The sequence below is a fragment of the Eleginops maclovinus genome, chromosome 12 (genome assembly GCF_036324505.1).
Source record: "Eleginops maclovinus isolate JMC-PN-2008 ecotype Puerto Natales chromosome 12, JC_Emac_rtc_rv5, whole genome shotgun sequence".
NCBI lineage: Eukaryota > Metazoa > Chordata > Actinopteri > Perciformes > Eleginopidae > Eleginops > Eleginops maclovinus.
Window position 1 is genome coordinate 7,935,569 of NC_086360.1, and position 144,179 is coordinate 8,079,747.

The 144,179-nt window shown below is 38.9% G+C and overlaps 2 protein-coding genes across 2 annotated transcripts; both read right to left on the bottom strand.

Moving 5' to 3' along the window:
* Positions 1-1,484: 1,484 nt before the first annotated feature.
* On the bottom strand, positions 1,485-79,711 carry smarca2 (SWI/SNF related, matrix associated, actin dependent regulator of chromatin, subfamily a, member 2). Its single transcript, XM_063896902.1, is given in 35 exon segments — positions 1,485-3,896; positions 7,021-7,154; positions 8,110-8,233; positions 9,652-9,753; positions 10,343-10,448; positions 17,057-17,280; positions 18,668-18,886; positions 20,469-20,546; positions 20,811-21,038; positions 21,224-21,387; positions 30,697-30,863; positions 33,140-33,186; positions 33,619-33,705; positions 35,201-35,305; positions 36,311-36,424; positions 37,039-37,281; positions 40,050-40,160; positions 40,245-40,311; positions 46,678-46,841; positions 52,676-52,820; positions 53,220-53,266; positions 53,268-53,318; positions 53,590-53,647; positions 55,168-55,298; positions 57,398-57,448; positions 58,477-58,647; positions 59,781-59,954; positions 60,307-60,480; positions 61,824-61,950; positions 71,382-71,631; positions 75,578-75,679; positions 76,174-76,599; positions 76,796-76,925; positions 77,720-77,977; positions 79,608-79,711. Coding segments are annotated over 34 exon segments (4,779 nt in total). The 5' UTR covers positions 77,948-77,977; positions 79,608-79,711; the 3' UTR covers positions 1,485-3,866.
* Positions 79,712-139,462: 59,751 nt separating this feature from the next.
* Positions 139,463-144,166, bottom strand: dmrt2a (doublesex and mab-3 related transcription factor 2a). Its single transcript, XM_063896368.1, has 4 exons — positions 143,982-144,166; positions 142,806-143,204; positions 141,213-141,315; positions 139,463-140,779 (listed from the first exon to the last, which is right to left on the bottom strand). The coding sequence occupies exons 2-4, from the start codon at positions 143,157-143,159 to the stop codon at positions 139,707-139,709; spliced, it is 1,530 nt and encodes a 509-aa protein (XP_063752438.1). The 5' UTR covers positions 143,160-143,204; positions 143,982-144,166; the 3' UTR covers positions 139,463-139,706.
* Between the last annotated feature and the right edge of the window lie 13 nt (positions 144,167-144,179).

The following is a 144,179-nucleotide window of genomic DNA, read 5'->3' on the forward strand; positions in this document are numbered from 1 at the left end:
TGTAGGCCCCTTTTGTAATAATCAATTATTAAAACAGCAGAAAAGCTTTTCTTTTTTTGCACTACAGTTAAAACATTTTGTTTGATACTCGTTCCAGTTCCAAACTATTTTACCAATTTCTACACACCTCAACTCCTGATTGACCAACTGTGTTTTGTTGCTCTTTCTTTCTTTTCTCTTCATAATGCACTCTTAATGTACACTGATGTGATGTGCCTTTTTCTGATTGTTCTATAAAGTTTAATAGAAAACTTGACCCCAGTATTTGGGTTAAAGGAGGTTCTACTTTTCAATCACAATACAATACATTGCTGAACGATAAAACAAATAATTACAACTTACAGTCATAGACGATCTGGAGTGTTGTCCGGTTGCTGCTGCAGAAGTTTAAATGGTCTCCGGAGATGAGGCCAAATGTTGGTCCACCCGGCATCTCTTTCGGTCACTGACGCTCTTTCAACTGGTTTCAAGCTAACAGATGTCCATGGATTACTCATCTAGTGAGTAGTCAAACTAACTAACTTAATTCCTTAATTTGCTTATTACTTCACTAGCATCATAGCTTGGCGATTAGCAACCTAATGTCTGCTTTAAGCATTTAACAGACACCTGCAGCACTAAGGTCCATCCGACACAACTGACACAAGGTTGGAAAGGTGTGTGATAGCCTGCTAGCATACCGCCACTGGAACAATCGTCCAACAAGGTGCTGATAGCCATATTTTTCTTACCGATGTCTTTGCGTGCTCTGCCATCTGGTGTATCTTATTGGTGACAGTGACCAATAGGATACAACCAAAATAAAGAAATGGGTGGGGCAGCACAAGATAAAAAAGCCTAAAATCATGTCATAATTGTAATACACAACATTTATTTTATCATTTTAAGTAACTTGTTTGAGTGTATGTATATTGTCTGTAAGGTCAAGTATACTTTCCTTTTCTCCACATACTGTTTCTAAACTCCTTTATGAGGCAGCATTAGTGTCACCATTTTTATAACCAAACACTTCGAAAAATCTAAATATATTCTATTCTGACATTTTACATCATTTTTGTTATCTTTTAATTTATTTTCAATATTTTTTTCCCCCGCCTGTCTTTATTTTTACGTTATCATTTCTATTTCTATTTTTTTTAATTCAAGCTTTATTTTCCGTTGCTGTTTATAATGGTTCTCTATAGATATATTTTGATTATATTAACAAAGTGTTATTACTAAATATTTGTTGCAAATATTACCATATTTTAATGTAAAGGGTATTTACTTTTGTTCGAAACGGGCATTGAAACTTAAAAACTCAACTGCTGATACCTGTATGCCTTCAACATTTTACTAAACAACATTGTTCGAAAAAAAAGAAATAAAGTGTTTCCAGATTAAATAGTACAATTAATTCCATAAGCAGTGTACACTGAAAACCCTGTTAAACAATCAATTAGATAACGTTCCCAGTAAGAGTGAAAAATAAAGAAGAACATGTATTCTGTGCTGAAAATCGGTGAGATTTTATTTGCCCTGGGCTATGAGATACAACCACAAAGACACTGTGCAAAGAAAGCAAAGATTAAGTCACACTTATGAAGAGTTGGCAAGCACATGTTACAAAAACAAAAATAAGATATATATCTGTGTGAATACAGCATATTGCCAAAAAAGATCATGCTACAAACTACATATAAACTGGACTAAAGGAGGCCTCGGAGCTAATACAGGAACACAAATGACCTTAATCCAAATAAATCAATACATTGTTCAAATATACTGTTAATTCAATGTCATCCACATAAAATGTTTCAATCCAATAATACTGTTTTGCTTGTAATATTTTCCGACGTTAACCACCTTTTATAGTGTGTAAGAATCCAGCTAAATCTCGGTTCTTTACAATCAGTTTGAAACAGGAGCAACATTTTTTCAGAGACTTTAAAAAGCTACATTTAGCTACAATAGATGCCGGTTTCATACAAGACAAGATGTTTGCCCATCATTCTGCAGTCTTTAACAAGCAGTATCTCATTCAAAATATCCCAATAGCTCCATTCTGACTGAAAAAAAACGTCTACAGCAAGTTCAAAGCTTCTGCTCTGAAACACGACAACTTGAAAGCATTAGAGGAAAGGATACATGAAACAACGTTTTTTTCGAGAGTATGTGCCGCCTACAAAATGTAATGTTACATTTTCTTAATAAAAGCAATTAAAAAAAGCATTCAGCATTTATGGCCACCTCAAGATAATATGTAAGTCATCGAGCAACAACTGACATATAGCTGTGCTGGCTGTAAGATATACGTTTATATAGCGTCAACAAACAGTTTACACTCTAGAAAATATCCTTGTTGAATGTTCGTTAAGCCCCGTCTCTTGTAGTTTCTGTTGCTACGTGTGTCAAGCTTTACATTTTGTGCCTTTTCGCGGGTCCAATCACTTTGTGTGCTTTTTTTTCAGGCAAAAAGCGGCTTCTCATTTTTAGCAAGCTAAATTCCATCAATCAGCATCTGATGCTAACAAATGTTTTTAGCTAGCTAATACAAATAGGGTTAGCCACCTTAGGTGGTTTACAAATACATTTATTTTTTAGCTACATATTAAATGTTTTTACCTAACTTGTTTCAAATATAGGGATATTTTAAAAGACAACGTACAAAATAATTTACATTAAAAAAATTGCATTGTGTAATTACAAATGTGACATCATGCTAAAAGACAAAAGTTATAAAACAAATTAAAAATGACCCAGGCTAAAAGTATATTAAGGACAAATCGAAGATTCAATGTGTAATTCTATTAGAATCCCATATTTTTCAAACAGTATGTTGAGCAGCTTCTACTCAGAGGAAAGTTCTACAAAGCAGATGATTCAATCCTAGATTGGGCTTTGATTAATGTATCTAATAACCCACAAATAATGCAAACTTGAAAGTTATTGAAGTTTTTTTTGATGGCACGAGAGTTAAGAATGTAAGCAGCTGAAGACAGAATAAATTTAGGTTAAGCGCTTCTTGGCCTTGAAAGTCAACTACAGTATCTATTCTTTTATTAATAAAGATTAAACTAATTGTATTAATCATGTATTTGTGTAGTATTACTAAGCAGGACAATCAAACATTTGCAGCTAACATCAGAGCAGATAACATGCTGTTTCTCCTGTTTTGCTCTTTTAATTCTGGTTTTGGAAAGACACCACACTTCACAAACTGTAGTGTCTCTAACCGAGCTTCAAACGCAGGGAAATATAAAGCTTGACATAAAAAGGCCTGCTGTGCCTAGTTGCGGTTGCTAAGCTATGATTGATCAATCGCTGGTTATGGGCAGGGGTTTAACGAACCATCAATTTCTCTGACATTTGGCACTGCACAAGGTGAAACAATTAATCAAAACTTGATTGATTGCCTTTGTTTTTATCACCGGAGGATATCCAAATTAACTGGGATGTCCTTGGCTTTCCATATATATATATTTGTTTTTATAACACATTTTTTCTAATTTTGATTTCAATATTACATGTTTTAAAAGTACAAGCAAGCAAGTACAAATCAAGCAAAAGTATATAGCATGACCAAATCTTTTTTGTCTTCCTTTTTTTTCATACAGAATTTAAATCAGCTTTTGAAGCAGAGTTAAAAAATATACTAAAAAATCGTCTTAAAAACAGGAATATAAGCAGATTGGTATTGCTGTAGCTTATCGAATAGTAATACATTTCAAAGCCGGTAGGAGAAGGTGCGACAAAACACACTACAAACTTACAAAGGGGACAAATGAAGTAAAAAAAAAAAAGGTACAGAATATGAACCTGAACTATGACGGCGGAAGATACAGTCCTCTGTGTTAATAAGTGCAATAGTTAATATCCTCTTGTCCTCAGTCATCGTCACTCTTGTCTGACTGGTCCTGCAGGACGAGAGAAGTAACAAAGGTATTAGAAGAAAAGAAAAAAAAAAAGAAGAGAGGGAGATTCAAAGGCTGACAAAGAGGAAGAGGAGGGGGCAGGAAGCAGTGTGATGAGGGTGTATTGTGCTTGAGAGGCGGCATAGGTCAACAGGATTATATCAACACCATGAAATAAGAGATAAAGATCTCCAGAGAAAAGAAGTCTGAAGGTGAAGCTCTTATTTAAAATCCTTCCCCCCCATCTCGTTCATTAGAGGCAGATGAAGAGGAGGATTAGGAAGTGTGTTTGAAAAGGAAGGAAAGTGCAGGTTTTAAATCTTGAGTTAAGCAGCTTGAAAGATCCATTTTGAACGAGCAGCACACAAGACAGTATTTAACTTATACACTGACAATAAAGGTTTCTTATCTTATGCGATAAATAATATCATAAGTATCTTTTCAAGCCCTTCTTTTTTTCATTTTCAAGGAGTGCAAACTATTTATTTTAAAGTATTTTTTGTATTAAAAATATGTCTTCCCGGTGCTGGTCACTCAACTGCATTCGCACATGTAATGGAATATTAAGTGTTCATTAACAGAGGCATCACTAAGAGAAGACAAAATGTGTTAAAACAAAAAGAAATAAAAAGCAGTTTCGGATTCCGAGCTATGTTGTTGGAAAGGGAGCTTTCATCAAGGTACTGTAGTACTTTATTTTCCACTTCAATATTCAAGCACTTGTGTGCACCCTGTGATAGACAGCTGAGGAGATCACTCATTACATTTGTATTCACAGATATACACTGAGCTGTCTCCATTAATGTCAAACACCCTGCAGTTAACTATCACTGCTGGCGTGACCAAAAACTGCCTCCAGCTGCCAACTTCTGCTGAATATTGATCAATCGGTATCAAAGGTAACGGCTTAGCACTACAAGAACAAACTGTAGCGCTGACACCCACTGGTCAGCTTGTTGATATGTGATTTACGAACAAATTGAATTTGACAATCGCAGCTCGTGCATTAATGATTAATATCACAATGAATGTCTTAATAAAGGTTTACTTAATTTAGCTGCCATTGAACACCTATTTGGAAGAATGTATCTGTTTTAAAGGCCTAGATAGGGGTTTGGGTTGTTGAGCAACACATATTTTTACAAGTTAGGCAGTGCGGTTCGGGTTTTATATCGGGTCAGGTGGGTGCGTGTAATAAGAAAACGCTTGATAGGCTTCCAGTGTAAACATATCAGAATTGGCATGCTAAATATCTTTGGTTTAAACGGGTCCTATTTTTATGTCAGAACTGTGGCTACTTCATTAATCTAGAGATAACATGCAGACTTTTGGTTGGTCGGAGAGTAGGCAGAATTTTCATTGACTAACAATTTATCCGGTGCCTTACAACACACTGACGAAGAACAAGGACTAAATGTAACCCGGAATAAAAAAAAACGCCAAGAGTGTTGCGTAATTTTTTTGATGGACATCTGTAGCTACAGTAAATGATACAAAACATCTCACTGCATTTATTAAATCTGCAGGCGGTGCCTACAAAGGGCCCATTGAAATAAACTTAATTTGGTAAGACAACATTTTACATTAGTGAAGTTTGCGTGTCAGTGGAACAATGATCTATTAGTAATAATTATTTGAAAATGAGTACTAAAATGGTGGATGCACCGGCTCTAATTTTCCATTAGTGGTTTGATTATACAATGATAGCAAATTAAACAATGTCAGGCGGTCAGGTGGAGGATAACCATAGAACAAAGAGCATAATTACAGTCACGACTGAGATTTTTTTCATGGAATATTTAATTGCTCTAAACCACATAAGGTTTAACAATATTTAACAATATGCTAGATTCCCTTAATGGATTTTATGCCTCTTTTTCTTCCCTACAAAGAACATAATTGTGTGTTGTTTTCTCGTTCATTTTATTTATTTTGGTCAGGGCTGTGTTACTCACTTGACTTCCCGCTCATCTCTGATTTTGGAGGTGAGGGGACGCTTGCATGTGGTATTAAGCCGCCTCGTTGGCTTCGTCCATGTTTTACCTTCAGTTTACAGATTTTTGTGCTTCACTGACATTAACTTGAACACATTTTGAACAACCATGTGAAAATCAGGCATCTGTTTTACCATGAAAGGCAATCAAGGGGAAAAACTGCTGCCCAGAAACTGGAGCCAGTGTAATTACCATAATGTCAGACTTCAGCTTTTGGTGATTGCACAACTGTTTATAGAGAGGTCTAATGACAGCTAGTTTTTCTGGGCTGTTGGTAACTGTTTAACGTAGGAAATTATCAAGTTCAAAGCTCTTAGCTTCTCAATTATGGGCCGCGTTTTCTCTGTATAACATCACATCCTCACATGCATATTTATTGAGATTTAAGGCCATAAGTTTGGGGCTCTTTTGAACTTTTGGTTTTCATTTTTCTCAGATATTATGTTCTAATAACTTAAAAACACAACTTTAATAATGTCCTTAATCCTTAATTGCAGCCCTAATTCCATTAATTTTGCCTATTGTGCTAATGTTCAGGTTTCATGATCCCTCTCTCTGGAGGGATCTTTGGGATTTTAGCCTTTGCACACCATTTAAATGAACAAAAAAACAATATAACACAGTAGAGGAAAGTTTTAGTTTGTGTGAGTTTTTGAGGCATGTATTTCAGTCAATTGGTTAGTTTGAAAAGAAAAAAAGAGGGCTAGAAATCTCCTTTTCTTTAAAAATGAGTTTATTTTGATATAAATACCTAGCTTTTAATTGATATACTTCAAACCTATACTTTGTAACAGGTGTCTGTATTTATTCTAACGCTATTTTAACAAAGGTTTTTTGTATAGATCATTTGGGAGGGAGCCCCTTTGGTGGTTCTAAGTTAATATTGAGAGAGTGCTCCTGCTTTCCATGTTTTTCCTGCCCAAACTGCAGTTACCAATTATAATAAAACTATTTAATTTTAGAAATGTACATCAGTGTTACTCCTATATTTTTTGCCCTTGTTGCAGTCAGAATTATATTTACATAATAGAGATCTGCTGAGTTTTGAAAACAGAGGTAAGGAATTAGCTTTTTCTTGTGTATAAGATTCAACCCAAGAATCCAGTCCAGTGCAGTAAAGTGGAACAACCTACATTGTCATCCAGGTCTTCGTCGCTGTCGTCATCGCTGACCACGGGCTTGGCCTTCCCTCGGCTCTGCCTCTTCTTGCCCTTGTCTTGGCTGCGTGCCTCCTTATTCAGCTTGATCTTGACCCGCACAGACTTAGCTGAAGGAAGGGAGTAGGCATGATTCAAAGTCTTGGTTTTATCATTGTTCGCTTATTCAGAAAACATGCTCATCTCAGTTTAGTCTCTGGGATCTTGTTTTGAACTGAAAAACTGCAATCAATTAAAGCTTGACAAAAAAAGGTTGACAGAACGAGCTATCTTTTAATTGATCTTGAATCTTTTTTCAAGCAAAAACAGCAGCTTTATTAATTCACGAAGAGTTTTTTCTATCTAAGTAAACGGAATATCGTTTTTGTTTTGGACTGTTGGTCGGAGAAGGTTTTGTAAAACTTGAGATTGAGCTAGGCAGAATTGTGGCGTCATCTTTTTGTAGACCAAACTATAATCTACTAATTAAAATATATATAATCATTCAGAAGATAATTGAAATAATACGTTTCAGCTCATACGTTACCCTGAAAAAAGTGGTATATTATATCATTATTGTTTGTATTTCTTTTGTTCGACCAAAAGGGTGTACCATGTAATAAATAATACATTAAAACACATATTTATTTGACATAATTAGGTTTTGTGAATCATTTCAGGAATAAAATAAACCCTTTCCTATCATCTACTGTACTCACTAGCTTTTCTCTGAGCTTTTTTACTGTCTTCATGTTAATCCTTGTGGTGCTTTTGAACTAATTCCTGTGAAAGATCAATAGAAAGCTCCCAAAAGAGCTATAGAGTTTACTGTGAACTTCTTCTCAAATCAAATAACCATTGTTCCCGGAACAATTGTTTTCTTTTTTCCTGTATTCAGCCTGAATACAACAATAGTCCATACTGAAGGATGGTGGAAAAGCGTATCTCAAACCACAGCAGTGTCTGTGTGTGTGTGTGTGTGTGTGTGTGTGTGTGTGTGTGTGTGTGTGTGTGTGTGTGTGTGTGTGTGTGTGTGTGTGTGAGTCTTTGTATTTGTATGCATGTCCTATAAACTGCGTTTCTTACCCTCAGTCTCTGACTCATCGTCATCCTCATCCTCATCGCTGTCATCATCACTCTCTTCATCCTTGGCAATCTTCTGTCTGGCACTCTTGAACACAGATTGAAGGACAATGGAGTCCTCGTATATCTGAGGGGAAGAAGAAGAAAAAAGAAGCAGCTGTTCAAACAGCATGAATGACAGGTTCTACTGGGAATATGGGAGAGAAGAACCTGCGGGACCAAAGGCTGACATGGTAATAAAAGAGAAGGGATTGAGAATTGATGAAGAGAGAAATGGAAGAAGAATAAAAATGTGGGTGTGGGGGGGGTTCTATAAATAGTCTCGAAAGTATGAATTATGAATTAGTTAGTATTGACTACTGAGCTGCATTTCAAAACATATGAATGAAATATAGACCATGTCTTGTACCTCCCCTGGTTGCTGTGTATACAGGCAGAAATAAAAATAAAATCAAGGAAAAGCCAAGTCTCACAAAGACGAGGTCAAAACCATCTGAAATGGAGCATGACAATTGAGATTTAACAAAGAAAATGAAAGATTAATTTAAGTACCGCACTTAAGTACTAAAAATCTCCAGAAAAAGCAACTGGAATTCAAAACGCCTGACTTTCTATTGGCTTTACAATACACCTGCAGGAGAGGGTTTTTATCTCCATGTGATACATATGCCTCCCAAATGTTCTACATCTATGTGAATGTTATACGTGGGAGGTATTACTCGGAATTTGTGGTATTAACCAGTTGTCCGCTCCCGCTGCTCGGGCCCTAATTAGAGGAATTCAATTAAAGGGGCCGTAATATGTTTTGGGGGGGTTTTACCTTTCCTGTAGTGTGTGTTAAACATAGCACAAACAGTAAGGAAGTGTGTGTTATTTCTTTGTTGTAACAATGCTACTTGGCAATAAATCTCAAACTGTTTAACAGCCTGTTTATTTCTCTTTTAAATGGTACCACATTTGTGAGGAACATGCTGAGGATGTGGGTTGCGCCCATGAAACATTTGCCCTACTTCTCTGCCAATGCCAAACAGCTATTTTTTGCTGATGACACTTGCTTGGTGGATTGGATAATCTAATGAAACAAGACATATTGGCAATTTAACAATTTACTAATGTAAGGGCAGTCATTTGCAGGCCTCTTGGCAGCCCTATGAGACCGGTGATTGGCTGCATGCAGTTTGTTCCATATTGTCTGGGCAGAGAGCCATCAGCCATATCATTCTGCAAACCCTGACTGCAAATCTGTAGAAGAATGCCTACACATTGTAAGTGACAGGGTAAGAGGCAGGACCTCTGTAAGCGGAAGGCCAATCACAACAGAGCCGGCCAGCTAACCAATCAGAGCAGACTGGGCTCTGCTTTCAGACAGAGGGTGAAAAGAGGAGCTGCAGCACAGGCAGTATGAGAAAAATAAAGAGCTTTTGGAACTTTAAAGCATGGAGACATGTCCCAGTAGTGGCACAAAATACTAATATGAACCTGAACATTTGCATAATAGGAAAGAAAATCAAGTTTCACACGAGGAGGGTGGGTCGGGGTTCTGACCTGGGATCCCTCTAGGTTGAAGGTTTGGGCATTGTGACAAAGCAGCATCACATCCCTCTCCAGGTCTCCCACTCCTTTGTATTTATGGTTCCTCACACGATCCTGTTAACGAAAAGACATCAGTGTGAGTCAAACTCATCCCTCTCACTTTCTGTGAGCCCTCACAACCTGTGGTATTCAATGCTTACATTTGAAAATTAAAATGATACTTGTAATGATGTTAATTATTTCTGCAAGATGTTGTGACTGTTAATCCGTTGATTATTTTCTTGAGCAATCAGTTGGTCCATAAAATGTAAGAAAAACTAATCAAAAACATGGTTTCATAGTTTAATTAAAAGCGGAAAGCTGACTAATTAAAACAAATTGTTCTTATGACTCCAAACTAATTCATCTTGATTACAAAGATAAGGAAAACCTACAAATATTCACATCTTTGCATAAAACATAAACAAGTGTTATAAAGTTGTCTACCCAGCTGGCAAAATATAATGTGCATCTTCGATGGTTCACAAAGATACAGTTTACAAATACAGAATTATAACAACTTTACATTATATTTGTGTTTGGGCTGATTACTGTGTATTCTGTATCATATGACTTTCACTCTGCTCCATGACCCCCCTTTTTTTCATTACAACCATTCTATCCAATGTTCATATTTCTTGCTAAGTCATGTTTATCGACAAACCTTGATCTTTTTGAAGTCCACAGGTTTTCTGATCAGCTCGTAATACTCCGGGAGCTCTTTCCTGGACGGTAACTGGACGAAGACCTCGCTCAGTTGTCTCCCTGCCCTGTTCACACCAACGAAAAACAGGGTCAGAAACATTCAAATTCTACTCACAGCTGATTTTAAAAAATCAACAATGCCACATTAAAAGTATTTACAAGCTGAAGTTTTCATAATAACAACATTAATAGTAGTAATACTTAAAGTGTGAGTCATGTTTTCTAAGAGAACCACAAACCTTTCCTTGGTGATTCAATAGGAATCACAAATAAAGAAGAATAATGCAGCACAATTAATAATCAAGTGTTTATGCCCGGGGCCAGTCTCTATGTAGACGAGGAAAACAACAAGCTACTGAGCACATGTAAAGAATTGCAATATGGAAAGAAGACTGAAGAGAAAGTAACAAACAGCAACAAAAAAAGTGTAGCCTGAGATTGAACAAAAAAAAACTTCAGAGAGATAAATACCAAATGTTAAGACTCAATACCCTGAATACTTAAAGGAAACTGCTCCTGACAATTGAGGGAAGCAAAGAAACAGCGAAAGGATAGTTATTATCTGCAAGTCCCCCCTAAATAATCTCACCAGAGTTTGGGAATAGCAGAAAAGAGGCAAGTCAGTGAGAGGAAATGCACTTTTGTGTATTTTACATAACATTTCTTAGGTCAGTAATATCAATTGCACTGCTTCCTCCCACAAAAGCTTTACTACGCCCACACTAAGATCTCTGCAACTCAGAACCATCTGCCGCAAATGATCAATTACTTTACTAGGGGTTAAATTCTGCCATAACAGAGTTCTTGCCGTTGTGTTGTGGGACTTTGTTTGCATAAACTCGGCTTAACTAGCAACCTTGAGGCGGGGAAAAACAGGACAGGAGTACAAATCCTTGACCAGATGGGAGATGTGAGTGTGATGTTTGTTTCTCAAAGTAAAAAAAACAGTTGTTGTGACCTTTAATGTGCAGTGAATAATGCATAACCACCAGAGGGCAGAGTGTGGAGCTATAGGGATTGACAAACAAACATAAAGTAAATAAATGATGATGATCCAGGTTCCTCTTCGTTTCCCTAGTTTTGAAAACAGCTATCCAAACACTGCACAGTTCCTACAATTTAAAAACAGATATATTTTTTATATAGTAAAAGATAATTGTGATGTAGATATATTAATCCCATGGGGGATACTTTATACTTCTACTTTTCCACTACATTTTGGAGCAAATATTGTACTTTTTACCCCACTATCTTTATTTTACAGATTCATTTACTAATAAGTTTATAAATTCCGATTTTGACCAACAATAATTACAAATATGATTATTTGGTATGGATTAAAACATCCATTATTATATTTAATTCACTAAAACCATGAGTGGGACAACAGAAAATGTATTGGTATTAAAGTTTTTTGTTATATTAACGAATATATTATTATTGAGTTTTTACTGCAATGCATACTTTTACTCTTAATACTTTGAGTACATTTTCCTGACCATACTTAAATACTTTTACTTCACTTTAGTACAATTCACTATAAAAACTAATAGCTATGCTTACTGAAAATACCTTATTGTACTTTACTTTTCTCTCAATAACCTTGAGATTTTACTTATTCAAGGTGAGTAATTTACTCAAGTCGACCATAAGAGGTATACAACTTGGTTCAACTGATCAAACTCTACTTGTAACTCCAAGTTCTTGGAGTGAGCCCAAGGTAACAGCATCGCACATGGCAGTTGAGCGCGACAGGCATAGCTGCTGACTGTGGAAGACGTTTTTCTGGAAGTGTGTCTTGGTAAATTATTCAGCTTCACTGAAAAAGATTAGGGCCACATGAAAACATTTTTTTTGCGGATGTCAGAATTCTGACTTTTTTCTCAGAATTCTGACTTTAATCTCAGAATTCTGACTTAAAGTCAGAAGTACGGGTTCTTGTATTGGCTCAACTTCAGTGAGAGACTCACATTGCAGTATAGGTAACAACGGAGGACATCAGTGAGTTTCTGCGCGCAAGAGGAGTTGAAGAGGAAACCATATTGAAACTGGAACAAAAGGTGAGTTATAAATATATACTGTATATGTGTGTGTTTTGGGCGATCGTAAAAACAACAAAAGGCGTTAGAATGTGAAATGCAGACAATGATGAGCTAACAGTTAGTGTATGTATTAGCATATACGCTAATACATACACTAACTGTTAGCTCATAATTTACTGTACAAAGCATCGGCATTGTTTGAAGGCATGTGCCATTTGGATTGCCAGTTGAATGTGGTGGAAACAATAAAGATAATAAAGATAGATAACTGGGGACTAATCATTCTTTGTTGTGTTTACTTGATTAAATTAAGGCAATCGGTTTCCTTAATTCTACTGAGTCAACACAACTATTCCAGTAAGACACAGGCACTTGGTATAATTAAGTTGACATCACTCTAAAAATATAGTAGTTTGGACTGAACCTTTTTAAGTTGGAAGAACAAAACACAATTAAGTTAATGGAACTTAACTAAAAGTCAACTTAACAAGAATATATTAAGTTAAGTACACTTACGACTAACAGTTCAATTGACTTCACTTTTTAAGTGCATTCTTTTTCCTAGATTTTCTTAAGTAAAGTCAACCTATCATTTATTACAGTGTTCTTTTTGCAATACTTTACTATTGAGTATTTCTACAGTGTAGTATTTTTATTCAACTAAAGAATCTGAAACTGTTTCCACCACTGGACCAACACAGTTGTTTTATATTGCCTTCCCAAGAAAATAGAAATGGTCAAAGTGTTGACTTCATTGCAACAGCACTATTATTTTCTTTTGTACATTTAAATATTCCTTAATAAGTATCTTGACCAGGTTTATAGAACTGCCACATAATATTAAGACAAAGTATTGTATGTCTGCAAACCTACTTTGATGGAAACTGATTCTGATTCAAACTCATTTTCATGCCTGGAAGCATCCGTCACAATTAGCAGTTTTTTCCACAGGAAAAAGCCCGAGATCAGCACTTTGCAATAAACAACGGAACATGCTGTTTTGTAACATAAGGAAAAAGCGGTTGAGTCAGAAAAGATGAATGAACAGCCAAGTATACACCTCAATTCCTGCAGGTGAGAGGAAACTCAAAAGGACATTTAGATTATTTACCAGATTTCAGATCTTCTGTCCTTAACATAATAAAACACCCCTGTGTTCATCTTTAAATAAATAAATAAAATAGGGAGCTTTAAGAATTGACAACTGAACTGCCTACACATTTTCAGTGTGACCTTAAGGCTGCTGATCCCAGAGGACGTATCATGGCTGAGTGAAGATTGTGTTGAACCACAAAGGTGGATGGGTTGTTAAAATTGGATTATACATCTCTGATGCCTCCCAGTCATTTTCTATGGCAACAATGATCTCTAGGAAAAAAAAAATTGTTGTCTCCCCTAAAACACAAATAACCAAGGCTTCAAATCTTTTAATGGCTTGTGGAAGGAAGACGGAAAAACATCAACATCTGTAAGGAACATACTGTGCTATTACTACACCTCAGTCAGAAAACAGAGCCAAAACAGCTCCAGAGAATAATAATAATAACAATAATAATAATAAATATATTCCTTTTTCAATTCTAGGCAGATCCCAATCAAATGTAGGTTGCATTCATGTTTAAAAACATGTACTCATTCTGGGTAAATTTCATTGAAACCTTGAATCCTAAAGTCCGGGAGAAGGACATCCAAAAATCTGTCCAGTAAACGGAGAGGAGTGCCAGAGCTGCTCTGGGACTAACAACCGTCAACAGGGAGAGGAAAGAATTTGACTTTTGGAAAGGCGGGTAGCATTTTCCTGGAAAAAGTTCTACTGTAGTAGTGAGCCAGAGCATTTTTGAGTGGTTGTTTCATGCATGGGTGAATATTACAGGGACATGCATACTTTTGATATTGCACATGGTTAAAAAGGAAAACATGCATACACAACAGGACTGGCCACACACTCAAACATTAACTGTTGGACTGAGAGAACACAAGGATGTTTATCAGTGTGTCTGTCCAACAAAGACAAGGCAGGACCAAGCCCCCAATAAGTGCTCCGGATGCTGAGGAAAATATGGCTCAATTCCAAACTGCCCCCTACACCCTACCCCTACACACTCCCCCTCCATTTGCGCGTTCGCACAGAGGGTCCGCCATATTAAGTGCTGTTCCAAACCAACGAGTGTGGAGTGGGAGTGGGTTATCAAGATGAGGAGTACGTTCAGCCACAGACCCATCCCCCTCGGCACAGCACTAAGCGCCTGGAAAACTCCTTTGTGCCTGTAGCCATCAGGCTGCACAACAAGGGGTTAACAATATAACTCACTAAACAATAACCCTTGCTGCACATAAAACCTGCATTGTTTGCACAAACACTGTTACCTGCATCAGTATCTGTATACATGAAAGTAAATATATGTAACAAACCGGACACAAAAATGTACATGGTCATTTAATTCCATTAACAGTTAATTAACTGTACATCATTTTTATTTCATTTTATTATCCTATGTGAAACCGTACTGTCCTGTTTTTCATTCTCACACTGTTGCTGCTTAAACTGCTTAATTTCCCCACAGGGATTATTTTATTTTTTCTTATAGTATTGATTTTATTGTGTATAGTTAGTTGCTTTTACTTCCCTTTTGTATTCCAAAGTGTCCAATTGTTGTCGGAGCAGCTGAAAACATTACAAGCTAGAGCCCTCTGCTAAGACTACCGTAATTTCCGGACTATAAGCCGCTACTTTTTTCCCACGCTTTGAACCTCGCGGCTTATACAATGACGCGGCTAATTTATGGATTTTTCCCGCTTTCACAAGCTTCATGCCGCCAAAATGGGATTTTGAAAAAAAATAGATAAAAAACTGAGCACCGTCACATAATGTGACGTAAATCGAGCGTGCTCAAACTTCCCATCATTCTGATTACGGTAGTCATTTTGTCACCCTCATCATGGCAAAGACACGGAGAAATGCATATGATGCAGCTTTCAAGTTGAAGGCGATCGATCTGGCAGTTGGAAAAGGAAATAGAGCTGCTGCACGGGAGCTTGGCCTTATTGAGTCGATGATAAGACGTTGGAAACAGCAGCGTGAGGAACTAACTCAGCGCAAAAAGACAACAAAAGCTTTCAGAGGGAAGAAAAGCAGATAGCCCGAACTAGAAAATGAGCTCGAAGACTGGATCAACACACAGAGAGCAGACGGCCGAGGTGTTTCAACTGTGCAGATCCGACTGCAAGCCAAAACAATTGCCACCGCAATGAAGTTTGAGGATTTTAGAGGTGGACCATCGTGGTGTCTAAGATTTATGAGACATAAAGGCCTGTCCATCAGGGTACAAACGAGTCTGTGTCAGCAGCTCCCTCCCGACTACGAGGAAAAAGTTTCAAACTTCCGCAAATTTACTGATGCAAAGATAGTGGAGCATTCCATCGGCCCGCACGACATCATAAATATGGATGAGGTTCCTCTGACGTTTGACCTGCCTCTCACTCGGACTGTCAACAGGAAAGGCGAATCATCAGTCACGCTCAAAACAACTGGGCAGGAAAAAATGCACTTCACCTGTGTTCTGAGCTGCACGGCATCGGGAGAAAAGCTTCCACCGATGTTGATTTCTAAAAGCATGACGATGCCAAAAGAAAAATTCTCGAGAGGAATTGTTGTGAAAGTCAACAAGAAAGGATGGATGACGGAAGGCCTAATGCATGCGGCAAGCGACCGGGAGGATTCTTTCACAAGAACAAGGCTTTGCTCGTGTTGGACAGCATGAGGGCCCACATAACAGATTCTGTGAAAGAAGCCATCAAGAGGACAACCTCAATTCCAGCTGTGATTCCTGGGGGCACAACAAAGTATTTGCAGCCACTCGACATCAGTATAAATCGTGCATTTAAGGTGGCGCTCCGTGTTCAGTGGGAGGCTTGGATGACAAGTGGGGAGAAATCCTTCACTAAAACGGGCCGCATGCGAAGAGCAACTTATGGTCAAGTCTGCCAGTGGGTCCTGACAGCGTGGAGCATTATCAAAAAATCCACTATCATCAACGGGTTTCGAAAGGCTGGACTGCTGCGTGTTGAAGAGGGCAGCATGAGCTCAGCGGGGAATTTGCCTCCGGATGAAAGTGACGAGAGCGACAATGAAGATGATCCAACATCGGATGAAGCAATTCTGAGGCTATTCAACTCCGACACCGAAGGAGATGACTTCAGTGGTTTCAGTGCACAGGAGGAAGATAGTGACCAATGACTTTCTTGGTAGGCTACTGTTTACTGCTATTTTTTAAATTTTTGTTCCAAGCCGTGTTTCGTTAAAGCCTATTTATTATTGTTCCAAGCCGTGTTTCGTTAAAGCCTGTGTAAAGTTCATTTGTTTCAATGTACCGGTAGGCACCTGCGGCTTATAGACATGTGCGGCTTATTTATGTACAAAATACATTTTTTTTTAATTCAGTGGGTGCGGCTTATATTCAGGTGCGCTTAATAGTCCGGAAATTACAGTAGATTCAAGTTTAGTGGATCGTACTCTTTACTTTAAGGAAGCCACAGTACTGCTGGGCTCTGAGAAACAAGAAGCCAACTGCAATGTGATCATGTGTTAAGAAGTCAGATTCCCCTAACGCCATGTAGTTATACTTGCTTACCCATCCCTGTAGTTGATGACCGTATCGATGATGGTGTTCATTTGCTTGGTGACTTTGGGGTGGTTGGGGGAGTGTTTCTCAGCTGGTGGACGTCCACGTTTCTTCTTGGCCTTGGAGCCGCCCTCATCTCTGCTCGACGAGTCCTTGTCCTGGCGTCTCTTGCGTTTGCGCTTTTTCAGGCGGATCTCCTCCTCCATCTCCTCCAGGTTTCCATCCTCAACGGCCTGACATCATACAAATAATAAAAATGAAGAGAGACTTAATCCTCACCCACGTCAACATAATGAAGAATGAAATGCGTGAAATCTACAATCATTACAAACCATGGCAGTGTTTTTAACTGTGACTGTCAAGCCGCTGTTGCTTTGGCAGGGCAGACACGTCTCTACATGTTTTTTTCCATTTAAGAAAAGCGTCTTTGAACTGCAGCTACACCTCAAAACACTGTCACTTCTGTCTCAAAGTTTCTCTGTTCTATTCTTGTTCACCCTGAAACTCCTAAGCCAGAGTCAATAAAATGGATCTTCCAGGCCTCAGAAGTCTCACTAGGGGAGTATCTGCTGAGAGTGACTGGGCGCTATTAGCACCACGCTGAGCAAGCGCTCGATCAACGGACAATGGCTAAAAATAAGCGTTTTTTGGGTGAATTGGTGATTTCTATAAACTCCTACCTATCTATCCAAACAAACTGCAGAAAAAAAAAAGATATTCAAGATACTATTAACATTGAAAAATTAAATCCAAGTCATTATTACAAGGCTTGGATGAAAACTCTATTCTGATTGGTCAATTTGGATATATCAGACACTCACTAACACACCTCTGTTAAGCATAACAGGATCGTGGCTCAGGACGATCAAGGGAATATTTGCAGTTATATCAAACCGCAGATAGAAGTCCAGTTGATTTAAAGTCAGCTGTGGACAACAAACACCACAAAATACTTTTTAAATATTGCTTTTATATTTGTGGAGAGCACAAAACTTTTGTTTCATGATGGCTAAACCATCACTAGGACATGTCAGATATAGTGAAAGAAGAAGACAGACGTAAACAAATATACATGGTAAGGGCTTTGTCAGTGTCATTTGACTTGGACAGTTACCGTCAACCTCGATCAGCGCTGCCGTCATTTTAAGTTTTGTTAGTCCCCGCAGTTCCAGCTGTTGGTACGCCCTGGAAATTACTATTTGAACCTCGATCATTTTAAAACAAGGTAATATTGTGAGTCAAGTGTATTTAGTAAGTGGCCTTGTGATAAGCGGGACAATGTTTATGATCCTCCCTTATGTAAGAAAAACCCACGGTGGATCAAAGAGAAGTTAGATATTAGCAGTCGCAATAATTTAAATTAAACGGCACCCTATATTTAAACAAGAGGCTTTAGGTAACTGCGGAGAAGATCACACAACTTTTTCAAACATTTTGCATCCACAGTGGCTGGCTCTTTCATTACTATAAGAATGAATAAGTAATGAATAATAATAATAATAATAATACTATAAATTGCAGGTGAATAAAAATGGGTTGTTAACCACTTTCATCTCAGTAACATTTATCACTACATTTGTTGAAAAAAATCATAGGTTAGTGAGGATACTCAGACTTTACCCTCAGCCACTGTTTTTCGGTGAGCGTGTCGCTGTAGTCCACGTCCCTGCGACAACGGGACCCCCTGCCGAACATTTTCTCTTCCTCCTCTTCGTATGTGAGCCGCTCCACCTCAGCTTCATCTCTGATGATCCAAGAAGGCAACTCGTCCTCCTCCATGAGGCGAGGCTTGCGCTTTGGGTTCCTGGCGTCCTCCCGGCGTCGGTCCATGTCCATGCGCTGCAGAGAAGGAAACACAGATGTCTTGGATCAATACTGGAATACTGACATCTGTAGAATACTGGGTTTTGTGTTTACAGTACTTTCTATGCTTTGTGTTAGAGAGCAACAGAGGGCTGTTACAAAACAGGGGATTACACACCTTATCTCACCCCACACACTCTTAAAAGGTTATGTATACTACTGCATTTCAACAATATATTATAGGTCTCAGATATATACAAAACATGTCTCTGAAGTTTATTGCTAAAAATACCAAACTATAGCAAGCCCTTTCCCAAAAGTGCTGATTCTGTGTCTGTAACATTAAATGCAAATGAGCTGCTGCTGGCCACACCCCTTTGCAGGTGTTTCTGGCTCTCCACACTGAACACTGAGGAGGAGAAGCATTTCACAGTGTCCACCGGCAGAAACTCAGCGGTGCCGGATTTCTACAGCCTAAATCAGCACAGCCTTAGACATCATGCTGAAACCGGTGGCCAAACAAACATAGTCACTTGGAGATGCTGCAGGAGGGGATTAAGGTAACAGGGTGGGCGGGGCTTACTGTGGTTGGTTTGTTGCTAATGCCATACAACCCACAAATGACGTAAAATATTGAATTTTACGTCACGTATGAACCCGAAACCTAACTCACCCACTTTTTAAGCGGCTTTCACATACTTGGATCAGGAGGGAAAGAGAGAGAAAACATTTTGCTGAAACCTTCGGAGTCTCTTAAAACACAGACAGCCATTTCAGCATTATCATTTTCTCTTGTTTTATTATTTATAGGTATGTCTTTGAGGGATTTTTTTTTTTGTGGTTTATTGTATTCTATAAACTACTGACAACATTTCTGTGTTGGAATTCAACAGACACGGGAATGCCTGCCATACATGTACAGATAAAGATTTAAGAAACATGTGCTAAGTGGTCTCGTCTTTTTTTCTGGAGCTGTATATGAATTCAATACATTAAAAAGTGCATTTTGCATAATAGGGGGATATTTAGGCTATGTTGTCACTTCTTAACATACAACAGCTTTAGATTTGGTTTGGACGAAGCCATTTTACAAGTTACATCTTGCTGCAGCCCTACCCTATGGTTGCTTCCTGGTTTGTCATGTATATTTAATATTTTGAACCCAGACATCATTGAGCTAGTCAATACGAGCTGGATGAAAAGAAAAGCCGACTCTGTGAGGGGCCTGTGAGGCTTGATGCTCTGTGAGTGAAGCTGGTTAAACACTTTTTTTTTCAGTAAAAAAATGTGTATACTGAGTGACATGGTGGCTGTGAGTCCTTTATCCAAGGCAATTTATCCGTTTATTATGCATGAAGAGTCGTCCGCGGGAAAATTGCGCCATGACTAAACAGAATATATATTTTAACCAATCAACAATGGCCTCGGCAAGATGGAAAACCTACAATTATTTTGTCAGTAAATGTAAGAGAACCAGCTGTCAACTTCTCTTCTCTGTCTCTGTGGGACAAATAAAGGGATTCTGATTCTGATTCTGATTGAGACGGGTCCCTTTCGGAGTATTACTCTGCCATTTAAATGTTGATGAGATCTCACAGGAATATGTGCCTTTTCTTACCATGAAGAGCTCAAATTCTTCTTCATTGCGAGCTATCATCTGGTTAAGAGTTTCATCATCGGGTATCTCATCTTCTTCCTAGAGTTTGAAAGAACAACACAGGCTCAGTTATTGACTGTTTCAGCATGGTCAGTTTAAAACCAGCTGGTGCTTTTTGTTTTTTACCAAATACATATTAAACTGCTGAGATTGCATTTCAAAAACATGAGAGTGAAGTGAAGGGTGGATACCTCCCTGACAGTTCGATCAAAAGCAGCATGAATAATTAAACTAGAGGGAAGAAATATAATTGCAGGGCCGCCCCAATTTATTTTTCTTTTAGTAAAAAAATTCACACCCGACCTCATTCTGCTCCTCAGTCAGTAAAATAGCCTGGAGGAAAGCTCGCCGTTCGTGACTGGAGGACTTCTGATCGAACATGCCCGCCTGGATGACCTTCTGATCCACGTTGAGTTTGTATTTGGCAGCCGCCAGGATTTTCTCTTCCACACTGTTGACGGTGCAGAGACGAAGCACGCGCACCTCATTCTGCTGGCCTATGCGGTGAGCCCGGTCCTGAGCCTGCAGGTCCTGGAAAGAGCAGATATAAAAGAAATTTCATTTCAGTCGCCTCAACATGAAATACAGTCAGAACGTACTTCTTTAAATCTGCTTTGGAAATACCATGAATTTCCAAACAACACACGTCTTTAGTCAAGAGTTCACACCATGAGCACAAAGCCTGTTTCTACACTTTGTTAAATTGACGGACGTACCTGGTGTGGATTCCAGTCGCTGTCAAAGATGACAACGGTGTCGGCAGCCTGCAGGTTGAGGCCGAGGCCGCCGGCTCTGGTACTGAGCAGGAAGATGAAGTACTGAGATCCTTGCTCGTTAAATTTCTTCAACAGTGTTGCACGGTCGTCTGACTTGGTGGTTCCTGAAATGCCAAACACAAGCTTTTAGAAGTCAACTGTGAAAAGAGAGCCTAAACTTTCTCATCTGATCTAAAGTGAACTTAACATCTAAATGGGTCCAGATACCCTGCCTCATGTCTGATCAATTCAAATGATTCAGATGTGTCTGTAGGGGCATGTGGAAACTTATTAAGCAGGGTTCCAAACGTTATTACCATCATACAACTGGTTTCGATGTCTGATTAAATTATGTTAACTAAGAATGTCCACAGTCCACAAGTCTATGTCAAAGTACTGAGTAGATAGTGTTAATTCTGATGACCAAAACCCTTCTAATAACTCATTATTTGGTTGTAGACCAAAATAAAACTGAATAAATTAATTGAAACATTTCATGTCAAATTAAAATGATTGTACTTTTTATCCTAATATCCGCAGAATAAGAAGTTATCCTGGGAAAAAAAGCAAATATATAAATTCACAACCTCAGCCCCCACTTAAAGGTAGCATACAGTAATATGCTAGCTTTCTTGAGGTTATACTATCACACCTATACATGCTTTAAAGTAATTAAAGTTAAAATAATTTTACAGTATTTATACAGCACAAAGACCGGCTTGAACATCTGAAATACATGGAAAGAAGAAGGAACCTTTAATCGTCCCACAGAGGGGAAATTGACATTCTGCATTTTACTCATCCTCGTGTTAGGAGCATTGGGCTGACATGTCTACCGTGACCCAGTAGCAGTGTAAGAAACGTGCCTGGCTCAGGGACACCTCTGTAGCAGTTAGTCTTTTGGGGATTTGAACCGGTGACAGTCCGGTTCCAAAGCCAAGTCCCTATGGACTTTGCCACCACCGCCCTATATCACTGTTCTCAATATGGGACGTTAAAAGAGGCTCTTTTGTGCTTGTGGTGGTTTTCCCTCTCCTGTAGTGTGTTATATTGTTTTCTGTCCAAAAGCTAAAGCCTACATTTTTTTTTCCTGACACATTAACCCCCCTCTGCTTTAAATTGCATCGATTAGACTCCTTTTTTGTGTTTGGCATCACTATGTTACCTTCCATTGGCTAGAGCTCCAACACCTTGTACGTGATAGGCCAAGGGACGGGACATCTCTAAGAGGTTGACCAATCAAAACAGAGCGGACCAGATTACCAATCAGAACAGAATGGGCTCTGGTTTCAGACAGAGGGTGAAAAGAGGTGCTGCAACAGGCAGTATGAAAACATTAAAGAGCTTTTTGAGCATTAAAGCATGTAAACCTGTCACAGAAGAGGCACAAAATACAAATACGAACCAGAACATTTCACAATATGTCTTTACTAAATAAAGAGCACCAATTGTGTTGCTGCCGGCAAAGACAAGATGCTGACGCAGTTTTCTATTTAATCACATCAGCTTAGTGAGCCTGAAGGCACTGGCAGTCCGTGTTTCATTCCCAGTCAATCTCTGCTGAGTGCCTTTTACTTTCTTTCAAAATCCTGAATGAATGCCCAAATCACACATAACACTCTAAACTGTGAGTTGCTGCAAGGACGTGTGAAGCTGCACGAGAAGTGTTCACCACAGATTCCTTTGGAACAGGACCAGCTCCCTTCAAACTGAAGTCCATACAAGTACGAGACATGTTGGCCATGTTGTGCTTCTTTTAACTGCGGGGGCAAAGACAAATCGCCCAGCAGTCAAGGGGAAACGAGGTGAGTGGTCACCTTGCACATTTTGTTATGTTTCAAAAAGAGCACAACAATTAATCTCCTCATGGAACTCAGTTCTCTGATTCCAGACTTAGTGGCTTAAAGGATTGCCTTTGGTTTGACATGCAAAGTGTGGGTTATAATGCTCAGCAAACACAACGTGATGAGAATCCTAATGAGGATATTGCATCTAATAAATGGTGTATTATTCTTTTAGTCCACCTCAATTTAAATTATAAATGAGGAATTGATCTTTTTAGCATACTAGTTACATAAAGGGAACAAAGGAGTACAGAGCCATCACAAAATGGGACTTAATCTCAGATTATGATCCTGTTTGTCTTGTGGCAGTGACATGTTGGAAAGAGCTTTTTAATTATTCAGTATTTGTTTGTTGTATGATAATGAAGCATTATGGTAAAGATCATTTATGTTGTCAACCCAGATGATAAACCATGAAATTCCCCTGAAATTGTTAGCAATAATAGACTACATACTATAATAGATTCCGGAGGAGCAAATCCGTCACTTATTTTGAATGTAATCTATTTGAAATATATCCTAAAGTTCATATAGATCAGTGGTTCTCAACCATAGACTGTATAAATAATGGACGTGGTATCCGTGACATCACTCATAGGTGTGTGAAGAGCCGTAATGAAGCTCAAAGTGGGCGACTCCCACCGTCGACATCTTCTCAGTCTACCACCCGCCCACTCCCAGCTAATCCAAATATGGAGATAAGGTTGGAGCTGAAGCGGGCGTGGCTATTGAAACACGCCCATCTAGCTCGAAACTGTCATACTAGCGAAGGCTTCCAAGCGAGGCTACATGCTACCGTATGCTACTCACGGCGCTATCCCGCTAAAAGTCAACAGCACACCCTGCGGTCTAGTTGCTCCCAGTTGCCGGTCGTCTTACTCAAGGTAAGTTAACATGAAACTATACAACAACCAGTGTTGTGCCAGTTCACAGCTTTTCTGAACTAGTTCAAGTTCAGTTCATACATGCTCAAAGTGAACAGTTCACGTTCAAAGTTCACAATTTTAATTCTGAACTAGTTCAAAGTTCAGTTCATTTCACTTTTTTCGTGAGATATTCAAATAAATACTTTTTTTCACACTACGAGCTAGAAATCACTATACGTTCTTTGAAACTGTTCATTGTAGACATTTGCTCATAACACTGCTATTGTGGGTTTCTTAACAGGTGCTGAAACTTGTAGCAATACAGACAAGATAGACCAGTTCTATACTTAGTGCAATGAAATCTACTAGTATAGCATTCAATTAAATAAAGAATATATAATATGAAATATGAATATATTATTTGATATATATGATATTATATATACCTATGTGTGTGTATGAAATGAGCAAAACTCTTGAATTGCATTCACACTGGATGGACGTTTTAATTCAATGTGCCGTTTCAAATTCGAGAAGGACGTTGTCGATGTCCTAACTTGTTTTTGCTGCGCAGGTGGACACATCTTACACAGGAAGGAAAGATTTTTGCCGTCGGGGTCTTGGTTTGCAAGAGTGTAAAATTGTTTTAAATGTTCGTGAGGAGAATCGGAGTCCGTCTCCGTGCCATCACTTCCACTAGCCATCTTGTTTTGTTTTGTTTTTTTAATCGCAGCGCTTTCTCTCACTCTCGTCATTGGTCTCTGTATCTCTCTCTCTCTCGAGCCTCCAGCCCTCCGCGCTCTCGGCGTTGCTATGCGCTCTGCTGCAATTCATCATGGGTAACGTCGTGCGGAAGCCAGTACGTTTCAACTATTCAACTCAACTATTCTCAGGCGGACACTACGTTGCCCGCAATGCATTGCGCATACAGTGCCAAAACTATTTCTGCGTTGATACATGATTTAAGCGGCACCTACAGGAGGGAGGAACTTTCTCTCTCGTTGCGTTTCAAAAGAGAAAACAGATGTCACTCAGTTTTCAATGGAAAACAAATGCCAACGTTCATTTACAGTGATGTCTGCCGTTCATGACACATAATGTGAACTAATTCACGTTCAAGTTCTTTATTGAAAAATGTGTTGCGTTCAGTTCAACGTTCACGAAAAAATGAGCGTGTTCAATGAACGCGTTCTTTTGAACTCGTTCACGCACAACACTGACAACAACACTTGGCATAAAGATCTATCTGTTATTGAGATTATACTGCACTAGTTTAAAAATGTTTGTTTCAATTATAGGCGTAATTTGCAAGACTATATTTTGACCAGAAATGTGGCCAGTGTTACCGTGAATCAGTGTAGAGCAGTCTTTCTCAAAGAGGGGACAAAAACGCACATCGAACACGTCAGTTCCAAGCTCCCATCAAGACAGGTTGACAGCCTTGTGTACATCGCATCTGATGGGACACTGAGGACGACTTTCAGAGAGAAAAGCTTGACGGACTTTTGGGTCCACGTCCAACGGTCCAGTCAACGATTTAATCCTGCAGAATAATATCGACTAGACACGATGTGTTGGTATTTGCACAGATGGTGCAACTGTTACTGCAATGACTGGGAAACACAAGGGACTGACAGCGCGCATACGCGCAGTTGCGCCTTGCGCCACAGCAACACACTGTTGCATTCACAGAGAACGGCTGGCTGTGAAAAAAATGCCACCATGCCTCAAATCAGTATTGTACGAGTCTGTGAAAATTGTTAATACAATAAAAACCAAAGCACTGAACACACGTCTTTTTAAAGCTCTGTGTGATGAAATGGGAAGTGAACACACAAAACTGCTTTTCCATACTGAAGTTCGCTGGCTGTCGCGTGGGAAAGTTCTCACCCGTCTATTTGAACTGCGCGATGAGGTGATGTTATTCTTGCATCATACTGATGAACTGTATGACAGACTGCATGATTTCCAGTGGCTCTCAAAATTGGCATACCTGGCCGATGTCTTTAGCGCTCTCAATGCTTTGAACTTAGCGCTGCAGGGAAAAGCCGTCACCGCCTTCAATGTGCAGGACAAAATTAAAGCCGCACGCCTCAAGATGGAATTGTGGTGCGTCTGGATCGCCAGGAGTTTGACTGTTTTCTGACGCTTGTGGATTTTCTCCTCGCTGCAGATGAAGAGCTGGACGGCGGCACAGTTGCAGCCTTCAAGGAACATCTGCAAGGCCTTCACTTTCAGCTGGGAAGATATTTCCCAGAACTAGATGCAGGCTACGAGTGGATCAGGAATCCATTTGGGGACAAAACGCACATCGAACACGTCAGTTCCAAGCTCCCATCAAGACAGGTTGACAGCCTTGTGTACATCGCATCTGATGGGACACTGAGGACGACTTTCAGAGAGAAAAGCTTGACGGACTTTTGGGTCCACGTCCAGCCTGAGCACCCAGAGCTGGCTGACGCTGCTCTGAAACTGTTGATGCCGTTTCCAACCACCTACAACTGTGAAGTTGTTTTTTCTACACTTGTTGGTCTGAAAACAAAGCAGCGTAACAGGATCAATGTGGACTGTGATATGAGACTAAAACTCTCCAGTTTGGATCCAGACATTGTTTCACTGATGTCTCAGCACAAGCAGCACCATTCCTCCCATTAGGTAGCAACAGAGACACGCAGTGTATGAGTGAGTAAACAATGCTATTTGTAAATGTAACAGTGTAAATAATTACCTTGTGTTTATTGTTAAATTCTTGTTAAACTTGGGCCTGCAACCATAGTTTTACTGTATTTTATTTTTGAAAATACACAGCAGAAGTTTGTGTCTAAATGCGGTGCATTTTGCGTATCTCTCTGTTCGCTCGGACATAAACTCAGTAATAAATGTAGTCTATGTTTCATATGATGTGTAAAATCTATCAGCATTTACCGTTTAAATCGCATGTGAACGAAATGCTTGTAGAATCCGTAGTTGTATTTGTATTGTTGATTTAATGTGTGAACGAGCGATATAGAGAAGGTCACATAAAGCTGTTATTATGAGGCTGTAATTTGTAATATACTGTTGGAGTAGTAAGCAGGCCTATTGTATTTATTCTAGTTTATATTTAGTTATATTTGGTGTATATTTAGTTATATTTAGTGTATATTTCTCCTTCCTTCTTTGTATTGAACTGTTGCACCTCAATTTCCCTCAGGATTAATAAAGCTTCTTGAATCTTGAATCTTGTTTTGGGATATTGGGGGAGTTAGGTGGTCCGTGAGTATTTTTTTATTGGTTAAGTGGTCCTTGGTCTGAAAAAGTTTGAGAACCACTGGTGTAGAGTTAACGTTTAATTTAAATTTAATTTAATCCATAGTTAATTCTATGGAACACTCGATTACAACGTTACTGTTAATACGTTTAATAAGCTAAGTTGCATGTGATGGTAAATGTATTATTGATACTGGCTTGCATAGTCATAGTTATTATTGCTGCTTTAAGGAATTATACCAAACAAGACACATGATCAGTGCAGAGGCTTAGCGGAGCTAGCAGAGCAGAGCCCACTGACGGCGCTAACCTGTCAGTCAAAGCGACCACGCCCTTAATTATGCATTACTTTAAGCCTTAATATAATTCAAACGGGAGAGTTATATAGAAATTCACCCTCCTTACAGTTGTCCTGAATAGAGAAATTAGCTATAGAGACCAAAAGCAATTTTTGTACCACGCTGTAAACATGTTTATTTCTGCTGCCAGGCCTCGCGGCCATTCCATGAACTGCAGTTTTTGGCACTTCCGTATGTGTCTCACTGCTCAGCACCGGAGGTTGCCCCTTGTTCTCAACGTGGGGGGCGGGACCCCCTAGTGGGGCGCGGAGGTACTGCAGGGTGGGAGCTTTGGAGGAAGTTGTAAACAAACATTTGTTGCTCTTATCATTTTAAAAATACATAAAATAGATGTATTATTTCTTATTGCTACATATCAGTTATCTTGCACATTTTGTCAAACCAATGATATGCACAAATGGATGTTTATCCATAAAAATAAAAAAATATATAGTTGGATCTTTGTGTCTTGATATTATTATCAGAGAAAATGTAATGTTTGTACAATTTATCCTACAAATGTAGGTCAGAACCGGGTTAGGGGGCTCGAAAATATTTTCTATTATCCAAGGGGGTCCTGCTGAAAAGGTTGGGAACCAGTGATATAGATCATCCAAACTGTGTTTAAGGTCTTAAACTTAATTCTAGTCCTTTTATCTGCCAATTCCAAGGCCCATACCTATGTTTACCTACACTATTGAATACATAGGTGTTAGGGAATATTTGGCTTAGGTAGTTAACCTTTGACACAGTTCATCATTTTCTCCTTCCTCTGTCTCTATTCCCATGGCATAGTTCTTTGGCCTTCGGGTGTTGCTGGCAAACCCCTTAAGGAGGGACAGCTTGGGCGCTTTGTTGATGCCAGTCTATGACCGAGCACAAGCTGCCATGAGATTGTTCAGGGTGCACATTCTTTTCCGTGCAGGACAGCTCTAGTTAGAATCAGGGTCCATATTTGTTTAGTATCGCTGATGAAGAATGTTGATTATACATTCTGAACTGGTTAAAACCTCGAAAGGCAGTAGAGTTCTTCACAATTGACCTTTTGCTAAGCCCCGCCCCCCGTGGTTATTGTTGCTAGGTCCGACAAACATACTTTCAACATGCCGTTTTGACAATCTTCCAGCTGAACTGCTGTCCGGCTTTTAAAAAGCAGCAAATGCTGTTTCTGACTGAACTAGACAGAGAGGTTTACAGCATGCCTTTGAGTGTTACATACCGGACATCAAGGTAACAAAACATGAGCATAATGCGATCAAAGTAGAGGCAAAGGCCTATAGATCACAATCAAAAAGTGAGTTGCCACATCAGCTGATGATCCCGATGGAGGCTGGCACAAATGATGTCAACGAGCAACACTGTTCCTGTAAAGCTGGGTAGGTCTATATTCACTCTTATCGCCGTTATTATAAAGCAAAAGCACAAAGCACGTATAATGTTGTATAGCCTTATATGCTAGCGTATCATAACCTCAATAGGCAATGTCAGCAGGCTAGCTGTAATTAACGAGGGGATCTTTCGTTAGCTCCGCAGGGTTCTGCGCCCACATCATCGGGCTTATCCATACTCTGGACCTCTGTAAGACACAAAACGCCAACATGTCTGTAGGCCTAGAACTACAGTCCTCCACAAGCTGACCACAACATTGGCATAAACCCAGAGGTGTCAAAGTAACACCACAGCCCGTGACAGCAATCATTGTGGCCAGGGCCAAGACAGACAGAAAAAGGCGACCCATCTTCTGCCAATACAACAACCAAATGTATAGATTGAACTCACAGAATACCGAATAGTTTAACTTAACTGTAGGGTTAAAGACAAAAGTCTTACATTAGAACACACAAAAGTGTGCCGGTCGATCCTTGAGGGGTTCAGCTGAGAGTGAGGACGTCCACAAAGTTTAATGTACAGGCGACACTTGTCAGGCTTTGATTTTGGTTTGGGGAATGGGAAAAAACGCACACCCCCCTCCAACCTCTCTGGGTAATGACTATCAGTCTTACAAGTGCCCCAGCCACAACATTTAACCATATCTTTCTTATAGTCCAGAAACGACAGTGTCAAAAGTACGAAAATCTGAGACACAGTCAATAGAGCGCTGTCATGAAAGTGTCGGGAGCTTTGTCGGAGTCCGTTGTTGGCTCCGCTGTGATTGGCCAGTCTGCATTCTAAGGTGTGGCTTAGCGAAAGACGAACTGGTCGGGCAACCTTTCTGTCAACTTGTGGCTGCAGCAAATGTCAATTTCCGGTCGTTAACTTCATAATAAACCTTCAGTGTTTGCCATCAAGTTCCTGCTGTCCCCGTGTCTTTTTGGGTTTCGTCTCTATTTGATTCAGAAGTCTCCAACTGACTCATTGCTCTTCCTGATGTTTCTTCCACTTAGGTGCTGCTAAGAGATTACCTATTCCAAATGAGGGTGTAAGGACAGAGTGTATTGACTATAAAGCCCCTTGAGGCAAATGTGTGATATTGGGCTGTTTAAATCAAATGGACTTGACTAGAAGAAGCTCCTTATGAAATTGGTGTGCTCCAGAGAAGGGGTCTCGCATTGTTGGAACTGCAGAAACAGAACACTCACAGTTGTAAGCTGACATACAGCTGTGTCTTTCTTTACTAATGTTCTTTGGCTGAGTGCAGACACAAGGCATGCAGAGAACACTTAAAGCAGACAACAGAAGGCTGAGGGGGACAAAAGTCAGTAGACAGCAGGAGAGGAACGATTGGATTTTGCTTTATTTAAGCCAAATGGTTTTCAAAAGTCGGAGAATGGAGGCCTTCCAACACTTATACATAAAAGAGGTCTGGCCTTAAGCATTTTTTAGCTTATTATACTCTAGGAAAGTGAGGACAAAACTGTTCAATTACACAAAACTACTCGAAATAAGAACTTCTACCAAATGACAGACCTTCATCCTTTCTATTTGGTCTTCTATTGATAACTTATGTAATATTTGTTCACTTCGACTGAATGAGCCTCCCCTGAAACAGTTTGCAAAACGCCCACCTTTATAACCTGATATGTATGTATTAATTGTTACGCACGTCAGGACATTTCTAATACCTTTAATTGGGATTTATAGACCTCTAGATTTAATGATCACAGAGTTGAGAAACATAAGTACAGGGGAGAGCTTACCGTCGAGACGCAAGTACTGGAAGTTGCGGTAGCTGAAGTAGTCCTCCATGATCGTCATGAGAGTGGTCATTTGGCAGAACAGCAGCACCCTGTGGTTGGTGGCGTGCAGTTTGGGCAGGATGCGATCGAGGAGCTCAAACTTCCCGGAAGCTCGATACAGATCAAGCCTGGGTGGAGGTAATGAGGCAAAACATGTCACATAAGTCATCCTTACGCCGGTATTGATTAATAAAGTATGGCATCTACTTTGAGAGCGCTCTAAGTTGGCCAATAATGCCCTTAAGTGTTTTGTGTGTGTGGCTACCTCTTTGATTTGTTTCTGTAACAATGGTGTTGTTCCATGCTAGCTTTGATATTGGATTTTATATTTCTTGTTTTAGTTTAAATGTATTCGTGCTTTGGGCCTTGTTTTGTTTTTTCCCCCGCCTTTGTAATTGTTTTGCTCTGATTCTCTCAACCTGTGTGTGAGTGTTTGATTGAAATCACCTGCTGCCTCCTCCAGCTGTGTGTTGTCTTTGAGATTAGACTTGTGTGTTTGTATGCCCATTTTCTCTAGTGTTTCCTGTCAGTTCGTTGTCAGCGTTTCCCTGATGTGGTTCCGTCTGTCGCAGTTCCTAGTTTCCTGTCCTGTTATTCTGGATTTTCCTCATGTACCCTCTAGTGTTCTCCAAGTCTTTCCGTTTGTTCCTCGTTTTGTTTTGCTACTTTTATTTTTGTTTTACCTTGCCTTCTCCTGCAATGTTTATTTTGTGTTTTTGTACAACCTTTCATTTAATTAAGCTCACTTTTTGTTTCATACTCTCATACCTGCCTCTTTCTTTCAGTGTGCATTTTGGTCCTGATTTTCTTATCCCTGTGACAGTGATTAAGTTAAACGCTCAAAACAGCAATTCTAACTTGCTGATAAAACATAGATAAGTTTAGTTGTTCAAAATGCATTTCAAAACTTCATTTTATGCCTTCTTCCTGGTCAAACCCTAGCACCTTCAAAACCCACAATGCAATTTTACCACCAACAGCTGTAATAGCTCACTTCTCTCTAGCTCCCACATGATGTTGTTGTCTTTACCTCAAGTCATTGTTCAGATTCCATGCACCTCCGTCTTGAGTGTTATAGAACTTGTGTTTCAGCTGAATAATAACAATAATTCATTGGATTTATTTAGCGCTTTATAATTACATATTGCCCTATTAGACGTTGCAGCTGAAGCTCTATACGTCACTCTCTCTGTCCATAGGTCTGTCCACACATACCTATTCAACCTTTTGGCTGACCCCTTTGCCCTAAGAGCATGAAATTTGAAATATAAAATACAGGTCAAGTGTGTGTTTCTAGTGTGTTTGTGTACATTCTAATTTGCAAGAAGGAGAAGTTAAAGTAAGAAAGTTAAAGTTTACTAAAAAGTGAACCGAGGCCTAACTGCACCATCTCAGACGTATTAAGATTAACCAAACAATGGATTGAGGTGAAGAAATATATTTGTATGCCTCAAATCCATGTAAATCACTTTTGTTTTGAATGAGTCTGTGCTGTGGTGCAGGGGTGTGTTCCCGTCATTGACAATGGAAAAGGAATGTGTAACAGGACAGGCTACGAATCGTTGCAATCTGCTGCCAATGAATACTGCACGGACGTAGCAATTCTCTGACATACTGGCTTTTTCACATTTCAATACTCTTCTTAACAGGTTTTAAACTACTGTACTGCTACACTGACCTTCAAACCGAGTCTGAGAGAAAGAATGTTGACAATGCCGCCGCAGACAATGTTGTGAATAAATGTCAATCCTGTTGATTGTGACTTGTCCATTTTAAAAAGATAAAGGTGGCTTTCTGCACTCCCCTGTTTAGCATTTATTAGCAGTTTATAAACATGTAATAACTGGTTCATAACAGACTATTGTCTAAGCAGATATAACAGTTTACTTTTGTATTTATCTACATTTATCCTTCCTTTTTATGGGCACCCAGAAATAAAGGTTGTTTTATAAAAAGATAATAGACAGTTAAGTTAAATACAGTTCAGTGGGAGAAAATATATTTGTTTTACTTGTACTGTAGATTAATAAACACTTAGTGTTTAAAAAAAATGCAGGATATGGTATGTTAAAGTAAAGTTTTAGCAAAATACTTAAAACCCATTTTCTTTTGAGATTATACACATAATACATCTTTGGAGGGTGTGCTCAGCTTGGTATCTGTGATGTTTTCCTCTTCTGTTTACTCCTGTAAACATTTTATCGTGTTTACCTGGACCTATTATAATTGTCTTTTTGTGCCTCGCACAGCGCCTCTTCAAGCTGCCTTCACTCTGGCTAGTGTGATTTACCTTCGCTTTAAACGCTTACCTGACTTCTTCCCAGGTTATTGTTCGAGGAATTTAACTGTGCTAGAAAATAGCACAATGTGGCATTTAAGGAAGGTGTTCATTTGTCCAACTTACCCACTGATGACACCATTTGGAAAGCCCAAGTGCTCAGCAAAAGACTCCTACAACAGAGAAGATTAACTAGGTTAAATAAGGGTATTTAAATGTAGCTGACCTGAGGATACACTTTACTTTTTTTTTCCAATTCTACAATTATCTGATTCAGACTGACTATTAATCAAATTAAATGTTTATTTAAAAAAATGTGTATATAATATATATCTCATGCAGAACTAAAAGTATAGCCCTGCAGATTGCAACTCTGCACTCACTACAATGATTTCAGAAGTAAACCTTGCCAGCAAAAAAGTTTCCCAGAAGCCATTTGGAGAAATTAATATAAAACATATTCTTTGAGAAACAAAACCCATATCTTTGAAGGTAATGAATATGCATTAGCTGACCATTCGAATATTTAAATGACAGAGACATGCACAAGTGGAAACCAGTGTCATATTTTCCTCTGTTAGTATTCATAGGCTTTGAACACTCGCCTCAATGTGCTGGAACATGTAGGGATGGTTGCAGATTTTCTTCAGCTGCATGATGGTGTTCATCAGGGTCTTTGATCCTCCTTTGCCCTGGGGAATAATTGTAACAGATCAAAGAAATGAAACACTAGACCAAAACAATGATACTTGTTTTGATGCGAGTTTAAACTGGAAGTAACAGTTGGTTTGTCTCTTAATAACAGCAGCCTGTAGCGGTAAAACAGTTAATCAAAATTGTTAAATTGAGGGTCAGACAGACGGCTTAAAAATAACATGAAACTAAAGCTCGGTAAAGCCGAGGGGAGCTAGTGATTCGGAGGATAACCTTGAACTTCAAGCTCATTTCACATTGTTGCATTGCTTTAATGTTTTTATTTCATATATAGACTGGTGCAGAGTGCAGCTTATTGTGGTAGGTAGAAGAATGCATCAAAAGGCCTCCCTCGATAAGAGGAGATGGGATTTTCCGCTGGATTTTGGATCAGAAGTATTCAGAAGTACTTTATTTATCCCAAACTGGGAAATGTTTTAGTATTTTTGAAGTATTGTTGCATAGAAGACCTCTGGTGTACACATTTATGATACTTACATGTTTAGTTCGGCAGGATATTCTCCAAATATTAACTCAATATCTGTAATTTGTTAAAGAGTAAATGTAATTACTAGAAGTAAAAAGCTAATGATAGGCTATAAACAACCTAGACCAGGGGGACATGATGTTTTGAAGTGACATCACCGCTAAGCTAATGGTCAGACGTTTAGTTGTCTCATTTAGTCACTTGTTAGCAACCAGTTTTTTTGGAGGACACATAGAGGTTTCAGACATTCAGGAGTGGTGTATCTACTGATGTCATTTATGTCGTGGAATTAAACATGGACATCTTTAAAGCTTGTGTTAAACTCAGACCTTATTCCATGCAATTAATCAAAAACACACAAAGGATGGACTTCAAGACAAGGGAACCAAAAGTGGTGAAATGCTAACTAATTTCTTGGTTTAAGGACTCATTCCTGCATTATAGCAGTTTAAAGTATCTTTAATATTATTGAAGAACCTCTTGAGCCTTCTTGCAGGTAATGAAGTAGCATAACTGTTTGCACCTTTGAATGAAATGGATTTAAAGCTGTGCTAAAAGCCAAGTTACAGCTTACGTTAAATAAAAGCTGAAGAAATCCTGCCACATGTTTTTTTACCATGGTTTACTTATTTGTTTTTGGTTATTTGTTTATATTTTTCAACAGCGTATGCTTCAATTTTTGTTTAATATACAGGTATACTCTTTTTCCTTTTGCCTTTTAACCGCCCTGCACCTTTGCTGCTGCAATGACGTACATGTTCCCGCTGCGGAAGGAATGAAGGAATCCTGAAATATAATCTCTAGCAAAAAGCTAAGGCACGGGGCAACTTTATCTACTCGAACACAAGCTCCTCTGGTGTTAAACACCATCCCCATCTCTGTTTGTCATCAATATCAATGTAAATATCTCTAAGCCATGCTGCTCAGTTTGAGACAGCATGTCACACACTGGTAGTACAACAAAGCGCAGACATGCGGTGAAGCCGGGGGCTTGTGTGTATATTTACCTTCTTGTCTTTCTCTGAGCCGTCAGTGAGGAGGATGCCTCTCTGCATGTGGCGGTACAAAACCTTCTGTATGGCAGACATGTCACATTTGACGACATACTCCACCTGTGTTGAATGACAATAATACAGAATGTCTCATGAAACCGCGGTGCCTTCTCAGCGGCAAAGGTAATTGAAAACAAGAAAAAAAAGGCCATGATTTCTAAAAATACATTTCTATTTCTGTTGGGTTTTTTAAATGTAATTTTGGCGACAGAAGCACAAGCTGAGAGACTTCAACCACACAATTTAGATTTGCAACACTACTGATGAGAGAAAGAAATAATAATTTTGGGTGCATTTTCCCTTTGAGATGCTTCAGGAAAACAGGGATGGTCACGGTTTTCTCATTCTTTAAATAGGGATGATGGTCTACTCTGCATCACAATGATTGTATAATCCATCCCTACGCAAAGGATGAAGTTAAGAGTTATTTTTAAGGACATAACAAGTCATTTGTGTCGCTTAAATTATTTTTGGGAGAATATTGGATTCTTACAAGTAAACAATGCACATTATTTTCAGGCTTCTGCACAGCTTACCTTGAATTTTAAATGAAACCAATTAATTCAAACAGTGTAGGGTAGGGTCCCTTATGTTCTTTGTGGCACAAATTGTGTAATTCACCATGACAGACCACCGACATGCAGCACATTTGTGAGAAGGTTTACTGGTTTAACCATAATCATCATGGATATGAATTGTCGGGAATTAAAGGAAAACAAAGGCAGCCAAATAACGTTGGACGGGTTAATGTGCATTAATGGAACATCAGACAAAGGCAGACCCACTATTTCAATATGAATGTAACAGCATGCACCTCTGTTCACTGCAGCAGTTTGAGCATGAACAACATTGACGGGCCTTTTATTAACAAAGCATTTGCCAACAGAAAAATATATTCCTTGTGAAGCCTCCAAGAAAACCGACAGCATGACCGCCAGTGGACAAATACAGAATCAGCATTTCATTGAAATTGTGATATCAATGGCACTATTTAAAGACATCAAGTGGTACGGGTTTAACCCTTTGGTAGGTCGTATGTTTATTTAGATTAAACTGTAATCCCACCTTCTCTGGCAGCTGGGACTCCACCTCCTTCTTCAGTCTGCGTAGCAGGAAGGGGCGGAGCACTTTATGCAAACGCCGGATAATCAGGATGGTCTCCTCCTCATTTAGGTCGACCTAGAGAAGACAGGATGCAAAGTGACAAAACATTACAGCATGTTGTAAACTGGGCAGCAGGATTCAGAACCACAGCAACAATAAGTTAAAAACCCCAAAATAACACATCAACATTTTTCTCACTTTGTTGGTTCATCTGTACATTCACAATATCTACTCACAAAACACGTCTTATTTGTTTGCCTTGTCGCACAATGCATTAAGCCCTGTATGATCTAGTCTCACCTGGTCAGTCTTGATTTTACTAAATAAAAAAAGGTTTCAAAAGATGTACACATCAATGTTTAGTAAAGGTATTATACAACTCATCTTTGAAACATTCAAGTCAAATGTGTTTTATCTGTTTTAAAGGCACTAAGGATAGGTACTTCCAGGAAGGCAGAAAACATTTCACAGCTACAGCTTATAGACTTCATTTGATTCAACTCATCTTCATTGACATTGCAAATAGTACTCTGAAAAGGTAAGAAAACAGGCTTTCCAACGGTATAAGATTTATTGCCAAGAAGCTTTGTTACCACAAAGAAATAAGCTACCAAACACAAATGTCCTTACTTAATCTTAAAGCAAATGGAACAGAGTTAAGAAAGCAGGCTGTATTTTGTCGTACGTACCCTCTCTCCTGTCATGGCGAACGGGGCGTTGAACCACTGCTCGAAGGTGCTGCAGCTCTTGAAGATGGTGGGCAGCAGGAAGTTGAGCAGGGCCCACAGCTCGGGCAGCTTGTTCTGCAGGGGAGTGCCGGTGAGGAGGAGGCGGCGTGGAGCCACGTAGTGAGTGTTCAACACCTGGGTCAGCTTACAGTGGTGGTTCTTCATGCGGTGACCCTCGTCCACTATCATATACTTCCAACGAATCTGTATGAGGGAGAGGAGTTCTTAGACCCTTGTTTTTAAATAAGTGAAACAGTGAAACATTAGCATTTGAAACTATCGATCGCGATGGAGCTGAGGAGTGGCTGGTGAGAAGTTTGATTTTCTGCAACAACTACCCTCAAGGCGCGCAACACTGCTGCATACAAATGATACGTTTCTCCTTCCCAATCTAATTTCATTTGTTCATTAAAAAAGTTTGAGCCAAAGTTTTAAGACAGCAGACCAACCGACTGATCAACAGACAGACAGATACTTTATCCATCCCAAGTTGGGAAATGACTTTGTCAAAGCAGCATATGGACTGTCAATCTACAAGAATTACAAAATAACTTAAAAACATGTTAATAAAATCCAAATAAAAACATATAAATACACATTCTCTAAGACTTATATACAGAGGAGTATTTAAACATTATAAAATATACAGAATAAATTAAAATACTCTCTAATATAACAATCTACTGAACATATAATCATTGTGTACTACATACATTAAAACATTTTGTAGTGTCGCTAGAAATTCAGAGTAAAAAGTAAAGTGAATTGAACAAATTAAAAAACCAAATGTTTCCAATACTTACCACCGAAGTGTATTACACTTAATGCAGCTTTATAAAATGTAGTTGTAACACAAAGCTTTCTGCCAAATCTAAAACAAAAACAAAACATTCTGCAGAAATAAAGTCTCAGTCTATTCAGTTGCCAATATTGATTTGCTGAGTACCAAATAACACCCACTCTTCCGTTCAGAGAATACTTCGAACCAATGACTGAACAACGTGCACACATGGGGCACACATTGGATGAGAAGTCTGACTAACAAAACACAGCTTATAGTCTGGGAAAGTAATTACCTACGCAGCAATGTGATTATGTAGAACATACACCTAATGTCTTTATTATCTCCGGGAGAGTGTGACATCTTTGTCTATGTCCACAGCTTATCTCGCATAATACTGAACCAATCAGCCTTAGGTTTGATGTGCTCAAAATCTAAATAAAACAACAACAACTTGATTGCCTATTTCACACTGTCATTGTCTGCAGACTACAAAACTACACACACAGCTGAATACGCAACCTGTTGTTTTTTATCAGCTAGTTAATAAAGTTGGTGGTGGTTTGTGTGGTGGAAACTTCTGATGCAATGGAGACGAAACTCAGAGAGACACGGGAGAGCAGGAACTTGATGGCAAAACACTGTTGATTTATTTGGAGTTGCGGCCGGAGAATTGACAAGACAATACTGTAGACACGAGTTGCCACAGCGGTTGCCAAACCAATTCTGAAGATCTCGACAATAGGAAGAGGTTTTAACCCGTTCCAAATGGGTAATCAACATTCTTCAAGCGCCAGACTAAACAAGCTCGGACAATACGTTTAACTAAAACTGTCATCTAGGTCACAAATAAGGTGTTTACCGCAGCATCTGGCGCCCAGCTGTCCCTAAATAATAAAGCCAATCTTATGTCAGCATGAGCTTGTACCCACTGTGGGAACAACAAGGCTTCGGAAGCCCAGGCTGCCCCTCCTTAATGAAGATAACAGCACCTGCAAGGCCGAAAAACTATGCCATGGCAATACAGACAGAGGAGGGAGAAAATTATGAACTAGGTCAAAGGTTAAACACCTAAGCAAAATATTCCCTAACAGTTTGCTCCTCCCTATTTTGAATAAAATTAGTTTTACAGGTTTATTTTTCTATTTCATAAGGAAGGTGTGTGAAGAGCTCCTGAAGTTTAGAGAGGCTAAAACAGCTGACCACCCTGCTGAATCTACAAAGCACAGCAATTAATTACAAAGTGCTTTTCATATACTGCCATTATACCTAAGATTTCGTTTTTAGGACGGTTAACATTCAATGTAGGACAGTTAAATGTTTGTTGGGGCTGTTTCGCCTCTGTGGTATGTTTTTTCTGCAAAGGCTAAATCCAAAAGCTCATCCAAGATAAAGTTTCCCTCCCACACTTTCCCCTCTCTTCCTGATACTCCTTCATTGGACACCTTTGTTTCAACACCTTTTTTCCTTCTGTAACATAGTGGCATCACTGTGTAATGCTCGCGGTTCTATTGGCTAGCGCTCTGGTTTCAGACAGAGGGTGAAAAGAGGTGCTGCAGCACAGGCAGTATGAGAGAAATAAAGAGCTTTTTGAACATTAAAGCATGGAAACGTGCCATAGTAGAGATACAAAATACAACTATAACTCGAAAATTAGCATAACAGCCCCTTAAGTTGGAAATTGAAATAATCGTGTTGAAGGTATTGAACGTTTTTAATTGTTCTAAAGATCATTTTTGGATTATTTGTCTTCTGTACAGAGAAAGGGGGAGAGAGGACATGCGCCACGAGTCGGATTCCAACCCGCTACATCAGGGGCCTGAAACTGAAAACAAGTGACCCTGTCTGCATACAGTTTAGCATGTATGCTAATCATAAATTAAATATAACACTGATTTATGAATGATCAAAAACCTCAGCTAACTGAAAAACGACAAAAGTCACATCTACGGCTAACAGCAAACATAGTATTGCATCTTCAGAAAAGAGAAATGTTGATGAACTTGCAGCCGATTATCATAATTTTAATTTTTAATTTTAAAGCTGCAGAGAAAAGGTTTTAAGAAATTTAAGTATATAAAAGAAAATGTATCTGTTATCTGTGTGGGACACTGTGGGTTTGCATGAGTATGAAGGGGAAAAAATGGCAGAGAAATTGTACAGAGATGGCAAAAGTTTTGATCTGCTTCACCTTCGCCAGTATGTTCTTGTCCTTGATGATGTATTCATAAGTTGTCAGCAAGACGTTGAACTTCCCACTGCGAAGTTGAGGCACAAGCCCACGGCGCAACACAGGGGTCCCCTACCACGGGATGAAAAAGCAAAGAAAGTTTAGACAAACGGAATCAATGGGGGAAAAAAGGGATATCAAAAAATGGATTCTTACCTTGTAAGCAACCTTAACCACAGAGGGAGCCCACTTGTCAAGTTCATACACCCAGTTAGACAAAGTCCTGGGGGATAAAAAAAAATCACCACACATGTTGGATTTTAAAGAGAGTGGTCTTCAGTAAAGAGCCGGGATATGTAACGTGATCGCACATTAAAAAGGGGAATCATTAAAATGTCTTCTAAGTTAAAACATCATTTGCTGGACAATGTTAAAAGAAAAGAAAATCCCCTGATGCGACAAAATATTTCAAAAGGGTCAAATATATGTAGGTGCCACTCACAATGTTAAGAGGACTTTGTTTTACCCTCCGCGCCCCCCAGGCAGATCAATCACTCTGCTCATGAACTTTAAATTCCCAACACACAACTACGAGTGGAAGGGCGAGCCAAAGGCTTTCCTCCACATCGGTTCCCTGTGCATATTAAAGAACAACATTTAACACAAAGGCACTGAGCTCAAGCCTCTACTGTGCTCAGCTGGACTACAAACAGCAGCCCCACATTAATGATTAAAAAAAGGGTGGTGTGCAAACAAAAAAATCCTCATTCTAATCCTAGACGTAAATTATCATGAAAAAATAAATACTAATGAGGTGAAATGTTTAAAGAGGCTGAACATAACCCAGAAGCATTAACCCAATTAAACATTCTTTTTGGGGGGGGGGCAGCTTGGTCCTCCTTGGAGACGCGGACTCCTGCTGATCCAAGCTGTTTGAGTTGGTTTGTATTTAAATGGATTAATTGTGGGAAAACAGAGAAGGGGTTCAACGTTTTCACATTGAAATGAATGCTTGAAGAGATTCCAATACTTGTATTTAAAGCAGAAGGTGGAATAGTGAAATAAAAGGATAGCTGTAAGAACAATATTGACTTAACATTACTTTAATGAAGTTTATAGGTTTGAACAATTTAATGGCTTCTCATTTTTCAGCTTGAGGGTTTTGCGAGCTAAAATAATCATTAAACTTCCAAATCATAAGAACATGAGATTATTTTTCTGAATAACAGTTTGAGGGCTGTAGATTGCATCATATTGGGAAGCTCTACTAGTGTCAAACACCTGCAGGATGATGCATTATGGGTTGTTTGTAGCCTTAGAAAATGGACCCTTTTGTGCCTTTCGGGGGTTCCCCTTTCCGGTAGTGGAAGTGTTTTCAAGGTCCAGTTCCTAAAATGTCCTTCCATCAAAGGTCAAAGGCAATGTAATCATTCCTTCACAACCATGCCATCACTAAAAGTTATTTTACGTTGACCAAAATGCATGACCGATCATTTGCATGATTCTGGGCTGTACATGAATGTGTGATGAGTCGGGTCGATCTTTTAACCGGGCTGTCCGATCTGTTATTTTGCGTGCTCACAACATATCAGGCCCATTGGTTAAGTACTGCCTGCTGGAAGATCCAACATATATAAGCCCGTCAGTTCATTCTTAAAAGTTATATTTTTGCTTTCAACTTTCCTTACTTTCCAGCAAGCTTAGCCAGTAAACAATCAATTTGATTGGCTCATTTCAGTAACACTATCGACAACGATTGCTGTATAAACTGAATTAGCTGCCCTTGCAGTTGGTAGCTACGATAGCAGGGAGAGAGAAAACAAAAAACGTTCTATGAAGATAACTGCATTTTCTCATTAATTTATTAGAAAGTGGTCACACGACCGGATAGAACCTCAACTTATTCTGCCATTTGGTGATGCATGCTGTAGTCTGTTATATTGGTATAGGTTTTAGTGCATGTAAATGGTCTGCAAAGGTTAAATCCTTAAATAAAGTTCCCTTCAGAGGGAGTTTCTCTCCCACACAGCCAGAAATGCCTCGCTTGGACTCCATTATTTACTTACGACCCGTTAAGTGGTTGATCAATCACTACAGAGCCAGCTAACCAATCAGATCAGACTGGGCTCTGGTTTCAGACAGAAAGTGAAAAGAGGTGCTGCAGCACAGGCAGTATGAGGAAACTACAGAGCTTTCTGAACATTAAAGCATGGAGACATGTCACAGTAGAGACACAAATTACAACTATCAACCTGAAACATTACCATAATAGGCCTTTTTAATGTGCTGAGCTAGGAAGTTTCTCTTCATGCTGTGTCTTTTTGAGTGAAGCAGCATTCAGAAGTGTTCAGGAAAAAGAGTTAAACTTGCAGGAGTTTTTGGATGTCTCATGTAAAATGTATTGCCCCCTACAATGAAACATTTATAAGGGGTAGAAGTGATTCAAAAAGTGTCTGTCGAGGTCATTATGAGGGAAATGGACCGAGACCACATCATCTCTCGAGGAGTCAAGAATTAATGTACCAACTTAAGAACACACATTATAGTAACGGCAAGAGAAAATAATTCTGATCACTTCAATAAGCGGGGACTGAAAACAAGCTACACAAATGTAATAATTCTGTAAGGTTTCTGTAAACTATACAACTCCAGTAATTTACAAGAGAAAAAGAAAGGACTCCTTTCTACTAGGGCTGACCTCCAATATTCGACTATTCGACGATTCGATTCGGAGAGGTCTGATTCGACTGTGAACCTCGTAGTCGAATCTTCGTAAAATGTTGTTATACAACAAAGACCATACCATTCTGACTATATGGGGTGCCCGCGGCAGCATTAATTGTTACATAGAATGTCTTTTTTTGTTATATAAAAGCCTATTTTAATGCAAAATCTGTCTATTTTATGTTAATAAAGAGTTCCAATGATTTGTTCGTTTAAATGGTAGTCTTAGCTTATGGTATTAATAAATCACACCCACTGCAGTTGCGCAATCCAAATGAGCGCAGGTGAGCAGCACACAGGACCGTTAGTGTTTACGGATTTATTGACAATGGCTACTAAAAAGACATCAAAAGTGTGGAACTATTTTGAAAAGGTTAAAGATGACCCGAAGAAAGTGAAGTGTAAGTTGTGTGAGCAGGTTCTAGCATATCACACGACGACAACCAACATGGCATATCATTTGAAGCGGGTAAGGCTTGTTAACTTTACAAACAAACAAACAGTTCTACCACTCTTTTATCAATACAGGCATTAAAATATTATTGTTACATTATTCTATCATTTACAGTTACACCCGCAGTGTCATGACGACAACTCAGCCGGCACGTCTGCATCAGCGGCGGCCCCGAGATTAACGCAAAAAAAACTTGATTTGAGATCACCACTTTCAGAGAAGAGAAAAAGGGAAATTACTGAACAGATTGCGGAGTTTGTGGCACTTGATATGAGGCCTGTGCGCATTGTTGAGGGTGGGGGATTTAAAGAACTCTTGCGCACACTTGAGCCAGGCTACAACGTCCCTACAAGAGCTACGGTGATGGATATCGTGCACACAAAATATCTATCAACACGGTCAGAGATATACAGGGCAATACAGGACTGTGAAGCTGTCAGTTTCACAACTGATATCTGGACCTCGCTTCAGATGGAGGCTTATCTCACAGTCACATCACATTTCATCACTGGAGACTGGCGACTGGAGAGTTTTGTTTTAGAAACAAAAAAAATGGAGGACAGTCAAACAGCCGATCACATTGCACGAGAATAATTTGCGAGTGGGACATTCCAAGTACCAAGATCATTTCTGTGGCGCATGACAAAGCAGCAAACATGGTTGCGTGCACCAACCAGTTGGTCCAGCAGCCCTCCTGGGGAAATATGAAATGGGTGCGCTGTGCGGGCCACACATTACAACTCTGCATAAACAGCGCTCTGAAGCAGGACCCCATTTGCCGCACTGTTGCTGCTGCAAGGCGCTTGGTTTCTCATTTAAAAAAAAGTGCAAAGGCCACTACAGCACTTCAAGATAAACAGAAACAACAGAATGTTCCTCAACATAAACTGATGCAGGATGTTGTCACCCGTTGGAACTCTGTTTATTTGATGCTCGATCGCTTGATCGAACAGAAGGGGCCAGTTTCAGCCATGCTCACAGATGACAGTGTGAGCAAACGGTCCGATCGTGACCTGGAGCTATCCACATCACAGTGGCGCACAGCAGAGGACATTGTCGCTGTTCTTAAACCAATGATCACTCTGACAGAGCTTTTGTCCCAAGAAAATAATGCATCCCTGTCTGCCACTGTCCCCATGCTTATGAATATTAAAAAATACATTTGGTGGTGCATGCGGACGACAGTCGAACCACAAAGATCACCAAGACTACGCTGTCCGAGGAGATGGACAGGCGATGGGAGCTTAAAGGGCCAGGGCTGGAAAGAAGTGTCTACATCAGTGTGGCGGTGCTTGACCCACGCTTCAAGAAGCTCTCCTTTCTCTCCGACGACCAAAGAGATGAGGCGTATTCAGTGGTGGCAGAACTAGCTGAGAGTCTAACTGACAGGTCTTGCCAGGAGGAAAGTGACACGTTGGATCCTGGGCCGACTGCAAAACAGCACATTGTGATGGCTATGCTGCTGGCCAGTGATGAAGATGAGGAGGAACAGGATGAGACAAGCAAGATGAAGGCCTATTTGAAGGACTTCACTAAATGCACTGGAGGCCCCCTGGAATGGTGGAAGAAAAATGAGGATAGATATCCAAAGTTGTCAAGAGCTGCTAGGAGATTTCACAGCATCCCCTCCAGCTCCACGCCCTCAGAGAGGATATTTTCCAAAGCGGGTTTCATTGCCAACAAATCAAGGAGCGCACTTTTCCCGACCAACGTGAACAAGCTGGTTTTCCTGGCACACAACCTCAGAAAAGTCAGACAATCACAGGTGCAGTAGAACACTTTTCTTATGTGAAGAAGTGATTTTTTTCTTTTGGGACAATTGTGAATTAAGCTGGAGGCTGCGTGGGGAGCGTCTCTTTCTCTCTCACTCTCTCTCTCTCTTTTTGCTGCATGTGCACTTTCTGAAGCCCATTCGATTCTGACTTTTATTATGTTTATTTTTTCGTTGTTGTATAATTGTTTTTATTTAATCAGGCAGGCTTATTGTATTTCTAAAAACATTTATGTCCTTTTGCACTAGTTCCAGGCTGTTGCGATAAGTTTAATTATTTATTTATTTTATCCCGATTCCCGCGTGTAAACTGTGAATTAAAAGCCAAGAAATAGGTTCTTAACTGAGCGATAAAGATTGGCACGTTGTTGTCTTTGAAGCCATTTTGTTCCGATTTTATGTGACTGTTGTGATATTTAATATGCCCAGTTTCGTTCATCTGGCTTTAAATAAATAAAGGTATTTGTTTCACACCTACCATGTTTTTTTAGCTCTTTTGTTTGAAACGGAAAAATATAAAGATCTAGCTGCTATCTGGACAAAAAAAAGGTTCGACTATCAGTCGACTAAAATTCTTAGTCGAAAACAGCCCTACTTTCTACTCTACTAGGAGTAAGTCTGGGAAACTTTGATAGTTGGACAATTTGAATAAGTAACACTTCTTATGTGATATATGTAATATTTCACAATTTATTTAGACTTTTATTAATAATGATAGTCTACTTACATTTTTGTGTTTATATCCAAGCCATCCCTTTGCTGTAGGACTAATGAAGCATAGCGCAAGTTTAATCAGGAAGACCGTCTTTATATTCTCTCAATCACATATTTCCATCTTACTACGCTTACCCCTCCAAACAGCGATCGTGGGCGTCTCTCCCCAGCTATCACTTTCATCTCTATTCCCAAAGGCTAATCATAGCGCTTGGTCAAACCTTTAAATCTGCTCTCGCCCCTCCTGACAGCTGTCATTGCAGGTGACTCGACGCAGTTTCTCTGAATCCAGGGTTCACGTCAAGCTTTAACCACTACTCTTCAGACCGACTTCATCATCCTCATGCCTCCACCACCACCAGAGTCTAGACCCCAGGGTTTTATCGGCTCTGTATTCCTCTCCTGAAGGATACTCTGTATTCTTGGCAATACATATACTGTATATTGTTACAATCCAAACAATTCCTTCCTGATTGAAATACAGTATTTCTTATAAATATCTTCAAATATCATCTTTCTAGTAAGTGTAAGGGTCATTTTTGAATACAATAATACTTGATTGCCACTTAAGCTTCAGCGCCTATCCTTTCTATGATGGGATTTATTCACAGCCCACTCATGTCTACTAAGAGAGTTGGTTAGTTTTTTTATTAACACAAATAAAAAAATGAAATAGCCCTGGTGAGTGAGTGAAACTCTCTGGTGTTTTAGAGGCCGTTTGTGTTTGCAAACCTTGTAGGCAGAGGAGTGTGCGCACCTGTTGGTTGAATCTAATTTGAGCAAACAGGTGCATCAAACGGGAGGGAATCCTGACTCACCTCTTCTCCATTACAGCCCAATCTTGTAATTTAGACTGATTAGGTTGGCTTTTTCAATCTCTAGTATTTTCTGAGAGAAATTGTAAAGAGTGTGTTTATCTTTCCTTCTGAAAACATGTTGTAGAGTTTCATAACACTGCACAATAAGAGCTGTGTGCGAGTACTGACGAGAGAGGAACGATGATGAGAAAGGGCCCGTTGATCCTCTTGTGCTCCATCAGGTAGGTGATTAGGCCGATGGTTTGGATTGTTTTGCCCAGGCCCATTTCATCAGCCAGGATGCCGTTCAGATTGTTGTTGTACAGAGACACCATCCACTCCAGTCCCTGGACCTAAAACAACACAGATAAATAAAGGTATGCTTAAAAATATGAATGCAGAGATATATCATTCAAGTTGCTTGATTTTTAAGTTTTATGAGAAAGAAATTGAAATCAGAATTAAGTCGTGTAACGGCCAAAATCATAGAAAAGTAAAACTGAAATTTAACTTGAGCTAAACCGCCGCTGGATGCTAATCTTAAGCAGGTAAATAGTGAATGTCCTGGCAAGAACGTTGTTTGTCAATTTATTCGCCTGTATTCCAATAATACACATTAGGCAGGCCTTTCCTGTGGCTTCTCCCGCAGGGTTTCCTATGTTTCCTGGTAAAAAAAAGATATACTCATCTGGTGAGCCAATCCCACCACCAGTCTCAAATATATAATAATCACCAGGTGCCCAAAACCGCTTTCAAAATAAAAGCATAAAGAATTATTTTAATTAACTTAAACTTAATTAATAATTACACTACATAACATTACATTTAGAATGTAAAAGGGAGAAATATATATTAACCATTAAATAACAAATCAATATATAGCTTTTTATGTGTACATATGCAAGGGATTTTGTTTGGTGTGTAATTGTGCATGAATAAACACAGTACAGAACATTAGAATTAGCTATAGAACTTGTTTTTTTACATACTACAACATTAATACAATTAAAATAAATGTTTTCAAGCTATTTATATATACAAAAAACTAAATTAAAGTGAAAAGAATGTAAAGAACCTTGTTGTAAAGGGCAGGAATGACAATCCGAATACTAAATTGACTCAGATGGGAAATACGGAAACGTCACGCTCCCTTTTAGATAGAGAGATAGAGTCGGAGGATGAAACCCTATTTATTTGTGCAGCGCCCGGGGGAGCAATGGGGAGGGGGGATTGGAGGTGTCCGGTGACTTGCTCAAGGGCACCACAGCAGGGCCTAGGATGTGAACTGGGACCTCTGGGACCTCTCCAAGTAGCAGTCCACTTTCATATTTCAAGTCTGTTCGGGGACTGAACCAGCGACCCTACGATTCCCAGTCCAAGCCCCTACTGACTGAGCCACTGCTGGTCCACTGCTTTTGTTAAATCTGTCGTGTCATTGTGAGCTGTGACAGTCGTAAGCAAATAGTGCAGCAACTAAAAAATAAATGTGTTACTGATAAACCTGCTGATTACTTACTGTTTTAATTAAGACACAGGAAACCCTACAACTAACAAGAAATGAGAGTTTATTATCAAAATAGTTGCTGATCTATTTTGCTCTTCTACTGATCATTAATTATTGAAGAAAAAGTTCAAGCTGTACTGAAAAAAGTAACTGAAACTGGAGTTTTAATTTACACTGTCTATGTAAATGTGAAAACCTTTATCTGCATTTAAAGCAGTTTAAATAATGGACGTCAGACTGAGTTTTGCAAATGCGCTTTGATCTCATCGCCTCTTTGGCATTTTATATCCTAGGTTATTCAAGCGTGGTTGCAAAATATCAACAGTTTTACCAATTATATGTCTCGCCTGGGGAAAACATCAGCAAAAAGACGGTACTGAAAAAAAAAGTGAAGGGCGCGAGGCACCGGCAGCAGGAAAGGGAAACGCCATCCAATTATCCAGCGCATTACCAGAAAGCCTGACAGCAGATCTAATTGCACAGAGAAAAAAGCTGGTAAAGGGTAACATGTATAAGAAATAAAATACTGTCCTATAAAAATGTGAAGCTACTAAATCCAGGTGTGTTACGCAGACCACTGTCAGCACCGGGGGCTTTAGTAGTTGTCCATTATTTTGACGGACAGGGTCGTAAAATGTCCCTTGTAATCTTTTAAGTGATCGTTTACTTAAATCTTTGTATGATGATAATAACAACAACAACAACAACTTAATAGCATGTCGTTTTCATTTTTTAATAAACAATATAAAAACAAGCTTGTAGATGATGCATTTATAGGGGGAAGTTCCTTAATGTTCATGTTAAAAAAAAACTATTATCATTATCAGGTTGATATTTGTACGTTGTGTCTCTACTGTGACATGTCTCAATGCTTTAATGTTCAAAAAGCTCTTTATTTTCCTCATACTGCCTGTGCTGCAGCACCTCTTTTCACCCTCTGTCTAAAACTGTCTGAACCAGAGCCCAGTCTGCTGTGATTGATCAACCGCTTAGAGATGTCCCGCCCCTATCACGTACAATTTGTTGGCACGCTAGTCAATAGAAGCACAAGGGTAACGTAGTGTTGTCGCTATGTTATGGAAGTAAACAAAAGAGTCCAATGGAGGCGTTTCAGTCAGGGTGGGGATTTTGTGTGAGGGAACTTTGAGGATTTTAGCCTTAGCAGACCATCTACATGAACAAAAACCGATATATAAAACACAACATGAGGAAACACCTTGAAAAAGCATGATAAGGCTCTTTAACACACAAGAAGCAGATGAATAATTATGCAGGAAACAATCTGCAGCAATTGTGCCCCAACAGGCCAATATGAACTTTTCTGTTTTTACGTAAGGGTTTCCTATTATGCTATATTTGAACAATATATTGTAGGGCAATATCTTTACAAAACTTATCTGTGAAGTGTTTTGCTCAAAATACCAAACAGATCATCCATTGTAGCATCCCTCATCCCCCTCTATTTCAGCCCTGTTCCTGAAGTGCTGATTCTGTGACTGTCGCTTTAAATTTGAGCTGACCTGAAGCTGGCCACGCCTCTTTAGAGCATCATGGTCTCTGTCTGAAGAGAGAAGTTTCTAATGGAGAAACTCAGCTAAACGCTGTCGTCACTAAACCCCATATTATATTCCAAACCACATCAAGCATTATTTCTGAAACACTTCTCAGTGTTTACCACTAGAACAGAGACATTATATGTATTATATACAACAACAACAACAACTCTGAGTCCCTCCTGCAGACATTCTGCTGAATACACAGACACAGAGGTGCTGCGGAGGGGATTCAGCTCGCCGACTGTATATTGCGGACGATAGGTTGGGACGTGTCACGTGGGTGGGACGTTGCCAGGAGTTCAATGTAAAGTCAGCCCACATTTCGGGTATGATGTCATCGGAGCAAATCTGGATCAGCTCGTTTGTACCCCCATTTTTAGAAATGCGGGTAAGGAGGAAAAGAGAGAGGGTTGTATTTTCTGACACTTTGTGAGTCTCCAGCAAAAAGTGCAGTTTGCATAATAGGGGACCTTTAAGATAAACAACTTCTCAGTTTCATTTTGGATAAAAGGTTGAACCTGCTGCTATACTGGGGACAGGAATTACCAAGCAGGGCCACTTCAGACAAAGTCTTGAAGTTGGGGAACATTTATCCCAGGTGAGCAATCAAAAGTAGCCCGACACTCTCTGAACATGGGTTTTTATTTCCCAATCCTGCAAGTATTTGCATCATAAAGAGGAGAGAAAAGGAGAAAGGAGGCTTTAACGTGCCGTGAATTACTTAAAGCTACGACGGACCACCCTCATTGTTTTACTGCGATGAAATGACGATCAGATTTGTATAAGTCACTAAAATATTCGGGTGAACGCAACCCTAGCCGACAATTTGTCAAATGATTACACAGCTGATGTCGCTCCAATTTCCCCAAAGAGCTGCCACAAGATCTCATTTAAAGCCTGCCACGCCATAAATCAGAGGAGGGCCAGGACTGCAGTCTGATTGGAACAAAAGAAATGTTAGCGGCATCCAATTGCCAGTTCCCTATCTTTCGTAATATCCCATCTTTCACTGCAATCCACCCTCACTGCGTTGGAGCCAGGAGGGGAGTATCTCTGGGAAAAAATCCAGCTGCATTGTTACGTGTTCCAAACAGCTGTTTTTAAATGGGAGTGATGTGATTTAGCAGATGCATTTCCATATCATATCATAAACATGCTAAATATATATCTGTGAAATGAGTGGTAATGAGTCTATCGGCAGAAAACTGATAGATAAAAGCTCTCTAGCTCTGGCAGGTATTCATAAAACAATAAAGGACCAAGAACACTAACTCTTTTTGCACAGAACAAGGATTACTTCTCCCATCATTTACAACAGAATAAGAATAGCAATAACTGTTCCTATTTTATGTGCCTGCAAGTGTTGTTTCAATGTTAATCATCAGTTCTATCTATTCTTTCTTTGTATCTACAGGGGCATTAAAAGTTATACCAGAGTTAGCTAGAGACTGATTTGCATCTATTTCCTGCAGCAGATTGACAAACAAACAGCCCAAAACACAAAAATACAAATCAATCAGTTTGGAATAATATTGAGAATCAGTGTGACAAACATAAAGAATATAAGGCAATCAATGGTGGTGACAATGCTTTCTTCGAGGATGGTTTTAAACAATGTGAAGCTTCCTGAGAGTATAGAGCGGTGCAGGAATGAGTCCGACACCAGGAAATGACTTTGCAAATTTAACATTCCCAGGCTCCCAGCCAGACAAGTTCAAGTCAAAGTTTGGTTAGATGCCCGAAAATGGGTCTGTGTTTTTGTTTTAAGAGATAAAATGTATCGGAAAAAACCCCACTAGTGAATGTCTAAAGCTTTTAACCGTCTTAAAAAATACTAGTTGCAACAAGTGATTAAATGAGACATTCGTAGCCTTTAGCTTAGCAGTTTTGATGCTTGTCTGTTTATTGCCTAACGTTAGCTTTTGACTTCTGCCGATTGCAATAACATTCATCTTCAATCAAACTGGTGTTAATATGAAATGTGTGCATGCCACAGATGTTATTTTCTGCAATAGTCCAGAAAAATCCCATTCTTTTTGTCAAGGCATCCGCTGCAATGCTAACTTCTGGTTCGGCCTTCAAAAACAAGTCATCACCGCACCATTTCATTCCTCCCTACTACTTTAACCATGAAAGCAGATTAAGTGTTTATTCAATAATTCTGATGGAATTTTACATGTTTTGAAACACTTTTATCACTTAATAACTTTATATAATAACTAGATATCTGAATTATATACGGTAAATTAGGGTTGGACGAATAACATCCTGGTCCACAAAATAACAAAACAGTTTAAGTGAAAAAAAAAGAAGCAAAGAAAACTCACAAGCTATTCAAAAAAAAATCTGATTGGTCTGGTGGTGGTGGAGATTCTTGACAGGGAGGACCAAGACAAACTGTTCAAGAATGGATGGAGGAGTGCAAAAGTCTCAAAAATGTCCTTCTACTGAACACCGTTTTATCTACAAGAGCAACATCTGTAGCTTCCCTACTGGTCAAAGAAACACTTCCAAAAACACTTGTACTTGCTTTGACATTGTGGCATAATTTATTTACTGTATATTTACACTATACCGATTCCTTCTCAAAAACTGAAATGTGTTTCTCTTGGCTTAGTTAGCATTTCTATTACAGTCACATCTGGTTTAGCCACATGTCAAATGCAGCTGCGATTGTTAAAAGCCTTCCTGACGAGTCGTGGTTAGCTCAAAGATAATAGGTAATATTTATGTAAGTATACTGCAGAAGTTTATTGTGTTTTGTGTATTTGTATATACTCCCATTCTATGTCTGTGTAGCTTTCAGGGGCTAACACTTAGATTTCATTCTGATCATTTCTGTTAAAAAAAATAATGAACCTTGAAGATTTTAGAATAGACTTAAAATTACTTTTTTGATATGAAGCGAAGTAATAAGTGAAATATAAAATGAGTGTCTTTGCCTCTTTTATTAAAAGATTATGCAGAAAGATAGTAACCATTCAATCTGAATCTAATTTAAAACACATTTCAGTAAAAATAATATTATATTGCCAAAAGCAGTAATAAAAGTCTATGAAAATAAAGTGTGTGTGTGTGTGTGTGTGTGTGTGTGTGTGTGTGTGTGTGTGTGTGTGTGTGTGTGTACCTGGTAATGTTTGAGGGTGCCGTTGATCAGCAGCGTGGACTGCTTCTCCACCCTCTCAATGACAGCATGGGCCACACCGTAGTAAGACGCGGAGCTGGTATGTCCGGTAGGATTGCTGTACTCATCGTCCACATCCTTAGCTGACCTGAATGTAAAAGATGTAATCTCAGTGTCAATTATTTGGATTTGTACCCTCATACAGAAAGCTGGGAATATCCGAAGAATGTTATTGGTTTAATTTGTTTTAACTTGTAATGTTTGCTTTGATGTTAATTTATATTTTCTCTGAATACATTTAATTGCATCTTGTTTTTTTTTTAATTAATGTTTGTTTGTTTATATTTTTTTTATGTAATTTATATTTGTTGTATGAAACTTGAAGTGTTTTTGTTCAGTATCTGAGTACCTAGAAAGGCACTTTATAGAAGAAAATGGTATTATTATTACTAACAATAACAATAAGAATAGAAACACTGGTCTTCTGTTTGTAGCTGATAAAGAAAAAGGTGCTGAAGCGTGATGTATAATAACCATAATAAATTACAGAATAATGTCCGTGGTGTCAGCAGCAAACTCCTCATCTCCACTGGGGACCGATTATCTTCTTTTCTTCCGTTTCAGCTTTGGCCCCCTCCTCTTCATCCTTTTATGTTAAAACATGACAAGAGGGGACACTTAATATATTAAGAACAGCAGAGAGTGAAGTAGCTCCGATTATGGCGTTACTGAAGTACATACAGCTACAGCCCCTGGGTGGATTGTGGTGTGTGTTCAGTGTGTGCTTGCAGTTGTTCTGACTGATATGTGGCTGAAATGCTTATTAATAAGGTTTGTATGATTTGAATCAGAGCAGCAGAGTGATGCTGATCTGACAACATCCACTGTGGGATCTCACGGATGAGAAAGTCACTGACCTCCTCCTCAAACTCTGAGCTGCTCTCCTCACTGTCAGACCGCGGGGCGACTTCATACCTGAGGAAAAACAAAGGAAAAACAAAGGAGAGTTACTATATTTATTTCCTGTCAGGCACATATCATAATAATGACCATGGTAGAATTAACAAGCAGCAATCTAAACCTGCCTGGAAAGGAGCTTCCTTACTTTATTTAGGGTGTTGAATCCTCACCTACCCTTGAAACACTATATAGTGTAACGACTAACTAAAGAAATAAAATAGAAAAAACAGATTTTAACTAAAGCTGCCCCTGGGAAAGCGAATCTTATGCAGGGAATAATCAAATCACCCAGTGCCCAAAACTTCAAAATAAAAGCATAGAGAAGTACTGAAAGTAAAGTAACTATGATAAATAATGATTTATTTCAAAAACATTACTAAATAACATAAACCATTATATAGCTCCAACATGTAGTACTTTAAACATTTTAAACCTTACAATTATGTCCACAAATGTATCCTTATTTTTTTTTTAAAGGAGGAAATAGTGCCATCTGACTAATCTCATGATGTTCACTCATGGACTAAAACCCTTTCTACATGCCCTTACACATGCATAAACTCAAACCTGTTACATTGATTATACAGAGGCTTTTGTAGAAGTTATTTTGGGGGATTTGTGCTCATTCAAAGTTAGTGTGATAAAGAATTGAAAGGCGGTTATTTTTTTTATTTTTTTTAGGCAACCAGTGCCTTTATTTTATTTATTTGATCCCTAACCCCCACTCTATTTGTAAAGCGACCTTGTGTACCATGAAAGAAGCTATATAAGTTTAAGTTATTATTATTATTATTGTTATTATTATTATTTATTAAAGTGTCGCTCATGAAAGGGGGAAACACGCGGCAAATGGTCCCAGGCCTTTGCACGGGAACCGAGCCCGAGTACATGGGACGCTTGCTCCACCAACTGAGCTATACAGCAGCCTGTAGTAAAAAGATTATATTTTGATTAAAGATTTATTTGATTCCCTGAAAGATCACCAGAGAAAATAGTTAAGGGATTTTTAGTATGTATGTCAACATGTGTTTTGAAGACATGGTTTAAGTTAATCAATTTAGTTCCCTGAGAAGGGGCCTCTGAACTAATGACTGAGAAGCCTCTTAATGTAGTTTGTGTAATATCGGCAAAGGGCATATGTTATATAATGATATTTTATATGTATGGGTACAGTGTAACAAAATAAAATGGTTGTAATGAAGTGGTTGCACGCATGTTCAAAAGGCATTAAGACTGTGGATTTTTCTGTCTCTTCAGACGGACACTGCTCTCTGCTCATTTGGTGCAACGGTAATTCTTGTCTCTTGTATCTGTTGTACAACAAATATAATATTTTAACTTCAACCATTTCTGTGTCTGTGTCTTAGTGTGTTTCTATTTATTCATGTTGTGAGTGTCTAAGGTTTTGGATCCACGACAAGATCTGCTTTGGGATCGGTATTTGCCACATTGTTCTAAACATCAGTGTCGGCTATCGGCTGACCTCCCTTTATTTTGTCAGAGGTTGACAGCAGTTGTGTGTGCCTCTTCCTCACCCAGGGTTCATCTCGAGCCAGGCCTCCAGCTGGCTGGATTTGGGAGCATCTGTCCCCTGCAACACTTTCCCGGTCTCCGTCTGAATCACTTTGACCGGCAGCTCACTCATCTGGCTGCTCTCGTCCATGGGCTGCAGGACAAACACACCACAGGGTTAAACATGTAGAAAGATACAATTAAACCCACGTCGGTCCCATTTAGAAATGTTTTTGCATTTTAACGGAATTCTTCAATTTTCAAAAGGCTTTTGAAGCCATACATAGAGTGTTCTCTAAAGCATTGTTTCCCAACCGGGGGTACGGGGACCCCTAGGGTTACTGTAGATGATTGCAGGGGGGATTGTAATATATTTCCACACAAAGTAACATTTTAAATCAATTTCAATAAGCCTGGTGTCCTGCCCCCAAAACTATCAAAGCTAATGAAAGACAAGCAAACTCAAGTGTCTCATTCATTTTTCACTGATAATAAATGCAAATGTCAAGTTCAAATAGGGGGCAGTTTGGTTGAAGACAATTTCAGAGGGTTTAACACAAGAAAAAATGGAGGCGAATCATCACAGATGAGTGAGGGGTTTCTTATAGAGTGACGACCAGCTCAAGGGTTTCACGAGACCAAAAAGGTTGGGAACCACTGCTCTAAAGCACGAGAGATCTTAGGCTTCAGCACAACTAATTACTGTCTCAGTCATTCTGAAATGTGAGCGACTACAATATCTCAACAAACGGAGGTGAACTCTTTATGTCATAGCTGCTGATTATCTCTGTTTGCTTGGCACATTTTATATAAGCAATCTATAACTTGATGTAAATATTGGTTGATCAGATTAACAATAGAGGAAGTAGGAGAACATTGCCCCCTGTTGTTTCCCTGACAGTATTAAGGAACTCAAAAATTAATCAGAAAAAGTAACTCTGCTTCTTAATTTGAAAATACATGTTCACGTCTTCCAAACCTGTGAAGTGTTCTTTGCCATCTGACAAATCTCCGGATGTCTATTTTCCGTATGTGTTTACCAAACCTTTGCTCTGCATTCCTCTTCTTCTTCTAAAGCTTAAGGCGCTGGGTCTATATCTGCTGGATCACATTGTGTGCAAGAAATAAATTAACTTGTGAATCATTGTATATAAATGCTCATTATTAATGAAAATTGGAATGTTTTAATCCTGCATTTCATTATTTCCAGCCCATCATGATGATAATAAACTGAACTGATCTGGAAAATTGCTCGTGTTTTAAGTTCTATTCTAAACTCACTTATTCTTGTTCAAAATGCTGCAAGGAGCGATAATATGATATAATGATTCATTAGCATGCGACATTTAGGATTTCTACTTTCCCTTTAAAGATTAACAACCACTGAGGGATTTAATTACACTTTAGCGGATCTATTCCTGAGGATGGAGCAAGCTTGATTAAAATCTGAGGCAGGCTGTAAGGGAGAACAAACAATGGAGTCTGTTTGTTGCATTATTGACAAGAGGTACATTTGCTTTGAAAGTACCATCACCTAGGGTGCTGTCAGCCTTCGAAAGGATGATTATTGTTTGATATGATATGATTTTTCTTTTCATTTCTGCCAGGGCACATTTTGAAAGTCAAGTGTGGGATGGTATCATCGCAGCCGTAATAACCTCCTCAGTTACAGCAGCAGAGCAGTAAATATCACCAGGAGATTAGCGTGATAGTTATATATCATCAAGAAATGAGGCACAACATTACAGCTCCATCCATGATTCAGGCAGGCATGTGGGATGAAATTAGTGTTTGAATGATGGGGGAAACACAAAATTGACATTGAAACAATTGTTTTATGTCATTATGTTGAACTTGTGAGTAAACAGTAGCTTCCAGCTCAAAGTTAGTAGTCATTCAGAGTTATGTCCATCTGATGAATAAAGTCTCCACCAATTTCCCAAGGAGTATCCGGCTCCTTTTCTGCTTAACACTCCTCTGTCTATGTCTATGCCTACCAGCTAGTTTCTTACTGTGCCTATCAGCTGTTTGATGCTGATCAGGTTGTGAAAAAATAGTTTTTCAGAGGTTTACACCGCCAAAAACGCTATGAAAGCTGTAAGAGTGAAACAAAAAGTACAGTAAACCCCTTCTACCTTGTTATTACAGTATAATAAGATCCTAGCAGATTCAAAACAAACAGAATTGTATGACCAAAATGTCAAAAATACAATAAAATAGCAACAAATAACAACTCAAAGCTTTGCAGCTCACCTCTCCATCAGGTCCAATGGCGCTGGTGCCCTCGCCATCTCCATCCACCTTCTAAACAGATACAACAATCAGCTGACATATCATATGGATTTTTGAATATTTCAGAAAATAAGCTACGTGGCAAACAGGTTTTTGATACTTATTTGCCAGAAATAAACAGCTGACATTTATAACTTTGCGTCACCATCGCTAAGCTTACGGTGGCTTATGACGGTGTGATGACGTCAAGTAGCCTCATGTAGTCACTTGCTAGCAATGGCCTTTTTTAAGAAAAGCCAAGTCTTAAGACACCCTACCAGTGGGGTATTCACTGACATATTCATATCAAAGGAAAAAAGGTGGAAGTGTTATAAGCTTGTATCAACCACAGATTATTTCTGCCTCTCAAAGGTGTGAAATGATGTCGGGGGAGTGTGTACTGTCAGCCCACTGTGTCACTGAGTCTGACCATCACGACAGTATCTACTGGGAGAGGCTTGAAATAAACCAAATAACGAACCATGAGATTAAGGTCGTTATAAGGCATGATTCATGCCACAGCAGTGGTTGGAGCTCAGAGAGAGGACTTAATTGACTTTATGTCAGGATAAAAAGATTACCGTATACCTACATCAATACACTGTGTTTCGACCAAAAAGTCATTTTACTGCTGGGGATAGGTGATTGGACAAACATATCAGCGATTGGCTGAGTACATTGTCGAATTATTTTTTACAGCGATAATCTTTTCATTGTTACTTAATATATTTCCCACACAAACTGCGTGAAATCAACTACACTTGCTTGTTGGAAAATGTAAACACACTACCAAACACTATTTACTGCTTTGGTCAAGCTCCAGAAAATGACATCCTGGGTGTTGATGCTGTTGGAAAGAGGAGGTTTGACGTTAAGAGTAAAGAAGTCAGAAGGTGGTGACACGCTGGTTTGGTTCTTTCCGTGTTGTTTTTCTGTCTCACAAAAGGTAAAACCTTGGAGCAAAACAGGGCTTTTCAGAACCTAGTAGAATACAAATCAAACATCTATAGACATGTAAAGAAGCTTTGTGTGAAAAATCACCACCTGATCTCTGTTCCTACCTTCTTTTTCTTCTTCTTCTTCTTCTTGTCCTTGGCAGCCTGGGCGGCTTTGTGTTCATACACCAGGGTGGTGAGGTTAGCCACGTATTCATCCGTCTGCTGCAGGAGGTAGGCCAGACGCTTGTCTTTCTTTTGGTCAATTAGCTTTCGGTAGCCTTCCTCATCTTCTGCCTGAGTGGGGGACAGGATGTTAATTATTCTAGAGGAGTGTTATTGGCATGTTCCTTACATCAGTCAAACAAAACCTGAAACCCACATGTTAATTTTTAGGCACAATGGCTGCTGTATTTTTACTGTCAATGCAGGAAAACTAATCTGCTTCTTATGTGTTAAAGAGGCCCTATTATGCTTTTTGGCATGCTGCCTGAAACGCCTTCAATGTACACCTCTGTTTAACTTCCGCGCCATAGTGACATCACTATGTAACACTTGTACGTGATAGGCTAAGGGGCGGTATATCTCTGAGCGGTTAACCAATCACAACAGAGCCGGGCAGCTAACCAATCAGAGCAGTCTGGTCTCTGGTTTCAGACAGAGGGTAAAAAGAGGTGCTGCATCACAGGCAGTATGAGAAAAATAAAGAGCTTTTTGAACATTAAATCATGGAGACATGTTTTAATGCATTTTATCATAATTCTGAAGCTTAAAGAGAATACATTGAAAATCAATAAATTAGAAGAACCAAAATGTTTTTTACAAGGTTTTAGTCAAATGAAACAATGTCACTAGTGCCTTTAACGTCATAATGGTCATTGTTAACTACTAGAATGTGAATCATTTATAAAAGCATCATAACAAATACATAACACAGGGAACTATATGTAAATTAATGTTGTGTTTTACATATTTTAAGTGTGTTGTTTTAATTATGTTTTGATGAATTTGACCTCTGTAAAGTGTCTTTGAGTTTTTAGAAATGACTTATTATTACCATTCCTAAAGAAAACATTGCGCCTATTGCACCGTAAAGTAAAATGGGACACATCCAAACTAATGCTCACATGCTGATTGGGTGGCCATAATAACACCCAAGCAAGGTTTGCAAGAGCGCCTGATAGCACATTTTGTTTCTAAGAACCAGGGCTGTTGATACGTCGATTGACAGAGAAATAGATCAGTGGGATTATTCACAGTGAGTAGAACACACAGTGTGGTAGACAGATAATGCTTTGTAACTCATTTATTAGTTTAATCCTTGTACAGGTTCTCTGTGTGTGTCTTTCATCCCTACAACTCTTACAGATATTAGGTTTTTACTTTTTAAAGGTGTGAATTAATATACATTTTGACTTTCAGGTCCTTACCATGAGCCTCCTCATCCTCTCCTTCTCAATTCTCTCAGTCTCCTTCTTCTGCTCCCGCTCCGTGTTGGTGTGCCAGGTGGCGATGGCTCTGGTGAGCTTCTGCATTTTCCCAGAAATCGAGCGGTGATACTCTTTGAAGTCCTTTGCATGCTGAAGGATACTGTTGAGATATTCCTGAAAAGCAAATCACAAAGCGTAAACTAGAAACATTGCACACTAGAAAAAAGAATAAAGCACTGTGGTGCCACTGCCATCTCGCAGGTTTAGTGGTGACTGTGGATGTTGATTATGAATAAACAATCTTTCTGACAGCTGCTGTGTTTTTCTCTTTATCTTCACTTCTTAAGTTATAGCTTGCAGAATTACATTTAGTGAAATATTGAATTTTGAGTTATGATGATACCTCTTGTTTCCAGGGCATTCATAACAAATTCACGCAATGAATAGAAAAACACAAAAGACCACTTTTGTTTTTTGGAAGCACTCCTGCTCCTCTCTGAACATTATTACAAACACTGTGGATCACCTGGTGTTTCTGTCTGCGCTTCTTCTCCTGCTCCAGCTTCTGCTGCTTCTCCAGCTTCTCAGTCATGCGCGCCTCCCTCAGTGTCTGCCGCTTGCTGCGTCTGTAAGCCTTGGAGTTGAGGGCCGTCTCCAGGGTGGTGTCTCGCCTCATACAAGCCACCACGTCCTGTCTCAGCTGGAGATTAGGAATTTAAATAATGTCAGAACTGTACATGTGAGCAGAAAACGTCAACCGTAGGCAGAACTGATAGAAATACATCCATCTGTATCTTAAGAGACATCATTACACTTTTAATAGCCTGAGATATTCAATTTAGTTAGTTAGTAAGTAATTTTCCTTTAAAAAAAAGTAGAAAATGTACAAGTGCCGTAGGGAACAGAGCAAGATGATGAAGTCTAAATTAAATCAGGTTTCCTAATCTTTTCTACAGATAATTATCCAGGACATTTTCAATGATGGTCCAGTTGGTATCACAGACAGGAAACACGCCACACTTTAATACATTCCTTTACTTAAACTTAGATAGTCTACAGGGCTTTTACTAGAAAAAAAAAAGTCACTTCCTGCCAAAAATATATTTATAATAGCTAATAGAAAATAATAGTTTCTTCTTGTCTTAAAGCTGCTGAGTCAAATATTGCACCTTAAACACCGGAACATGAGTTATGGTTTCTTTACTTCCTCTACAGAAAAAAGGAGAGTAAAAGAAACAATCTAATTCAGAATTCACAGTTTCAGTGTAAGCCTGCTGCATGCCACTCGTCAACCGGCAGACCGACAGGACATCCATCCCCTATTTATTCAAAGCTCCATAAAAACAAAGCTGTCTCGGCTGTGTGACGCTCTATTTGACCTCATTTTCATAATTTTGGAGTAATTATACCGTTTTTGACAAACAGAAATATGGTTTTCTGGCATCACTCTTAAATTTTAGGGGGAAAATTGGCATTTGGGTTAGGGCGCACACCAAGAGTAAGAGGGTGCAGCGCCCCTGTTACCCGGTTTAGACAAAAAGCACCAGGTTTTTCAGGTGGGAACAATGCAAATAACCATTTAACATAACGTGCATTGAGATATTCTGTAACAGTATAACATAAAGCTGTTACTGCAGGGAGTCATAGTTAAACTGGCAAGTTCTATAGGTGTTTAAACAACTAAATGGTCTAGATACTACAATATAAATTAAATTGCATGATTGTGTAAATTGCAATATTATACAGGAAGAAAACTAATTTCATCCAACTCTTTCACTCTTTAAGTCTCGTAAGAAAATAAAAGTTATGTTAAGTAACAACAGGTCAGAAAACTAACGCCTACTGTTTAGATTTGATGTGAGGAATCAATATACTCTGTGTCCTGACTCAGGACACAGAGTTTTCACAGAGAGGACACACCTTTTACACTCAGGACTCCTGAGTGTAAAAGGTTGACTCCATCAACTGAGAGTTATACATCGACTGAGTAAATGAATATTCTGTGCAGTCAAGCTGAACATGAGTGGAGCAGCTGCTGTGTACCTGCCGCTGGAAGTTGAGCAGACGCAGGGCCTTGAGCTCCACTGTGGCTTTAGTCCTCAGGTCGGGGGGCAGAGAGCCCGGCAAACTTTCCAGTTCCTGGATTCGATGTGCAATCCGAGCCTGTAACCTGGGGAACAATATGACGATGGTAAATCAAACAGTAACAACCACCCTGGAGAGAAACTCACATACTCAAACACCCCTCGGTCTGGTAAATGATCTTGTCATCAATCAGTGGATCTCTCAAAAAGAGATTGTATCCATGTTGTCATCATTTGCTCTCCGGCCCAGCGAGCATGTCAGAACCAGGGTGTTGTCCTTGATACCAAACTGTGTCCATGCATTATTCTCTGGGAGATTTGATTCATTTTTCGCTCTTCGCAAGACTTCCCAAATCAACAATACGTGGCTGGAGAGGGACTTGGAAAATAATTATCTTTTCATTGTTACTTAATATATTTCCCACACAAACCTGCGTGAAATCAACTAGCCTTGCTTGTTGGAAAATGTAAACACACTACCAAACACTATTTACTGCTTTGGTCAAGCTCCAGAAAATGACATCCTGGGTGTTGATGCTGTTGGAAAGAGGAGGTTTGACGTTAAGAGTAAAGAAGTCAGAAGGTGGTGACACGCTGGTTTGGTTCTTTCCATGTTGTTTTTCTGTCTCACAAAAGGTAAAACCTTGGAGCAAAACTGGGCTCTTCAGAACCTAGTAGAATACAATACGTGGCTGGAGAGGGACTTGGAAAATAAAAAACCATTACATTTGTACTGAAAAAAAACAACTGGCTGCAGGTACATTATGGGATTGTATTTTTAAAGAATTACTATTTGTCTGCAAGTCCCTAAATGTTATGACTCCTAAATGTATTTCCGTTCTGCTCACTGACTAATAGCCCAATCAGATACTTCATCATGTAATTGTCTCCATAATAACCCTAGAATACAAACTTAATCGAAGGTTAGGAATAGGACAAGTCTTATAAGGAACTTTATTATATTTTAAATTGAATCAGATTAGATATACTTTTATTTCATCCCATTCATGTTGACATCAATAGTGTTTATTTGTCAAACAGTTTATAGATTCTTTATCTTCATAGTCAACTGCATATATACAGTATATTTCCTTTTTTTTACCTCTCTATGTTTGTTTCTTTTTCTATTTGAAGATGATCATAGTTTAGAATTGTTTATTTCTACTGTTTAATTTCTAATTATGTGCAATGCCTTGTTTTGTTTCATGCTGCGCCAGCAACAAATATTATCTTAACAGGCATTTGCATGAGTAAAAATATAATACAATTAAAATAAAATAAAATAAAAAATAAACATTAACATTAAACGTATACATTTCAACAATAAAAAAAGATATATATGTACAAAAGAGTATGTTCATAAATAATACACAGTATAAAATATAAATATCAAAAATGTATGTAGTGTGTTTGGTGGTTAGGATTTATAAAATACTCCAAACGTAATTAATAATTGTAATGTGTAAAATATAGTCCAGGAGTATTGTATATTTCTTAATGTGTTGTTTATCTCCTGTTTTATTGTAAAGCACATTGAGTTTATTGTGTATAAATTGCGTTAAACAAATTAAATCGACTTAAAAACATTTCTCAGCCTCCTGAGTCTGGATGGCAGAAGCACCTCCTTCCTCTCAGACACGAAAAGAATATTAATGCCTGTTTTCTCGCTGTCGCACACAGTTGCCCTAGATAGGGATGACTAAAGTTGTTGTGTACTGACTTAATTGCAGCCAAACTTTCTGTCTGCAAAGTGATAATGATTTAAAGTAAACACTAAAGGTTTAGAGACGTTTCCTCGTTTACCCGAAGTGTCAGTGGAAATATCAAGGCTGCTATTATTGATTTCTTTTCACTGAACTTTGTTGTTGTTACTTTTTTTAATTGTATAGATCGGACAGTATATAGGAAGACTGAAAACAATGGAAGAGAAAGGTGTATGATAATGCAACGAAGTTTCCCAAAAATAAGAAGTAAATAAAATGTTAGATAAAGTCAATTTTCATTTGCATCTTAAAATGTGAAATAATGTCCAAACGACAAATCAAATCCAAGAGATACTCAATTTACAATAATATAAACAATTACACATTATCAAATCCTCACATTTGAGAAATTAGAATCTGAAATGTCTGGCATTTTGGGTATAAATATACGACTGGCACGATTAATACTGATTAATGGAGGATGAGATCTTTGGATGATTAAGTTAGTGTTATTGACGGATTTATTTGCAAATGGCAGATATAAGAACGTGGCCTTGCAGAATCTGGAGTGTTATGAAGGTACCATCATTAGGATTTGAGCTAGAGCTATATTAATAGATAGACTGCAGATGCTTCAGTATGTGCCTATAGGTTTGGGTTAAGTAAAGTAAAGCTGAAATGCCAAACGAGGCTTGAGGTTAACTGTCTGAATTGCACAGTTTGACCATCTAATGGCCCTGACAAGCAGCACGGATGTATAAAAAGAACTGGATACAATCATTTTATACTAATGACTTAATATTTGGATGCACTTACCCATCTTAAACGTGAATTCATCCTTTTTTTTAATAAAATGAAACAAAAAAACATAGGCAAATATAACTTTATAAGATCTCCCTTAATTACCACATACGGATATTAGCATAGAGCTCAAAAATCAAGGAATCAAAAGCTTGTGCTTGACACCTACATGACTAAACAGCATTTGAAATCATGGTTTCAGTAAGATCCTCATACAGTTTTGGAAGGGGTGCACATTAAAGGTGGATAAGCATCTTTATTCAACTTCAATTCAACAACTTCCTTGTCGCTTGTCACAAGTTGTTCAGGAGAGCAGAGAGTACACACACGTACTCCCAGTATGTAATCTGTAGTATTTGTTAACTTGTATTTTCCCTCTTTGTAACCTTTTGACCCTGGGAACGCTTGTGCGCATGCGTGGTGTGTTTGAGTTACTGGAGTAGACCGGTTACAGTGGAAATGGTGGCCACTGAGTTGTCCTGTTCTGAACTGGAATAAAGTCACTAAAGTGATATAAACGTCGTGTTTATTGAGTCTAACATTGGTAGCAGAGGATGGTTGCTAGTTACAAAATTCCGCCGAAGTTTGACGAGACCAAGCCGTACGAGAGTTGGAAAAATGAAATTAACGTCTGGACGCGTGTTACAGAACTCGACAAAGAGAAACATGCACTTGCTGTCGCCTTGGGGCTTCAAGGAAGAGCCCGGGAAATCGCAATGGAAATACCTGCAGATGACTTGGACATTGATACCGGTATGGATACGTTGTTAGCTAAATTGGATAGTGTGTTTCTAAAGGAGGAAAAAGACCGTGCATATGAAGCGTATTCTCATTTTGATAGCATCACAAAAGAAAGTTCTCTGTCCATATCGGACTACATAATTGACTTCGAGCAGAGATATAACCGGATGAAAAAGTACAATATGACGCTACCCGATGCTGTGTTAGCATTTAAGCTCTTGGACACGGCTTGTCTGGACGTGAAAAGCAGGCAACTTGCACTGACTGCGTGCACGGACTTGAAGTTCGTCGATATGAAATCGGCACTTAAGAGGATTTTCGGAGGAAAAGCGCCAGGCTCGTCAAGCGGAATACAAGTGAACCAGCAGGACGTGGCGTTCTTTACAGAGCAAAGACCGCAAGGACGAGGACAACGATACACGGTACAGACTGGACAACAGAGGCAGCCCTTACAAGGTACCAATCCACTGGATAAATTCGGTAGGAGATCAAGATGTGCCATCTGTCAGAGCACGTTTCATTGGGCTAAAGATTGTCCTCATAAGAAGAGTGAACATGTCAAACTAACTGAAGAAGAAAATGTTGACGAATGTAACATCACACTGTTTACCAAAGCTTCAATGTCTGATTCAGAAATCTTCCTGGCTGAATCCCTGGGGTCAGCTATCATTGACACTGCTTGTACTCGTACTGTATGTGGGGAGAAATGGCTGGAAAGCTATGTGAAAGACCTCAGCCCAGACCAAGTGAACCAGGTGCTGCAAACAGAAATACCCAGTAGCAGGCCATTTCGATTTGGAGATGGAAACTTAGTGTATTCCAGCAGAAAAGTAAAACTACCTGCTAAGATAGGACAGACAAAATGTCATGTTGAAGCTGAAGTGGTCAAAGCTGACATCCCACTGCTGCTGAGCAAAACATCTTTGAAGAAAGCAGGAACCATTTTGGACATGGAAAACGACCGAGCTGTGATGTTCAGACAACCTGTGCCTCTTGAATTCACTAGCTCTGGCCACTACTGTGTAGACATCAGAGACAAAGATACGGAAAAGAGTGAGCCTGAGGATGAAGTCCTTACTGTGACAGAAAACATGTCCACCAATGAGAAACACAAAGTTCTTCTGAAGCTTCACAAACAGTTTGGCCATGCCTCAGCAGATCGTCTACAAAGGCTCATTCAAAGCGCAGGAAATAAGGACAAAGACTGTGTCACTATTTTGCAACAAATAGTACATGACTGTGACATATGCAAGAGGTACAGCAAGACCAAACCAAGGCCTGCTGCAGGTTTGCCCTTGGCCTCAGAGTACAATGAAACGGTAGCAGTGGACCTGCATGAGTTGGAACCAGGTGTATGGTATCTCCATATCATCGACCATTTTACACGTTTCAGTGCTGGAAACATTGTGAAAACAAAGAAATCCTGTGAAATTGTCAACTCCTTCATTCACACATGGATAAGCGTACATGGCCCCCCCCGGAGACTATACAGTGACAACGGTGGAGAATTCAATAATCAGGAAATCAGAGACATGGCAGAAAACTTCAACATTGAGACAAGAACAACAGCAGGATACAGTCCCTGGAGCAACGGCCTACTGGAAAGACACAATCAGACACTCACCGAAATCATCCAGAAAGTGAAACGGGAAAATGGATGTGACTGGCACACTGCTCTTGACTGGGCCCTCATGGCCAAGAACAGTATGCTCAGTGTTCATGGTTACAGCCCGCATCAATTAGTATTTGGACAGAATCCTAACCTCCCCTCTGTGTTAGTTGATAAGCTACCTGCCTTAGAGGGCACCACTGTAAGTGCTAGGGTAGGAGAACACATATCAGCTTTGCATGCTTCCAGGAAAGCATTCACTGAAGCCGAATGCTCAGAGAGAATTAGGAGGGCACTTCGCAAGCAGCTCAGACCTACAGATGACAAATATGTGACAGGAGACAGAGTATATTACAAACGAGCAGACTGCACTGAGTGGAAGGGACCAGGGGTGGTTATTGGTCAGGATGGGGCTGTTGTATTTGTAAGACATGGTGGGATTCTTGTTAGAGTGCATCATTCCAGGCTTTGTAAGGTGAACACAGAGGAACACGACAAGCAGATTGCTCAAGATGATGCTAACAGAAAAGCAGAAAGTGAGGTAGGCGTGTCAAACACTACAGAAGATAGCTCAGATAGTGACCATAATACTGACAATGAACAGGAGAACATCAGTGACATGGAGGTGAATACAGGAGAAGTGTTGCACCCACCCATCACACAACCTAATGTGACACAAACTGACACAGAGCACAGGGCCTGTGGTGACCCTGCCCCTTTTGCAGGTGTAAGGTTAAGAACAGGTCAGACTGTAACATTTGTGAGCAGAGATGATGGCATTCAACATACAGCCAGAGTTTTAGGCAGAGCAGGAAAAGCCACAGGACAGCATAAAAACTGGTTTAACTTACAACATCTTGAACCTGATGGCAGTGAGGGACAAAAGGAGTCAGTTGATATGTCATCTGTTGGTAGTCTTAACGTTGAGTCAGAAGACAGGGAGGCTGATGTACTCATAGCAAAAGACATTTCATTTGATGCAGCAAAACAAGAAGAGATACAAAATTGGCACAATAATCATGTGTTTGAGGAGGTTGATAATGCAGGCCAAAAATGTGTCTCCACTAGATGGGTCTGTAGTCTCAAAGACTCTCCCAAGGGTATTGTGCCTAAAGCACGACTCGTAGCCAGAGGGTTTGAAGAGCTTAATATGCAAGAGTTACAGAAAGATTCTCCAACCTGTGCTTCAGAATCTCTTAGGCTGTTGTTATCAGTAATCTGTCAAAACCAGTGGCAAGTCCATTCTATGGATATCAAATCTGCATTCTTGCAGGGCATGGAGCTGTCTAGGGATATTTATATCCGGCCCCCTCCTGAGGCAGGCAGTGCAAATGTTATATGGAAACTGAAGAAATGTGTATATGGTCTTGCTGATGCATCTCTATATTGGTATAACAAAGTCAAAGAAACCATGCTGGGCACAGGTGGTCAAATGTCGCAGGTGGATCCAGCAGTCTTTTATTGGTTAGACGAGCAGTTTAAGGTTACTGGAGTACTTGCATGCCATGTAGATGATTTTCTTTGGGCAGGCTCGCAAGATTTTTCAACAGATGTGATTCCCCTACTGAAGTCTGCGTTCCATGTAGGGCGTGAGGAACATGAGCATTTCTCCTATGTAGGAATGGATTTTGCTACTGTTGATGGTGTAGTTCAGGTACATCAGCACAGTTACATTGAGAATTTACAACCTCTTCACATGCAACCAGCACGTGCTATACTTAGGGATGCGCCCCTTAATGACACTGAAAAAGAGCAGCTTAGGTCAAAAATAGGACAAGTCCTATGGGTTGCCAAGCAGACCAGACCAGATGTTATGTTTGACTCATGTAGTTTGGCATCTAATATCAAAAATGCTACGGTGCAGTCTATGCATGAGGTAAATAAACTTATCCGTAAGCTTAAGGCAGACAAGGTGACCCTCAAGTTCCAGCATTTAGGAAACGATGCTCTTCACTTGGTGGTTTTCAGTGATGCTTCTCTGGGTAATCTTCCTGATGGAGGTACACAGGGGGGGACATTGATTGTTCTTATGGGAGAAAGAGGAAAGTTTTCTCCTCTGTGTTGGCAGTCCAAAAGAATTCGACGTGTTGTACGAAGCACCCTTGCAGGAGAAACACTTGCTATGTCCGATGGTGTAGACAATGCTATTTTCCTTGCAACTCTTTTTTCTGAGCTCACCACTGGTAAGGCTGAACTGAATGCTCCTTCACTGGTCTGTGTAACCGACAATCGGTCCCTGTTCGATGCCCTCAAGTCAACTAAACAGGTCACAGAAAAGAGACTTAGGTTGGATATAAGTGGTATTAAGGAGCTTATACAAAGCAAGCAAATAAAAGAGATGCTCTGGTCAGACACAAAAGGCCAACTTGCTGACTGTCTCACCAAAAAGGGAGCTTCGGCTCTGGTGCTTTTGAAAGCTCTAAGTGAAGGACTGTGGAATCTGAGGTGAAAACTTTATTGCACAGACAATTCAAAGCACTGAAAACTTCGTTTGCATTATTAATATGTTCATCTTTTGTCAAAATTCAATGTAGCAGGATGTCACCGGGATGTCATTTTATTTTGTTTATGGTCATTGGATGACTTTGTATGTTTATTTGAAATCTTGTGACAAGTATTACTTGTACATTGTTTTATTATTATTTATTGTTTTTCATTTCACATAAAAAAGGATAGGGAGATTGTTAACTTGTATTTTCCCTCTTTGTAACCTTTTGACCCTGGGAACGCTTGTGCGCATGCGTGGTGTGTTTGAGTTACTGGAGTAGACCGGTTACAGTGGAAATGGTGGCCACTGAGTTGTCCTGTTCTGAACTGGAATAAAGTCACTAAAGTGATATAAACGTCGTGTTTATTGAGTCTAACAGTATTGATCGCTCAACTGTCAGGTGCCTCAGATGTGTATCAATAAATAAATGCTACTGGGATTTTTTCCCCGACAGCATGTTCAGGTGGCTTAATTGGACAGACGAGGTGAAGAGAGGTCATCTTTCAAAGGTGAGCATGGAGAACACATTCTCAAAACAAGAGCCTTGGAAGTTAAAGAAGGAAAACAAGCCACAGCAAGAAGGCCTGCGAGCCTTCCTCATATCTCCATCAGCCATGAGTGTTTTCGGAAAAGGATTCAGCCAGTGGGCTTATATCTCAGGGGATATTGGTAATTTGTGTGAACAGAAGCTACAACAAAGGCCATGGTGGTCCACAAACAAAATGTTATTCACATTATACATTTCACAGGTATGAGGATACCTGGATGGGATGGGGAGTGAAATCTGGCGTTTAAAGGATTGATGATCTCCAACCTAACCTGTTCTTTCATCAGTTCTTTTCAGTGTTATGTTGTTATTTATTTTACAGCCAATATCTATTTACGGACATAAACGTGTAAACATGTAAAAAGTGGTATTTCACTCTGCTATGTCCTCTGTCTTGGCTTTGTTGTTTTACACAAACAAAGTGCGCTAGCTCTGATTAAGGTCCCCTATTATGCAAAATGCACTTTTTGATGTCAGAAAATACCACCCTCTCTCTTTTCCTCCTCACATCTCTAAAAACGGGGGGTACAAACGAGCTGATCCAGATTTGCCACTGAGAAGTTTTTCAGAAATAATGCTTGGTGTGGTTTGGAACATAATATTGCGTTTAATCACGCCAGTGTTTAGCTGAGTTTCTCCATTAGAAACTTCTCTCTTCAAACAGATACCATGATGCTCCAAAGGGGCGTGGCCAGCTTCAGCTCAGCTCAAATTTAAATTGACAGTCACAGAATCAGCACTTCAGGAACAGGGCTGAAATAGAGGGGGATGAGGCATGCTACAATGGGTGATCTGTTTGGTATCTTGATCAAAAGCACTACTTCAAATTAATTGAGGTCAAAGAAAGTGCATGTAAAGTATACATTATGTCCAGGAGGGAAGACTTTGTGGACATCCGTTGTAAGCAACTCTAATTTAATGAAGCATCTCACAGCGACACACGCATCTACAAAGATAGTGGCCCAAAACACCGATACCTGCACCACAGATGATAGCTCGCCATCCAGTAGCTATGAACAGGTACCTATCTGTTCTACTCATTTCAGCTGACTTGCGAAAACTGCTGAGAAATCCAAATTCTTCGACATATAGCAACGTTTTTTTTACAGTTACGCAAATAGTTACTTTCCATGGTAACTACCGTAATTTCCGGACTATAAGCCGCTACTTTTTGCACAAGCTTTGAACCCTGCGGCTTATAGTCCGGTGCGGCTAATGTATGAACAAAACAGGATTTTCCCCTAATTTTAGCTTGTGCGGCTAATATTCTGGTGCTCCTTATAGTCCGGAAAATACGGTAGTTACTTTTATTATAGAGTAATTCAGTTACTAACTCAGTTACTTTTTGGAACAAGTAGTGAGTAACTATAACTAATTACTGTTTAAAAGTAACGTTCCCAACACTGGTTCAAATATAGCATAATAGGAGACCTTTAAGGGTTGACACAAACACAAACAGTGTTTTTATGGAATAAAACTGTTGAGCCTAGTTCGCCACAAATCTCAAACTTGTTTAAGCTATTCAAGACAACACACCCGCTCCAGACTTTTTTTTAAAGAGCACAACGTTCTTTATAGATCCTAGCTCAGCAAAACTTTGCTTAGGACAATAATAGCGTGATAGATACCTGTACTCTCTCTCTTGCAGGATCCCCACTGGGTCCAGGCCCTGGGGCTTCTGGATGGGCGTGATGCGGTTCTGTTTCTGCATCTGGAGCATGGGGGACACCTGCTGACCGGGAGGCTGGGGGGTCACTGAACTGCCTGGCATGGGGCCGGCTGGCACAGCAGAGGCCTGGGTGGGTGCAGGGGATGGGCGTCCACTGGCAATAAGGGTGAGGTGCTTCTGAGCGTTGGCTTGATTCTCAACTCCCTGACCTGGAGAACAAAAATGTTGTCTGTTATTGGGTCACAGACATGATGAAAATGTATTTATAAAAACAAACAAAACACACAAAGCAGCTGCTCTTGATGCATGGTAAAGCATAACACTGTCCCAACACAGATTATAGATTTACACCCCCAAAAATTAACCCACAAAATGTAAGGGCCTGAAACCAATGATCGTAATAATGAAAGGTGAGCTGGCAATACAGGTTTGACCTTTGAGCAATGACATTCAAGGCTGGCTTTTGTACTTCAACACAATAATGTGCTTTTTAGCACCAATATAGAAGGAGAAGTCGCAGATCTTATTTTTCATTTTCCAAATGTCATGTTTGTATTTTTTGTGCCTCTACTGTGACATGTTTCCATGCTTAAATGTTCAAATAGCTCTTTATTTTTTTCATACTGCCTCTGCTGCAGCACCTATTTTTACCCTCTGTCTGAAACCAGAGCCCAGTCTGCTCTGATTGGTTCGCAGGCCGGCTCTGTTGTGATTGCTCAACCGCTTAGAGATGAACCGCCCCTTAACCTATCACCTACAATGTGTCAAAGCACTAGCCAATAGAAGCGCAAGTGTTATGTAGTGATGTCACTATGTCGCGGAAACAAAGAAAGGACTTCAATTGACGTGTTCCAGGCAGGGGGGGTTACCCTATGGAGGTAACTATGGGATTTTAGCCTTTGGACACCATTTACATGCACAGAAACCTATATAACACGCTAAAGATAAGGGAAAACCCAAAAAGCATAAAAGGCTCCTTTAAGACTAGCAGCACACCAGAAACATACATATGTTAGGGGCCTTTCCTCTCCCAGGCCTGGCTCCATCTAGCCTTACCCATTTGCCTCCCCACAAGGTCACTCTTTAATCAAGACGGAGAGATTTTTGGATCACCCTAAGTCTGTTCTCTCTCCTGGGACCAATTTGCCGTCAAACCATTTCGAGGAGCTTTAGCTGTTTTGACAACCTCAGTTTTAAATTGGCCTCAGAGGGAGATGAGATTTTTTAAGAAGAAAAAGAAGATGAATCTTTATTAATCCACCCCCTAGGGGGAAATTCAGTTTTCATTCTGTTTTTATATGCATATATACCATAACCACACACAGGTAGGTGCGCACATGCATTTTTAAGCACACACACAGTTTGACACACTATACAGTTTTTACATGTTGGTTGCAAACATGCACACGCATCTGGAAAGGTGCCAGAGCAAAGGCTGCCAGTCTCCCCGGCGCAAAAGAGCAGTTGGGGGTTTGGTGCCTTGCTCAAGGGCACCTCGGCAGGGCCCAGGAGGTGAACTGGCGCCCCTCCAGCTACAAATCCACCACTTTTTTTGGTCCAAGTCCCTACAGACTGAACCACTGCCGCACACCTTTTATAGGGTTACTTGTGTATCTTTGTTTATTGATGTGTATTTAACTATTATTTTTGTTATTGAATTTTGTCACAAAATTATAATTAGTTAGACGGCTTCTCTTCAGTCCTAATGCCAGCCTTAAAGGTCCCCTACTATGCAAAATGCACTTTTTAATGTTTATCATACATAAATATGTGTCCCCGGTGTGTAAGGAGACTCACAAAGTGTCAGAAAATACAACCCTCTCTCTTTTCCTCATTACCCACATCTCAAAAAACGGGGGTACAAACGAGCTGATCCAGATTTGCTTCGGTTATGACGTCATAACCTAAATGTGGGCTGGCTTTACATTGAACTCCTGGCAACGTCTCGCCTACGTGACACGTCCCAACCTATCGTCCCCCATATACAGTGGCGAGCAGAATCCCCTCCGCAGCACCTCTGTGTGTGTGTGTTCAGCAGGATGTCTGCAGGAGGGACTCAGAGTTGTTGTTTATATAATACATATAATGTCTCTGTTCTAGTGGTAAACACTGAGAAGTGTTTCAGAAATAATGCTTGATGTGGTTTGGAATATAATATGGTGTTTAATCACGGCAGCGTTTAGCTGAGTTTCTCCGTTAGAAACTTCTCTCTTCAGACAGAGACCATGACGCTGCAAAGGGGGGTGGCAAGCTTCAGCTCAGCTCAAATTTTAAGCGACAGTCACAGAATCAGCACTTCAGGAAAAGGGCTGAAATAGAGGGGGATGATGCATGCTACAATGGGTGATCTGTTTGGTCAAAACACTTCACAGATAAGTTTTGTAATGATATTGCCCTACAATATATTGTTCAAATATAGCATAATAGGAGATCCTTAAAACCGCAGCCATGACGAGGCACAGTGGACTTGTGAAGGTGAAATGAAGCGTTACCTTTTGCCCACTTCTCATTAAACTTCACAAAACCTTAATAGGGTGGCTGCTAGCAGGAATGTCTAGAGGATAAAGGACTCATATAAGTTGTCATAAAAAAAACTTGTTGAATTTGTTAAGTGCTAGATGTAACACTTGCACATGCAGATATCCATAGGTATATGTTACCTTTTGTTGAAATACTTTTTACATCATAACAGAAAATAAATAAATGTCGCAGGACTGTAACACTGTAGCTCTACCTGCATGTCACATGCATGCACTCTGCCCTTGCATGCATTTGATGTTTCCTGTTTGTTGTTTACGATTGTTGGGGAAGTGGCTTAAGGGGGAGGCCTGAAGGTGTAGGCTGTATTCATCTGGTGCCTGTACAGTGACATGTCTCCATCTTTAATGTTCAATAAGCTCTTTATTTTCCGACACTGCCTGTGCTGCAGCACCTCTTTTCACCCTCTGTCTGAAACCAGAGCCCAGTCTTCTCTGATTGGTTAGCTGGCCGGCTATGTTGCGATTGGTTATCCGCTCAGAGATGTCCTGCCCCTTAATCACGTACATTGTGTTGGATGTCTCAATGTTACTGCAGTAAACAAAGGAGTCCAATTGAGGTGTTGAGAGGGGGAGGTGTGGGAGACTTGGAGGGAACTTTGGTATTTTAGCCTTTGCAGACAGTTACATGCACACAAACCTATATAACACACTACAGGAAAGGGAATAGGGCTGAACGATTTTGGAAAATAATCTAATTGTGATTTTTTTTCCTCAATATTGCAATTGCGATTTAATATGCGATTATTTTTTCAAGGTCCTCTTCTCATGTATTTTTCAACAAACACAAGCAATAAATCAATCATGATTACAATCGTGAACCTTGTGAGGTAGCAACAGTAGCAAGGCACGTTCTGCACAATACCTGACGTTGCGCAGCATCTTCCTTTTTAAAGCCAAAATAATTCCACACAACTGACGTGCCGCCCCTCTTTGGTACCAAACTTCCAGCCGTGCACTCTTCTGACGAGCCTGAGGCCATTGTGCAACAGGTTCAAGCGCAGCGTTGACTTCTTTCCCTGCCTGCTCGGCTTCGCTCGGCTCGGCTAGCTCGCAAGTCACGTGACCAGATCACGTGACCAGTCAAATCACAGCCTTTGCGGTTGGAAAATCTTGTTTTGTGATATCGCGATATTATCGCAAATGCAATTAATCGTTCAGCCCTAAAAGGGAAAACCTCAAAGACAATCATAGGGCACCTTTAACCAACTCTGGAGCATGTGCTGTTAGCTACGTTTGTTTGAAAAGGGTTGGAAACATTTGGCTGGCAATTTGGTTGGTTGACTAAAAACGAAATAATGGAAATCAGATGATATTTTTTGAATGCCACCAAGAGAAACAACAACAGGAATTAGCTGCTTCAATGACAAATAACTGGAATTGTACTGAACGCCTGGCTTTTCACTTGCCTGCTTATAGTGGAAATTATACCCATATATGTTCAAACCTTGGATTACAGAATCTTTCAGCACTATAAGCTTCAAAGAATTCACTTCAGGCTGATTTCAAAGAGAACCTGACGTGAGACCATACAGCAAACATCTGAGAGGAGAGTGAGTCAAAACTAATAAAACCTCACTTTGACAGGTAAATGTACACGTATGCAGGTATGACTTACCCTCAGGCCAAGGCTTGGGTCCTGTGCTTTGATTGTGTCCTTGCATGGTTGGGGTGGGGCAGGGGCTTGACTGCGGAACAACCAAAGGTGCCATTGGCATACCTTCCAACACAAAAGAAATACATATTTTAATAATTCTGTTAGTGAGTCTAATGTCACATAAATTCCGTCATTTAAAGTTGAAAACATTTTCTAGCTAATCTTAGCTGTTGAAAAAGTACATAACAAGCTTGAAATACACCCTTCATATTTCCCCTATTATAAGCGATTTGAGGCTTCAGTTTTAAGGTAGGAGCTGCATACTAAATAAATGAAACCCTAAGAAGGCTGTGATGTAGGCTGATATTTTGTTTCTTAAAGCATATTCAAGTATCAACCATAATGTACCTACATTTGTTTGATTTTGCTAACTTGTAACTTAACCTATGAGGCAATTTACCTCACCTCTACTGTAGTGAGGGGCCCAGCCCTTCGTATGTTTTTTCTGTATGTGGCCCTCAGTGAAAAATGTTTGGACACCCCTGGTTCAGATCCATTGAATGGAATCACAAAGTCAAAAGATAAAAATAAACAGTTGTTGGACTGTGTCTTCTTACCTAGAGGCCTGTTGTAAGGACTAGCACTAGATCCCTGCTGCTGCTGCTGCTGCTGCTGCTGCTGTTGCTGCTGCTGCTGCTGAAGTTGTTGCTGCTGCTGTTGCATTGTGGGTAGACTTCTCTTGCCCTGAACAGCTAGTTGGAGGTTTTCAGGCAGGGGTTGCCCACGGCCCAGGATCTTGTAGGCCAGGATCTGCGCTCTGAGCTGCTGCAGCTGCACCGGACTGAAAGCAGAGGGCCCGCGGCCCTGAGGGCTCATGTTGGACATGTTGGGCCCGGCTGACTGAGGATCCATGGGCATCATAGGGCCGGACTGGGAGGGTGGCATGTGGGGTGGTTTGGGTCCCCCACCACCTCCACCTCCTGACATGGGACTAGAAGCATGCTCATGGACCCCCATGGGGGATGGATGTGGGGATATGTATCCTACCAGAGAAAGGAAGGAGCATAATGGTTTTAAATACCAAAAGTTTGGATTAATAAACTGATAGAAAAGCAGAAAAAACACACCGTATACTGAATTTCCTCTTATCTTATCTGGTTGTTGACTGGGTTATTTTCGTTCTTAAGTTAAAAGAGCAATACAAATTCATAAAAATAAGCTTAGCTAGCGATAAGATACCTTGGCTGTGCTGGTCCATTGGACTCTGTGGTGGTCCCATGCCGCTATGCAGAGATCTCATCCCCACACCTTTCATGTGACCAAAGTGCATCGCATCTGCCATGGTCTTTTCATTCATCCCCTCCATAGACTGACGATAAAACATAAATATTCAGGATTAAGATTTATTCATTGTATACAACAAATTTTTCTGATTCAAATGTGAACTTAACACCTGAAAATCTTAAGACTGGGATAAAAATAGGCAAATCATGCTTTAAATACAGCATGTTACTCTTTCTATTCATCTTAGAAAACCTTATTAGGTCATACATTTGTCAGAAGGTGTTTATTGGGCAACATCTGTCCAAGCTTTATTTCTTAGGAGTTATATGCCAAAATTGTCAAAAAACTACAGCTTAATGTAAAGAAGAATAAATCAAAAGAAGATTTTTTAAAAATGACTGATTGGACATAGATTTTCTTTTAATTTATGTTTATAAAGTTGACTTGTTTGGTCAATATACCATAATAAACACTACTGGCCAACTACACATTTTTAACTATATTTTGTCTTTAAACATAACATAAACCAAAAGTTCTTAAATTAAAGTAACATTTTAACTTGTAATGCTCTAGTGGACAAGTTAATAATAATAATAATAATAATAATAATAATAATACATTTTATTTTGGGGGCGCCTTTCAAATCACCCAAGGACACCTTACATGTCATAGGGTAACATAGGGAGAGCTAAAACAGTGGACTTTAGAAGTTATGCCTTAGAGAAACTTTCTCAATACCTTAAACATATATTTGTTATTTCTAAATTGGTATTTCCTGTTATTTATCAGGCAACATATGTGAGGTATCTTCAATAAGCAATACCGGTATAAACTAACTACTACACTGTCGTTGTTCTGCAGTGACATCAAAAGACACACCTTATGCATAGGATACATGCCGTCCTGAGAGTATTCACTCTGTCCCTGCATGCCGTGAGATGCATTGGGTGTTCCAGGCCCAGGACTGGGTCCCATCATACTGTGAACAGAGCCTGGGGAGGGGTCAGGTCCAGGGCTGGGGCCCAAGATCGGCCCTGGGGATAGACCTGCCCCCGGAGAAGGGCCAGGATGGGACATACCACCTGATGTGTCTAAAGGGGTGGACATCTACTGTAATGCTGGGAGCATACCAGACAGCTTCAGGGGGGAAAGGAGGGACAAGATTAAATGCTATGCAATACAAATGACATCCATAACATTTCATTTGTAATGTAACGTATAACTGTTGCCCTTTACATTTTTGATTTGCATTGCATGAACAATATCATTATAAAATGTAAATAAATCAAATATGTATTGAATTGAGTACCATGTTTTAAGTAAAAGTAAGACATGACACATATTGACAGTATCTGTAGAACAAAAAAACGACTTTGAAGCCTCTTTCAGAACAAGTAAAAGTCTTAACTAACAGAACAATTTGAAATAAATCATACATGACATAAACCAAGTATTTCGAAACAAATTTCAAAAAGTTGACATCAATTTGACTGAGCACTTTCTTTGTCAAATACCTAGTTTGAAGACCACTGATTATTTACATCCCCATACTGGTTTTGGATTATTCTTATTTATTATATTTTGCCATATCACACACTACTTAATTAAATTAATCTCATATTGCTTTACTATACCACATCATTTATTTTGTTATATCTTACACTACCCTACACTATGTTATATTGTTGTACTAGATTAATAGTGTCTAATATTGTTGCGCAATTTATATCATTATGCTGTATTATGTATCATATTCCATAGTTTATCATTGTATCGTGTTATTTTGACTATTTTACTACGTTACCAAAGAAAAAACACATATCATATCATACATTTTCTGGTTTAAAATTAATTATATTCTTTAATTATTGTTATATGAATTTCCCATTATGTGTTACCGCCTTAATTATATTTTCAACTTATTTTATTCCATTTTTATTTTACTGTTTTGCAGCATTTTTTAATAATGTTGTGAAAGACGATTGATGGATTAAATGTATTATTATTATTATTATTATTATTAGTCACACTCTTATTTGTTTACATTTCTATTTCCACATGCACTTGTGTATGTTTTAAACATTGTTTAATGTTATATAACTTCTGTTAATCATCACTGTTATTATAAAGTCTGTATTTATTACTTTCTTGTACTGATGCAACCACATTTTAATCAATAAAGGTGTGACGTATCTTATGTTAGCTACTCATAATCAGCACACCTTTTATGCTGCGTTATAACATAAATCTAAATACGCCCATTACCAATAATATACAGAATATACAGCGTGGAGTTATATAAGCAGGTTGGAGAATGTTATCGTTAACTACTGACAATCCCTGTACAGTTACAGTAACGGTAGCTATCACTATGTAGAGCGTTTACTCTGATTGGATCATGGCTTCCCCAAAATCTGGTGGCCATCACGGATATGCAGACAAACTCGAAATAGGGATAAAAGTCAAACCCCCGACATGACCTTCGCGACAATTTAATAGACCTATATCAACTTTAATAATACAATTACAGGCACACCGTGTCACAAAACAAAGCAACCAGGACGCGTTATGTCTGTCTGCTTCGCTGGAGCTCTGTTGAGCTTTGCTACCTAGCTGAGGTTAGCTAGCATATCTACAAGCCTGCAAGCTAGCTCCGGGAACACAATCTGCATCAGCGAACTGTGTCAGAAAGTTTGGACAGTTAGCTGCACGCTGAGTAATAACATGTCAATATTTATCAAAAACAAAGCGCCGTTGGTCAATTTACCTTTCGGCTGAACTGTTACTGCACACCATTAGATGAAAATATTGTAATGTTTCTTCAAAATATGACTGCTGTCCGAAAGTTCCCTCCCCCTCGGTGTTGTTTTGCTGACATATTAAAGTTTTTTTACTGTTGCCTGTGCTGATTTGTCAATGTCACCGGAAACTCCCGCCTACCCCCACAGTGATTGGCTTGTCTCACGTCATTCATCTACATTTTCTGCTGCAGCCATTGCAGTAACTTCTTGCTGTAACTTTTCTTTGTGGTTGAGTGGCCATAACTGTACACAAAACGATACTCTACTCTCGTATGACAACAGACGTAGTCTAATTTAATAACATGTTTCTAATGCAGTGATAAGCAACAATACAGATGAGAAGTATGTTTGATCAACTGTAAATGGTAAACTCTTTAACATTGGATAAATAGTTTAATTTATTTTGTTGCTTTTATTTTCAAGTATACATAGTTGCATCTGTGTGCATCTTATTTACGTGTCAAGCACACAAAATCATGTAAATTATGATGCTGTCCACTGGTGAAGCCTCTTTTTAGTCTGTGCAGGACACTCATGCAGGTCAATGCAAGCCTCCAGCTGTATTGTGTTACTGGTGGCTTTAAGGAATCTGCACCTTGCTGTAGCCTTACACACATGTATACATACAGATATTAAATAATGCTTAAATAACTAGTAAACTAGTACGAACAAATATTAACGGATGTGTTGTTCAACAGAATAATACAAAACTTGGACAGCTATCTGATTTCCCCCTTTCAGGGTGGAGGAAGATCATTCTTTTTAGTCATTTTAGAGCAAACATATTGTTTGCTTACCGTGGTTAACATTGTGTCATTCCCCCGCAAATATAATTCTAAACATAACTGGAGTTTTAAACTCAATTAGTTGTATAAATGTTGACTTTCAGAGGAAATCCTTTAATCCTTCTGCAAGCCATGATGAAATCAATGCTATTCTTTTGCTGTTTGTCGAATTATGCCGTTCTTAATAAGGTAACCAAGTCTTTAAAGCTTTTAATCTCAAAATGGTGGTAAAAATGTCATCGCAGAAGCAGCATGCCAGTTATTTGACAAGTCAATTTGTTAAATTGGATTTAAAAAGGCCTGACCTATATTTGATAAAGTTATCAAGAAGACTCAGGCCTGTGGTGGAAAAGATGTCTGGAAGCATATTAGCCTGAAGAAATATTGTGACACCTGCAGTGGATTCAATATTTAAGAAGTTTCATGTTGACCCAACATCATTGAGCCTAAAGTATCTCACACGAAAAGAAGAAAAAAAATGGTTGGAGAAACTTGTTTTTATTTCACTTTGAGTATACAGTTGGGAAGTTGAGAATTCCAAAAGCCACGTAACAATTTATGTTTGTTTTTTTAACATAGTAGGGTCAATTTTGATTTTTTTTAAATGTTTTCCTTTTTTACTAGTCTTAGAGAAGACATGTAATGGATGTATTGAGCTAGACTTTGACCACCAGTTCATAAAAAAACATTTTTTTTCCTGTGGGGCTTATTTACTTTGTGGTCTGAAAGCATGGTGTGCTTTACAAATGCCTTAGAAATACAATGTATTATTATTATTATTATTATTATTATTATTATTATTATTATTATTATTATTATTATTATTATTATTATTATTATTATTATTATTATTATCATTATTGTGTCTATTCCCCCCCAACGTCAGCATCCTATATATACAACTGGGTTTAAACAAAAAATAAAAAAATAAAGCACTTTTTTTTTTATTTTACTTTGAAAGCTACTTAGGGAACTGTTAAGAGACTAAAATGTCTACAATGTCGATGTGCTCCTCCTTGCAATCCCTAAAGTGGACACAAGATGGAAGCAGTGACCAGACCAGCAGTTGCCTCAATAAACTGGTCAGTGCAGCTCGGTGGTGTCGCACAGAAGCACCTGGCAGGTAATGAATTACCACAGACATCTGAGCTCTAAACAAACATGCCAGGTACGGAGTGATTGAGTGCCAGCTGTCATTTACATACACTAAGTTAGAACATCTGATGATAGCAAAGTGGAGTTTCAAAGGCAAACCATGCAAAACAACACACAGGTTTTGTTAGGCTTCATTTGCATCATTCTGATATCAGAAACTTTGTTTAGTTTTCATTATGAAAAGATAAAGTTGTTTTCACTGGGTACTTGTTTGTTTATGCATGACTGGGCTATTCTTTTTTCTGGTCCTGTTTCTTTCCCTTCGAAGTACAGTTCATAATTTGTCTGCATTTACATCAAGTGTATCTTATCCAAATAGATTAAAAAATATATATTAAGACCTGTTTTAGGACTGAGAAATTTCAATATTCAAAATGATTTTTACTTATCTTATTAAATATTAAATGTCTTGTTCGTAACCATTTTACACACCCAAAATCCATGCTGTAGTTTGAAACAAGAACTGGCAGACTTCCGCTTTAGTGGAATAAAACACACATACACATGCTAATTTAAATTTAAGTAATTAACCGTGTACTCTGATATTGGCTATTTTTTAGACGAAAGATTGGGTCTATCTATCTATCTATCTATCTATCTATCTATCTATCTATCTATCTATCTATCTATCTATCTATCTATCTATCTATCTATCTATCTATCTATCTATCTATCTATCTATCTATTCTATCTATCTATCTATCTATCTATCTATCTATCTATCTATCTATCTATCTATCTATCTATCTATCTATCTATCTATCTATCTATCTATCTATCTATCTATCTATCTATCTATCTATCTATCTATCTATCTATCTTTTGACATTGACAGTTCAATGACCTTGTAAAAGCACTCCAGCCTGGCAGCCCATCATTTGAATACCTCACATCTCAATAAACAAAGCCTCACATTAAAACTTTGATCCTTACTTCCCCTCCTCAACAATTCTGCCCTTTCTTATATGACTCCATAAAGGATGTGCTCAGGGTTCCTGAATGTAAATTTTAACCAAATAAACAAACCTAATTAACTTTGCGGTTCAAGCCACCACCCCCTTGAAATTCACCGAGCCAGGAAAGAGCTCGGCCGCAGTCATTTGGCAGTGAAAGGGTTAGTGGTTGTGGCTTCCATTCACCTTGAAACCCTCCGTAAAAGGCTCCGGTGAACCACTGGCGTGACACTTTATTCAAAGTCTTCAGGTTTTTTAAATGGATGGGCTGAACAATGGATCACTCATGTACTGATGCAAAGAAGGTCCCTTGAATTGACCCTTCTTCCCTTTCGTCCTGTTTGTATTTGTCTCTAAAAGCGATATTTAAAATAAACCTGACCAGAATTAAATATGCTCTCAAAATATAATTGACAAACAATTAGTACTGTAACAAAGTACCTCCCTTTTTATGGGTCTGTTCTTTGTTTTTTCACATTATTGTACATTTTAAATGCCACTTCATCCAATAGAGAGTAATAATTACTTTAATCATTACTATATCTTAGCAAACAAAAGTAATTTCACAGCAAGTCACGCATAACAACTGTGAAGTCTGAAAAACATGTCATCCGTTATTATGCACCTTACTGGAATAACTGCAACTGTAATTTTTTAAGTATTGTATTTGCTGACGTTTATTTATTCTTAGTTAACTCGTACAAAATAAATCTAGGACTTCGGTACACTAAAAACAATCTTACCACTGCATAAATTAAATAACAAACTACCAATTGTGGAGATTATTCTCTTTTAATATAGACATTTCTGGCACAAATTCTCCAGCATCATTTATTTAACAGTTAAAAAGTACTAAAACTAGGTATTGAAAAGAAAGAGATACATCATTTTTTCCTCACTTATTATATTATATATTTTATTAAATATATTTAGAAGCTTATCTGTTTTGGATTATACTTGTTCAAAAAGCATCATGGACACTTGAATGTGTGCCTTGCTCTTCAGGTGTGTGCAAACATGGGGAGTGTTATAATTAGTTTTACATGAGCCACATTTGGCCGCGAGCTGTTTGCTTGCTGCCTGTGTTATTTGAGAGTCCCATTTGAATAACCAATGCTTACATTGTGGTGCACTTGTTTTATTTCAGAGTCAGGTGATGGAGTGAGTGTTTGAACAGGGAAGACAGCACAGCATCAAAATAATAAGAGGCCCTATTTGCTATGAGTACATGCAAGGAAAAATGTTTGATTAGTATGTAACAGTCTACATGTTCATGTGGCAAAGCTAAGTCAAGTTAGCCAATGATAGCAAATGCATGAAGCTGCTTGCTATGGGCCTTTCTCACAGCAGACTTTTAGTCAGAGCATTTGCATTTTTGTCATTAAAGGTGTCACCGATGAATACAATTAAAACCTTTGGTTGAATCATTATTCTTGTATTATTTAAACAGCTTTTTTTATGTTAAAAGACAAGGACAAGGACAATGCTCACACACATCACAAACAGAACAATAACATAACGCATGCACCTCCAGGAATGCCGTATCCCATAGCCTAGTATCTGACTTAACCAAATATAACAGGGAGGAGGCAGCTTATTCTATACTTAAGAGGTTCTGAAAGTCATCCAGCCATCTATTCAAACAGCTTTCAATACTGTCAAAATGTTTTTTTCTTTAATTTGTAAAAAATTCAAATGAGTCTGATTTGTCAACAGATTGAAATAGCTTGTGAGAGTTCTGTAGTAATTGATGTTTTACACGTAGGTTATGTTAATCAACCCGAAGGTTCTTGGGTATAACATCACAAGAGCAAGACCCTCTCAGACAGAATTTTAATGTCTGCATGGTTGACTTTTGGATCTCAAAGGTGTCCAGTGTGGCCCCTGTTTGTCCAAACCAAACAACATCTTTCTTGACCATCAGCTGCCTCTCCCTCATTGCTTTATCCCCTGGCCTTCTGACCACTGTTTGTTATTTCTCTCTTCAAGTGCTTCTCGTGAAAGGAAAGCTTCTGCAAGATTTACGGGCAGGTGCACCGTGCCCTTTCTCCATCACTCCACCCTCAATTTCTGCCTGTCGGTGCTCAATTTGTGAAAGCTGCTTTTGAGCTCTCTCGAGGGACCGCCGTCTGATCCAGAGCAACAAACGCAGAGATCTTTTTCCAAGATGGTGCCGGGGTCATGCATGAGGCTGAATAGAGAGGAAATGCTGTCAGACTAAAGTCTCTTTGTAGTTGCTTTTGTTGCAGGTGTTCTGCCATTCATTGTTAAAGGTCTCTGTTTAATATTACAACCTGCCTGACATCTGGTGGCCGGACCAAGCTGGAGCTCATGATGATCAGGGATAACCTGATGTCTGCTAATATCTTCTGACAGACTACACATAGGCACAGATGTTGATCATCAGCAGATGATGTGTAAGCAAATACTGCTCAGTTTGACAGAAAAACTGATAACAGTTGTGTGTTATGATCTGTCTACTTTACATCTACATCTACAAAGTAATTGGTGCCTTTGAAATTGCTAAACAAAAATGGGTAAGTACTTGATTATGATTAAAGTACCTTTGCCATATAGTAATATATTGTAACATCTGGCTGTTTACGGTTAGAGAACAATCACAGATTTAAAAAACCTGACAGGCTTTAGGGAACAGAAAGCTTTCAATCAATCAAAGTTTATTTATATAGCCCGATATCACAAATTTTACATTTGTCTCAGTGGACTTTATTGGTAACTTGTAGATAGAATAGCTCAGGAAAAATGGGAGCGAACAACATCATACGAGGCAACGTATGATGTTGTTATAGAGCCCCACATAGGCTCTATAACAACATCATATTACTTCCTCATTTGTTCTCAATGCTCAAGAGTCATTTTAGGCTGTTGGTTACATTAACGTTTGTCAAACATTTGCCTCTGTCTTTCACAGTCACTTTGGATACAGGTGCATCAATAGCAAGCATAGCAACTACTTCCTTAGCTGAACCATGTATACAAAGAGCTGTTCATACACTGTCTTTGAGCAAATTAGTACTCATGCAGCACAAAATATTTTTTCACATTTGTACCAACGTTCTAAACATGTTAAAAGGTAAACTGGGACGGAAACGCATTCCATTGCTCTTTAAATGTTTATTTTGAATTCATAAAGGCTTTATATTTGTTGAATCTTCCCAGAGTCTATTACATTTGGACATAAACTTTGCACTTTTTTTGATAGCTTTGGTTAGAGGTACTTTGCTGATTCAGATACAAAAAATACAAAGTATAAGTAACAATCGGATTATGATCTGGTCATAGATAGAACTTCACAATCACAAGCTTTCTATCAATAGCCAATACAATAAAATGACTATCAGCTTTACCAGCTGCAACATTAAAGTGAAAACACATTTTTGCAACAATAAATATAATCCTATAATATAATATTATAGTAGCTCTAATCCAGAAACCATGTTTTCCCAACTTAAACTTTGTCCTATGTAATTAGGGGGGATATATTTCTGGTTGCTGCTGGACATTTTTGGGGGCTCTCTCAAAGAGAAAAGCCGAATCGACCAACTTCAACTTTAAAGATCTGACTGCAGAATCTCAAACTTCATCAACAAAGAGAAAGACATCACAATCCTGCTACAAACTGTTTGATTGACAAGCCAAGTGCAAAAAAAAAACTCACTGGAAAAATGTGCTCAAAAAATGTACTTCAAAAAGGTAACTGCTTTTGATACACGCCTGTTATTGACATATGTAATTGAGCTGTGTCCTCTTCTTTCTCCGCCGTTTGGAATTGGATGAAACAGATGAAACAGGGCGGATGGTTAGTTTGGCTCTTTTTCATCCAAATGTGTTTCCAGCCCCTTTCAACTTGTAGCTGAAAGTGCAAAGCCAGCATGTGTTTTGAACTTGTCACAGTGAATCGCTGAAGCACGGGGAAGGAGGGGGGTGAGGGGTGAAGTCAACCCTGAATACCTGCCCACCATCAGTGCATGGTGAGCATCTGTGAGCTGTTAAGACCACTTCATCTTGGCCACAGCCGCAGGAATGGGGTTAGTGGTGTTAGGATGTAAAGAGGGGTACAATGTGTCTATCTGTATTTGTAAAAGCAGTGTGAGTACCCAATGTTAAAGCAAAAGTGTTTTGTGTTGCAGTTCCTCTGAATCTTGGTCCAGAAAGAAAATTAAGGGAGCTCTGGAATGATATACTGTAGTATGTGTGGCATGCTGGGACTAATTGTTTATTTCCACGCTCAAAATTTAGCGTTAAACAATTTAACGGTTGGACACTTTTGGTAATTTTCTACCACTTAATCACCCAAAATGAAGGAAGACATGTGGAAAACTCTTTGTAACCTTTCTCCAAGGCACTACCAAATGTTGAAAGCCTACAGTGTGCAATGAGCCCTTGCTTAAACTGATCATTCCGACAAACATTTATTTGTTTTTAAATCCTTCAAAAAGATATACATCTCTATGGCTTGTCAGGTAATGTTATGGACACTGTTTTGTGTCTGTTAAGGTCTTAAAAGAGGACTGAATTTGTTTCAAACATGTAGAGTCCAGTTCAATCCAAATGTTGTACACATTTTACCAAACACCCCACGGCTGAAAAGAAAATAAAAGTCTTGAAACTTTTCAATAATTTATATTAGTCAAACATTTATTTTCTTGCTGTTTTTGCTCATAGTAAATGTCCTGTAAGTTAGTGTAATTATTTTAGTTAATTAATGTATTTCTATATGCTTACATTTTGAAGGTGGTTTTGAGCAACAGCTGATTATGTATTTATTGGAGACAGGTGATGTTGGGAAAGCCAAACGTACCAAAGCATTTCTTGCCTGGAAATTTACTATTTTCTGCATAACATTTTCAATCTGGTGGCAATTGAAATTTTCAGTTCAATATTATTATTATTTTTTTGATATAATTCACAGCTACAAAAAGCTTTCCATTGCATTCAACCCACCTTGCTGATGCCTTGTGATTTGATTTGAGATACTCGGCATGATACAAGAACTTATTGAGAGTACATCCTCCAAACTGCTTTAAAATATTAACGTTGAGTCACAGTCATAGCGCCATCTACTGGCCTTATGTTACAAATGCCATCCGATTTGCATGCAATATTACATTGTGTGGTCCACAATTGATATAAAGCAATAAAATGTTTGTTAAGCAGGTGTTCTATCATAGTGGACAGTGAAGGTTGTGGAAGATGTGTTATGTCATTAGCATTACGCCCAGTCTGCAACAGTCATGGCAATGCACCACAGTGTCAAACGGCATCCAGTTTCCACAACGCACATTGTCGTGTGAGGACCCGTTTATCTCTGCTTGCAGCTTTAAATATATCTACAATTTGTTGACCAGAGCCTGTTAGAGTAAATGTTGGCCAAATAAATAAGGGTGGAAAAAGTGGATGTGTAGCTTTGTGAGACACTCAGACTTTATTTGAACAGAGCATCAGTGCATCAGTCTGATACGTTCACTAAAGATTTGGCAATCTCTGTTTGACAATCTTGACATAAATGATTTATTGTGCCATTATGTAATATATTTTCACATGGATTCTGACCTCTGAGTAAACTCCTCTCCCTTTGCCTGTCTGTGTACTGAACAGTTCATCATGTTTCTGTTGTCTGCCTGGCTTCGGATGTGCTTGTATCTAGTGTCTTTAAAGTTTATTTATTTTCTTCAAGTTCTCTCTTTACCTAATATAGATCTTCCAAATGTTATATGTTAAAAGATAATTTTTCATATTTCTTTATGTTTATTTGTTATTACACTTAATTTTCCATTCCGATTATAAATTGAACAAAAAAAAGTGACATTTTGGTGATTTTTGAACATACACAGTTTCTTGCTATTGAATATTTATATTAGGTATTCACACAGGTTATCACATGCTGTAATGTGCACCATTCATATCACTGTGTAAGAAGTTGATGTATGTTTTGTCAACCCTGTGCTATTTGACAGGTTTTGGGGCTTAACCCATTACTGAGGTAACGACAGAAGTGTTTTTGACACAGTGCTGCCTTCAGATACATCTTACTCAGCACTCACTTTACGAGAACAATGTGTGAGTTAAGTATTTAGTTGTTGAATCCAAGCCTGTGGTATTTCACCTGGCACTGCAGACGTAAAGCCCACTGACAGTGGAGGCAGCCGCCCTTGCGCCGCAATTAATGTGTGACTCCTCCGCTCACAAAGAGCCTGTCAAAGGGCCCCGCCTCGCTCTGCTCAGGCCTTTCACAATACAAATCCCCCCGCCATTTTGCAGGATGAAACTTTAAGGCCTTCCCCGCTCAGAACGCTCCTCTCTCTCTCAGAACAGATGTGTGTGTAACTCTTTCACCCTGGAAAGGAATCTTGTGATGACTTGTTGTCGCTCGCAAACAGATTGACCTGTCATATTTGTCAGGCTGGGGTTTTGTTAAGGCATTAAGCAGGGAGGAACATTCACAGGAGTCAAAGATTCTTCTTCTCTGTAACCTGTCGAAGTGTGAGCTGATACATTTAGCTTTGATTGCCATAAGGGGCTTCCTCTGTCTGTGTTACAGTCAGCTCTTTATCTTCTCATTTGAGGCCGTTTGTCTACAATAGACAGTGGTGGAAACTAACCAAGTACATCAATTCAAGTATTAACTTGAGTATTTCCATTTTATGCGGCATTATACTTCTTCTCCACTTCATTTCAGAGGGAAACATTACCCATTGTACTCCACTACATTTATTTGACAGGATTATTTAGTAAACGTTGCACTTGTGCATTACTCAACGTGAGTATTATTTACTACTCCACTTTATACAAAATATACAGCACTTAGGTCCAAAAGTTAAAGTACCTATAATGGACCTATTTTAGAGTCCTATATGTTATAGTATTAACTTCTAATTGTTACTTTCATTTTGCAACTGTCAAAGATAGGAGAACATTTGTATTACTCTGTTTGCTGTTGGGATGACAAATATTCACAATCACAATCAGAAATACTTTAATAATCCCAGGGGGAGATTGGTGTTTTGTACCAGACAGGTTGTCTGCATCTACATTCATACACCACAAAAAATGCAAATATTACTTATCCCCGTAGGTACCGCCAAAGAGAGCAAACATTTTTGAGATGGGAATCTTATGTTAAACCAACCATACCAAACCATGATATTCAACATTACAGGTAAAAAAGCTACTGCTAAACTGATGTCAGTTTGTGTCGGGATGATGATGTTTAGCGCTCTCATTTAGTTGCTTGTAGCAACCACTGTTTTTATGACACACAGAAGCTTCACACATTCACAAGTGGGGTGGTGTATTTTATTTCCTAAGACAAATCGTACTACTCTCTTCAGCTTGTGTTAACCACAGATCTTATTTAAGGCTTCTAACCAAAAACACCATCACACCAACTTCGAGACGAGGAAACTAGAAGTGGTAAAATATTAAGTCTTTTCCTGGTTTTAGGACTCATTGCTGCACTATAAAAGTGTAAAGTAGGTTGAAATGGAAAAAACTAAGTACAATAGTTGAGTAAATGTTGTTAGTAACATGCCGCTTTTTTTACTAATTATTTACGATGGTGTCACTTGTAATACATTCAGAAGCCTGTATTAGTCTGCTATTCATTCCCTGACAGGTTTCCGCTGAGTGTTACACCTAAGCTTAAGCTGGATCTCTGAGGATTGCAGCCATAATTCATTTTGCTTTTATTTGAATTCTTACTCAAATAACACAAGTTACAGGAAAGAACATCTCTGAAAAATCCATTTGAAAAGCCAAACATGCCCGTAATTGTCAAAATGATGTGTTTTCCAGAGATTTCGCTGTACAGCTGGGATAAGTTTGTTCAGGCAAATTGCTGTGCAAGTCCATCAGTGAAATGTAGACAGGGCTGGCTCAGAGCCAGGGCAAAGCAGGCCCACTGCAGTCATCAGGAGGAATTCACTTTTACAGTCAGAGCAGTGGTGTTGGTGTTGGGGGGGGGGGGGGAATTATGGGTCCAGTAGCAACCTGTTGGTGAAGTGTGAACAGTGCGAGTAATACAGGCTATTGCCTACAGACTACAGACTTTATGATCTTTTTTATCCCAGGTGTGCTGTGGCAGTTATCTTTTGAAATGTTTTTAATACTCAATTTTCAGTTGTTTTATATAACTAAAAGTATTCATCAGCACTCTTAACAAAAAAGAGTGATGGGACATGAGATGAAGATTGGTACACTTCCTTTATATTATAATTTCCTATTCTGTGTGTCCTTTGAACCCCCACCAAATATTGTTTTAATCCTTTGGGGAAAAAAAGTTCAATTTGATTTGTATTAAATAGTAGGTTGCCAAAAATATTTGGCTCCTAGCCTGAATCTAGCATGGGCACATTCATGTTCCAGAGCTTGCCTGAGCTATTTATACTAAAGCTGAATTTAAAGTCTTCTCCCAAAGCTCTGACAAAACTGGCAACAAAATAAAACCAGGACTGCGTTAACATGAATTTGTTTGGTACATATATATCGGCCAAAGGTGGTAGATAAACATTAGCAAAACCTTTCACGTATTTTGACTAACTCTGATTCAAAGATGCACTGATAGAACTGAAACGTTGGTTGAAAGCAATAAAATCAAGTGTAAATGAAAAATATTAGGTTCAACCTTGATATTATTGCTTTCAACTAACCTATTACAGTTGTGTAAGATTTGTTCTAAATGTATTATAAGGAAACGTAAAAGAGAAGTTCATGACTATGGAGGAGATATTTTAGGTAATGGGGAAATGTGCTGTACCTTCCACCAAAAGATGTTTCTGAAAGTTAGACTAATTTCAAATATCACACAGTTTTCAACACGGTACAAACAGAGCTTCAAAAGTCAAAGTTTCCAAACTGCATGCTGCTAAAATATATAATAAGTTATGACAACAAACCCAGACTAACTACACAATAAAATATGACGCCCTCGCACCCCTCCCAGAGTTGTTGGAAACTTACTGTCAACAGTTTGAGCCTTGAAGCGATTTGGGATGCTAACTGACAATCAAACTGATGTGACTGACCTTTAGAGGAGTATATAAGTATTTACATTAAAAAGTCATAAAAGTAGTTATTTTTAAGTATTAATATTATGTTTTCAACCCCCTGTTGACTGATTATCTACAGTTATAACAGTGTCTGACTGCTTATTGTGACAAGATTAATTATTCCAGCCTAGTAGGAATATGTTCCTTCCAACAGAAATACATGAAAGTACTTTGGCAACAAGCAGGAAAAATGATATTCAAGTGAATTTAATGATTAAAAACTAAAATATGATCCCCCTTCCTGTAACGTTATCCAAGCATGACAAACTTGTTTCCGTAGTTTGTTTTTGTGGTGTTAACACTGAAGAAGAAAGAAACACCTGAGTGTCAGGTCATTCCTTTTGGTTCTTTTACTTTAGGATGAATAAAAACACAGAAGAATACAAAATGAGTTTGATTTCATGCTAACATGCTAACGTATGCTCTAGCCCTGCATGAAAGTGCTCACCAGACAGCTCAAAGTGAGTGCAAACAGAACATTTTTATTTCCCATTTGTTCATCTTTTCTTGCACGTTGAAGGGTTTACAATCCACTGCAACAACATGGCATGAAATGACCCCCTCTTCATTTCAAAAACAGTCCAATCACTACTCTCTGCTACCGTCTCTTCCATCAGATCTCCACATAGATGACTGAAACTTGCAATCACATGACAAATACTTCGAAGTCCGTTAGCCTTCGTAACTTTGTTTGCCTTTATAACTTGTTCAAGAGGAGAAGCATGTGTTTTTTCTTTCTTTTTAATGAAACATTTAACCCCAAAAACGATTGGAGCAGAGTAGCTGACATCACTGATTTTGTGATAGTTTGAAAATGTCCCGATTTAACAGCAACATGGTATGACTTAACGGGGAACAGGTGGACCTCCTTAAGCCGTAAGAAAATAGCAAAGCATAACAAGGCCCCTGTGGTTTCCTAAGTGTGCCCTCATTTACCATATATACCCGCACATATCAGGGTTATAATCATTAACAAGCAGTTCAGCAGGAGTTCAGTGGGCACCGAGAAGCTTGTGGAAGCCTGTTCTGAATGGGATATTTTGGTTTCCCCTCAAACCACAAGAGAAAGGCTGACCAAATGTTATGGTTTACTTGTTTCAGAGAACTCAATGCGAACTATTTGCTTTCACTGCACAGACAAATCAAATGGGATTGAGTTGCAAATAATGGCTTATTTCTCAGCGGCTTCTCTTGTGGGTAAAGCCTGGTGCTGAAAATTGCAAACGATTTAACATGCATGACACTTATTGGAGTTTTAAGAAAGAAATTGATGCTCCTTCAGGCGCCATTGTCCCGTTCTGCCCCCAAATAACGATTAAGGCTTCTATCAAATATCAGCGGGGGATGTTAAGTGGCTCACGTGATCACGCCGCACTAAGCGCAGCTGGGGAAAAAACTTCTACCACTTTTTGAAGGTAACCATTAGACTTTTAAAACATCACATCGAAATGTGCTTCTCTGATATCGAAACCTTAAAGGGCCACAAACAAACTCAAGCATTTAACAGATGGGCCAGTCCTTAAGATTGACACAACTTTTTTTCAGAAATTACACCTAAACTAACGATCTTAAAAAGTTGTGACACACAGACACCCCCCCACCCCCCACCCCCCAATCCTGAAATATGGGCCTGTGACTAATGGCAGAATTTAGCAAGAAATCAGCTCCAGTTTCACCAGCCTTTATTGACTCTAATGCATGATGCAGATACCTTCAGCTATGATGAATGAGCGTGGGGATAGTGTCAGCCCCCTCCCCCCTTCCTCCTCCTCTTTCAATGTTGCTTTTGTGCTGGTGATAATGAAAAGTGTCAGAGAGGCATGCAACAGGCCCATTTCACTAAGGATAAGCTGTCATGTCAACAATGATGTTGAATGGGAACACTTGAGATGTTTTATTCCTTGTTGTTTTACAGGGCGAGGTGGCCTGTGAGAGATTTTTCTTATTATTATACTTAAGTCGTCAATAAACTGCAATATTGTATCTTATTTTTGAGCATGTGCCATCCTGCTCTGACATTTTGCTACAGGGGGAATGGAGCACAAAGCCACGAGAGAGGGGTTTATCGTACTTTACTGCACAAACAAGGCATCAATCAGGCTCTGAATGAAGATCCCAACGATGTGATGAATTTGTGAAACGCTTTTATTCGACAGTGACAGATATTGTGCCAATGATTTAGTGCGATAAATCAACCACTCAAATGTTTCAGACTTTCTATACCCCGCTGGTTTTACTTTGAAAAGACCAAAGTCAACATTTCCATGGTCACACCTGTAGAGTGAAAACAACATGGATAATTGGTGTCATATAGCTATTTTGTGGGAGGGAGGTATTAATTCTTGAATTATGGGTATTTATATATCACTGAACCACAAAAGCAACAAAAAAACTATACAAAGTAGCTACAATTTCGAATGTAAATAAATCGTGGGTTTAATATAGCGTGTGTTTGTATTTCCAGATAAAGCTGCAGAGTGAATAAGTGGAGTGTTTATTTTTCTCAAGTACTGCAAAACAATTTTTTATAAATAGTACAAATATGTGACAAAACAAAAACACAACTCAAGGCCTTCACCAGTGTTCAATGTGGGTAAAAGTTCCAAATAAAACCAGTACTTAGTTTAGTTAATGCTCAGTGACTTTTGGATATGTAAGAGTATTATTACAGAACTGATCCAGAAGACAAACAGACACACATACTTTACTAATCCCTGAGGGGAAATTCAGGGTTTCAATCTGGTGTTATTTACATTACACACATTGTTTTTGATATACCCTGAAAGAACTAAAATGTTGACTTTAATAAATGAATTATTTCAACACATTTCACAGTGAGCAAGATGGCGCCGAGGATGGCTGCCGTGTCTGGAGCTCCTCAACAACTCCATTTATCTTATTTGCACCATGTATGTTGAGTTGTTGGAGGAGCACGCGACATAAGATTTTCATTGCCAACATATACGTTGTATCTGCTGTGCATATGACAAATAAAACCTTGAAACCTTGAAACCTTGAAACCTTGAACTGTATTAGGTTGGTTGGAAGCAATACGTTTGAATAAAAAATGTTCTTAATATTGTTGCTTTCAACTAACCTAATACAGTTCTGTGAAATATGTTGGAATAATTCATTTATTAAAGTCAACGTTACAGTTTATTCAGTGCATGCACAAAAAGAACCATATGCATTATTGGAGAGACGGGGCTGCCGATCGTCTCTCAGCTGGGAGCAGTTGGGGGTTCGGTGCCACAGAAGCATAAAGATGTATAACAATAAAAGGGTTAGGGAAAAGCCCTTTATCAACCAATTATGCATTTACTTTAATTCTGCTGTTACACACTGAAAAAACTGAAACGTTTAAATCTATGTCAACAGATTTCGCATTACTGTATTAGGTTAGTTAGAAGCAATAATATTAAGTTGAACATAATATTTTGTATTTAAACTTAACATTATTACTTTCAGCTAACCTAATGCAGTTATGTGAAATCTTTTCCGTTTCATCAGTCCAATAGTTAGAGATTTATTTGGGGGACCAACACTTTGACATTAAGTTATTTTTTTTATATTTCTCAAATTGTTATGTTTTATTTTATTTTCTTCTCCATATTATTCACATTGCTTTCTTTTATAGTGTAATACACAGCTCTGAAATATTTGGTAATAATTAAAGTTCTGTTTTTATCCAATCCTTCGTATGAGCTTCCAGATAATCACTGATGTCTCACCCTGCAGTCAATGTGACTCATTGAGCAGCAGCACAGAGCCAGTGACACATATTCCTCAAAAGCTTGAAAGCATATTTACATAACACACAGACAGCATTCTACCGCAACACCACCTCTGCCACTTGTTTGATGTCAAATAGGAATTTCTGATAAAAGGATAGGTACCCTTTATAAAAGAGTTGTTGTATAAATACAAGTGAAACCCGCACTATGGAGAATGTATTTAATGAATAAACAAGTGTACATACTATTCAAACAAAAATAGAAGAAGAAAAAGTACAGGAAGTATTGAGGCATCAAAGAGAAGAAACACTTGCCACTTTATTAATTATAAAATGTGCAGTGTGTTGGGGTTTGAAGCAGGAGTTTTCAAAGCAGCAGACAGCAGGGAAATGATGTCAAATGTATTTAGTGAGAAAGAGAAAGATAACATCTTGGCAGTTGCAAACTCAACTGACTGTCTGATGTGAAACACAACAACATCCAGAAACAACAGTAATAAGTCACGCTCTTGGACCCAGAAGGCAAATATGATCAGGTGTTATTTTGAAAGTGATGCAAATCAAGTAAAAGTGATACATGTTGAAAGAGCTTTTGGAAGCACAATGTTTCTCTGATCAGCAGAACAGAAAATAAAGCCCTCTTGTCCCGCACGTCTTCTTGTTTTCATTTGTTAATCTTCTATGGAGTGTAAAGTAAACTACAGTTTAAAATCTGATTACGCAAGAAAGGTGTGTATCTGCTAAAAAGTGTGTTGTGTATCCTTCGATTAACCTCCCTCTGTTTCGAGTCCGTCAGCGGCCTCCTCTGCTCAGAAACAGTTAAGAATCAGCAGTGGCGTTTAATGACACTGGATCCCCCTTTATTGGTGATGTTAAGTACCAATATGAAGTTGGGAGCCCCGTAATGACCCCCTGGGGATGGAAGCACTTTGGTGAATGGGGGGAGATCATAAACTCCCGAGTATTGAAGTGCTCTAACAGCTGCAGCACTCTCTTGACGAATGCTCCCCTACAGTCATTTGTCATTTTACCGTCATTTTAAAACACAACATGGACAATTTAAAGGGGCCCTCATTTTCAGGGTTCATATTTGTATGTTGAGCCTCTACTGTGACATGTTTACATGATTTAATGTTCAAAAAGGTGTTTATTTTTCTCATACTGCCTGTGCTGCAGGCAGAAGCCAGTCTGCTCTGATTGGTAAGCTGGCCGGCTCCGTTGTGATTGATCAATCCCGCCTTTAACCTATAACGTACAATGTGTTCAAGCTCTAGCCAATAGAAGTGTTACATAGTGATGTCATTATCAGGTTTAGGTTATTTATTTTTACCCGTAGGTAGATTTAGTTTGCAGATAAAAAGACAAGGGATCCATCCTGATACACACTCTGAAACAACACAGAGAAATCCATAATAAAAGTACACCCTGCTCCGTCACGTCTAAAAACATTAAAAAAAAAACAGAAGTACAAACATGGGCAGTCATTCGAAGTTAATAAATAAATAAGCATCCGTGTGAAACCTCTTAGGGCTTATTCCTTTGTGGGAAAGCTGCCTGAATAAAGCTGTTTTTATACCACTTTGTTCTACACTTTGGGACAACTAACCTCCACCCCGAAGCAAGAAGCTTGGAAGAAACCATTTAAATGCACACAAACCTATATAACACACTATAGGAAAGGGAAGACCCTAACCCTTACCCTAAAAAGCATGATAGGGCCTCTTTAAAAATTACAATTGAATCAAAAACATAATTTATGTATACAACATGAGCATAGCTTAACTGATAGCCTATATTAATCACAAAGAGTTTTAGGAACTGCATCACTTAAATTAGTTAAAGAGTCTCCATGTATTTTTGATACTTAAACACTGTGAAAACCTCAGAACGCTCAATTAATGGAGCTATGCACACAGCCGGTCTTCAGAAAGCATGGATGTTTAAAGCGCACTGGATACAACATTGGAGACGGGTTGTCGCTTATATTATCGAAGTCGCTCAGTGGCGCATTAGGCCAAAATGGCAAAAGAATACCTGGAGGTTGTGGCTATCATCTGTATCCATGGGCCCATAGAGCATGCGCACTAGCTGTCTCCCAGACCCCGTCTTATCGGAATTATGAGCATACAAGTAGCACACAAACTTTTTCTGGATACAGCCATTATTTAGTTTTAGGACTGTTAAAGTGTTTGTCCTGAAGTACCAAAATTACTATACCAATATTAGTCTGTGGACAAAAGCCTTTCAAATTTCATCACATCATGGACCCAAAAGTTGCTAATCCATGATTTAAAATGTAACACAATTTCCCTTAAATCCTTGTGTTTTCAGTTTCAGAGAGTTATGATGACCTTGATATATAATCAGTCACATCTCATTCACAGATTTATCCCTATTCTCACACTAAAGTTACATTTTCTCACCGGTTTCTCCCGGTCTCCTTGTTTTTTTCCCACAGGTAAGTTGGTCATTTATTTTGCAAGCAGACCTTGCAGTCTATCAGCACTGGCGTTGATAGACAGCCAATGGAGCATAGCCAAACAACATGGACGCAGGTGTTGGTGGTGTACAGCTGAGATCTGAGGAGCCATCTTGCTGAGGTCGTGATCAAAGCAAAGACCCTGACCGGGGGGAGTTTCCCATCTGCAAATCAACGAACCAGTTTATCGTTCATGCTAAAATTGATAGGATGATGGCGTTTGGATAGTTTGCTAGTCAGATAAAGATCACGGTCGTCCATCAAAATGTTAACACATTTCTACACACATAAGCGTGTAAATTAAAACATTGTACCCTCCCAAAATATTACTGCATCTTTAGCTGTCGCCTCTATCAGTGCTGGGTCTTTTGTTTGGGTGCGTTATCAGCGCTAGTCACAGTGAACCATTCTTCTTGTCACCTCAATCATATCTGCCTTGGTGGTGGTTTATGACTATCATTTATCATACGTAATCCAAATACCTGCATGCCCGTAGTGGAGAGTACAGTAGCACAAAGAGGACTTAAGGTCTGACTTCTTTCTTTAGTTCAGAAGGTTCACGGAGAAAAAATTATCTGTTGATGCAACTCATAGCATGACGCCCCAAACAAAGATGTCATCTTCAAATAATGCGTGGAAACACATTTTAAGAAGCCAAGAGATTAAATGCATCATTCTAATGTAAATCTATTGAAATACAATGTATTTATGGTGTCAGATTAACTAGGAATATAAACCCTACAAACATTTATTTAATGGATTGAATGGAAAATCACATCAAAAGAATAAAAACAACATTTATATTATGTACTGACACACCTTATCTGTGTCAAGGCCGAACATAGATGTTTTCTTTTGTATTATTCTGTATTATTATTATTAGTTTATTAATAATTTTTTTCGTTACTGATTTTGTAAATAATTTAGCTTGCTTTGGTCCCCATTGGTATTTGTTTTTAGTTTTTCTTATGCGACACTATTTTTGTCTTCACCTGTCATGTAATTACTAAATAACAAAAAATAACTTAATAAATGATATCATCATTTACCCAATTTAGCCTTGTCTTTACCCAGGAATCTACAGTCATTACATACACAGTGATCGCGAGTCATAACAGCAGCTAAGTTTAAAAAAATGATTCAATCAGAGGTGTGAATGAGAGAAAAATGGCCCACATTTTTGCACACGTGTTCGGAGAGGTTGTGTCCATGGACTCGGCCATGCTGCCTGCTGTGTGACTGATGGTTTGGTATTTCTACACATGAAAGATGTACACTTTATTGATGTGTCGAGGCTGTTTTGCCATATCTGGTTCTGGGAGGTTGTGCCATGTGTAGATCTGATCACGCCTCGCTCTCCACATGGCCACCCATATGGTGCTTGAAAAATGCAAAACTGTTCAGAAGCCCTGAAAGCCAAATAAGAAAAATAGATTCTAATCAAATTAATAAGCCTAATCTGAATTGACCTGCCGTGATAATCGTTTTAATTTATGAATCAGGTCAAGTCAATTTCTTTTTTTAAAACCAGGTAATAAATAATATCGGGGAAGTGTTTTCTTCTCTGAAAACAGGTAGAATTTTATTAGAATTACTCTAAGTGAAGATTTTATTTTCTTACTGGCCTATTAGGTCTTACGTAAAACCATTCTGCAGTGTGGAGCAAAGGGAGGTCTTTAGAAGACAACACCAAAACACCTTTACTCAAGAACTGTACCAATCTATTCTGCTTTATACATTTATTCCACTATGACAGAGAAATACATGGTACATTTTTCTGCACTACGTGCAGGTTTTTAATGCCATACCTTAGCTTTTAACTGAGCATTTCGACACCGTACAACTAATTGGAGTTGAATAGTTCTTCCACCTAAACTTAAAATGACAACCTCTACTATAATGTACACACAGATGAAGAAGTACTCAGATATTTTACTCAAGCGAAGCAATACTACAGTGTTAAAATACTCTGTTACAAGTAAAAGCCCTGCATTCAAAATTATAATCAAGTAAAAGTGCAAAAGTATTAGCATCAGAATATACTTTAAGTACATAAAGTAAAAGTACTTCCCATTTCAAAATTATATTAAATAATTGTACTATAATGATTGATGCACTAATGTGATCAATCACTTAAGCATTGCACTTTTTATAAGGTGGTATTTATTTGAATTACTTTGTATACTGATGTGTTGCTTGATTTATAATAATCTAATCTGCAAAAGAGCAAACGTAAAGTACAATACTTGCTTCCAAATTGTAGTGGAGTACCAGTGCAACTACCATAAAATGAGTATATGCAAGTGAACTACAAGTAACTCCAAATTGACCTTAGGAAAATGTACTGAGTAACTTTAGAACTACATTTTAGTTTTGGTACTCTCACTTCAAAGTAAAGTTCAGAGCACTTCTTCCAACCGTCAAAACCGGACAAAAAAGAACAGACTGACACTTTCTTTAAAACAAACTGTAATCAGAATCCGTGGTTAGTGTTTGTTTTAACTTAAAGACCAGTAAGGCTTTTCTTTACAATCCATGGTGTGTGAGCAGAGGTGTGTGTGTGTGTGTGTGTGTGTGTGTGTGTGTGTGTGTGTGTGTGTGTGTGTGTGTGTGTGTGTGTGTGTGTGTGTGTGTGTGTGTGTGTGTGTGTGTGTGTGTGTGTGATAAATGATTATGGGTAAGGGTCAAACATAGGATCACTAAGAAGAAGCCTGAGGCAGTTCTACTGTTTTACTTTTTGCACAAAGGATGACTGAAGATAAGCATCAATGTTTACATGATTCTGAACTATTTGCATAATAGTTTTATGTTTTTCTCTCCTAGCTGCGACTGACAAACAAACGGTCATGATTAATTGTTGGGTGTTAAGCAAACTGGCATTTCCAACGATGTTCTCTTTTTACATTATCTTGTCCTATTGTACAGTTTGTTCGGGTGCTGCCTGTAGAGCAGTGTGGGTGTCCCGTGCTTTGCTCAAGATTATCTCAACAGTGGCTAGGAGGCAAAATGTTTGTTGTCAGTAGTAGACTAGCCTACTGTAGTCCTAAAAATATTGCTAATGTTATTTACAACGCCCTGGAGTATGATGTATTACTATGACAGTAGTAAAGTGACTTTGAGCATCTGTAAAAGTGCCGACAAAATACATTTATTTCTAAAAAATACATTTATTTCTACGGGTTTCTAAAGGATATCTAATTGTCGATATCTTAGAACATATAAAAATACATCTTCATTTGTTTTTTGGTTATATATTGTTCTAATGAGTAAAAAGTACATTATATCCCTCTAAATTAGACTAGAAAGTTCTATATCATGAAAGTTCCTCAAAGTTGTTGGTAAATAAATGAAGCGTTAAATATTCCTAAGCACCAAATTCATTATGCAGTACCATATGAAGGCATTGAGGTATTTTATGTAGTGTCAGGTTGTTCGATCAATTATAAATGTGGTAATGGTAGGAGTGAAAAGTACAATGTTTGCGCCCAAAATGCTACAATAAAAGTACAACTTGTGCTTTTCCAGTAGAAATATATAGAAATTGTACTTGGGCAGTAAAACAACCTAAACCCAACCGTACCGCCCCAGGCATTCATTTCATGTCATTATTTCTAATCCTAATATCTGTTTTTACAAGAAAGACGCACAAGCTGGTATTAATCAATGTGGTAATGATCTCCCACCACGAAGAGAGAAAACTATGGAAAACATATGAGTACAATAAAGCTCCTGCTTGTTTCCAGGACGTTCCATCATGGTGCTGTTAAAGCTCTGTTCTGTTTCATTAGTGTGAAAGGTTGCGCAGAAGGAAAGCGAGGCTCTAGCACTTGAACATGCAAAGAGTTATTCCTCTAGTTTAAAGAATAGAGAGGTGATGGTTAAACGCCGATGGCTCATCCTCAAATGTGTACGCCTGTGTGTCAAACTCATTGAGTTACATTGCCTGGTGATGAAGGAGGAAGAGGGGGTGAGAAATGGTGGAGGGGAGAAAAAAACACCTGCCTCACCCTTCTGTCCAACAAAGAGGTTATGTTCCTGTGAGAAGCCACCATAAACCTGGTCACGGGCATGCAAGCCCTAATCGACCTGATCCCGAGGTGTCCAGTCTTCTCTGATGTTGCTGCCAAAAAACTCTTCCTCCCCTCCAGACCCGCCCACCACCTCTATATACCACGCACCCCCGCTGAGCTCAGGCCTGCTGGTGTTTCAGGCCATCACTTCAAGAGTCCCAACAAAATAAAAGTCTGCACAAAAAAAGAATGAGTGCTGCAGTGTTAGATTCAAATCCTTCCCTTGAATAAAGGATGTGAAAATACACAGGTATAAGTAAATGTTCCAGCAATATCAAAAGCAGTAGTAGTCACTGTGCAATAAAATGTTCCCTGTCAGTGTTATCATATATGATGTTTCTGATATGGTATAACGGCTGCATTATTGTGTCAGAAGGGGTTTTTTGTACCTTTTGTGTAGTTTAATTTACAGTAATTAAGCACATTCTATAAAATCATCACGTGTTTGAAGCTTTATACAGAAGCTGTATTGAAAACCACATATCTTAAAAAAGTTAACTTTTCACCATCTCAAAAATATAAAAACCGTGTGTGACAATATATTTTCTTTTTAGCAAAAGAGGGTTTTTTCTTTATTTTATCAAAAATATTCAAAATCTTAGCATTTGGAGATACATGGTTTAATTGGACAGGAAGGGGACTGTAAACTGTAACGTAATTTAACTTTGCAGAAAATGTTGTTGATTTAAAAGTTAAATATCTTCTTCTGAGATGTATTAGAGAAGAAGTATGGCTATTGGATTACTTTATATGCTACCAGGTAACAAAACCTAAATTAATCCATCGGAATTTATCATCATCATTGCTTCGCTCCCTTCACTGGCTGCCTGAATCCACTTCAAGACACTGATACTCGCCTACTGTGCTAAGGCCCTTCCTACATCCAGGACCACGACGTGGTTAAACTAGACACTCCAGCATACACAAAAAAAAAAACTGAAACGATGACTTTAATTCAATGGATGATGTCAACAGAGGAGACAGATTGAAGTGAAATTTGTTGACATAATATATTTAATTAAAGTCAACGCAACAATTTTTCAGTGTTTGCACTTTGTTCTGCATCGGTCAATCGGCTTGCTACTCCTTCACAGCCAGTGGGACCCCGGTACCACTGAACAAAAACACGCGATTGTTTGGACTCCTGGACCTGAAATGGTAGAACAAGTTCCCGATTGGTACCACAGATCCTACACATCTTCTGTCGCAGTCTGAAAACTCATTTGTTTTGACTGTACCTTTGCCATTAAAAGGTCTCTTCTGTACGTAGCACGGAACAAGGTTTGGTGAAGTGAAGCTAACGCAGTAGCACTTGATCTGTGGGGTTTATAGATAAGAAATGTACCTGCAGGATTCTTGTAAAAACGGACTCCGTCCAGTGCGCACCAGCAGGCGTCTCTGTTGGTGGAGAAAAAAAGGAATTGAAGAAGAGCAACAGTCTCCAGGGAGTGATCGGTCTTGTACTAGAGCTCTTGTGAAGTGCTTTTTAGTATCAGGTGCATCATCTTGAGAACACATCTCACATTCCTGACTGAATTAGTCTGAAATTCCCACATAAAAAAATAAAAAAAAGACAACGTAGCAGAGCCAGGTGGCTGACCATTATTTGTGCATGCTGTGTAGAACTAAAAGGTTTTGCATGTCTCTGTAGGAGGAATGTTTGGGTAATTTTAAAGCGAGGTCATTTTTTACCTACTGCCACAGATACTTTTAACTGGAGCTGTCAGCAAAGGCACCATTGTTCACCAAGCTGCTCGCTGTCACACAGGACTAATTCTTTATCTTCATAAGCAACATGAGAAGCCTTTTCTCTCTATATTACATTTTGAGGTAGAGCACCATTCATCTTCAACAGTTCAAAGTCAAGATTTGGTTAATGTGCATTTATTTAGGCTGCATGAACAATGGATATTCACCAGGTTTTTCTGGTTGCTTATAGTAACAATATATTACACTGTAATATATGTATAAAAAGATTGTACCAACTTAGATTATACCATATTTAATCCATCTATTTTTTACCGTAGTTTGACTTTACATTACTTCACTGATAATTTCACGAGACAGAGCTGAACTCATATAAATATAACAATATCTTGTAAAGCTTCAAAGTTCAGCATCTTTTCTTACAGCAATCACTTAAATCAAAACATTTATTTATATTGACCTTTGACCTGAAAAGTTTAGAAAGTTTCCAGAGATGTTTCCGCGCAACATGTCTGCAGAAACATAGGCATGCATTTTGATATTACAGCAATATTTGCGCTATTCATCTTCATAGAAAAACACGATTTACAGATGTACAGTTTGTGTAGTGTAGTTTACAATGATAACAAATGCTAACGATTGCACTGAAAGCAATGCAAATTAAACAACTGTTTTCTACTCCAACCCTCATCCTAATCCCATTTTTAAAAATATTTAACTACCACTTCATTATAAAGTTGGGATCATGAAAATGATGGCATCATATGAGTGATTTTACACAATATGTGATATATTTAATGTTTTCATTTGGTTGAAGGTCACGTGGTAGCACATTTAGTGACACCACATTGAATGTGAAAAAACGTCAATAGACTATAATCGAATAATACTGACACTGGCGAAAATGTTTTGATTAAATTAATTTACCGACCTTGAAGCTACTTTCAAAGTCAATGGTAAAAAAAAACATGTTTCAGTAAAAGCTGTTATCTCTCTGTTAGCGGCCTGTCTGTTTTTTGTTTTCCACCTATGTGATGTTAATTGTCCACATGTTGTTGTTCTCGAAGGCGTTTCAACATGACTTATGGCTCGATCCTGAGATGAGACGCCTCTTTTGGGCCGTCCAGAGTACCCCCCCCCCTCCTCCTGTCCATATGGTTTGACTTGGTTACAGCGTGAGTGTGGTAAGATACTTGTTAAAATGTGGTATGTGGCGGCTGCTGCACTTGCTGAGACCCTTCTGATGTTTTGTTCCTGACTTCAGGGGGATACGATACCCTCCTCGTGCAGGGTTTCGCTACAATAAGGTCAAAACGTTTTGAAAAATGAGCATTAAGCCAGAAAATGATACACAAATTATGTGTAAATTCATTTTGAATGTATATTCAATTACAATAAACAGGGTAAGGCAAAGTCGTTCAGCTCATTTAAAGGAAAGCCATCTTAAAATAAAAAACGGAAGTGTCAGGATGAGACAGATCAACTTTAATGTTAATTATAAATATAATTAAATTCTCTCCGAAGATGCACACATGCACTTCCTTTAGTTTAGATTATCAAAACTCATCACCATGTCAACAAGAACAGAACATGTTTTATTACCTTCTGATAATGATCCAATACCTTTATTTTTCGAGTCAATAAATAATCACATTTATACAGTAAGAAGTGTCGAATCAATAACTAGCTTGTTTCTTTCATTCTTTTTGATCAGAATTAGCTTTATGAAAATGTGGACCTATATTAAGAATGGAATATTACTCTTGTGTTGTTTTGCAAGATCAAGTTGTTATTTTTAATAAAAACAATAATGAACCAACCACCAAAAACACGTGCATATAGATTTTTGCTATTTAAATATGAGCAGTTAATCGGTATAAGTATTGTAAGATATGTATGCACTTGTTAAACAGTTTCTCTGTACTTCTTTTTCTTCTTTTTTTCTTGTTCTTTTTCTCCCTCTTTAAATTTGCAGTGAATCACCTAATCGTTGTCCTGTTTGATATCGTAAGATATCTGGGAGACAGGAGGGACTTTCTCTCTTTTCAAGCTCTTCCCAGACAGAGATGCGTACGTATTTGAACCAGAGCCATAAATGAGTCAATCCGATATGACATTTGGTCTGAAAGAACATCTGAGTTTCCCATTTCTGCAGGACTTTGGCACGACACACCCTGTCAGTTGGTCTGCAGAGACTAATTGTTTTTGGTCTAGCTCTCCTTCTTTTTCTCACTTTTAACCTCACCCGGAGCCCAAACAGCCATCAGAAACCTACTGGCTCTGCTCGCTGCGATCACCTCAGACGAGCAGATCAAATCGCATCGTCCCATAAAAAGTGTAATTTATGATCCATTACCAATGTTTTCTTTTTTTCCTCCTCTCCCTCCCTCTGTCTCACATCAGCTCATAATATCCTAACAAAGTCACTCTTTGATGGCGGCGGTTCTCATGACTCCCGTAAAGTGGCTTCGCAGCGAGGAAGATAAAGAAAGCGTGAAGGCCAAATGCGAAGATGGAAACTGAAGAACTCATCAAGCTCATTCATCTTGTCGGATGTGAAGTCCGAGAACGCCAAACGGAGAGGATTTCACACTCACTCATCTTTCTCAACACACCCTATGAATCTTATCACATGACAGGTTGAAGCGACCGAGGACTTCTCAATAATTACACCCGCGCTCCTTTTTACTCCTTAAGGGGATGGCGATTGTTTAGGCATCATTACAAGCTAAACTGAGATCCAGTTCCCCTCCTCTCTTGGCATCAACTATCAAACAGCTAGTTCAGGAGATTTATGTCTCTTGCCACACAGCAAATGGGACAGGAAAGGAAGAGTGAAAGGCGATACCTTGCTGAAGACATTATCTTTGCAGAAGACTTGCCACAACATGCCAAACATTCTCAATGTTTGCCGAAGTCAGGCAAATGCCTCAAACTGCTGCTGCTGTACATTTATACGCACTGGGCAACAGATGAGGGTTGTGAAGGAGGATGAAGACAGGATATGATAAAACTGAGATTTTTATTGCTGGTTTTTAATTTATTCTGTTGTGCAAGATTGTGTAAAATCACTGGATATTTAATGTGTAAGCTGCTGGGAAAGAAAAATAGTTTTAACACAGTTTTCTTGTTGTGTTTATTCAGGGTCAGCAGATTAAATACACATGTTATGGTCCTGTGCTTTAATGTTAAACAATGTTGTTGCATTTGATAGTTGAATTGCAGTATCGTTTTATTTTTTATTTGGCCACAACTTTCGTATTGTGTTCTCAACTAGTTTTTTATTTCTAATCTATTTTGTGTATTTTTTAAAGCTTTTTGTTTGACTGACTTTTATTAAGTTTATAAAGGTTTGAATCTAATCATTACTTCTTTAACATTAGTATGATGTTACAGTAAACTTGAAATCATTTATTTGGATATTACACCATGTCAATGTCTTCTGTCATTTTGAATGAATAAATAAATAATTGTCTGATTAATTACACCATCCGTCTCTCAAAGGTCTATTAACAACCAAGCAAACAATACGATAGTGTAAGTAATGTTATTTTGTCAGTTTTTCCTCTGTTTTACAAACAAGCAATATTCTCTGTTTATTTTTAGAATGATCATTTAGAATTGTATCGTGGTCACGTGATATTTTCCTATATTGACACTTTTACGAGGAAAAACTGAACGCTCCATTAGTACTAACCAGCACCTCAGTGGGACACCAAGTGTTTAAAATGTTGCCAAGAAAAACTACACATACCTTTGGAAATGGAACATTCCTTCTTGAAACCCCTGAATCCTATGTTCTCAAGTAAACAAGTAAACATTTCAAGGTCCATTTTTATAAAGAAAAATCCTGACGCATTATTGGCAACAGATGGAGAAAAAAGATGTGTGAAAAGTTACTATGTATTTTTTCTTAACTGTCAATCCTGGTTGATTTGTTGCCATGTTTCAAAAGCAGATATCAAAAGATCAATTTGGGATACAGCATGAAGGATCACTGTGTTGTTTCAGTGCGATGATGGAGGTATATGACACTGAACTAAGAGCCAAGGCGTTCTGCAGGATACAAGATAAAGTGGTCTAAATGCAACACAGGTGCTTCATGGTCTTTCTCCACTGTGCGTGCTGTGGCCTTCTACCCTGTTATCTCCTGGGGCTCGTAGTGGCAGTCCATCTCTTTCATGGAGAAGCAAATCAATCCGCCGCTGTCATTCTGAGGATTCCACAGCAGAAGTGCTCGGCGGTGTGAAACGACACCTTGAGCTGAGAGGAAAAACACTGTATCTGGCCTCTGATGTGATTCACCTCCCTCACAGCAGTTGTTCAGAGGTTTCAACACACGCACACACACACACACACACACACACACACACACACACACACACACACACACACACACACACACACACACACACACACACACACACACACACACACATACACACAGGCCTGCTGCCCCCCTCCCATGACCACATCATGACCTCATTCCAGTCACCTGCTGCCGAGACCGTGGCTAACCTGCCCTCCTAACCGGAAAATCAGCCGCCTTTTTACAAACGCTCACAGGTCAACGTGTTACTTGGACGAATACATACCTTAACTCTTCTGACATGTTTGTGCACCAAAACAGTGGGGGGGAGGGGGGATTGTTTTTTCAAGACAAGAAGCTTAGTTGCATGCAAATGTGAGCCGAGAGTGTTAAAGAGAGAGTGCAGGAGCTGGAGCTTGAATGAAAACCAGCTTGCAAAGTTACTTCCTGTACGAGGAACAAAGAGCGATACCGAACGAGCCCCACGGGATTCCCTGGCAACTCTTAAACATTTGGAACATTTAGGCTGCTTTAAATTTCTTCTCTTTTTTAACATCTTCCCCTTGATATTTGGTCCGTGGAATGAGTTCTGTTTGCCAGAACAATTAAACTCTCTGTTGTGAATACCTTTTAAGTACATATGGGAATTTTGTGGTTTGCAGTATTATGTTTCTACATGCAATTTATTACAGACTCAAAGAGGACGCATGAAATAAGTCACTTTAGCATGGGGACGACTTGTGCTCACATTGTTAAAGCCTGCAGTGTAAATGTTATGTTTCCATGTGCTGAGAAGTTATGGCTTCAGTGTGATGATGAAAACAATAAATCCCAGCGCTCCCCCCAGCAACAAATATCCCAAAACATGAAGGGCTTTTGTTGGAGCTGTGTTTAAAAATTATCTTTGTGTAACCATAAGAGGAAACAGGCTAAATCTCCAAGTGCTCACTGGTTATTTTAACTGCTAATAGCAACGTCAGGCAGCTCAGGCCATAGTGGCAATTCCCATGAAATCTCCCGATATTTCTTTCATTTGTTCTCCGTCCACAATTAGTCGTGGTCAGACTGATCAAAGGCAGCGGTCGGGCGGTTGCATGTGAACCGGCCTTCACTTGCAATGACATCCACAAACCAGAATGAAATATGAAATATCAAGTTTCCACGGATGTAAGGACTTGTAAAAGAGAATCTGAGGAATAGGAGGGTTTTCACACTGCGTAATGTGAAACATTTGGTGCGGATTGTAGGCCTCGGTAGAGGGAAGACGAGAGCCAAAATCTGTCTGGCAGTAAAACCAGAAGCAGCGGAAAGTTAAAACAACTGCAGTCGTGTTGATTTAGACGTCATTATGCTTCATGGTGTACAGCATCAGGCTGTCTTTTATGAAATAAAACACGTCACATGTTTTTCTTGCACAAAACAACACATGTATAGTCTTTCACTTATATCCTTTTTTGGTGTATTTCTTTCAGTTTTCAACTAAAATAATGACCTTTTAAGTCAATTGGCCTTTTTATATGAGTAAAGGGACTCAATATCTTTACAGATATACCGTCGGATGATCTAATATCTAATCTAATTCCTCAAAAGATCTCCTCCGTATAAAAACAGGAATTCATATTGTTGAGCAACAACTTCAGTGCAATGTAGGATTTTTCGTAAACTTTTTTTACATGCTTTTTTTGGTAAGATTACTCAGTTATTCATTAATGTTGCATAGAGGATACCACCCGCATCAAAATGCATTACCAGGAGAACACTATTTAATTCCATCAGTCTGTCCTTATATCTTATCTAATCTAATTATTTTTTTAGTATTGCAACAGTTTTTTTGTTCTGTGAAACTTTTGATTTCCAACGTGGTCGGACGGAGCAGCCATCTCTTACTTCAATGCACTGGCTATATCCAAAACAGTTAAATAAACATAAATATTGTATGTATTTTTTGAATCATAAAAGGTATTCTTTGCTGATGGACTCCATCTTATTTGTCCCTATGAGAGAGGGACATCCTGCTGAATGCTGTACATGATGGATCTTCAGGCAAACAGAACAAAGCCTGCTTTGGATAAATAGTGTTTCTGAACCAAATGGGCCACTCCATCATTCCACAGCAATTGGCAGTAAATGTGGTGTCGTGTTCCCATTATTTTACCCACCTCATCCCACCATAAATACTACAAGAAAGCAGACAGGTTGTGTGAATGCATAAGAAGAAGAAGAAGAAGAAGAAGAAGAAGAAGAAGAAGAAGAAGAAGAAGAAGAAGAAGAAGAAGAAGAAGAAGAAGAAGAACAACAACAACAACAACAACAACAACAACAACAACAACAACAACAACTACTACTACTACTACTACTACTACTACAACAACAACAACAAAAACAACAACAATACAAGAACAAAAGAAGCAGCCTTTGTTTCAATTAGTGTTGACTGAGACAGGTGCTGTGTTGGTTATTGACCTTAAGAGGCTGAATGGGCTCATTTGGAAAGCTGTGTAAACAAATAAATAGCCGTCTGTTAAGCAGGGCGGGGGAGGGTTGGGGTGGAGGTCTCTGTTGTAACAGAAGCTGAAGAAAGAGAATCTGTTTAGCAGGCGTCCTCCTGCTACTGAGGGGTCAGGAAGCCTCTTTGTTACGGACGACCTCAAAGCTTTTAATTGCTTCCTTCATTTTTCCCTTTCTTTCTCATACACCTCCAAAAAGTTTCATGTGACTACTAATACCCAGGTGACATCCCCAATCCTCATTTTCTTTTTCTTTTTATTGCTGGGTTATGTTTTCCCTGCATACTTCTCAGAGATCACCTGTCAATCACATATTGAGAGCAGTGGTGGAATGTAAACTACGTACGTTTACTAAGTACTTCAGGTTTTTACTTACTTGTACTTTACTTGTATTCAAATTTTCGGCTACATCTCAGAGTCAAATATTTTTCTTTTTACTCCATTTAACCATTTGATCTGACCATTTTTTCTGGGGTTTGTTGGCACGCATTTCAATGTAGTAAACAATCTAAAGGGTTTTGCTTTCCTTCAGTGTGTTATATAGGTTTTTGTGCATGTTGTTACTTGTTACTTCTAGAGGGAGTTTCTCTCTGACACACTCCCCACCTCCGTTAAAACATTTCCTTTGTTAAATACTGTAACATAGTGACATCACTATGTTACACTTGCGCTGCTATTGTCTATCCCTCCAACATATTGTACATGATAGCCTAAGAGGCAGGCCATCTCTAAGTGGTTGACCAATCACAATATAGCTGTCCAGCTAACCAACCTTCAACATCTTTATGTACGGCAGATGTTGAAGGTTGTATTAGTTATCCATGAATGACTCAACATCTTCCTCCATTTCTATACACACCCCTTTAGTTGTATTTCATCTTGTGTGATGCTTATAAGATGCACTGAAAACACCTTCATGGTAACATTTGACAGCCTTGTGAAGCTCATAAATATCGATCCAGCTGACAGTTAATGGTCTTGATTGGTAATACAGATATAACCACCATCTTTAAAAGTAACAAACCTCATTGGAACCACTCAGGGATTCCTTACATGGTACGACTTGTGATAAAAAGATCTGTGCAAATCCTGTGTTCTATCCTTTTATGTAAAAACTTTATATGTGGTTTGAGTTTCTGTAAAATGACATCAATGGTCATGAAAGGTATCTTCATATTGAGTTAATCTGTTTATATGGTTGCATCACTTAGGAAGTCATTCAATTCTATTGGCTTATAAAAGTGTAATATTGTATTTCTGCAGAATAGGGGCTAATGTTCCAATTCCTCATCTACTTCTTTTGCCGATCTTTACAAATGTGAATATTTTACTGGAGCAGCTTTTTTAGATCAAAAAGAGCTTGAGGTTTTTCATTAGAGCAGATCCAGCGAGCAGAGTTTTTCAGATGCCTTTGGAGACTCGATTCCGATTCCAAAAACATTTAAAGCATTGTGAGTTCAGAGTGGTGACAATTAGGATACTATAAGAGTTCAAGAATGCAGTTTGATATTAACCTAAGAAATACCTTTGTCCCATATATGTAAAAGTACAAAAATGATTGCATTACAACATAATGCAGCAGGCTGCTCATGCATCTCAACCTTTCTCAGAATAAATGATGCTATAGGATTACAATCATTGATGCATTAATGTGCAAATATCTCTAATGTACAGTTGGCGTTTAGTTAAAAGAATGAATAGTAAATAAACTGCATGGTAGTAGAATCTAAAACAATACGTAATATTGTATTAATTAAATTATACGTTTGTATTTATTCCCCAAATGTAGTGAGCTAAGATGCTAACTTAGCTCACTACATTTGGGTAAGCAGTTGCTAACTCAGCTAACTACACATCTCAGTAATTGTAGCTAGCTACTGTAACTTCATATGCTCACTAGCCTTGGCGGTAATATTACATTAGCTTACTACTGTAGGTTGCCAGGCTGACTCTTTCTCGTATGACACCACACATTACTATGATAAGAGTAAATGTATTTCTTTACCAGTAATACGATACAGCGGTCAGTTGCGGTATGATGCACTTGCATGTTCTGTAACTTTACACTGAACAGTTATTAGGAGCATCCGATCGGAGATTCAGTTCACTTGTTTTCAGTTTAATAACACCATTAACATTAGGTCCTGCTCACCCTGGGAAAACCATGTGAAAACATAAAGTAAAGATTCAATAGGCACATTACCATAACTTCAAATCTTGTTTTTTGTAAACTTGTTGATGCCTTTTTTTCATGAATTTAAGATAACATGGGGTAAGATATGTCCATTTTGTGGTTGCTTTAAGTAACAATTTTAAATGTGGCAAGAGTATCTATAATACTCTTCCACCACTGCCAAGCTTATATAAAAATCAAATGCAATAAAAACAAGATCTTCTAGGTTATCTTCCTCCTCAACTTGCTGCATGTAAAACAGAGTTTGGAGCTGCTCTGTATTTCCAGCTGGTCGCTTGCGCCGTGGGACACTTATCGACCCTGACACCGCTTTTGTAAAGAATACGCACGCACACACACACACACACACACACACACACACACACACACACACACACACACACACACACACACACACACACACACACACACACACACACACTCCCCTAGTTATTGCCTATTTCCTCACATCACTTAACGCCTCTGTTGCACCTGGGGTTACCAGACATGGCCTTCTCAGTTACACTTGACCAGGTTGGGTCACTCCTCTCTACAAAGTGCTTTCAAACCACAGAGCGGTTTGATTTCCTTCTCCTTCTCAGGATTAAGTTATATGAGGACTGTCAGCATCTCTTTGATTCAGCTCTGGAAGTCAACACGAATGATTTCAGCATGTGTTGAAGCGTCCAATCATTTACTGCAAGCAAAGTAGGGCCACTTACTGATGTTTGAATTAGAATCACCTTTCTGAGTCTGGGATTTGGTTCAGTTATGCTGGCTGTCAAAGAAACTGTCTCTCTGACTTGAGTTTGATTTATGCTTCTGTGTTTAGGGGTTCAAATTTAGAAATCGAGCTACCCTATTAACACTATGCAAGCCCTGAAGTACATTTCCTCAAAAAGTTTCCATACAGCAAGGAGACCGCAAGAACCTTGATTTGTCATCTTGTATAGTTGAATTGTTGAAAGTGTACAGAACAATCAAAGTAGTCAAGGACTGATCGAATCATGAATTCATTGTAATTGCACTCCTACAATCATCCAGTAACAGGTGTTACATTTCGTTTGTTACACGTATACATTTTATTCTAAATAAACTTCTGTCCTTACAGAATACAACTTAAGGCAACAAAACTAGTTTGTTAGGTTTGTGCAAAGATTGTGGTATCTGTTCCATTTACTACGTTAGTGCCAAAGTTACATGTGGCGTATGGAAGTAACATGACAAATAAACGGTTTCAACCATTCACAACAACCTTCTCAAAGAGAAGGGAAATACGAACTACAGTGCATTTCGTTTTTGCTTGCTTATCAAAGAATACACTATCCCAATACAATTCAAGATTTTGCAGGTTTCCTTTAGGGAAAAGCTCAAAAATAATAAAGTTTTTTTCTGTACAAATCAGCAATTTCATTGTCCAATAAAGAAGTCTAAGACAATGGAGAGCATCATTAGACGTGTTTTTTGGCATCGCTACAGTACCCAGGGTTAATCAGACATAGCAAGTTAGATAAGCTAGCTCCCAGTAGGCAACATGGCTAACTGAGCTAAGAGCTAACTGGCTGGGTAGCAGCATTGTTAGCAGTATTTAGCCATTAGTTTTAGGCTGGAGGATATCAGAGGGAAAACCAAGAAGAAAATGTTGCATAAAATATTTTACATTTTCAACAAAATCGACACAATGGCATAAAGCCTTACACACTTCTCCCGTGAGATCGTACCCGCTCACCAAAGGGTCGCATGACAGAAAAGTCCTTACTTTCTTACTTATAGCCCTACAGATATAGCTGTAGCCATGTGCTTTTGAAAAAAACCTACTCAGCATCTAATGTGACACTTGCTGTTTAAAATATCAACACAAAGCTTGTCAATTTTTCCACCATAACAAGAAATGCTTGTTTCATGGAAACAAATCAGAAAGTAGCCAAATTCATGGAAAGTCCCCAAACGGGTCCCGCTCGTCATTCTGCACACAACACCAATCTGTGTTTACCCCAAAACAAGAAGGATGTCAGCTGCAAAACAACAAAAGTGTACAAAGGTGAGATGCTTCACTCTCGCGAGAAAAATCCATTTCACTTCATCTTACCAATGTCAGGTCTGAAGTCTTCCCCTGCAGTTTTACCCAATCACAGCCAAACGTCTCTCCCTGCATAGTCAACCAGAAGAGAGAAAGAGGTCTGCTGGGGTCAGAAACATGAGAAGTGCTTGGCTTTTGTCTTCTGAGTGTAGAGTAACATAAGCCGGTGGGAGAGTACAGAAGTATTTGCGTGTGAAGTATTAAAATTAATAAGCGTTTCCTGCTTCCATTAGCACTCCATATTTTGTTAGGGACTGATGTGTGATCTCCTTTCTTTCTTCCTTGACTCCTTCTTCACCTCCTGTGGTGCTCTTATCTTCTTATTCGGACTCATCGGTCAAACGGATTACACCAAGCATGCATTACGCATGTACACAAGAACTTACAATACACGGCTCAAAAGAGAGTTGCCACAAAGATATCAGGAACTTTAATAACATGATGAATTTTCAATCGCATTATCAGCTTGTCCGTTAACTTGTACCAACTTTTATTACAAATAGTTTAAAGGATCCATAGGCCTTAACACCCTGGGAATAACTGTTGTAGTCTTTAGGTCTTTATTTGTTATTTTTTAAACCCAGAAGGTTACGGTAGGGTCCCATTTTACTACTTTAAGCTGTTTTAGTTTTCTTTACTTTGATATAAAGTAAAACATTTTAGTTCAGGTTTTTGGGAACCTTTTTTCTACTCTACAGAATGTAACTTACTTAAGGTTCTTGAGAAGAGGATTCAAGATTCATAGAGCAGTGAAAGATCTCTTTATGTAGACGAGATGTTGGAAGCACGAAGCATTTTTATCTGTCAGGGCTGGCAGACAGTCAAACTGACCCCTCAGGTTTCCACTGAGCATCTGAGATCAGGCCAAACTCCCATCCAGATCCCTTTGAGCTCCATGATTTACTGACAGAAATGATGAAGCTTTACTACACCGATTTCTTCACTTGGATGATTGTCAAGTTGCTGTGGAAAAAGGTGAGATGACTTCCTCTGCCATCTTTTACTTGAAAATGATGCACCATGCTGTTTTATTTGTTTTCTTTACATCTTGTTTTGCGTACTTTTCCCTTACCAGTTGTAATAGACAAATATCTCTGTTTATGCCGAGACACCCTGACTCAATGTTGACCTCCTGTAGTTGCCATAGTTAAACAGTTCTAAGGAGAATCCTGATAGACAATCATTTTCTGAGAACATGTGGGTCTCTTAATTTGGTGTATTTCCTGTTGAAATAGTAGCCTATGTTTGGATTTGACGTAAAAAATTGATCTTTCCCAAAGGAAAAGCAATAAGATGTTTGTTTATGTGGAAGGAAGGGCAAAAACTATGAAATCACCACTAAATATTTTCCATTTAAAAGTCCAAAAGGCCAAGAATTTCTAGTTAGTCTACATTTTGGCATAATTTCAAAAATGTACAGTGCCGTTGTTAGATTGAACTACAGATAGATTTTTTACTTCATTGTGACTCAAATGAAATAATAAAAACCCTGTGCCACTTCTGTCTTGTAACTTTCAGATACTGCAGAAACATATGAAAGAAATCGACACAGTGTGAGGATACCGTATGCTTGATATTAAAAACACATGTTTTACAAGAGATGAAAACTGAGAACCTCCCAGCCACTAGGGGGCTTCAGAAGTCATTGCAAGAGTGAACCCCCAGGTTTTCCTGGGACTTTTGTGTGCACAATTAACACATTTGAGATTTAAAGAAATAATTTTAGGACACAAACCAATATCCCATCCTTTTTTATAAAGTGTATACATTTGCATTTTCCACAAGATTGACACAACACAAACAAAGCAGAAAACTAGACTAAACTCCACCGCCTACGGGAGATTGTGACGCAACTAAACAATCCACAAACAGCTAGTTAGTTAACATTAAGTTAACACATTTATGTCAAACTACAGTTCAAAGGATAGGCCGATGCCATACACTTTTTGCCAGTTTTATTCTCTTCCACTATACGATACTTGGTGAATGATAATCTGCAAAAGAAGCATCGCAATACATTCCAAAAGATAATGAAGACTGTAAAGTATTGCCATAGAGAGGTAAACAAATGTTTTAAATGGTTCTGAAATCTCTTTAATGAAAAGAAAGAAATGTTGCTAAATTGTTAACTAACCATTGTTTTTTTTTAACACATCCATCTACAGAACCACATTATCCATCATTTGGAGTTAGGTGATGAATGTAGGTCCGATCTTCACTGTCTTTTAGCTCCATCTTTGGTCTCCACCACCTGGAGGAAATAACTAGCTTTATTGTCATGTTCCCCATCTATCCCTGTCTCTGTTTGCTATTTGTTTATGAGCAGGTAGGTTTCTGGAGCTTTTAATTTAAAGACCAGAACAAGTATAACGTTGTGGTTTGGACAGTTTAACTGTGAGTTGAAGCTTTTTTTAAAGCCAGGAGGGGGCTGCAGATTAAGAAAAAAACACACTTTTACTTTTTTATCTGAAACATTGTTCACTTCAGCCATCATGCCTTAGAACCCTTTTCCAACGCCTAATTCGGCAACCCTTGCTCGACCACACCCATCTGGAAACCCAGCCATCATTTTGGTGTCACCGGTATGTTTGGTGACCGCATCTTATAGGTTGTAATACTATTGTAGTTACCAGATCCGTCAAAGGACACGCACAGACTATTGAGGTGAAAACCATTGTAGATGTTGCATGCGAGTAAGATTGATTGTAGCTTCTTTAGATTTCTAGGTACTTCACTTGCTGTGAAGAGTTATTGCCGCACTGTGTTGCACATGAGTTATTATCTTAGTGGCACATTGATAATCATATATCAGTAGTGTCTTTGATTTGATTATTTTCCTTATACAACATCCAACTACAGGCAGTAATGAGGTTACAGATACACTGTAAACTCTCTCTCTTATCGTGTTTATCTGTGATAGTAACACATGGCAATAAGATGTTTCACCTGTTTGAAGTTTTTTTTCTCCCCTTCTCCCTCCATGTCTTCAACTTAGATTACAGCTTCTGGAGCTGGAAGTCGACAGCACATCTGTAAGCCAGCGGAAATACCAAAATCTTGCATGCCTCTTTGATTGTTACATTCAAGATATCATGTGCGCTACCAGCTCTGCTGCTGCTGCAAACCATTAGGCTCAGTAACTGGTGGCTTGTAAAATACGTTTGGAAATCCTGGAGACAAGGTAAAGGGGATGAGATGGGGATTCCACATGGTTATCCAAGGAGATGATAAACAAAGGGAGAAGGTGATACAGTCTTAGTGATATATTGGGCACATGTGGGATCGCGGAATAGAAAGAGGATGAAACAAAAAAGAGTTGAGAGAAGAAAAGAAGGGGAGGGCAGAGGGGGAGTCTCCTCTGATTTATTCAAAGCTTCAGGGCTTGTGTATCCGAGAACAAGATTAGTTCAGTAGATCACATCACCCTACATCCTTTATAGATTTGCCACAACCAGCCTGACTCAACCACGGTTGGAAAGTAACAGAGTATAATTTTGAGGCACTCGTGCGTCATATTTTCCCCTCTTTAAACTTGTATTCCCATACAATTCAGAAAGAAATATCGTGCTTTTTACTCCACTCCATTTCAGATTCATACATAGCTTAATATAAGCTTTAAATTAAATACTTTACAGTTTTAAAGATTAAACCAGTGGCCCAACGTGTGTGGCTTGTGACCCCTTACAGAATGAGTGTAACAGGTGTTATAATAACTGTTTCTTCTGTTAATATCGTTCTGTATTTTTATTTTATCTTATCTATAATTGATTGATTTAATATGCGACATTTCAGTCCTGAAGTTCATAATCTTGTTTCAACCATGCTGGATAAAAGAGTTCATCTTTATCATTATAAAATTAAACATGTATAGTTGCCATGGTAAAGATTTTATAGTTGATGGTTTTTAATTGAATTTTAGGGCAAATAATGGCCATAGTTCTAGAAGAGGCCACTAGTCAAACCTCAATGGAATAAAATACAAATATATACCATAAATATGGTATATATTTGTTAGTTTCACTCTAAAAAAAACCAACGATTCTCAAGTATATTTAGCCGATGATACTTTTGTACCTTTACTCATGTTTACATTTGAATACTTTTACTTGTAGTAGAGAACCTTTGTATTGTTATGTTGGCACATTTACTTTGACTTACCTCCTCTGGCCTTGACTCCTCAAGCCGCAGTGAGGAGGCGAGGGGTCGAGGCAGCTCATTAAACTTCTAGTCAGACATATGCAGAGGTCATCTCCAACCGTCACTCTCTGCGAGCACAAAAGGAAAAACCTCCAGCAAAGATTAATGCACTGCTTTATATGTTCCAATCTAGATTCCAGATCCCGTTTTCTCTTTTTACGGCTTTGCGAGCATTCCTCTTGCTATAACCTGCCGGCACGGAAATAGCTGCGTCATACTTGCCGAGGCTGATGATTTGAAATAGCCCTATAGGAGCAGCTGCCAAATGGACCAGATCTGTGCAGGTCATCAGCGAGCCCACATCAAGGAGCTGAAGCAACTCAAATCCTCTGTGTTAACTTTTATGGCAAGTGTTTATGCAAGGTCATGCACATTGACTTACACCTTTCTTTTATGTAGGGTTGAAGGGACACATGTGTCAGATGGAAATGTATCTTGTTTGGTTCACGTCCGGGGCCTGTTTTCCCTGCTGCTCGGCTCCTGGCACGATTCATTATGAGTATTTTAACAATCCCTGTTTTTTTTTATTTTTATTATTCTGAAGATGGTTTTGCAGTTTTTGTTCTGTGGTCAGTGAATTCATGACTGCTTTAATCCTGCAGACAGCTTTCCATGGGATGAAAGTATATCTAGCTCTGCTGTTAATATACAGATGTGGTACTGATTACCCAGAAAGGACATAGCGTTTAAATCTGGAGAGTTGACATACACAGCCCTCTAATGATGCACATGATCACATGTAGTTAACTTACTCGTCAGCTACTAAATGCCAATGTTATGTATTATATGCCTTCATTTTCTTTAGGATCCTCCAAAACAGAGATCTGGTACAATTCAGTGGGTTTCAGCACGTGAACTCATTTGAAACCAAATAGTGGACCTGAAGAAAAAACATCCATTAAATCCAAAAGGAACGCATTGTTAAAATGCTATAGGGTAAAACCGAATTATAAAGAATAGTTTTTTAACTATAACCTGGCTTTTTACTTATGCGCAATGCTGTTCTTGACTCAAAGTTTGTCTGTGTCCACCGACAGTGGTGTATAAATGAAGTTGCACACATTTCTTACTTTTATGTTTGACAATATATTTTCTTTATATCATACATTTTTGGTTATGTATTCCTTAGTATTCTGCAGTAATTATGTGGTCAGTTTCCAAGCTGGAGCTACAGAACTGGGAGTGATTCACTGACTGCATATGTCTGGTGAGCCGTGTTTACACAGCAGCTGGTGGACGCAGCTTAAGGTGTGTAACAGATCAGCAGGAGGGTCTCTGGCTGAAGCAACACACAGAGACACACACACACACACACACACACACACACACACACACACACACACACACACAAACACACACACACACACACACACACACACACACACACACACACACAAACACACACACACACACACACACACACACACACACACACACACACACACACACACACACACACACACACACACACACACACACACACACAAGCTCAGATGGTGACCGATACGCAACACCACTGAAGAAGAGGATGGTGAGTTAAAGAAAACTGCCAGGCTAAAAAGGTTACACTGGGACAGAGTTACTTCAATCTTACAGTTCCCCTCAAAAAAACTGTAGTCACAGACCCATTTGTCAGTCAACATTTTGTCCTGAAAACCGATGCCAATTGTTCTGATGAAAGTACACTCTCCCTGCAACGAAAAGACTCAGCATTATTATTATTTTGAGTGACATCATTGGACGTTATAAGTACATTTTGTTTAAAGCATATTTTTTGCTGGACCAAATTTGCCTCCTATTTAATATTCCATTTGAATTGTGAATGCGCATTGCTTGTGTTTGTCAAAATAAACATTCACTCCAGATAAAACGATGACAAACACAAGGCTTCAAAGTCACCTCCACTTCTTATATTCAGTCTATGGGCCAAGATGATTTTCCTGCTGTCAGTCCATTGCATTCTGGGATCGACTCTGGGCTACAAGAAGGGTACCTGAAAGAAATACTAATTCAATAAAATGTAATTACTGCACACCTTGATCATCGTACTGCACATTACAAGCACTGGTCTCTGCATACTTTGATACCACACTATAGAGTAACACATTGGCATAGAGGTTTGATATTCCCAAAAGTTTTGAGAGTAATGTATGTTGCGTTTTGCTTGTGAAAGTGTGTATGTTCGTGCTGGCGTCTGCCGATGAGATTTTGGGAGTCCTCTCCATTTCATATACTTTCTCTCATGTCGTCTCCTGGGGGATTACTGGCCCATGCTGACTTAAAGCACAATGTTTGAGGAGGTTTGAGGTCGTCAGCGGAAAACTCATGTTTCAATTGTGGAACTATATCCCGTGGGACAATCGTCTCTGCAGGTCCCTAAAACTTGAGAGGGAACTGCAGCATGGGCATCGGTCTGTTCAGGGACCCCAGCAGAGAATCATTTAATCCCAGAGGTAAAAATGTAATTGACTGGTCAGAATGATCTACGTTTTAATTGTGAAACTAAGTGTAAGTGGAGTGGTGTTCACTCAATTATCTCACAACAATAGGGCAATATTGTGGCCTGCTTTTCAATTATTAGACGATCGGCACCATTGATAACAATTAATCAAATTTTTAAAAATAGCATATGTTGAGATGTGCTTCGACATATTAATATGGAAATGTTTAATCTTTTACTTATAATATGGTATTTTCACACTTTGTGCTTTTTGGAGTTTTCCCTTTCCTGTAGTCCTGTGTTACGCCTGCAACATCTCCATTGGACTCCTTGATTAATTAATTTCCATAACATAGTGACATAACTATGTAAAACTCACCCTTCTATTTGCTAGCAATCCAACATATTGTACGTAATCACAGACCGGGCTCTGGTTTCAGACAGAGGGTGAAAAGAGTTGATGCAACACAGGCAGTATGTGAAAAATAAATGCCTTTTTGAACATTAAAGCATGGAAACATGTCACAGTAGAGGAACAAAAGGAAACTTGAAATTTAGCATAATTTGTCCTCTTTATGTGGAAAATAGAAATACTCCATCGATGCTCATAATGGAAAGCCTACAACAAGTCTTTGCATGAAAATTATCTAATTTTTAAACAGTAGAATTAACTGTCAATTAACTGAAATAATGAAAAAAAAGAATCCTTTGGAAGAATATTCAATTTTTACCAATCAAAACTGTCGGCATTAAGCCCCTTAATGTATCCGGATTAACCTGTTTTGGGCCTTTTATTTTTCAGTCCAGATAAAAAATTCACTGAAAGTCCAAAAGAACATTGTTTAAGTTGAATGAAGTCTCAGCTACAGAAAAAGCATATTGATGAGACTGAGCATCAAAGAAACAGAAGAGGAAGAAGGTTACCTCTTTTAAGAATGGCAAAAAAAATATGATGCAGATGGATGGTTGAATTGCGACGAAAAAAAACTGAAGGATGAGTATAACTGACACATGATACAGAGAGCGAGAAAAAAGGGTGAGGAGGAGAGAGACTGAGGTCTGGTTACTATTAGTCTATGATGGTCAAATCTGTGGAACCATGCTGGGCACCTCAGGGAGTCACACTGGAAAGTATGTGAGTCTGAGAGAAAGGAGAGGAGAGGGCAAGAGTGAATGTCTGAGGGTTGCGGTTTTCATGTCACAGGAAAACACTTAAAATGTAATATTGTGTCATGTCTGACTCACTTTAATATATCCAATTGTTCACATTGTGAGTTTTTATAATGTACACACATAGGGAAATCCTAAATCAGTTGTATGGTGTAGATGTCCCGGAAGAACAGGTATCTTTTAAAAGGCAGAGGTTTCTCGAGAGGTTTTACCAATGCTTTAAAAATACCCTTTCAAAGCTAAAGCTGCTTTGGAACAAGTATTACTAATCTGTATAAATCTCAAAACGGAGTTCTGCTGTTGAATGGGACATTACTAATATATTATTAATTGCTCATTGTTCAAAACTTCAAAAAAGCTTAGGAAGCTAAGAAACCAGTCTTTACAGTACCTGTTCAACTAGCTGTTGAACAGGAATATGAAGTATGTGTATTAAGCAGAACAGCAAGATATTTAAACCTCCTCTGAATGATATAAAGTCATTAAATGGCCCTAATCAGTGGTTATCTGCATATATGTATTAGAACCACGTAGTTTTGTTGAGTTGACCTATTTTTAACAAAAAACTGGGACCTTAAATGAGTGACTATTTGATCTATATTTATCAGGTAGATGAAGTAGTATTAAAAAATCATGATTTTTAATATACAACAGCTTTCTTTACGTTTTTTGTCTTGGATATTTGCAAGGTATGACACTATACAGAGGGAACTAAACTGAAAAAAGATCACAAGAAACTGGTGTAAATCTGAATTGGCTCATTCGGTTTTTGCAATATCTCTATCACAGAAATTCCCAAATCCACCAATCACATGCGAGTGATACTGGGACAAGACAACACTTTAAATGAGAATACATCCCTTCTCTAGACTTTCCATGGAGGTCAATGGTAACACAATGTTAGGGAGCTCCAGCTGGATGGATCATCAAGCTGAGAAAGAGCTGGGCCCCATCAGATCTAGAAGAAGGTGGCGTAAAGATGGGGAGGTCCTCGTCTTTACAAGGGCCCGGGTCCTCCAGAGACCACCCTTGAGTCATCTCACTAACACACTTTACAGGGAGGTGAAGCTCATCGTCTGCCTCATTTAACTATTACATCGTTTAACTGTGGGAACGAGCAAAAGAGGGAAACGGGGAGCTGAAAGGTGAAGACTTACTTCACTAAGGACAACAGAAGATGCACCCTGCAATAAGGCTTTTGTACAGTGGCACTACAAGGAATTAATCATAACCACTGTGCAGCCTAATCAGGCGTCAAGATAACACAAACAACAAATACAGCTGAGATGACATCCAGCTCTTTCTGTAACCCAATAAAGAAAACTAGCCTTCCATTTTCGAGCCACTGTAAAACTGTCATCTGCTCTGAAAAACAGTTTGGGCAATACGTAAAATCACTGATTTAGCAGGCTGAAAATCCAATCGGACAATTTAGCTACTGACCAGACTCAACATGCCAACATGTCTGAGGAGTCACCGATAAAAGCTGATCAGGCCTGGTCCAAATCATGGATGTACAACAATTTAAATAAGCATCGGTGGTCACACTATAGTAAAAATGATCCGCTGATTTATAGATGTCTCTTTCCCAATGTAAGTCAATGGGAAAAATATTTTTGGGCTTTATGACGACGATTTGTAATGTCGTTTGAATGTCCAGTGCACTACCTGGGGGCTTGGTCAAAATGATATTACTCCATGACCTGGTAATATACAAAGTATCTAAAATTGGGTCTACCTTGTCCGACTTTAGCATCTAAATGCTCTTTCATGTATTTATAAGTGGTAAAAACAGGATACAATCATTTTCTATGATTTTATAACACTGGAAGCGATGACGCCTGTGACTTTTGGGACGTCAAAACCAGAGCGTGCAGTACATGGGTGATTGTTTTACACGGTGAGGAAGGGAAAGGAGTGAGTCCACTGAAACTGAATCACACTAAAGGGGTTGTCTGTGCTCCAAAACCTCCCTTTCATGTGAGAGTTTTACACAGCCTGTGACATTTTCTTAACAGGGAAACGCCGAAGCGATAAACCTTATTAGGCCGTTATTGGACGAACTTTATGGATCTTGATGAAAGCAGTGATGACCGGGGATGAAGCGCCAACGGGAGCAGCCCCCCCCCCCCCCCTGTTTTTTTGTTACAAGCTCTCCAACTGAAGCGTGACGGGACTAGAAACCATCCTCTTTAAACATATGGGAGCTTTTAAGAGCCGCAACTTTGCTTTTCTCATCATCAGTCAATTTGTAGGAAGTGACTGGCTTTGTCATTCCCCACAGCCCAGTATTATTCTTTTTTTCCTCAAACAATACCACAACATATCCTGATGTAATGTTAAAAAATGGCTCAAATTGGGCTATTAAACTCTGACTCTAACCTCAGCTCTGTCAGTGAAGGTAAAGCTTGAGGCGGATACTTAGCAGTAATGGTGAAAAAATGTGGATAGGCCTACTTTAAATGGAGCCATCAGCATGGCACGGCAAGAGAGGAAAAGGAATAAGGGCTTTTATGATTTCCTTTGAAAAATTGATTCCAATTTATAAGGGGTCCTGCAAGGGTGTCATATACAGTTCCCTCCTCTAAATACTAAATCTTTCAGGCAGAAGCTTTTAAAACTTCAAATGCAGCTAGATCTGCTTACACATGTCATGCTATAGCCTATATAGCCCCCTTTCCTGTTCAGCCGGGACGTTAAAAAACGTGTGTTTCATGGATGTGAGGGTTTTTTTCCAGTGAGAAAACAGAAGAGCAGCTCACAATAAAACATTGCACATGCTATCTGGCTTTCCCATCAATCCTTGAGGACAGATCAGACGCACCGCTCAGGTGGCTCAACACTGCATCACTATCGTGCAGGAAGTAAATGTAGCAATGCCAGAGTGTAGAAACACCAAAAATCCAACATGTCACTGACATGTAAGTAAAGTACCAAAAAGTAATCTTGATTGAGTGCCCCATTTCAGAGTAACATTTATTATAAAATAGTAATATAATTATTCTTGTAGTAATGTGGACATCACCTTAATGTTACAGCTGAGGGAGCTAACATCTGAAAACACATGGCTGACAGGACACAGCATGTGCTACTGTAGACCGTTATTATTACAATTACAGCTCATTTCTAATCTTTGTGGTTCCATATTGTAAGTCTTTGGTGCACTGATAGGAATATTGCGGATGCCCTTCAAGACCAGATTTTTCCCTTTTTCATATCAAGTGTTCGTATATGAAACCTGCAGCTGTTGTGGGTGTGCAGTAGAAGCAGGTCATGGCTGTAGAGCTGAGCTCAGCTCACCTGTGGTAGAGCAGCGGAAAGTAGGGAATAAGAACATGGTTAAAGTGGAGTGGAAATCAGAGCTCCTCAGCTTCTCAATCTGATTTAATGGAGCCATGTTACTTAATTATATTAAACATTTCCAGTGTCATGTAGCATGGACACATGGAAAGCTTTTAATAAATGTAACAGGTGCACGTGGACAAAGATAAGAAATCTATCCAGAGTATCACTCGAGTAATTGTAGCCGTAAAAAATGTTTTTGATTCTCTTCATTATTCGTGCAACACACAACAATCGCTGCTGCAGTTGACCCTGTCATGGATGCATTAAAGAGGCGCAATAATGCTTTTGGGGTTTTCCCTTTTCTGTCATCGATATATAGGTTTTTAAATTCCCTCCAGAGGGAGTTTCTTTCCCACACACTCCCTGAAACACCTCCATTGGATTCCTTTGTTTACTTTTGCGACAAAGTGACATCGCTATGTAACACTCTCGCTTCTATTGGCCAGCACTCCAACACATTGTACGTGATAAACTAAGGGGTGGGCTCTGGTTTCAGACAGAGGGTCAAAAGAGGTGCTGCAGCACAGGCAGTATGAGAAAAATAAAGAGCTTTTTGTAGAGTAGACATAAAATACAAATATGAACCTGAAAAATTAGCATAATATGTCCTTGTTAATATTCACTTCCCGAATTAGCATATTCATTTACCATTTTCTGACTACGTGATTACATTTGAACTTTTGAAGAAACAGTTATCTGACAATTGGATAAATGATCCGTAAAAAGATTGCAATATTTGATTGAAAACTATCAACGGTTGTATCATTACAGATTGATTACTGATGTTTTGTAAATCATTCTAACTTTAGCTGTTTCACAGAGGCTTCATTTTTATTCCAACCCTGTCCAAACCACTCGAAAAGACGATGAGTTATTAAGCCTATCAACACACAGTCACCTAATAGTATTTTTTAAGCACACATATTTTACCTTGAAGGGGCCTACCGGGGGCTTTTTACGTCCTTTACTCGACAAGAAAAGCACTGAAACCGCTTGGCCCGTTCACATGAGGACTTCAGCTGTCGACACTTCCCTCTCAGGCCCAGAGGAAGTGGATATTTTTCCTGCCTTTTAGGTTTTTTTTCTTTACACACATTACTTATGATGGAGGACAAGCAAAGCAACGATATGTTCCACACAGCGGCAGGTTTGTGCTACCTGAGATGTTTAGGACTTTGGGAAGTTGTTCCACATGCAAACCACAAGAGTCATTAGTATCACAGATATATTCTGTTACATCATCCTTTGAATCAGCGCAATAATCACCCCATAGGAAATGTGGCTTGGAGGGGTTTTCATTTTTTTTGTTGTCAGAGCTGCAACGTAAATCTTGCCTTCCATTAACATGTGCAGGTTTTCCTCTATAAGGCGAGCAGCTGAGTAACACATGTTAGAAGACCTCCTGCCGTCCTCCACAGAACCTCTTGATAAATTTCCTACAGGTGGAGCAGTTTACCTTGCACTCAAACATTATATGGCATTTTAAAGAATCAACATACACTTGACTTTTAATCAGCCTTCTGCTCGTATCGTATTGTAAGCTTGTTTCTTTCATCTCTGAACACCCGCTATTCGTTCTTACAGGAGTCAAAGTTGTCAGAAAGAACCTGGACCTGTTTCTTCAAACAGGTGAGAATATTCTAGGCCTCATTGGTTCTTAATAATGAGGTCTGCAGTGTAAATCCTATTGGAGGCTACATCAAACCACCTGGTAAACGTCATGCTGGACAGGAAATGGAAGTTCCGGTTTCAGTGTTAATATTCTGCACTATGGTGACTGTTTAATGCAGTGGTGAGGTGGTGTGTGAGTGAGGTTAAGTAAAAAAATAAAACACAGTTTTTCTTTTCTATTTCATATCAAGTGTTTGAGTCTTTTCCACAAAAAGCCTGTGCCTTAAACACAAAAGCAGACAAAACTCAACTCTTAATGTCAACCATTAGTAGTACACAGTGTAAGACAAATTAAAATATTGTTTTATAGTTGTTTATAGCGTCACATTTTTAACAACAATTTTATTTTAGTCACTGGCTTTAAAAATTAAAATAAATTTGAACTGGACCTATAGACACCAGCAAGCCTGAGGATCCTTAGTAGGTAAACAAGTATTGCTCATCCCTTTTCCACCGTCAAAACACTGTACCTTGAAGGTTGGAAGTATCGGGCATTCTTTCCTGAACTGAGTCATGAATCAACAACACTCTTCTTTGTGGATGAAGACGATTCAACCTATGTATGTGTGCTGTGGGGCTCTTCCTATGGCTGGCTGGGGGCGTCATCAAGAAGCGGACTCAAATCCAATAATATGCATAGTTTGATGCTCTTTGCCCTTTTAATCCAATCCCCTTACTCTTCTCCCATATTAGATCCTAGCTCTTCTGAACAGAGAAACTTTGGCTAAGATTGCTGGTGGAGAATTGTTGTTGAAGTGCCACACTTTAACATGCAGCTATTCTTCTGTGTTGGCCGACCCCTGATGTTCAGGTGTGAGGAGTGCAGTGTGAGCATGTGTCAATGTTTTCAGATTCCCACACTACAAAGGGTAAATAGGTGGGAAAGAAGGAGCTTCTTTTTTTTTTTCGGTGAAAATTCTAAACGGATCAATTAGACCCAAACACCACACAAGGATTTTGTCTTGGATGTCTATCAATTGTCTTGTTTTTTATTCAAACATTAAAGAGAATTTCCCACATTGTTGACATCCATAAAGATTCAGCACCCTTTAAATGTGATTATAAAGGTGTACCCCCTTTTAAGAACATTTGTAACCACCTGTTTTCTTTGTGTACACTAAAGCCATTCTCTGGCTAACATGTGACACATATGATTTGTATTGTGCAGTACTGTGTGGAATAACCCCATCCCCCTGAAACTGAAGGCACTGACTCTGCCTTCGCCTTGATCAAAGGCAGGTTGGCTGTCTTTCCCAAAGATAGACTTTCAGGTGATGTATTGGATGAGTCAAGTGTCCCAACATTACTTCAGAGGTGGTATCCCCCTTGTGTCACGCAGGTTCTCCATAAAACACTTTCATGTAGCACCATTAAAAAGAAAAGTCCTGTAAAAATGTAAAGGTGGAGTCAAATATACGGGGGGTGTTATTTTTCATCCACCGCTTTGGATTTCATTTCTGAGCCTGAGTACGACTCGCTCAGTTTCTCCTACTGGGACAAACTTGCAGACAGGTATTGCTGACAACAATTTCCTTAAAGTAAACTATGTAATAATTCACTTCTTCGACCAGTTAACAGTCATGGGTTCATCTTATCACTCACCTTTCTATTTGTGCAATTATTCTGACTATATGTGAAAGGGTTGTATCAAAGACAGAGAAACCCATGCTATTGAGTCTCTATTAGCTAATTGTTGTACAAAAACACATTAACAGGTCCAAGAACTGCAGATAATGTGCTATTCAGGTGTCGGATCCACATCACCAACATGACTAATAGATTTTTCAGATATGGGCTTTCCTGTGTCTCACTCCCACATAATAATCCATTCGGCGACAGTGTAAACAGCCTCTTCAACCACCAGGGAGAGATAAGAAATGGAAACCAGTTTCTTCACACTGTATTGTAGAGCAGACAAAATGTGTTGATGTGAAAACAGAAAGAATAGCACAGGCTGTGTTGACTAAACAGGGCCAAAGTGTCACAGTGGCAACAGCTTTTGTCAGACCAACTCCAAGGTTAAAGCCTCGCCTTAAAACGTTTAGGGGTCAGCAGGTTTTCACTGACGTTAAATGCTATTGTGATGGGAAAATCTGATGAAACTGTTAACTAGGTGAACAAGTGTTATTAAGTATAGAAGTAGTTCAATTGAGGGATGAATCACTTTAGGAAACCTTTGTGACAAATACCACATGTTATTTCATTTGTTTGGCAACGTCAGGCAACAGTGAAGGAAGGACTTGCACACAGGTTTTTTGAGTTATTGTGACTGAGCAGAACTATATCTCAGGTTAGAATTGGGGCGAGCTGTGTTGGAACCTGAAGAGTCAGATCACCAAACTCAACGCAACAATAGAAGCAATAAAAAGTGCTAGTCTTCATGCTTAAACAGATGCACAGAGGGGTCAAGGACATGAAAGTCGAGCAAAGATTGTATATACGTATTCTAATACAGCAAAATAAGCAAAAACACCTGTGTGAGCCGGCTTTAAGAGAGTGGTTCCTTTACAAAATGCTGGAGTTTAAGGGTTTGTCTCAATTTCCAAACTTCTGTACTCACACATGGTATTTTGAGGGCATTCACAATGACAACGATACTGAAAAAACAGAAACGATGACTTAAATTAAATGTATTATGTATTATCAACAAATGTTACACAACTGTATCAAGTTAGTTAAAAGCAATAATATTAGGTTGAACCTAATATATGTTATTTAAACTTAATATTATTGATTTCAACCGATGTACTGTTGTCAAAAAAGAACCCACAGTTATTTATATGGATAATAAGTGTAATAATTTGGTGATAAAAACAATAATGTAGCTTGCTAGCTAGCTTAAATCCTATTTTGTCATGCTGGTTTGCACTTTCACTCTACTGCATTTTCAGAAGTAAATCTTGTGTCTTTTTATTTCACTTTTTACTTCACTTTGCATATAAAAACTACAAAGAACTAAAACTTAAACTATAGTTTTTCCTGATTATACTTACACACTTTTACCATGTTAAAGTTTTCTGACTGACTTATACTAATAACCTTTTTAAATAAACGTTTTGTGTTGAGCAAGTACAATGCAGAAGGCAGCAGCCAAACAGGTAATTTTGACTGTCCATGTGTTACAGGATATGTTGAGCAGGCGGCTTATAGTGGACTTAATAGCATTTACTAGGAAATGTTCCCTGCTCCAGCCCAAAAATGATGGTGTGAGAGCAAAAGCTGGGACAAGGTACAACAAGCTAACAGAAGCTATATTTTTTAAAGCCTATGATAAAAATGTGATATTTTTACTTGGTCCTGTGTTTGTGTTGCTGTCTTTCACATATATTGTGTTGTTAATAAAAAATTAAAAAAGAGGTAATATGACTTGTTTTCCAGAGATCTTGATCTTTTGCGTCAAAGCCAAACCCTTATTTTGTGCCACAAAACATCAACATTACACTTAATCCTGCATTGACTCTAAACATCGCCACTGGATGATATCATGTTCTGCAGAAGGTTCACAGATCCCATCGACTCACTAAAGAAGAAGTAACGACAGTGTTAATGGTAGACTTTATCTTGCAATGGTGTCGTCCTTTCTTTCACACATGTGAAGCACCATGAGCACCTCCAGATGGAGCAGTAAAAGCTTCCCACTCTGCCCATGCAGACACAGGAAGTTCCAGTCTGGAGTTCAACTGTTGGCTAGAGGACAGATTATTGAATCCATCTTTCACTGTTGAAACACATACTGTCCTGCTGAGACTAGGTGATATCTGCAACACCCAAGAATGATGTAAATAAACTAAGAGGAATCTATAATAAAAGCTTGGTGATGATGAAGACATAGATTATTGCCTTGTCCTAATATGCTATGCTACACAGTAAAACCATTCACTTTACTTTCAGTGGAAACAAATTTTGCAGAAGCCAATAAAGCTGTAAACAAAAATACATACATGTGTACATTTTGTTTACTCAATTAACATTTAACCGTCTTTGTAAGGTTTTTCTAAATAAAAGAGGTGGATACTAACCATCTCTAGTCGTCTCATGTAGCTTAGTGTTTTAGTAGTTTGGATAGGAGGAACAGTACTCACTTTGAAGTGAAGGAAAAATAATAAAATACATGCCAATAAATAAATGTAAATTTCTCTGAGCACTGTGATTCTTTTACAGTGTTAATATAACACTTACACTTGCTTTATAATAAGATAAGGCCGGGAGGTATACAAAAAATAATTTTAAAAAGACAGGAAATCTACCAATTCACCAACATTTAAAAATCCAGAATCTTTGAAAATGCGAAAACGATTTGCTATGAAAGTCTGTTACTTTACTTTAATACTGTAAATACACATATTCTATATTAATGACAGCAAAAATAGGGTAGTGAAATAGTGAATGAAACAATAAACAATGAAATAAGGAGCTTCCATTGGGCTATCTGCTCGGTGTATTGGTTTGTCTGATTCATTTACAAATGAACAGTGGAGGAAAATATTAAAATACTTTACATAAAACGTCCTGTGGAGATGTTTTCAACCAAGTTCTCCTATCTTTTTATCCAATTAATGCAGCAAAAATAATATCAGTAATGGAGTCCTTGGGTCTGTTTTTGAAACAGCCGTAAAACACAACAATTAGAAACCTCACTCTAAACATAGACGTTGTGTTTGCCTGAGGGGAAGCTGTATATACTGTAAGGAGTGGACATTTGAATACACTCTCATAGGCCTATGCAAATCAGAGCTTTTAAGTGTTAACCTTAGCAATCGTAGTGTTTACTCTTGTTAGCATAAGCCAGGTGCAGTAGTCATTTATCACTGTAGAATTACAGCTGCACCACCGGCCCCGACCTCTACGTGTGTTAGTGCTGCAACAGCCGCAACTAATCTCTTTTTCCACTCATACTGTAGCTACATGGTGCTGTGAATAAACCCAGAGACTTTACTGCAGAAGGCAGCAAGGCAAACAAGCCTGACAGAAATAACATTTGTAATTTAAGTGGGATCGGCCCGAGTGTGACAGTACACTGCAGAGGGTCATGATGTTTTCTTTGGGTGACAATGCAACACAAAGCCTTTTTCCATAGCATTTACATGAGTGTTTAGACTGGCAAATTCCCTGCATAAGCTCAGCAGGTGGAGAAGATGCCGACATGCGTAAGTCACAATATAAAGACATTTTTTCTTTACCAAAAAGAATATCGTGGAAGGAGCAGCAATGAGAAACACGGGAAGTCAAATGTTGCAAACTGCTGGTGCATAAAGACGCCAAATTGAGTGTTTTCGTCTTCTTCTTTTCTCAAGGTTCACCCTCCCAAAACACTGGTTGCTCAAAGATTTACAATTATTTGCATTAACTTGCAAATGTGACTATCATCTGGATTTAAAGGGGCTGAATTTGCCTTTCTCCTTGATCCTTGCGTGAATGTTTCAAAAATGATTCCAGACGAGAAGACGAGACACAACTTCAAGCAGCTTCAAATTGCAAATTAAAGTGGACTCCCATGGTAACAATAGTCTTAACTGAATGAAACAAAGCACAGTACAGAACTCAGAGGTGATACATCTTGTGCTTTCTTCTCCCTCAGGGCACTAATTGTTTTATGGACCTGAGGTGAAGGTTTGCTGTTTAGCCCCTCACACACTACTCACTTTTGAGTGTTTTCAAAAGTGTCTTTATTTTCTGTGTGCTGAAGTGTGGGGTGGTGCTAGAGGCTTACACAAACAAGAGTAAAGAAATAATTATTCCCTCGGGAAACAACGGAAAGCTTTACAAATTTTGACCTATAGCAAGTTCTTCTGGAAACAGAAAACTGGACACAAAAAGGCCATATGAAAACATGTTTTTCTGTGTGGCAGTTCAATATATTGCAGAATATCCATAAAGCAGCCCTAATGCTCTTAAAAATAACATGGAACCTTCATGGCTAAAAGTTGCAAACACCAAATAATGTTTCATACAAGCCAAATTCTCCCAAAATTAGTTAGCATTAGCCAGTAAGTTAGAGCCAGAGTGAATCTTTTTTATATGTATTGTAAGGACAAGATGTTCATATTGAACAAAATGGTAAACCTTTACTATCTATGACGGTTTGGGCTCCCTACAATGTTCACTCCTGCTGGTGGTAAATGTTATTGTCTGTGTTTTGGTGATACTGTGTAATTTTGGTATGTCTGTGGTGTCTGGAGTAGGCAACTAGAGTGCATAAAAACACAAAACTGTATCAATCACATTGAAAGAAGTATTGTCAATATTGTCAACCTGCCTACCATCTCAACAGTGGTTTTGTGGGGGCTACAGCGCAACTCTGATAACGCCTAGTGATAAGCTCATTGACAATGAATATGTCAGGGCAAATCTCAATTTTACAGTGAAAACCATTTCATAATAAACCCTCAATTCAAAACCAAATGAGCCAAAAGCAGTTTGCTCTAGGATTGTTTATCAAAAGAGGTGGAAGAAGTAATCACATGTTTTAATTAGTAAAAAATGAGCAATAGCAAAGTGTAACACTCTGTTACAAGTAAAAGCTGCTGGTTAGCTTAACATCAAATGCCATGTCATTATATTTTAGTTGATTATTATATTGTGTTTATATCTTTGATCTGCAAACTACCTAAATAATAACTAAAGTTTTCAAATAAAATCCTATTATCCTACTATTTTCCTCAGCAATGTAGTGAAAAGTAGAACCACAGTACTGAAGTGTGTACCAAATGGCTAAGGTCGCTTCGGAGTGTTTGTGAGACAAAAAACGACCAGGCTGAAGAGGGTTAGCAACTCTTAGCATATTCAAAAAAAATCTGAAATGCTAATAAATGAAGAAATTAAAAACAGACCAGCAAAAGACAGGAAACGACAGACAGAACATTACATCATTTAATTTGGCTGCTTTCAGTCGGGCTACGAGTGACTATAAAAAATAAGCTTGATGAATGAATAACAGGGTTTTTCTAAAGAAGCATTTGCTGAAATACTGTCTGGTTGATACACAATACAGTAGAGGCTGTAGAGACATTTTCGTTGAAATGCTTGATTACGACTAGGGTTGGGGTTAGGGTTAGGGTGATTAGCTGTAGTGCCGCCACCTATAGCAAATGGTCACATTTGTGCTGGAAAAGAAGACCAGATAAAAGATTATTTTTCCACCAACTAGTGGAGTGCATAGCATTTTCTTTAATTTAAGTGCACCTCAAAAGACACTGCATCATGTTCTTTTTCCAAAATATAGGCACTTCAGAGGGCACTGCATATTCTTTTCTCTATTGTAATCCACATTAAAGGGAACTTGATCGTGTTTTATCTATCATAGGGGCATGTAAGACTGTTGCTGTGTATTTAGAACATTAGGGCATGTGGGGGTGTCAACCCTGCCAGACTTCACCCCAAGTGTATGGAAACAAATTAAACACAATCATTTTCCACATGTCTGAACAACCAATCTCTCCTATGCTGTTATCTTCCGAGTCTGCTTTCAACGAAATTGTGTTACAAAGAGTATTGTTTATTAGGTTCACAACAACTCAAAAAAATACCCAAAAATTATCAAACGAGTATACTCCAGTGTGCTAAATCATACCAGTCCATGCATTTTAATTGTGTGTGTTTGAATGTTTCCGGCATATTCCCAGACCCTCTTTCAGCCATGAACCACCAGCCTTTTCGCCCCTATCGGCCCCTGGCCTGTCAGCCCTGACAACATGGTAATTAAGTGGGAGCTACTTGTCAGAAAGCTGCAGTGCTACACATTTCTTATTAGATTACAAGGTGCTGGGGGGGATGCAGGAAGCGGCCGGTGTTCCTCTCCATGCTGCTGCTGGTAGAGACAAATGAAGAGAGATCCTATACCCTTTCCTTCACGCCCGCTGATAGCCAATGCAAAATACAGCATGTGCCATTTATTTCTAGAGTCAAAATAACCCACCGTGGGATTTTCTCTGACCGTGTGTGTGTTTGAGTTTGTGGTGCTTAATAGATTCTTAATGTGCAAAGGATTGTAGCGTATCAGAGGGGCTGGGAGTTACTGGCGTGACAATGGCAACAGTGGAACGGATGGCTTGCTTCAACACCTGGAGAAGGGTGTGTGTGTGTGTGTGTGTGTGTGTGTGTGTGTGTGTGTGTGTGTGTGTGTGTGTGTGTGTGTGTGTGTGTGTGTGTGTGTGTGTGTGTGTGTGTGTGTGTGTGTGTGTGTGATACATGTTGTGATGACTCAGGCCTTGATAAAGTAATAAACCAACTACACAGTCACTGGCAGGGCAGCCAAATGCTATATGGGCATGGGAATAATGGAGCTGTTGTTTTGTAACAGGGGAAGTCCGTAGTGGCTTAACAATCATTTTCTTTTTATTTTGTTCTTTCGTTACCAAAAACTCAATACATTCAATTGACTGTCGAGCAATTTGCGAACCCTGCGTTCACTAGCAGCTCCGTAAGCATATACTAGTCATCGTTTTGCCTTAAGCTATATGCTAATATCTGCATACTAACATGCTGATGTTTATTGTTTACCACACTGGCCATCTTAGTTTAACATGTTAGTCTTAGTCACAGCTTTACTTTGAGCTAAATGCTAATGTCTGCATGCTACATGCTGAGATGTATTGTTTACCACACTGGCCATTTTAGTTTAGTGTGTTAGCATGACATTTGCTGTATAAATACAAGAAACAGGCCTAGACCAAAAGTATGAGTTGACAAGATGTCCAACTTGAGATGCTGAAATGTAATTATATGTATTTGGAAATGGAGAATCCAAATGAAATCCTCTTCAATCATCACACACACTTTTACACAACTGCAAACAAGATGAAATTCAATAATATTCAGAATAATCAGTGATATGACGTAAATGTATTCATAATTGATGCTGTGTTTTTGTTTGCCTTTATAATATAGTATATATATATATATGATGTAAATATACTCTAGTGTGTGTGTGTGTGTGTGTGTGTGTGTGTGTGTGTGTGTGTGTGTGTGTGTGTGTGTGTGTGTGTGTTTTTATTTTTCCCTACCTCACAGCATGAAAGAAAGTAATTTAAGTCTCTTAAAGGCAAATGGCACATGCGTACCCCAAAGAAAAATGCTACTGTATGAACTACAATTGTTGATAAGAGGATGGTGGAGGAGGCGGGAGGAGGGGGGAGCAGGTCGGGAGTCAACAATCCATTTCACTCTGCTGACATGCTAAATCTCACACTTTGGGAATGAGACCTCAGTAGGGACTTCAGCAGATACTTATCAGCGGCAGTTAGTGCAGGCAAACACTGTCACCTTCTGCTCAGCAGCCAACTGCTTTCTGACACACACACACACACACACACACACACACACACACACACACACACACACACACACACACACACACAGTTTCCATATTGCTAATGATAAGGTGTGGAAAGTACATCAAATGCTTGTTTTACTCCCAATACAACTTTGAAGTTCTTTCATCTTAATGTGAAATGTTACCTCTAGCCTACTCAAAATATTTCTGAACGAATTATGTTCATTTTACTGGAAATAGAAAACATGCAAGGACTATTAAATGTGCTGCATTTATATATTAAAAGCGTTGCAGGTGTTTTCAGTTATGTTGCTGGTATGAACTCCTTTATTAGAGTTATTTCGACTTACAAGAATTATTAAAGCGCAAACGTTTTATGTCTTATGAAAGAAAAGGGTCAGAAAATATGCGTTTTTATAGGAATAGTTACATTTTGTTAGAAACCCTTTTTTTACTTTCTATCACTATCACATAAAAAGCATACAATATGAATATTCTCATATATTTAAACAAATAAGCATATTTCACAAAGTTTTAAATGATCTTTTAAAAAGCAAAAACACAAGCTATGTAAATACATAAATATAGTTATACATAAACCAGTGGAAAAAAGGAAGCACAGATGGGGAAGAAACAGTCAAAACTTCAAAAATTATAATGAAAGATTCCCAGCCTGAGTCAAGTGCTGTACTTATAATATAAAAAGTAATACATTTTACAATAAAATTAAAAACGTGTTACTTTGCATGTTCATGTTAATAAAACAATTTAACTAGCCTATGAACTTATGAACCAAGGGCGGTGGTGGCAAAGTACATAGGGGCTTGGCCTGGGAACTGGAAGGTCACCAGTTCAAGTCCCCGAAAGACCAAGTGCCACCGTGGTGTCCCTGAGCAAGACACTGGTTACCTACACTGCTCCCCGGGCGCCGTACATAATGGCAGCCCACTGCTCCTAACACTAGGATGGGTCAAATGCAGAGACCGCATTTCGTTGTCCTAGTACTTGTACTAATGACAATAAAGTTGAATCTTTTTTTTTTTTTTTTTTTTTTTTTTTATCAATTGTGATACAAAATCATAGGGCAAGGTAAAACTTCACTTTTAACAGCTTTCACGTTAAAGTGATGAACAAATTATTGCATCAATAATTATAATCCAAAAAGGAAATAGTAATATACATTATTCTGAAATGTGTCACTCAGCGAAATGAGGAATTTTTTTTTTCTTTTTTGGCCTTTATTAGAAAGATAGAAGTGAAAGTGCAGAAGGACTGACCCCCAGTAAATTTACTTTTGGTTCTTTGGTACGTTAATGTTAATACTTTTGTACTTCACCTTGAATTTGAATGATTGAAGCAAAAGTATTTATGCACTGTGGTTTTACTACTTTTACTTAGCTAATAGATATGAGCATTTCCACCGCTCCTCTTTCACACTGAACAAAAAAAGTGACTCCACAGGCTACTTAAAATGATGTGATCTTTCTCAGGTGACACAAAATGTCATCATCAGCCCAAATAAAATTACAGCAGCAACAGGACTCTTTGAAACGATCGCACATCCACAATCTCATCATGAAATTAGATGTCTCAGTGGGCTTAAAAATAGAAGAAGTAAAAAATAAAGTGAAAGTGGTTCGGGTTAGGTTCAGCCTGATGAAATGTGAACGTTGTTGACAGAAAGAAAAGACAAATTAGTTTAAAAAAACAGAAAACTCTTTCGTCTTGTTCATTATCTTACGCATCAGTGTTCTGCAGCTCATGTGAAACCCATGTTTGAGATATCTTTCGGCAAACACACACACACACACACACACACACACACACACACACACACACACACACACACACACACACACACAGTCGTAAGTGGAAAGGAATGAGTGGAGAGATGCATCTTGAACAGATGTATGGGCTGATATGATAGTAGTCCACATCGAGGCTTCAGTGTTTTGATATCCTTTAATGGCTCTGTTAGATTGAGTTTACAGCTTCAGGGAAAGTAAGAAAAAAAAATGTTCTTTAAAAATATTTGCTTGCAGGATAGAGTGACTTAATTCAGAGAACCAAGGATTAGTGAAGGATCCTGAAATTAAATCCAGGTCCATTTTTTTTTTTTAAATAACTCTTTTTGTTGATGTTTATAAAATAAATCCTCTATTATTTCATATAAAATATGTCAGGTTTAAGGCCCGAAATTATAACGGAGTCACTCATTTCTGGAGAACTTTCAAAAGCAAATATGATGAGATGTGTAATGTCAATTACATTTTTGTCAATATAGTTAGTCATGTTTTACATTTTTGGGGATTTTTTTTTAATGATTAACAGTCGGACATTTGTTTTTCCAACAACACACATTTAAACCGAATATCTTTACTTATTTTGTAAATCTTAAAACATTTATTATTTCAAAATAAAATGTTTTGCTGCCTTTTTGCTCTATATCCTGCAAGAGTAACTCTATATTGTGAAAATGAAAACATTATTTTTTTTTAATGGATAAATTGTAAAACATTAAGTTTGAGCAATTGCCTGATTTTATTAATGCCATACCTGCTGTTTGGTATGTTTTTCTCAGTATGAATGTAAAAACTGGAGTGATTTAATATTGGGTGTAGAGTAACTTCTGACCGAAACAAAAGCATATTCCAAGCTACACATGTCATAACCCATAGCATAGAATGAAATACAAGACTTTTAATGGAAAGAGTTCAGTCTTTCAAAGTTTATTGACATGGGGAAAACGTTGGGATAATGTTTAAATACTCTACATAATAAAGTTATTAAAACATGCACTTGTAAAATATAATACACTGTACATAAATATTACATTAGGGGGAAAAAAATGTTCTAACTGGTGTAGTTTCCGATGCAGTGCCAGGGATCAGGATTTAGTTTGATCCTCTAGCTGAGACAAACCTGACGATTATAGTGCAAGAAAAGTAGAAATTAATGGAATGCTCGACTCATGGCAGGTGCGGGTCTCTTCAGTATGGCCTCCACAGAGAAGGACAAAGACTCACCAGAAGCCATCTTGGTCCCCACAGGCTTGGACAGAAAGTCTTTAGCGTACCTGTTGCTGATTTTCAGAGCCTGAATGTCTTTGGCGGAGCCCTCCCTGAACTTTCGGGCGGCCTCCTCTAAGAGCTCTTTGGAGTATGGAGCCCTGAGCTCCAGCCCGGCACCGCCACCGGTTTTCTCATTCAGCGAGTGCTGGATGAGGGAGTGAAAGGAGTTGAGTTTCACGGAAAGCTTAGTGCTGTCCTTGCTCAGCTTGTTCAGGACTTGGCTGGAGTTTTGGGAATGAGAGTTGTTGGGGAAGGACTGTACAAAGCTTCTATTGGGTGGAGAGAAGGCTGAGGACTCCCTCTGGGTGACACCGTGGGCTTTGGGATCAGCCCGCTGAGGGCCTGCTGAGTCCTGCGCCGCAGCTGCTCGGGATCCTTCCACTTTAGCAGCCTCCTGCTCTGGCAGATGGCTCTCGTCAGGCATCACCTTGGGCTCCCACATTGCACCTGGCTTCATGTTCTGCACCGCCGTGGCATTAAAGAGGCACTGCTGGTAGAGCAGGGCGTCGCCCAGGTTGGCTGCACCACGGGGCCACATCATGAAGCCCCCTCGCGATGGCTGCAGCGGGTAGTGGCGATAGGTGGTGGCCACGCTGACGTTAGAAGCGATGAGCTCAACGTTGGCGGAGCCAGCGGGGTACTGCATGGACAGATCCAGGCAGTTAGGGCCCAGGAAGTTGCACAGCTCTTTGGGCTGGGGTTCAACCTGAGCTGCCGGCGAGTAAGCCGTCTTGTAGTTGTACTCTGCGGCATGGTGGGCCATGCTGTTAGGGAAGAGGAGAGAGGCCGCTTGGCTGTTTTCCAGCAGCTCTCGCTCTTTGTACTCCCGCTCCAGCATGATGGTTTCCAGCTCCTTGTCGGCGAAGGCCCTTCTCTTCCTCATGCGATCGCTCAGTGGCGGGGGGAGAGACGGGCTGGCTGGCATGTATGGGTCAGACTGCACCGGACGGTATCCTGCCATGAAAAGAAGCACCATTTAATTCAAGCATGTGATAGTCACATGTGTGTTGGATTAAAGCGAATGCATGCAGGAATTTTCACACTGACAAAAATGCAAAACTGCAAAAATAATTTTCCCTCCGGTTGCAAGAAAATATAAATCACATTCAATAATTAAATCATATTTGCATGTTTTAGCAGTGCTGGAGATGATATTGAGTGAACTCATAGCAAGCAGAATAGCTTTTTGAAGTCACTGGTTGCATGTTAACTAGTAGTAAGCACTCTTTTGGAGTTGTTAGTGAAAGAAATCCAAGACAAGCTCCAGGAGAAATTGAGGTTTTATCAGGGTTAAACAGGGACAGAGGATGAGCCAAGAGAAACAAAAAAAAAAGGATCAGAAAGATCTAAAACATGATTCTATTTGTCGGATTTGTTGGCTGTTTACCTTCGAGGATGCTTTTGGCAAGCATGGTGGACGGTCGAATATGTCGCTGATATATCGTCCTCCTCTCTGCTGGAATTTGTTTCCCAGATATTCCTTTCTTATCCTGATAAATAGAGAAAACAAAACATTGAAGACCTGCTGTCAGGATGTTTTTCTTGATCCTGTTAAAAATGCCTGATTTGTCACAGCTAATCCAATTCCAAATATGGGTCATGTTACTGTTTTTCTTGTATTTCTTAGTGACTTTCTTCTTTGTTTAAATATGTTAAAGCTGGATCCCTGTGTTTAACAATTGAACATGAGTAATAAGCCAACCAACAAATTGTAAACAAACACAAAATCGTAATATTAATATTATTAAAAGGTTAAATACATAAGAGAAATTACAGCCAGGTTGAACAGTTGTTTTACCTAACATGATTGCATCATTTTTTAAATCATGCAGCTTATATGGTTCATAACTTCACTGCAGACAGTCTCAAATAACTAAATTTAACTGGCAGCTATAGCAGATGCTTTAGGTAGATTTGTGTTTGTTTACAATTAAAAACAGAAATACATAATAAATAGCGGGACAGTTAGAAATGTAGCCATATAATTTGCTGGGTCAAAATAACAGTTGTCTCAGTAAAACCTTCATGGATCATGAGAAGCCATTTTGAGAACCACTGATTAAGATTCATGTTTATTCAGGGAAACAAATAGAATGGTATAACACATTAAAGAACTTCATTCATCATAACCACACATCTGTTGCACTACACTCCCAAAGTTAAATATGAAACTAAACTAAAGTTTCTTCCAATATCGAAAGTTAAATTTTGGGTGGAAAAACAAAACTGTATATTTTTAAGTGGCTGGTAGTGACTTTGGTGTTGTATTACTGTACATTTAAAAATAAAATAAAGTTATTTAACACTGAACAATAAGGTTTGTGTTGAAAAACCAGAAAAGCTTGTTTTTGCAACCCTGTTATGATTATTAATGGTGGCACTGCAACTCCTATAAATAAATCAACATACGTTTGATTGGAAGACTAATAATAAAGTAAAATAGTCAGTCAGAAGATAACTTTAAGCGAATTACCAAATTCGTATTCACGTTTAAATTAAGTCACATGTAAGGCATAAGAGTAGGCAAATTAATCAGAGGGACAACCAAACTGTCATTACATAAACACATAAATAACTTGTGGATAAATAACAATAATAAAGGGGAGCAAAATGACCCTGACTTGTAAGATCATGACTTAAATTGTTGCTGATTCTAAAAAGGGACAGAGAAATCTTTGTTAATACACTTGAGGGCTTCTTATGAGTTGACTTATTTCGGTGTTTTGTTTTATTATTAATCGTATGTGTTTTTAGCATAATTACATGTATGTCCTCTCAGGAAAGCAGTATTGACGGAGGTGTAATAAACTGAAATTACGTTTAATGTGGTTCTAATTTGATCCTTCACTTTTGCTGCGCTTGAGTGCAGCAACACGTTAACGGTATAGGTTACAGAGTTTAAGGTTTGTGAGCAGCATTTAAAAACACAACACTCCTCCACGCTCCACACTCCATACACACTCACACTCTCCGGGCCTACCTCGGTGGCTTGCTGCCTTCTCAGGGCCACCTGCGCCGCCATCACCCGCTGCCTCTCCACAACCAGCAGGCAGTTTGCGCACTGGCAGTCCCTCCAGCGGCAGAAGCGCTTGTGTCCCTTCAGGCAGGACACCACGCCGTGGTTGCGGCAGCGGGCGCACTTCGGCGTCCGGCTGAGCTTCCTCTGTTCCCCCATGCCGCTAGGGCCCGGCTTGTCGTCGCCCTTCCCGCCGTCTGCTTCGTCCTCTCGGAGCGCCGCCGAGCCGGGGCGGCTGGAGGAGTCCGCTGGGTCGTCACTCTCTGTCTCCAGGCTCTCTACGTCGATTTCAAACTCGCAACCGGGGCTGTCTGACATGACTGCCCGAATCCTCCGCTGGCTGTGTGTACACCCAGTTTATGTCTGTAGACAAATATGAAATATTGTCAGACTATTAATATCATTACGGGCGTTGAGATGGCACTTGAATCAAAGGGTCACTCAACATCATCATGTGAGAAAACTCCCATAACATCCGAAATCATTAGGCCTATGCATTCATCTCAAACGTGCATTGTTTTAATTATAGTTTAAACTTACTTTTAAAGCATGAGCAGTATCATAGATTGTAATTGTATTATCCGTTTTAGTGTTATTTTACCTGAGCTAAATGTCTTAAAACAAAAGGCATTATCCCAAAAGAAAACTATAACACAAAAAAAGAATAGCCCAGTTTTTTTTACTTCTAAATTTGTACAAACGTAGCTTAAATAGAAAAAGGAAACTAAAACGTTTCGTAATAAAACTGATGAACGTCTTTGTCGACAAGGACATATAACAATCCAATTGATACGATTTAGGCTTTGATTATACAGCAGATATTAACCCATAACAAAACGTTGATTTATTATTTTCTTCGCACATCTAACAAAACGGTGAGCATATTTGGACTACTATTAGCCAAAAACAAGTCACATCAAGAGACTAGGGTTAATATTAAAATGTAGGCCTATCAGACCATTAATAGTCTAAGCGCACTTCGGTCATCGCTCCTCTCCGTGTCCAAAGACGCAGTCTAGGCATGGGTCTAAGTGGTTGGCATTAAATTGGTTTGCAAATTGCAATGGACTTGGTCAGATGTCGTAGAGTTATGTTATTCCGTAATGGTGCATACAAAGACAAGAAAAGAGTCAAGTTTACCTGCACACGTTGATTCAGCGAATTTGTCCCGGGTTTTTCTTCTTTAACGCAGTGCGTGACGTCGTTAAGCAAGCGACGTAATGAATCACACACTACCGACTCCACAACAGGCTTGTAATGAGCTGCTAATTGAGTGGATGTATGTGTGTACTCCGAACAGATCCACATTTCCTCTGAAGCACCACACTCACAGCGCCA

Excerpts from the sequence above, each read along its gene's own strand:
- dmrt2a (XM_063896368.1), bottom strand. The coding sequence starts at position 143,159 with ATGTCAGACAGCCCCGGTTGCGAGTTTGAAATCGACGTAGAGAGCCTG. Across the intron at positions 141,316-142,805 it reads GAAGGCAGCAAGCCACCGAG|GATAAGAAAGGAATATCTGG; the intron begins GTAGGCCCGGAG and ends TCTATTTATCAG. Across the intron at positions 140,780-141,212 it reads TGCCAAAAGCATCCTCGAAG|GATACCGTCCGGTGCAGTCT; the intron begins GTAAACAGCCAA and ends TTTTCATGGCAG.